Below are 137,036 nucleotides of genomic sequence, written 5' to 3'. Positions count from 1 at the left end.
TTTCAAGTCAAGTCAAGTTCAAGTCAAGTTGGCTTTATTGTCACTTCAACCATATACAGTTTGTACACAGTGAAGCGAAACAACGTTCCTCCAGGGCCAAGGTGCTACATGCAACATAAATTTACAACATAAATTAACAGAAAACACTAAACTAGCTAACTAGAGACAGGACAGACTGACCTAACATAAATTACAGCATAAATGAACAAAAACTAACTATCTAACTAAAACTAACTATCTAACTAGGTAGGTAGTGCAGGAACAGTAAACATAAAAATATTGTCCAAAAAGAGCATTTACAGGTTGATGTGTAAGCCCAGTCTCAATGCTTTGAGGTAGTTGAGTTGAGCTGAGTGATAGTGTGTGTGTGTGTGTGTGTGTGTGTGTGTGTGTGTGTGTGTGTGTGTGTGTGTGTGTGTGTGTGTGTGTGTGTGTTTATCAGTCCAGTCCCTTTTTGTTGAGGAGACGGATGGCTTGTGGAAAGAAGCTGTTGCACAGTCTGGATGTGTGTGCCCGAATGCTTCGGTACCTTTTTCCAGATGGCAGGAGTGTGAAGAGTGTGTGAGAGGGGTGTGTCCAATCAGCCACAATGCTGGTGGCTTTGCGAATGCAGCGTGTGGTGTAGATGTCCTTAATAGAGGGGAGAGAGACCCCGATGATCTTCTCCGCAGTTCCCACTATCCGCTGTAGGGTCTTGCGGTCCGATATGGCACAGTTCCCAAACCAGGCAGTGATACAGCCGCTCAGGATGCTCTCGATAGTTCCTCTATAGAAGGTGGTCAGGATCGGTGGTGGAAGCTGGGCCTTTCTCAGTCTTCTCAGAAAGAAGAGACGCTGTTGGGCTTTCTTGTGCAGGAAGCTGGTGTTGAGGGACCAGCCGAGGTCCTTCTCCAGGTGGACGCCCAGGAATTTTGCGCTGTCGACGATCTCCACAGAGGAGCCGTTGATGCTCAGCGGTGAGTGGTCGCCTCATGTCCTCCTAAAGTCAACAACCATCTCTTTTGTCTTGTCAACATTCAGAGACAGGTTGTTGTCTTTACACCAGTCCGTTAGCCTCTGCACTTCCTCTCTGTACGCTGACTCGTCGTTCTTGCTAATGAGACCCACCACGGTCGTGTCATCAGCGAACTTAATGATGTGATTTGAACTGTGTGTTGCTACACAGTCATGAGTCAGCAGTGTGAACAGCAGAGGACTGAGCACACAGCCTTGTGGGGCCCCAGTGCTCAGTGTGGTGGTGCTGGAGGTGCAGTTCCCGATCCGTACTGACTGAGGCCTTCCGGTCAGAAAGTCCAGGATCCAGTTGCAGAGGGAGGTGTTCAGGCCCAACAGGCTCAGCTTTCCGATCAGTTGTTGGGGGATGATCGTGTTGAATGCTGAGCTGAAATCTATGTACAGCATTCGAATGTGTGTGTCCTTCTTGTCCAAGTGTGTGAGGGCAAGGTGGAGTGCAGTGGAGATGGCATCGTCCGTTGAGCGGTTATGGCGGTATGCAAATTGCAGTGGGTCCAGTGAGGGGGGCAGCAGGGTCTTGATGTGTCTCATGACGAGCCGCTCGAAGCACTTTATGATGGTGGGTGTAAGTGCAACAGGACGGTAGTCGTTGAGAGAGGACACAGAAGACTTCTTGGGCACGGGGACGATGGTGGTGGCCTTGAAGCACGTGGGAACGACGGCACTGCTCAGAGAGATGTTGAAGATGTCGGTGAGAACATCTGCCAGCTGTTCAGCACATTCTCTGAGCACTCTGCCTGGGATGTTGTCTGGTCCAGCAGCTTTACATGGGTTGACTCTGCGTAGAGTTTTCCTCACCTCAGCTGTAGTGAGACACAGCACCTGGTCGTTCGGAGGAGGGGTGGACTTCCTCACCGCCACGTCGTTCTGCCTGTCGAACCGAGCGTAGAAGTTGTTCAGCGCATCTGGGAGGGAGCCGTCACCATCACAGGCAGGTGATGTCGTCCTGTAGTTAGTGATGGCTTGTAAGCCCTGCCACATGCGCCATGTGTCGCCGCTGTCCTTGAAGTGGTTGTGGATTCTCTGGGCGTGTGCACGCTTCGCCTCTCTGATGGCCCGAGAAAGTTCAGCCCTAGCTCTTCTAAGCGCCACCTTATCTCCCGCTTTGAAGGCAGAGTCTCGGGTCCTCAGAAGTGCACGCACTTCCGCAGTAATCCACGGTTTCTGGTTGGGTCGTGAGATGATGGTCTTGGAGACAGTGACGTCATCGGTGCACTTGTTGATGTAGCTGGACACTGATGACGTGTACTCCTCCAAGTCAGTGAAGTCGCCGTAAGTTGCAGCCTCCCTAAACATGTTCCAGTCAGTGCTCTCGAAGCAGTCCTGAAGAGCAGAGGTGGCTCCTGCTGGCCAGGTTTTCACCTGCTTCAGAACCGGTTTTGATCGCCCCCGTGGTCCACCGGGTACCCGTGACCTCTATATCTGAGAGTGATGACTTTCTGAATTTCTTTGTGGATAAAGTTGATCATGTCCGTATGAGCATTGGTTCTCCAATATCATCTGTTTGTGTCTCTGGGCCACCTCCCCCTCATTTACTGTCAGCGTTTAACCCAATGACCATACATGACCTTTCACTCCTGCTGGATAAAATGAAAATCACCACTTGTGCAAATGACATTCTACCTGCTGGGCTTTTCAAAAATGCTCTCTCTGCCATTGGCCCCTCTATTGTAGAGATATGCAATGCCTCTCTTTTAACAGGTGTGGTTCCTAGGTTCTGTAAGCATGCTGTTGTTGAGCCAATATTAAAAAAGAGCAGTTTGGATCCAACTCAGCTTAAGAATTATAGGCCTATCTCTAAGCTTCCATTATTATCGAAAATTCTGGAAAAAGTAGTTGCAGATCAACTTACCACTTTTTTAGAAAAACATGAAATTTATGACAAATTTCAGTCAGGTTTCCGTAAAAGGCACTCAACAGAAACCGCATTACTTAAAGTCTCTAGTGACATTATGATGTCAGCTGACTCCGGAGCATCCTCAGTCATGGTTTTGTTGGACTTGACATCTGCCTTTGACACCACTGACCATCCTGATTAACAGGCTCCGGGACATAGTCGGTGTGTCCGGTCTTGCTCTGGAGTGGTTTCGGTCGTACCTCTCCAACAGATCTTTTAGTGTTTTTGCGAATCAGTTTATGTCACACTCTAAGGATCTGACATGTGGGGTACCGCAGGGTTCAGTTCTGGGTCCTATTCTTTTTCTTTTGTACATGTTACCTCTGGGACTTATAATTAGGCAGTTCCCTGAGGTGTCTTATCACTTCTATGCTGATGATATTCAGCTCTATTGCTCTTTTAAGCCAATGGAAGTCCATAAACTGTCCTCTTTAATTAAATGTTTAGCTTCCATTGAACAGTGGCTTGGTGACAACTACTTACAGTTGAACTCTGAGAAGTCAGAAACATTAATTATTGCCCCCGACAACCAGATATCTCTAATCAAACAGCATCTTGGTTCTCTTGGCTCATCTGTTCACCTGAGCCTCAGGTACCTTGGTGTGATCTTTGATTCTGCCATGTCCCTAGAACAACACTCTCGCCAGTTGATTAGGAATTGCCTTTTTCAGCTAAGAAACATCTCCAAACTGCGAACTGTCTAAATCTGAGTTAGAAATGGTTATTCATGCTTTTATTTCATCTCGCTTAGATTATTGTAACAGTCTTTTTCTTTGTTTGAGTAAAAGGAATCTTGAGCGTCTCCAGTTAGTCCAGAATGCTGCTGCAAGGCTTTTAACCAAGACACGAAAAAGAGAGCACATTACACCAGTGTTACGCACATTACACCAGTGTTACGCACATTACACAGTGTTACGCACATTACACAGTGTTACGCACATTACACAGTGTTACGCACATTACACAGTGTTACGCACATTACACTGGCTTCCAGTACATTTCAGAATTCATTTTAAAATCTTGATACTGACTTTTAAAGCTTTGAATTGTGATGCCCCTGCCTACATTTCTGATCTTTTAGAATCCCACGCTCCCTCTCGCAGCCTGAGATCTTCTAATCAAAGGCTGTTGGTAGTCCCACGAACTCGTTTTAAGACCAGAGGTGATAGATGTTTTAGAGCGGTCGCACCCAGGTTGTGGAATGCTCTCCCTCCATCTTTACGTTGTCTTGATTGTATTTATTCTTTTAAAAAGCAGCTTAAGACTCATTTATTTAGATTGGCTTTTAATTAGATTTGTGCTGTATGTTTGATTATTAATGTATTTTATGTATTTCTGTTTTATATTACTGTGAAGCACTTTGTGGTTTTTATCCTGTGAAAAGTGCTATATAAATAAATTGATTTGATTTGATTTGAACATTTTCTACAATATTGACAAAGCACTTTAAGCACAAGTTTGTTAGTTAATAATTTAGAAATGAATATTGTCTGTATGGACTGCAACTTCCCCCCCAAAAAAGTGCACATGTAAAACTCTGGTGTTGAAAACTTTGAGTGCGCCTAACTTTTGTGCCGGTGCGCCTAACTTTAAAAAGTTAGGCGCACTCAAAGTTTTCAACACCAGAGTTTTACATGTGCACTTTTTTGGGGGGGAAGTTGCAGTCCATACAGACAATATTCATTTCTAAATTATTAACTAACAAACTGGTACGCCCATGGCAAAAAGTTAGTCTAGAGCCCTGGTTTAACGTCTCCCATTACAATGGCCTCACAGTGTTAACTTTCCACATGCATGTAAACTAGTGACAGGAGTGCTCTTACTATAGTAAAGTGAGAAAGTGATATTACTATAACTAATGTGATATGATTAAATATGTGATTAATACATGAGAAAAGAAATCTGCCACCACATTCCCACCCTTTGTGATACCACAATTAAGAATTAAAAATAATTAATTAAGAATCACATAAAAACATGGGGATTTCTACTGAACATAACATCAGGACAATTACGTACTCAAAGAAATTCCATAATGTGCATCCTCCCTATAGTTAGAAGGAAAAAAAGCAAATTTACACTTTATGGTTGTCAAGAGATTTATTCTAAAGACACTTCTTCAGCTGAGAGTCAGAGAGTAGAAACACACACACGCTGCAGTTTTTACTTGCAAGGGCGGTCACAGAGCGTTCACACGAGAGTGGGGGCCCTGTGATTTCACGCTCTGTTCTTGCACTTGTCTTTATTTATATACAAGAGTAATACAATAGTGAATACGTCTGTTCATAGACAGAGAAATGTTGGTGCGTATGTAGGTGTATGTGTCATCATGCAGTATTCTATCATATGTAAACTTAAATCATTAAAAGTTTGTACTGACTACTAAGTACAATTCTCCATTGACAATGGTCATCTTCGCTCCATCTGAGCCTCCACCCCTTCTTCAAAGGATGGCAGTTATATCATAAAAGAAAACACAATATGAGACCATATACAGAAATGACACAGCCTTCGTTGTTCATTTGCAAAAAAAAACTTCAACCTTGGTTACATCAAGCTGCTCTTTCATAAGAACCCGTTGTTTAGATAAGGAAGTCTTTCAGTGTGTGATATATTTTTTCAATTTATCATTAAATCCATCAACCCATGTTTCCCAATTTATTAACTGTTTCTGTAAAAGACCCTCATCCCCAGTGTTATTAGGGATTGAGGCACACATGCCTCACCAAACATCACACACACTCCTTTGTGCCATTTGATTTGCCCTGTCCAGATGTTTGCCATAAAGGACAGTGACTATATTTATACCTATAGGTAAGTGAATACCACAAACATAAACTAACTTCAGTGTTAGTGCTTCCCAAAGTCTGGGGTAAAACCCAGAAGTAGCCATGAATTTCCACACAGCCAACATATATCAAACACTTCTGAGCTACATTTACAACAGAGAGATCGATCTTTCCTCTCTGTCTATACAGTGTACTGTACTCTTTACTATTGTAGGCCAATCGACCCATTTAAACAGTGTAAACCCTCTCAAAGGCATTTACAATTATCTTTACTGTCCCCTACTGGACCCCTGCTCCGCTGGATGTTACACCTTTCCACTGGACCGTCCTTTATGAAAGCAGAGGAGATAATGCCGTCCCACAATTAAGGTTCGTCAGTGTTAGAGTGAATTGTTAAATGTTGCCATTATTGTACTTAAGTTTGTAAACACAAACACAAAAACACCCACATCCACACACACTCACTCACGTGCACATGCATACACACACACATATATGTGCTCACACACACACACACTCAGTGCCTTAGTTTTATGAGGCACCACGGGGGTTTACAGTGTGTGTTTGTGTAAACTGTGTGTCACAGAATAAAAGGCTGCAGGTTAGGCTGGTTCTCTGGAGTCGTCCGAGGTCGAGGGCAGAGGTGCTGCTCTGAGGAGCCGACCAGACTCCGCTTGCTAGCAAGTAAAAACCAGTTAAGCTGCTTGTCTTGCTTTCTTGCCTTTGAACCAGTGGGGCCTGCGAGGCGCAGACCCAACAGTCAGTATTGCAGCCTTGAAATGATGATTGATTCAAGTTTACTTTGTGTCAAATGTGATGGAGGAATGTTACTGCAGTCACAGAAATCTTGAACAAGGAGGAGGAAAGGAGTTCCACTGAATCATCTCTGCAGCAGGAACATAGGAGGAAATAAGATGTGTTTCATTTGAATCTCTATGGGACAGATTCAGTAAGTGGGGCCAATTATTAAGATGCTGCCATCATACAGTCATTACTGCTGCGCAGCACGGCTTTGCCTGAAGTCTGAGTCGAGCTGTAAAATCCATCAGTGACACCAGAGTGGACATGTGCAGGGCTTGCAGCTCAGTGACCTCTTCAAGATTCAAGGTGAAAATCATTGGGATTTTAGATTTGTAACCCAACCGCACACAAAGCAGTTTCACTCTCTTTAAATCTTTGACGCTGAGGGTCAAAGTGTTTCATTCGTGCTTCTTATGTTTTGTCTTTGAAAGGTTTGGAAGGGAATTTTAAGGCAATCTTGTCCCTGAAAGTGAAGTCAGGTAAAGCTGGTGACTCACTCAGGGACATGATAGAAATCAGAGCACATTGAGAACCTGTCTGTGTCGGCTCTCAGGGGTCCAGGACTTCTGTTTAGGTTCTGCAGTTCTAAGAGGTGATGTAACCAACTGCTGTAACGCCGTCCTGATGTCCCCGTCCAGGCAGTTCAACCTCCACACACACCTTGACCCGTGTGTGACCCATGAGCTGGGTGTTTGTATTTGACGTCTGCTTCTACTGCACCATTTAAACAACCATTTTACTTTGACGACCGTTTCAGTCTCAGTTTTGGAGCCAACTTTTTGGCATTAAATTGTGTATATTCATCTCATTAATACTACAGTGAAATTATGAGAAGTCATGTGATTTATTATTGATAATAGATATGAAATTAATCTGGAAATATTTGCATGTTTGCCCCTGAAGAAGGTGGAGCTGTAGTTTGTTACTGTGACCACTAGAGGGCAGCAACGAATGACACAGGAGACAACAAGAGACGTTTGCTTCTCATTTATTATCAGCATGCATCAGATAATGATTCATATCAGGTATCAGAGCTTCACAAATTTAGTGAGACTTTTCCACACTCACAGTCTGACTGCTGCTCTGAAACATTCATGTCATCTACTGATTCTGAAAGTTAAAGATTCTCTGAGATTACAAGAAAGAGAGAGATTTACTGCACAGGACGGATCTTCATGCTGATGGTCTTCAGGGAGTAGTCAAAACCCTTCCAGTGGTACCACTCCACACCAACAGCAAAGATAGTACCATCAGCCCCCCAACGATAAACCCCGTTAGGGTTTGCCTGGTGACAGTCGTTGTACCAGAACGCCCCCAGGTATAATTTGGCACAGTTCCTTGACGAGCTGTCCTGGTCTTTGTCAAATGTGGTGAACTTCTGTCCGTTGTGATAACTCAGACTGTCTCCTGCAGAAACACAGATGAACAATCCCAACATTACCACTAATGCCAGTCAGACTGGGAGTACTGGGAGTGTTCTCAGTGGACCACAACACAGACTGGACTCAAAGAAGCAGCAGGTTCAGCTACCTGCTGATCCTGTATGTCTCCGCACCACCTGATCTGTGGTGGGATACAGCTCCAACCTTTTTATCTGTTTCCATGGAAACAGTCAGCAGAGCCCTCGGTGAGCGACTCCTGTTTGAGCAGCACGAAGATCACATGATGCTGTAATGACATCATCAGTAAATGGAACAGCTGGAACATCTCTGGAACTAAACTTGTTGGAGGTTTCAAACTAAGTTTAAATGGGGAACCAGATTTAAGACCTGACACTTCTTCATCTTTCAGAGTCAGAGCAGAATATTTCCCCACCTGCCCCTCCGTTAATGAATCCAGACACGTGCAGTCTGTATCCGTCGGCCTCTGGATCGATGGAGAACGAGGAGTAACGGGCAAACGACTTGTTTCCACTGAAGTCCTCCATGTCGACCAGCAGCTCGTACCTTTTACTCAGAGTGAGGTGGAAGAGACTCTCGAGGCCTAAAAACAACCACAAACATGCACAAGTCTCTGATATGTGAAGCTTCTCTGGTTCCACGTGTCCACAAAGTCACATCAGAGTTTCAGCTTTGCACTTTGCTCACCGAGCCAGTACTCTCTGGCAGGGATACCGAAGCCCATCTTGTATTGACTCCAGGGTCTGTAGAAGTTCACCGAGCTGTCCGTCCTCCTCTGGAACACCTGGGGACGAGAAGGTGGATAACCAGCTGGACATACACGCCATTCAAGACGAGTCAGAACCACAGACAGGTACCACCAACGCCCTGCGACTTTAGTTTGGACATCGTGCAGACAGCTGGGCTGATTCCTTGAAGCCTCCAACAGTGAGTATCTGGAAGCCTGCAGCAGTGCAGCCAGACTCCTGTTTGCAGGTTTTCCCCACACCGCTGCTCCTCTCTGCTTATTACAGAGAAACTCAGCACTGGTTTTCTCTCAGATGACAGCAAACAGTACATTTACAGTCTTTTACACACTAACTGTTTCTACAGCACTGCATCCTTTCTCCACACACGACCACCTCATGTTCTCCACCATCAGGTCATCATGAGCTTGTTCTGATCAACACCAGGGTCAGTGCTGTTCCTGTTACTGAGCTGGTCGACCCCATTATCCCAGATTTGGGACACGTTGTTTTTACAGAGTTCAAAATGTTTTATTTGTATAAATAAAATTTCACAAGCAACACACTAGCCTAGTATATGCAGTGTTATCGTCATTTTACATGTCAACAGGGATTGTTGTCACGGTGCTTTCTCTTTGTGGAAACTGGGTCCAAGTGGCTCTTTGAGTGTTAAAGGTTGCCGACCCCTGCCTTAGGCAGTATCATCAGAAGACATAGCATACATTTACACTGCTATGCTGATGACACCCAGCTCTATCTGTCCATGAAGCCAGATAACACACACCAATGAGTTAAACTGCAGGAATGTCTTAAAGACATAAAGACCTGGATGGCCGCTAACTTTCTGCTTCTTAATTCAGATCAAACTGAGGTTATTGTACTCGGCCCTGAAAATTTTAGAAATATGGTATCTAACCAGATTCTTACTCTGGATGGCATTACCTTGGCCTCCAGTAACACTGTGAGGAACCTTGGAGTCATTATCATTTCATTTTAAGTCATTCCTGTTAAAAAGGAGTTTTTCCTTCCCACTGTCGCCAAAGTGCTTGCTCATAGGGGGTCAAATGATTGTTGGGTTTTTCTCTGTGTGTATTATTGTAGGTCTACCTTACAATACAAAGCACATTGAGGCGACTGTTGTTGTGATTTCCTGTATAAATAAAACTGAATTTTACACACAAAATGAAAATAAGCTGGGAGTTCAAATACTCACCGTCCAGCGTCCATTTAGTGAGTCCATGTCACAGTACACCTACACACACACACACACACACACATTAATGAAACATCTCAGTGTGTAATACTGATATCAGTTTGATTAGAAGTATCAGCAGGAACTGGTTGTAACTGGTCCCAGTCTAACCTCCTACTGAGTGCTCAGCTCAGACTTTATAAATTGGACATTATAAATAAATTAGTATCATTAAACTGTAAAACTATTTTTAATTCAACTGAATATTTCATATACATTTCACAGAATATTAAAATATTATTTTAAATATGTTCAATATCAACAACATTACAAAAATAAAAAATAAAAACTGTACCTGTGAGTGAACATGATTTTCTTTCTTTGGAACAGTTTAACATAATGTCACAAATATTTGTTGTTTGTTTAGAAGATAAAACTGTTACATTTTAATTTTGTGTTGTAAAAACAAACCCAACATTTGATGCATTCGGTTTAAAGTGACAGTAAAAGAAGTAAATGAATGTGTTCAGTAATTAAACCATATGTTGTGTAATCATGGATGTTTTCACCACAAAGGTGGAGGAATAAAAATGACACACTTTTTACGAGTGCACAATATACCTTCAAATGAACCAGATGGGGTATTTTCTGTGTATTTTCTGGTTAGAAAACAGTTAAAGTATAAATGCATAATCTATATTATTCTTAGGATATCCAAACATTTAATGATTGTGAACAAAAACTGTTAAATGCCTAAAACAACAAGCTTCAACATTAAAACAGATTAGTGTCGTTTTATATGATTTTACTTGTAACTGTTTTTATTAGGAAAGAAAGTTTGTCACACTGAAATATTTTCATATTGCTCAGTTTTTGTATATATAAAAATATGGGTAAGAAGTGAAAGGAAGCATTCTGCAGGTTTCACATTTTAGGTTTGACTGTTGAACGTCTGTGAAAGGGACACTCCAAATCCACCCACTGTGCCATGAATAAGTGTCCAAACCACAGGCTTTATTTATTTAGTGAGTTATGTGCTGACAGGTAGGAGACAATTAACAGTTATTAGTGCTCGACCTTAATGAGCGACTGTTCAGAAACTGTTATGTCATAATCATTTTAATAACAGTGTAACAGTCACATGTGTGTTGAACCTGATTGGACAGTTTGGACGTCTCGTGTTACCAGGAGAAGAAAACTGTGTGTGAGGCTGAACGTACCTGCGTCCGTGTGTCCAAACATCTTTAGCTGCTTTAGTGTGACTCTACATTTAGGCCAACCTTGACTTTAAACTTAAACTTAAGCTCTTATTTATTAAATCCAGTTTCACAGACAGAGTTAAATCTGCGTCACTCTTTGGGACTCCACACAGTAAATTAGCCTTTATTCATGTCAGCTTTAATTGTTGGATGTTTTTCATTTTATTCCTGTTTTGTAGCCATTTGAAGAGAAAACTGTTGTTTTGGTTTTCTTACATTTTCTGTTGCGTTGTTCCGGGACAGGAAGTAAGTGTGTCGTTCTTAGTTTAAGAGTTCGGGCTGTAAAACAAACCTCGTCCCGATTATGAGTGTTGGCCATATTATTAGGCACATGTGAATGCGTTTTGTTTCATATAAAAAAACAAGATTTCATGTACATTTAAAACTAAAACAAGTATATTTTACTCTATTGTCTCATTAGAATGTAGTTTAATTATGAAAATTCCCATATTTTGACAAGCTAGTGAATTTGTGGTGTGGCTGTAGCTCAGGAGGTGCAGCAGGTCAGTTCCAGTGAGCTCCAGTTTACCTGGACAGCAGACGTGGCTCCGATGGGATAGATGGTGTACACGCCGCTGGGTCGGCTGCTGTCTTTGTTGTAGATGTCGCTGCAGTCCAGCGGGAGGAGGAGAGGAGCACAGCTGCTCAGCAGAGGCACCAGGAGGAGGACTGACAGCAGCTGGAACAGATGTTCTCATTTTATTTCAGCATCATGTAGAGCTGCAGCATTTCTGACTGTCACTCAGCAGCAGTGCAAACTCAACCTCAGAGCCAACGTTCTCTGATTTCATGAAAACATCACAGTGCAGCTCTGAGTCTCAGCACAGGCCATAAGTTAGTTTGTGAATATCAACATTTAAACATTTACTGGATTTATTAAGAAAAACAGAAAAAAAGCCTGTAAAAAACTATCAGCTCAGATTCTTTCAGAGAAATGTTTTAAATCTGTTGATGAACAAAGTTAAACTTTCTAAACTTACCTTCATCGTCATTGTTCTAAAAAATGATATGAAGGAGATCTGATGTCTGAGCTGTTTTATAGCAAAGGATTAATGATTTATTGACACATGAATAACCTAAACATGGCAATCAAAGTGTTTATCTGTATGTTTCCTGCTGACTTATTGGCAACCATCAATAACAGGCACACAGTTTGCTCATAAACAGTCAGAACAAAGATCATCAGGGCTGCAAACAGCTCAGATGTGCCAACAAGGTAATAGAGTTCTTTAACGTCTGTGTGGGTGATCGCTGCAGCTGTCAGATGCTTTTATTTCTTCTTGTTTGGATTATTGTAACAGTCATTTTACTTGTTCCAATAAATCAGCATAACCATTCAGTGTGGTCCTTGTTTGGGATTTGCTCTTGAGTCTGTTCAGTCTCCGGTTAAGCCCCTTCATGAGACCCTGAGTACGAGTTCTTACCTTCTCGTCCCAAAATGCAGCTGAATTCATTTAAAAGTTTATTTGTACCCACATCAATCCACCTTTTAAATCAATATAACATTTTTAAATTGCTGTATGGAAGGTCAAAGTTTTGTGGTGTTTGTTGCTACTAAGTTCACCGGCCTGTGCTTCTGCTCTTTACTCTTTATTTATTTACTTATTTATTTATTTCCATTTACCTTTGGTGTCACTGACTCGTTGCAAAGGCAGCTTCCCTGAAAGCACGGGTCTACAAGGGGACAAAAAAGTATATTTCATATAATATTATGTGATTGTTTGACGTTTGTGGTTCCAGCTCTGAACATACAAAGTTTTCAGACTGGAGAGGAACAAACTTTCAGACACGTGGAGCTCGTAAAATCAAGACCATCCACGGTGAATGTTATCATTCCACTGAAGCACCATTATCACTGTTATCACTGCCATTAAGGTTCCTGGGAAATGCCTTCATCTACCTGCTGGAACCAACGTATCAGTTTAATGAATGATAAACAGAAGAGCCCAGATAAGGAGACTTCAGCAGAAACATTACATTTTAGGCCAACACATTTATGTCACAAAGATCCAAAGTGATGGGAAAAGGTGGAGAGAGGAGGGAATCATGAATAACACTGAGATTTGGGAAGAAAAACAGAAAATTCTGAAATTCTCTCCTGAAAAAGAGTCAGGGATGAGACTGAGGACCAACAGAAAAACTACAAAACCGTCACAAACCTGAACTGGAACCATCATGGAACAGGTGACAACACAGACAGGTAACTAAGAAACAGGACTATAAAAACACAAGGAGCAGGTTCAGCCAATGAGAGCTTTTAGGTCTCCGCTTGCAGGCCTCGCTGATTCAGAGATTTATTCCCGTGAACAAAGACAGAGCTCGATTTTAACTTGCAAGGGGAGCCGATCGGATCAGGCTCTTGGAGCTAAGAGCTCCTCACCCGATCCCATGAAGAGGAGTTAACCCTTTTAAAAGCATATGCCACCATAGTCCAGACATCAACCAAGCTATCCCATCCATCCCTTGGAATCCTCCTGGTGTGCGTTCTTTCACATACTTCTGCAACTCTGTCGGGTTCTGTAACGCTTCATAAATGTCTCCTCCAGTCGTGTATCCATCATAACTCTGATGGCCGTCTGCTCTTCTCCAAGGGCTTTTCCTAGGGTCTTGTTCACGGTTATGTGTCTCAATAGCGCATACCTGTTGATTTCTACGTGGGTTCCAACTTCCCCGACCTCGATCCAGAGGAACAACCCTTGTAAGAACTTGGTTTCTGTGTCCCCAGATGCGGATTCCCAGGGGACAAAACTCGGGTCAGTGAGTCCAGTGCTCGTGCTCAGTACGTCCCTCTTTGTCCTTGATCCCGGATGGTGTTCAATTCTCTTTAGGTGTTGGTGCAACTGCTGAGCAATTGGCCACGTTCTGTCTTCCCTCGGTCATTGCCATCTGGTATGAAGAGTCAAATGCACAGTCTACTGCCCGCTGAGTTTCATCACTTGCACACCTGCCATTCATCAGACACGTCAGGCACTTCATTCTGTTCAAGCGGGGACAAAAAGAATAGGTGACGTTGCACAAATGCCACGGCAAATCCCCAATCTGGACTGACCCATTGCCCTTCACACACATGGGTAACTGGCCTGCTTCCAGTTTGTTTAGCAGTATGATGTCTGGCAACGGGTCTGATACTTGGGGTCAGGACAGCAGGTCCGTCTTACCAGAACAATTCACCTTTCCAGCTACTGGTGAATCAACCTTTCCATTCAGGTTTAGGGGAGTCGAGAAGCTGGCAGTATTCCAAGTACGTTTCACTCCTGGGTGCGTGGCTAAGGCGAGCAAACAGACTGTCTCGCTCTCAGTGATGCTATACGGCCACAGTCTGGAAGAATGTGTAGACAGCGGCCTACGTGCACAGACATAACAATTAGTCTTGTTGTTTATGTGAGCGGTTGTGTTCATAAACTGCCACCAGTAATTTGTTGAGAACCCGTGCGGGTACTGGGTGTGGTTGGCTTTGTCCCAGTGCACTCCTGCCAACCCACTCAGGGTCAACAGGTCCAATACAGTAAACAGCACGTTCCCAGCCATTCTAAATGAGTTGTATATATCAGTTGGTTTCTTCACCAGTTTGAGACCAAGACGACACTAAAAGTCGCTCACCCTTTGTACCTGGACTTCCACCATTACTCAGAGTCGGCCTGGAAGTGTGTTACCTTCTTGTAGTGCGCTTGATGTATCCAGGTGGGCCTCTCAGCTATCTTCACAGCTGTGGGCTATTGAGATTTAAATTTATAATCTGAATAATTATTTGCTGGCTACATTATTTTATAGAAGAGAAGGTCTAACTTTAGGCCTAAAAGGTCTTGACAGGAGACACAGGCTTGTGCAGAGTATGCTTTGCAAAAGTGAAACCGAAAGCAGAGTCTGAGTGTAAGTATTTTGAGTAGGTTATGAACAATCAGGTTATTCTTTAGTATCTTTTATGTATCTATATCTTTGGATTAAGCTTTTAGTAGAGGTTCTTGATTAAAACATTTACTCAACATATTACATATAAAGTTCCAATTAGGTTCTTGGTGAGAGGTCAGAAGTGTAACGGGAGAGATGAGAGAGCATTTAAGGATGAGACACACATACACACACATAGTTTCAGTTGTGTACGTGCTGGCCTTCTGTCTGGTGGAAAGGTTACAAGGTCTAGCTGGGGAGCTGAGAGGTGAAACAAAGTGCAAGCAGAGGCTGACACATACACACACACACATCGTAGATAGACTCAGTTATATAGGTAAAAGTTAATCATGTTTTGCTTGCAACTGCAAAATTGTGCGTGCATATGTGACTGTTTGATGAAGAAGCAGGTGCAGGATGTTCCAGAGACAAGCGACAGCGAAGGCGAGCGTCCGGGGACAACAGGAAGACACCTGGATGGAGACGAGACGATGTTCTTTTAAACTATGTTAAAAGTCATTGTGGTTTTGGATTGACGTAGGAGATATTGAGTCTGCCTGGCAACAGAAGGGGGGCTGTACTATTTCACCCCTATAAATACTGTGTTCTGACTATTGTAAGAGAGTTCAACACTGAATCTGTACAGTGTTGGCTCCACGCTGCGTGTATTCATTAAAATGTCGTCTAACTTTACCCGGCCGGATCAGTGGTCGTTATTTTGGAATCCCCCTCAATTTATGAATCTTAACAGGGCGTCGTCAGCAGCACTTAATGTGGACCTTCCCAGCGTGGGCCGAGTCTCCTGGCTTGGGGCATTCTTCCTGTAGGGGAACAGAATCATCTAGCAGATTGTTTATACTCATGACGTCTTTGCTTCTTAGCATTTTTATCATCCAGTCTGCTAGTGTGTTCTCTTCTTCTGCTTTTCTGTCATCACCGCAGAATACTGGAACTTTGAATGTTCTACCATATACAATCTCAAATGTGGTTAGCCCGTTGTCAGCTGGTGTAATTCTCATGTACCTTTTGCTTGCAACATTTCATACATGCTCTACAAAATTTTTTGAAAGGGTATTGAATATGAAGATGTTGTTCTACTGCTGCTGCTATGATCCCTCCTGTTGAGACATGGCATTGCCCATGGCTCAAAATTGCAGCAGTCTTATATAAATCCTTATCGTGCAAATGACAACCACAGTGATACAAAGGAAAGGCCCTCTCCAGAATATCAAAGTATGCATGGCAAAGTGAAATAGCAGTAGGTGGTCATTCATGGGAAATTGTTGTCAGTCATTCCCGGTCACAGTCATGGCTTCTGGTGTCTGTGCTGTTAACAGAGTCATAATTCCATGATCTCCCTCTGCGCTGTCAGTTGGAGCTTGGCACACTCTCTTCATCCCTCAGTTTCTGTTCCAACGCCGCTGTAGGTGTAGGACAGAGCAAGTCGTACACCCTAGTCGTACACCTGCTTTTAAATAATCAACACACAAAATATCACCCCCAGAAGGATGATACCTGGCAGGTTTTTTCCTAAGTGCACTGTTACAAAAAAACATATTAGGCCTGGTTACGGACATGTCTAAGTGTGAAGCTTGCGCAGTGATATTTATATTTATATAAACCCATTTAGAGTGAGGTTCATGTAAATTTACCATTCTCTATTTGTTTATCTTCCGACAGCGTAAGATTACAAGTGTGCTCCAAAGCTTCCTTTGCCTGTTAGACCTGGGAATGCTGCAGACCATCAGGGAGTGTACGGTCCATCAAGCCCGCAGAACAGAGCGGGAGTGGAATTTGTCAATTGTTGAACTGATGGCATTCATTTCAATCCTGCTTGTAAGAGCAATCATGTGTCCCGTTGGTGCCATTGTGGATTGCTGGTCAGAAAGATTTCTGGTGCAAGTAATCAAAGAGACAATGCCCCGAGATAGATTCATTTCAATAATGCAACACCTTCGATTTGATGACAAGGACACGCAGGCAGAACGGGTGAATACAGACAAATTTGCAACGATCTCCAACATCTGGACACGCTTCAACAACGACTGTGCTAAGAGTTTCACTCCAGGAGAACACATGACCATAGATGAACAGCTGTTCCCTACCAAGGTTCGTTGTCCATTCACACAGTATATTGCAACCAAGCCAGACAAATTTGGGATCAAGTTCTGGATGGCCACGGACTTGGACACCATATATGTCTGCAGTGCATCTCCTTACTTGGGAAAAGACCCCAGTCGTCAGAAGGGTGAGAGGCTGGCAGAGAACGTGGTCATGAAACTGATGGAGCCATTTTTGGATGATGGGAGAAACGTCACAACGTACAATTTCTTTACTCCACTGTCACTGTCGCACAGACTGCTGCAGCGCAAAACAACGTTACTGGGCACGGTGAATAAAGTCCGGCGTGAACTTCCTCAACTTGCGCGGATGTATTCCATAAGAGCAGCAACACGCAGGTGGCCAGTAGTGGTTTTCTACAATATGTTGGACCTGGCGGCGGTGAATGCCTACATTTTGTACAAGGCATGGACAGGGTGGACAGGCAAAAGAAGATTGTTTCTCAGTCTTCTAGCTCAGGAACTTCGTTGCCGATTCATGCAGCACAAGGAACTATTAGCACAGAGGCAGGCTGCTGAAGCTGCTGCAGCTGCTGTGCCAGGGACTGTAAAGACAACGCAGTGCCAGGTGCAAGAGGGCTGCAACAGGAATCGCAGCAGGTTTACCTGTGCAACATGTCAGAAATTCACCTGCACCTGCGGTCTGCAAACGCTGTAAAGTTTGAAACACTTTGAAGTAAAACAGACTTGTGTACCCATATATTGTGAATGTGTGTCTTTTGTATCGATATGGCAGGAATTTTATGAAGGCTGTAACACAGAGGTTTGGCCTGCCTTGGATCTGAGTAAACAAATGCCAATGTTGCACAAACACACACACACACACACACACACGCAGCAAATCTGCATTTATTAGTCCCACAAGTGGAAAATCTGCATTGTCATTGCAGAAAAGTGGACAGTGCAAGACAAAGGCAGCAAAAATAAAAACTGTACAAAGAGCACAGTATAGAAGGTGCACTATACAAACAATCTGGAAACATAAATATGAACACCTGTATTGAAAAATATTTGTGTGTGTATACACATACACAAATATATATATATGTGTGTGTGTGTGTGTGTGTGTGTGTGTGTGTGTGTGTGTGTGTGTGTGTAAAACAAAAAAAAACACCCATCTCGCCCCTGCGGGCAGTTTATCCTTCAAGCTCGGGTCCTCTACCAGAGGCCTGGGAGCTTGAGGGTCCTGCGCAGTATCTTAGCTGTTCCCAGGACTGCACTCTTGTGGACAGAGATCTCCGATGTTGTTCCCGGGATCTGCTGGAGCCACTCGCCTAGCTTGGGAGTCACCACACCTAGTGCTCCGATTACCACGGGGACCACCGTTACCTTCACCCTCCACATCCTCTCGAGCTCTTCTCTGAGCTCTTGGTATTTCTCCAGCTTCTCGTGTTCCTTCTTCCTGATATTGCTGTCATTGGGAACCGCTACATCGATCACTACGGCCGTCTTCTTCTGCTTGTCTACCACCACTATGTCCGGTTGGTTAGCCACCACCATTTTGTCTGTCTGTATCTGGAAGTCCCACAGGATCTTAGCTCGGTCATTCTCCACCACCCTTGGGGGCGTCTCCCATTTTGACCTCGGGACTTCCAGGTTATACTCGGCACAGATGTTCCTGTACACTATGCCGGCCACTTGGTTATGGCGTTCCATGTATGCCCTGCCTGCTAGTATCTTGCACCCTGCTGTTATGTGCTGGATTGTCTCTGGGGCATCTTTACACAGCCTGCACCTGGGGTCTTGCCTGGTGTGATAGATCCCAGCCTCTATGGATCTTGTGCTCAGTGCTTGTTCCGGTGCTGCCATGATTAGTGCCTCTGTGCTGTCTTTCAGTCCAGCTTTGTCCAGCCACTGGTAGGATTTCTGGATATCAGCCACCTCCTCTATCTGCCGGTGGTACATACCGTGCAGGGGCCTGTCCTTCCATGATGGTTCCTCGCCTTCCTCCTCTTTCTTGGGTTTCTGCTGCCTGAGGTATTCACTGAGCACGCTGTCAGTTGGGGCCATCTTCCCAATGTATTCTTGGATGTTCGTTGTCTCATCCTGGGCTGTGGTGCTAACACTCACCAGTCCCCGGCCTCCTTCCTTCCGCTTAGCGTGCAGCCTCAGGATGCTGGACTTGGGTTGAAACCCTCTATGCATGGTAAGGAGCTTTCTTGTCTTTATGTCAGTGGCTTCTATCTCCTCCTTTGGCCAGCCTATTACCCCAGCAGGGTACCTGATCACGGGCAGGGCGTAGGTGTTGATAGCCCGGATCTTGTTCTTACCGTTCAGCTGACTCCTCAGGACTTGCCTGACCCTCTGCAGGTACTTGGTGGTTGCAGCTTTCCTAGCGGCCTCTTCATGGTTCCCATTCGCCTGTGGGATCCCCAGGTACTTGTAACTGTCCTCTATGTCTGCAATGTTGCCTTCTGGTAGTTCAATCCCCTCAGTTCTGACTACCTTCCCTCTCTTTGTTACCATCCGACTACACTTCTCCAGTCCGAACGACATTCTGATGTCATTGCTGTATAGCCTGGTAGTGTGGATCAGTGAATCGATGTCTCGTTCACTCTTGGCATACAGCTTGATGTCATCCATGTACAGGAGGTGGCTGACAACCACTCCGTTCCGTAGTCGGTATCCGTAGCCAGTCTTGTTAATGATCTCACTGAGGGGGTTCAGGCCTATGCAGAACAGCAGTGGGGACAGAGCATCTCCTTGGTAGATCCCACACTTGATGGTGACTTGTGCTATGGGCTTGGAGTTGGCCTCTAGTGTTGTACGCCACATCCCCATTGAGTTCCTGATGAAGGCTCTTAGGGTCCTGTTGATCTTGTACAATTCTAGGCATTCCAGTATCCAGCTGTGGGGCATTGAGTCATAGGCCTTCTTGTAATCAATCCAGGCTGTGCACAGGTTGGTCAGTCTGGTCTTGCAGTCTCAGCTGACTGTTCTGTCTACCAGTAGCTGGTGTTTTGCGCCTCTGGTATTCTTGCCAATCCCTTTCTGTGCCCCGCTCATGTATTGACCCATGTGCCTGTTCATCATAGCCGCTATGATGCCTGACAGGAGCTTCCATGTAGTACTGAGGCAGGTTATTGGTCGGTAGTTGGATGGGACCGGTCCCTTCTTGGGGCCATTCTGGGTGTCTCTCGTTAACTAGCAGCTGGTTCATTTGTGCTGCCAGACGCTCGTGGAGTGCAGTCAGCTTCTTCAGCCAGTAGGCGTGAACCATGTCGGGCCCTGGTGCTGTCCAACTCTTCATACTGGAGACCCTTTCTTGGATATCTGCCACTGTGATGGTTACTGGACCCTGTTCAGAGAGGTCGCTATGGTCTGCCCTCAGATCCACTAGCCACTGAGCATTGCTGTTATGGGTTGCGTCCTTCTCCCATATGCTCTTCCAGTATTGCTCCGTCTCCAGCCTTGGTGGTGCTGTTCTCTTATTGTTCCCTTGCCACTGAGCGTACACCTTTGCTGGTTCTGTGGAGAACAGCTGGTTTATTCTCCTGCCTTCTATCTCTCTGGTGTACCTCCTCAAGCGGCTGGCCAAGGCTGTGAGTCGTTGCTTGGCAGTTTCCAAGGCCTCAGACATGGACAGTTTCCTGTACTTCTTAGGCACCTTCTTCATCGTGCCTTTCTGCAACTCCGATAGTTGGCTGACCTCCCTCCGTGCTACCTTGATCTTAGCCTCTAGCCTCCTTCTCCATGGAGGGTACTGCTTGTGGCTGTTCAACTTGTAGCCAAGCATCTCACTGATCACTGCTGCCGTATTGTAGATCAGCTTGATAGTCTCGGTAATCGTGGCTGTAGGTATCGTCAGTAGTGCTGCATTAACATCATCTAGCAGACCTTCTGAGGGTACTTCACGTAATCTTGGTAACCGGCTACGGGGGATCCAGGTTTCAAGCTTGGCCATGATCCTATCTTTCAGGTCAGTTCCTCTCGCACTCAACGATCCTTCTCCTATTGCACTTGGGGCTATGTACCCAATCTCGGGTGGGGGTGATGATATCTCCCCCCTGACCTGGGGTCCTGGCTCCCCCTTGCCGTAGCATTTATGTTGTACCTCGTCTAACTCTAGCTGTGAGAGCAGTCCCTTCTTTCAAATGTTGGAACACTGAGCTACCAGTTGTTTCGCCGTCATTGTGGATGTTGGGTATCGAAGAATCCATAGGTCCCTCATCCTATTCATGTAACCCCTTCCGCCAGGGTTACTTGCGTAGTAGCATTCCAACAACGCCCTGTTTTTGTCTCTTGCCCACTGATGCCTTCTTGTTCCAGTAGCCCACTTCTCGTCAGGGTGCCCTGGTTCCTCAACACCTGACGCGGACCTTGATGATCTGCAGTAAGTCCCGCCCATAGACAGACAGACGGACACAGAAGAGAGAGACACGGGGAGAAAACAAAACCTGGAGCCAGCAGCTCCAGAGGACTGAGGGACCACGTCAGCTTATCAATGAAATCATTCAGAATAACAACAAGATTTTTTTAGATATTTTTGAATACCCAGGGAGCCATGATGGTGTGTACTTTCAAAACACGTTTATGATCAGTTTCATACAAAGGAATGACATCAATATTGTAATGTGTTTGGGGTATTTTCCAGGTGTGTGACCCAGTATTTTCTAGTTTATGGACATGATACTGTTTATGTTTACATACTCTGTGATTCTTAGGTTCATGATTATTTCTGTGTCCTGTATTTGGTATATTTCATTAGTCTTCAGTTCTTTGTGATTGTTGAGTCTCTCAGTGTCTTCTCTTTGGTGTTCCCTCTCTGTCTCTCCAGTGTCAGTCATGTCCCTGTGCCTGTCTCTCCCCAGTCCCTGTGTCAAGCCTGTGTTTGTCACTGTGGTATCTTACTTCCTGTTTTATTTTGACAGTCTCTTGTCCTGTGTTCATTGAGTTTAATTTAACTCGTTGGCTCATCTGTTCATCTCCGCTCATGTGGCCACGGTCCGAGTCAGTCCACGTGGCCACGGTGCATGTACTCAGTGTTTAGGTGGGCCCGCACCACAGACCTGACAGTTTTACAGTGAAAACAACAGAATGCTGACTCTGTTGTTTTCACTGGAAGAAACGTTTCATCACTCACTTTCCAACAACTCACTTCTGAAAAAGTCATTCCTGTAAATTTCTGTACGACTGGATGGGCATTTATGTTGATGATATGAACTCCATCAGTATCAACAAAGTTAGCTTTGTTTACACTGTATTAGTGCTGTTTTTGCTACATCTCAGTATACTTGAGTTTATTTTATAAGTCTTATATTTATTTTCACGTTCCACTGTTCTTAGCTTCAAAACTTTGTATAATCTTTATTTTGCAGTTATTTTTTAGACTTTTAGTTATCCGTGGCTGGTCTCTATATTTGGCTTTGTCTACTTTACCCAACACATTAGCAAAGTCTGTCATACAAGTGAGATATGATAGAAAGAATTTGCTCGTAGCCGTAGTCAATGTTAAGATAGATTTTGCTTAAGATAGAACCACGACTCGGGTATAAAGGGGAACTCTTGTCCTGTGTCTACTTTACCATAATCATGGAAATGTGATTTACTGGAGGGACCCCTTTGATAGTGATGGTGACTGGACCCCTGCTCCGCTGGATGTTACACCTTTCCACTGGACTGTCCTTTATGAAAGCAGAGGAGATAATGCCGTCCCACAATTAAGGTTCATCAGTGTTCGAGTGAATTGTTAAATGTTGATATTATTGTACTTAAGTTTGTAAACCCAAACACAAAAACACCCACATCCACACACACTCACTCACGTGCACATGCATACACACACACACACACACACACACTCACTCAGGTGCACATACATACACACACACATATACGTGCTCACACATGCATACACACACACACACACACACACACACACACACACACTCAGTGCCTTAGTTTTATGAGGCACCACGGGGGTTTACAGTGTGTGTTTGTGTAAACTGTGTGTCACAGAATAAAAGGCTGCAGGTTAGGCTGGTTCTCTGGAGTCGTCCGAGGTCGAGGGCAGAGGTGCTGCTCTGAGGAGCCGACCAGACTCCGCTTGCTAGCAAGTAAAAACCAGTTAAGCTGCTTGTCTTGCTTTCTTGCCTTTGAACCAGTGGGGCCTGCGAGGCGCAGACCCAACAGTCAGTATTGCAGCCTTGAAATGATGATTGATTCAAGTTTACTTTGTGTCAAATGTGATGGAGGAAATGTTACTGCAGTCACAGAAATCTTGAACAAGGAGGAGGAAAGGAGAATCATCTCTGCAGCAGGAACATAGGAGGAAATAAGATGTGTTTCATTTGAATCTCTATGGGACAGATTCAGTAAGTGGGGCCAATTATTAAGATGCTGCCATCATACGGTCATTACTGCTGCGCAGCACGGCTTTGCCTGAAGTCTGAGTCGAGCTGTAAAATCCATCAGTGACACCAGAGTGGACATGTGCAGGGCTTGCAGCTCAGTGACCTCTTCAAGATTCAAGGTGAAAATCATTGGGATTTTAGATTTGTAACCCAACCGCACACAAAGCAGTTTCACTCTCTTTAAATCTTTGACGCTGAGGGTCAAAGTGTTTCATTCGTGCTTCTTATGTTTTGTCTTTGAAAAGTTTGGAAGGGAATTTTAAGGCAATCTTGTCCCTGAAAGTGAAGTCAGGTAAAGCTGGTGACTCACTCAGGGACATGATAGAAATCAGAGCACATTGAGAACCTGTCTGTGTCGGCTCTCAGGGGTCCAGGACTTCTGTTTAGGTTCTGCAGTTCTAAGAGATGATGTAACCAACTGCTGTAACGCCGTCCTGATGTCCCCGTCCAGGCAGTTCAACCTCCACACACACCTTGACCCGTGTGTGACCCATGAGCTGGGTGTTTGTATTTGACGTCTGCTTCTACTGCACCATTTAAACAACCATTTTACTTTGACGACCGTTTCAGTCTCAGTTTTGGAGCCAACTTTTTGGCATTAAATTGTGTATATTCATCTCATTAATACTACAGTGAAATTATGAGAAGTCATGTGATTTATTATTGATAATAGATATGAAATTAATCTGGAAACTTAATATTTGCATTTTTGCCCCTGAAGAAGGTGGAGCTGTAGTTTGTTACTGTGACCACTAGAGGGCAGCAACGAATGACACAGGAGACAACAAGAGACGTTTGCTTCTCATTTATTATCAGCATGCATCAGATAATGATTCATATCAGGTATCAGAGCTTCACAAATTTAGTGAGACTTTTCCACACTCACAGTCTGACTGCTGCTCTGAAACATTCATGTCATCTACTGATTCTGAAAGTTAAAGATTCTCTGAGATTACAAGAAAGAGAGAGATTTACTGCACAGGACGGATCTTCATGCTGATGGTCTTCAGGGAGTAGTCAAAACCCTTCCAGTGGTACCACTCCACACCAACAGCAAAGATAGTACCATCAGCCCCCCAACGATAAACCCCGTTAGGGTTTGCCTTGTGACAGTCGTTGTACCAGAACGCCCCCAGGTATAATTTGGCACAGTTCCTTGACGAGCTGTCCTGGTCTTTGTCAAACGTAGTGAACTTCTGTGCGTTGTGATAACTCAGACTGTCTCCTGCAGAAACACAGATGAACAATCCCAACATTACCACTAATGCCAGTCAGACTGGTCAGCAGGTGTACTGGGATTGTTCTCAGTGGACCACGACACAGACTGGACTCAAAGAAGCAGCAGGTTCAGCTACCTGCTGATCCTGTATGTCTCCGCACCACCTGATCTGTGGTGGGATACAGCTCCAACCTTTTTATCTGTTTCCATGGAAACAGTCAGCAGAGCCCTCGGTGAGCGACTCCTGTTTGAGCAGCACGAAGATCACATGATGCTGTAATGACATCATCAGTAAATGGAACAGCTGGAACATCTCTGGAACTAAACTTGTTGGAGGTTTCAAACTAAGCTTAAACGGGGAACCAGATTTAAGACTAGTCAGAACCACAGACAGGTACCACCAACGCCCTGCGACTTTAGTTTGGACATCGTGCAGACAGCTGGGCTGATTCCTTGAAGCCTCCAACAGTGAGTATCTGGAAGCCTGCAGCAGTGCAGCCAGACTCCTGTTTGCAGGTTTTCCTCACACCGCTGCTCCTCTCTGCTTATTACAGAGAAACTCAGCACTGGTTTTCTCTCAGATGACAGCAAACAGTACATTTACAGTCTTTTACACACTAACTGTTTCTACAGCACTGCATCCTTTCTCCACACACAACCACCTCATGTTCTCCACCATCAGGTCATCATGAGCTTGTTCTGATCAACACCAGGGTCAGTGCTGTTCCTGTTACTGAGCTGGTCGACCCCATTATCCCAGATTTGGGACACGTTGTTTTTACAGAGTTCAAAATGTTTTATTTGCATAAATAAAATTTCACAAGCAACACAGTACCCACCGCAGACGGTCGTGTCTGTCTCAGATCTCTACATTTTCCTTTAAAGTTTGGACGTGTAAAATTTTAGCTTCATATATCAAATATTCTGTTCAGGATTTCTTTTTTTAAAGGTCCGTCGGTACACCAATGCCAAGAATGCCTCGGGCAGCTGACAGCAGACAGTGAAGAGGAGCAGGTGGAGGACCTGCGATGGACGAGCAGGCCCATCGACAGAAGGACTGATGGAGGCGCCGCTCAGCTGCAGGCCCATCGAGGAGACACACGGTGACATACAGCAGTTTATACGTCACAGAGCTTTCCCAAACGCTGCTCAGAGCTCGAGGCTGCGTTCATGAGACGACTGCTGCTGTCAAACTCAAAGCCAGCAGCCCTCAGCCTTTGTAGGACTGAGCACTAACTGTCCCCAGCTTAGATTATTAATATTCTGTTACATTATTTTACATTTGGGACATTACTCAAATTACTCAACTAATCAGTAACACATTAATAACCTTAATGAAAGGAAAGAAGGCAGATTTATTTCTACAGCACCAAGTAATCAATACCACCGATCAGCTGACAAACAGGTCATGGGAGCAGGTCAGAGGCAGTGACGAGGTAAGCCGGATTATTTCACATATTTAGGAGAAGAAACTTTAAGTAAAATTTAAATCTGAAGTACGAAACGGTCAGGATCCGGATCAGGGTCGGGATCTGGAAATGAGCCAATCAAACGCAGAGAAGGTTAACTTCATCTGTGAAGCAGCAGTTCATCTGGTCCAGCAGGGGGCGCCACAGCTCCTGAGAGCTCCTCAGTCTCACTTCAGCCTCTTCTGGAGGAAGCTGCTGTTCTTTACATTCAGCTCTTTCTTGGAGTTAAAAAGTTGACACTTCAGCATTTCCCAAACTTTAAAACTGGCTCTGGTTCTTTTTCAACCTCCCCCTCTGACAGTTCTCAGGACCTAACAGAACCAGAACCTGAGGCGTGGCCATGACAGAACACCTGAGAAGAGTCCAGCGTGGACCAGGCCGGAGCATGGACCAGCTATAGATTTTTTTTTTAAAAAACACACAAACACAGTCCAGGTCCTGGTCCTAGCCTTTGTTATGGTTCTGGTCCTAGTCTTTGTTCTGGTCCCAGTCTTTGTTCTGGTCCTGGTCCCAGTCTTTGTTCTGGTTCTGGTCCCAGTCTTTGTTCTGGTCCTGGTCCCAGTCTTTGTTCTGGTTCTGGTCCCAGTCTTTGTTCTGGTCCTGGTGTATAGCACACCCCTCAGGTGTGACACACACTGGTTGCTGTGGAACACACTGTACTCTCTCTGGCCTGTCTGACTGGAAATGCTTCTTTGCGTCACCCGACACCTGAGACATCCTCCCCTCAGTCGGCCCCACCCACCCCTGGCCCTGGGGGGAGGTGTGGGTGTGGAGAACTAAGCGCTCCCTTCGCAGGAGTACTCTTTGCTGACTCCGCTCTCATCAGGTCCGGGCTGGGGGCCTCAGGGTTCACACAGTGTGGTTAATGATTGAGGGGGGCGGGGTGGTCACTCATTGACCGCAGGAACTTTTAAACCCACAGACAGAATTAGGGTGGCGGGACTTTACTGTCACTCCACTGGGACTCTACTGGGTTCGACTCAGAGGAAGATGAAGGACACTTTTATTCTGCTGGAGACAATCTGAACGTCTTCCTTTCCTTCTTCTGTCCCTTTGCCACCCAGCTTCACCTGGCCGATCTCCACCCCTCATTGGAGGAGGGCTGAGTGCCCCTGGATACCTGATCACCTGCAGTCCAAGCCACACTTTTACCTTTGTTTTTGCTGTTGCGAAGCAGCTGACCAGCTTCAGGTTTGCACCAGAAGCTCCAGGATCAGCCACCGTGGTGAAGCTGCAGCGATGTCTGCTGGAAAGCAGCGGGACGGCCGGGGGGCGCCTCCGGATGGCGGGTGGGGGTGGGTGATTGTCGGCTGCTGCTTCATGGTGACAGTGTGCACGCGTGCAGTGACCAGGTAACGCACACAAGCACATCCATATACTGGTCTTTATAGCTGTGTGAGGACCCTTGCAGTCTGAGGCGCTTCACCTCAAAGGACTTGGTGCACAGAGTGAGGGATCGTGGACGTCCACACCAACACTGCACACAGCCGTGTTAGTGTAGATACAGATGATGGTTAGACTGGCTGTTAGATCGGAGTTTACTGATTTGTGCAAACAGAAAAGAGACTGGCAAGAATCGCTTCTGTTGTTTTGCATTTTGAGGTCACTTTGGGTTCGTTATGGCCCTGATACACCTTTAAAGAGGCACTTGAGTGTGTATGTGGACACGTTTAAAGAGATCAAAACATTTTCAGAAACAAAATCTTCAGTGAAAGAAGAATCAAAGACATGCAGACAACATTCCTGTGACATGACTCAGTAACGAGGACTTCAGGGCAATTAGAGCGATCGGCAAACTCAGTTAAAGCAGAGCGCAGTCAGCCTTTACCCGTTCAACAGAAAACGGTCCAGAGATGTGTCTTCTCATTGTGACACAGCAGCATGTTTCTCTTTGTTACACAAGCAACAAAAAAGGAACATTGTGTACTACTTAAAAAAACCTGCTGAAGAAACATCTGCCAATTACTGAGGTTAATTAGTGACGTGGCTGCGTGTGAAAAAGCGTCTGAGGCCTGAAGCTGGGCGGAGTTCAGCACTTAGCTGAAGGATGTGTGGGCCAGAGTTCAACCTCAGAATCACTGATTCACGATTCTGCAGAGCAGTGAGAGCGCACAGAGAGCTGCTGCATGTTTGTGGATGCTGTTTGTTGCTGGATGTTGTTGCTGGAGTTGCTGGATGTTTGTTGCTGGTGTTGCTGGTGTTGCTGGATGTTTGTTGCTGGTGTTGCTGGTGATGCTGGATGTTTGTTGCTGGTGTTGCTGGTGATGCTGGATGTTTGTTGCTGGTGTTGCTGGATGTTTGTTGCTGGTGTTGCTGGTGATGCTGGATGTTTGTTGCTGGTGTTGCTGGATGTTTGTTGCTGGTGTTGCTGGTGATGCTGGATGTTTGTTGCTGGTGTTGCTGGATATTGTTGCTGGATGTTTGGTGCTGGTGTTGCTGGTGTTGCTGGATGTATGTTGCTGGTGTTGCTGGATGTTTGTTGCTGGTGTTGCTGGATATTGTTGCTGGTGTTGCTGGATGTTTGTTGCTGGTGTTGCTGGATATTGTTGCTGGTGTTGCTGGATGTTTGTTGCTGGTGTTGCTGGATGTTTGTTGCTGGTGATGCTGGATGTTTGGTGCTGGTGTTGCTGGATGTTTGTTGCTGGATGTTTGTTGCTGGTGTTGCTGGTGTTGCTGGATATTGTTGCTAGTGTTCCTGGATGTTTGTTGCTGGTGTTGCTGGATGTTTATTGCTGGTGTTGCTGGATGTTTGTTGCTGGTGTTCCTGGATGTTTGTTGCTGGTGTTGCTGGATGTTTGGTGCTGGTGTTCCTGGATGTTTGTTGCTGGTGTTGCTGGATGTTTGTTGCTGGTGTTGCTGGTGTTGCTGGATGTTTGGTGCTGGTGTTCCTGGATGTTTGTTGCTGGTGTTGCTGGATATTGTTGCTAGTGTTCCTGGATGTTTGTTGCTGGTGTTGCTGGATGTTTGTTGCTGGTGTTGCTGGATGTTTGTTGCTGGTACTTAGCATCCAAAGTTTTAAAGAGTATGAGCCTCAAACATGCCTGACGAGGTCTACAGAATTCATCCTTCTGCACAAAAAGATGCGACTTCTGCTCCGTCTCATCCACCATCACACGCATCCACACCATCAGTCTGAACGCCCTGCATTAGGAGCATGCTCAGTAGAAGTATAATTATATTGGGCAGCTGTGGCTTGTTTGTTAGAGTGGGTCATCGGTGGGACATGTCTCGTTTGAATGAAACGTGTAAAAACTGAGACAGAGTAAAAAAGCACTACAAGTACCATCACACCAGCTAGTGCTACATGTTTATGATGAAGTATTTCACTCTGCAGGTCGGGGAATAATAACAATAAAAACACCTCACAGGTATTTTCAGCAACATACAGGGGTGTGTCTACAGGGGGGCGTGCGCTATTTTACACTGTAGTTCCTCGTTATTCTGCAGATTAAGATTATTAATAAAATATTTAAGAATATGCTATGTTATGTGGTTAGAGAGTAACCAAACCAGCAGCATGTAAGCATGTTTACCACAGGCCTGCAGAGCACCAGTCAGACCAGGCAGAAATAATCAAACCAGAACACACAGATTCAAAAACACACCATGTTTCTCATTTTAACACGTGACGCTGATCTGAGAGCAGTCAACATCTAATTATGTGTGTATGTAGCTGGTTTCACTGGGAGATGGGGGCTGTGTGTCGGGGGTGAACTGGTTTTAATGGGTAGGGGAGGCTGAGCTGGCATTGGCTCCACACGGTCCTAGTGCCTGCAGGCTGCTTGTTTCAGGTTCAGTTAATCTTAGTACTCAGATTACTTTTTCCTTGTAAGGAGTAAGCTGCGTGACCGGTTTGCCCTCTGAGATCGCAAACGTCTCCAAACAGCCTCGGCCGGTGTTTGCTCACCTTCTACCCTCAGAACGTCGTTCCAAGCTGAAAGCGGAGCTCTCCAGCAGGAGAGCGTCTTTGTATATGAAGGACACGTGCAGCTCAAAGACTCTGGAGCTCTGCTGCTCGCGCTGCGCTCGGGGGATTTACAGCCCCACACCTTCTACACCAAACACCTGCACCACTGCACCACCAGCAGCATCTGTGATGTTGTCGTTAAAGACTCCCCCCCTGAGGACAGCAGAGCAGTTGACATTTCAGAAACGCCCTGACACTGATGTCAACCAGCAAAGGAAACCTGCTTCCATCCAGTGATTAGTGACACTCAGCTGTGATTCCCGGGTGGACGCGTCTGACGGAGGAATCCTCGGTGCTCGCAGTGACCGGCTCGTCTGATATTATTCCTTTCCTCCAAACAGGAAGTTTACCGCTGCAGCCTGGCCCCCGGGGCTGAAGGGGTTAAACACAGAGACACACGACCTCCTCCTGTGACCTTTGACCCACATTTCCTGCTCCGACCGGAGACCGGCGCTACTGCTGCTGCAGCTGGAAAACTTCTCAGAAACATGTGTTCAAAGCTCCGCCTCCCCTCCATCAGCTCGCTGCGAGAGAGTGTGTTTGTGCGTCTGTGTGTGTGTTATGTCCTCACAGTGAGGCCAGAGAGCCGGCCCGTCCTCCATGTTTCTCACTGCAGTTATACAACAACACATTAATCCTGAAGTTATGTGTGACTGACACACATTACATAACACACACACACACACACGCCTGCCCTGCTGGTTAACGGGGACTCTCTCTCTGCTGATAGGAAACAGGAACAGGCTTTCTGTTCTGTTCACTGACAACGCTTTATTTACAGGAAGTGCCGCCTTAAACCCTCCCCTACTTCCTGTTCTGACTCTAATCAGCATTAGGGAGAATGCACGTTGAAGACTTAACTTTACGTCCATCTTTATGTACAGTCTGTTTTGGGGGGAGAACTACAATTCCCAAGATGCATTTAAGCAACAAACATCCAATCAGTGAGCTACAAATCTTTGTGTACAGCGCTTTGTGACTGCCTGTCTGTGAAAAGCGCTTAATAAATAAACTTTACTTACTTACTTACTTACAAAGTCAGCTGACTGCAAAAGATGAAGAAATTCTATTTGAATCTGAGCAGCAGCAAAGAATGATGGGTACTGTAGTGTACTGAAACTTTTTTCAGAGACAGTCATGGTGTGTCTTTGTAGCGTGTCTTTGCAGCCGAGCGTCAAACGTGGGGGCAGTGTTAACCCTCTCTTGTGTCTGCAGGTGTGTCTCCATCTTCTTCGTGGAGTTCCAGGCTCACTTCGGGGCCGACTACGCCACCACCGCCTGGATCCACAGCCTGCTGGACTGCAGCACCATGCTCTGCGGTGAGTAACGTCAATCAGACATCACAAAGTGGTTCTTGTGGTCACGTGAGGCTGAGCGTGTCTGTGTGTGCAGCTCCCGTCGGCAGCCTGGTGGGGAGCCGCTGGTCCTGCCGGGCGGCGGTGGTGGTGGGGGGCCTCCTGGCCTCCTGCGGCCTCCTGCTCAGCTCCTTCGCCACCAGCCTGGAGATGCTTTACTTCAGCGCTGGGATTCTGACAGGTCAGACTCAGACATGTCCTCCCCATCTTAAAGTGGCGTGCTCTTTATCATGCTGACACGTAAAATCTGTCCGCAGGTCTGGGCTTCGCCCTCTGCTACACCCCCGCCATCGCCCTGGTGGGCTGTTACTTCCAGCGGAGGAAGGCGCTGGCGTACGGTGTCGCCATGTCGGGCAGCGGGATCGGGACCTTCGTGCTGGCTCCGGTGGTGCAGATGCTCATAGAGTTGTACTCGTGGAGGGGGGCACTGCTCGTCCTCAGCGCCTTCGTTGCAAACCTGTGCGTCTGTGGGGCGCTGCTCCGACCAATAGCACTGCAGGAGGAGCAGTGTGGTAGGTGTTCTCATCAATCACGTTCCCTCAGCGGGCCAATCAGAATCAGGCTCACCTGTGTGTTCTGGTGCAGGTGACATCTCACAGCAGGACGTGGAGAAACCTCCCAAAGACTCTGTGGACCTCCTAGCTCTGCCTCCTCCACCTGAAAGCTCCGCCCCCAGGCTGAGGAGAATGTGGCGCCTCCTGTCCTGCGGGGAGTACCGCTTCCTGCTGCTGCCTGACTTTCTGGGTCTGGCCGTGTCCTTCCTGTTTCTGGCTAGCGGCTGCAGCCTCCCCTTCGTTTACCTGGTGCCCTACGCCCTGAGTGCCGGCATCAGCCACCAGCACGCCGCCTTCCTCATGTCCATCCTGGGGGTCATCGACATCGTGGGGAACATCACCTTCGGCTGGCTGACGGACAGAAGGTAAGGCGAGTGTGAGCGAGGACGCTGACGCTGGCCTGTTCCACACGTGGTCACGTTACAGCCTCGTTCCAGAAGGGAACATTCGACACCCACAGCGAGCGCGTTTATTAACACGTACATAAAGACTCACAGTCTTCCTGTGACTCTCAGGGCTCAGCTCAGGTGCTTCCTGCTTCCACTGCTCTGGACCTCAGAGTAGGGTGAAGGTTCATCCTCCACCAGGTCATTGTCCTGGTGGAGGATGAACTCTGTCCACACGTGACGCTTAAAGACCTGAGGCTGTACCTGCTGCCAAAGGTGCTTCAACTAGGTGCTTTGGGGTTCCTGTAGCTCAGGAGGTAGAGCAGGTCACCTACTGATCAGAAGGTCGGTGGTTCGATCCCTGGCTCCTCCCTGGATCCCTGGCATGCCAAGTATCCTTGGGCAAGATACTAACCCCAAGTTGCTCTCGGAGTGTGAATGTAGTTAGAAAGCACTAAGTACACAGAAAGTGGTTGTGAGAGTGAATGTGGCATGTTGTATACTCCGGGTGAGTAGAAAAGCGTTAAATAAGAATCAGTCCATTTAGCATTCAACTAAGTACTGAACCAAGCTGCGAGTCGTCTCCTCCATGTTAGATTTTACTTCATCTTTAATACGTTTGCGAGAATTCAAAGCACACGTCCGGCGTGTCGCTCTGTGTTTAGGATTTTGACGTTTTCTTGGTGCTGCTCGGCGCCTTCGAGCTCATGCAGGCGTGACTTCAGCATCACAGCGAGCGTCACAATGTTTGCAGGTGACAGCGATGGAGACGCCCACTCGACTCTGCAGCAGAACGTTTTCTGTCTGCTCAGCGAAAAACATTTTTAAAGGGACAGTTCACACAAACATGGCTGACATTTGAGTGCTGATGCCGTCGGACTTCCTGTTTGTCTCTCAGGTGTTTGAAGCCGTACCGCCTGGCCTGTTATGTCCTCTCGGTCGGGATGGAGGGTCTCTGCTGCCTCTTCACGCCGTTACTTCGTTCCTTCCCGCTCCTCGTGCCCTTTGCCGTGCTCTACGGCTACTTCGACGGCGCCTACGTGGCTCTGATCCCAGTGGTGACGTCTGATGTGGTCGGAACTACGTATCTGTCCTCAGCTCTGGGCGTTGTCTACTTCCTCCACGCCATACCCTATCTGGTCAGCCCGCCCATTGGAGGTGAGGGAAACAGCTCCACCCTCCTGCTTCATCCATCTTTAAAAGAGAAAAAACTTTAAATAAACGTAAATTTTAAATATATGTGTTCAAAGACCGTCCGTCATTTCAGTACAAGCAGCAACTTATGGAGCGTCTAATTGTCCTCACAAACGTCATTGGATATTTGAATCTGATGACATCACTCTGACATCGCCTGCTGATGATGTCACACCTGAAACTCTTCTTCTCTTTCTGCAGGCTGGCTGGTTGATGTTACAGGAAGTTACACAGCCACTTTCTTCCTCAGCGGCGCCGCTCTGCTGGCCAGCGCGGTCATTCTCTCCGCCGTCACCGGTTTTCGCCATTGCCGCCATCGATCAGATTCGGTGCTTCTGCCATCTTCTGAAAACCGTCATCAGGGAACCCGAGCCCCTCCACCTCAGTCTGTCTGACCAATCAGGTGGTTTCATCACCTTCAACAGGAAGGTGTTACCTCACAACCCTTAGAGAAAAGTATCAGATTCCTCGACACCAAAGCCAAGCAGACGGCTAAACAGGCTGACTGACAGGTGTCAATCAAACGATGACTTCACAGGAAGTGAAATCTTTTTAGAGTCTGCTGAAAATGAAAACGATAGAATGATTTAAATGTTTTAATGTTGAGGAAACTCACAGCTTCCTGTCTGAGCTGCCTCATTATGTTTCTCGCCACAGTCATGTGACCGTGACGAACACCCATTCAGTCCGTTAGCCGTGTGCTACGTCTTTTAGCGTCAGGAGTGTACCTAATAAAGTGGACAGCAAATAACACATCAGTCCAAGCTGAACTGATCACAGTTATTGTAGCTGAACCTGAACGCACCACGATGGTTCCAGCTGTTTGTAGGGAAGGAGGTCACATGACGACGCTCTCAGGTATCGATTTGATTAACGAGGAAATAAGAAAGTCAACGTGCTGCAGGGTGTGTGTGTGTGTGTGAGTGAGAGAGAGAGAGTGTGTGTGTGTGTGTGTGTGTGTGTGTGTGAGAGAGAGACACACACACACACACACTCTCTCTCTCTCTCACACTCACACACACAAACACTCTCTGTGTGTGAGAGAGAGAGAGAGTGTTTGTGTGTGTGTGTGTGTGTGTGTGTGTGTGTGTGTGTGTGTGTGTGTGTGTGTGTGAGAGAGAGAGTGTGAGTGAGAGAGAGAGAGGACCAGAATCATCTTCAGGTGTGACTCAGGTACTGGTTGACAGTAGATGTCAGCGTGTGAGCAGCGGGGCTGAAAACGCTGCTGATTGGTGGAGAGCGTGATGTCACTGTTGATGTCACAGTCAGAGTGATGCTGATGTTTGTAACGTGTTACAGGAAAATAAAAGCTGTGCCTCAGTTTGTGGCTCCTGCGTTTTCTTCATGGATCAGCTGGAGCTCTGCGGTCGTCCAGCTCACGTCAGCTTAACCCTGAAATAAACAGCGAGGACAACTTTGCTCCGCCCTCCTCCACCCAGCAGGTCAGCCAACGCAAGGAGAAGCTGCTGCCGTCAGACCTTGAGCAGAGGAATCAGCAGCTTCATCCCGATTCTGCGGCTCACCTCGAGTCCTCGCTGCCAGCAGAGGTCATAATGTCAGCGAAGGTGGCTCAGGTAACACCTCTGTAACCAGCCCGGTAACGCCACTTTATCTGACACGCCCACCCCGACACGCTGAACTGATGAACACGTCAGCAGTGACTCAGGGGTCAGCGTGTTGCCCAGGGACAGACTGGAGCAGGGATCCAACTCCCAACTATCGGCTCTGTCTCCTGAGCTACAGCCGCCTCAGGTACTCCCTCAAACACTGGAGTCTGAACGTTCATGTAACATCTCCGCATTTCAGCATCAGACAGGAAGTGAAGTCACACACTGAGGAAGCTACAGTAAAACTTTATTTACACAGGAATGCCTCTGAGTCACTGCAGACTCAGAGCTCGAGCAGAGACTCCTTACCGAGGAGGTGCCCCGGCCTCCGCCCACTGCAGGGACGGACCGAACACCTGCTGACCTCGGCGAAGCCCCGCCCCATCAGCCTGTCACCGAGACATTTACTTTCTCTTTATTGCCGACGACCTCGCGTGAACGAGTGCGGCTGAAAGAAGCTTCACCTGGACATGATTCAGCTCACCTTTATTTACATCACAGCAGTCACAGAGATCCACCTTAAACAATTCCACCTTAAATTTAAAGCCTCACAAAGGTGAACTGGTGGGTTTCTGTTTTTTTTAAAGGTCCAAACATTAAAAAGAAACAAACAAACAAACTGATGACAGACGAAGAACGCCGTACATTAAAGATCAATCATGATGTCACTTCCTGCAGGTTTGAGAGCGCAGCTTCCTCTTCATGATGCTGTGGTCGCTCTCCCGATCCTCCTCCGCTGCTCCGGGCGTCTGACGGGACAAACAAAGACGCATTTATATTTACAAACAAACAGCCGACTCCGCTTCACGCCTCAGAGTCAGACTCCATCTCACCGCGTGTGGCGAGTCCACCATCGGCGCCCACGGGTCCATATTGTAAAGCTTCCTGCGGCCTCGCCGGGGTTTGGTTGCCACGGTTACCGCCTCCTTCTCCACCGAGCTTATGTTTTTATCTGCAGAGAGGACGGGACGGCGAGTTCGCTCTGGAGCCGCAGGGCCTGATGAGCCTGTTAGAAACACTTCAGCTAAACTTTTTTTCTGTTTAAACAAATCTGATTTTATGTTAAAGACACGGCGGCAGCTCAGCGCTGCCCCCTGCTGGTGCTGGGTGATCGAGGTGTGGCTGACCTTTGCTGCCCAGGACGCACGGTGAGGTGTGGATCGCCTCTTCAATCTTCTGCAGAGCGCATCCTCTCTCCTGCACCACAGAAGAAGAAGAAGGAGGTTTCAGGTGAGGGCTCTGAGGACGTGGGAGCTCATCTACTTGTCGGCTGGGACGGCTCACCTGAACACAACGGGCGTTTCCCCTCGGTTTGTTCCTCTTGTTTTCACTGTACACCAAATCCTGAAACACAACAGCACACACATGTCAGAGCGCCTGAGACACACAAACAAACACACTGTGGGAGGCAGCTCCACCCTGTGGTGATTTTCAGCACTGCAGACAGATTTATATGAAAGGAAAGAAGAAGAACGGAGCGTCAGCTTGTCGAGGTGATGCTGCGTTTGAGTGGCGCCACCTGTCGTTCAGGAGAATACTGCGGCGGCTTCCTGCTGTATAACAGATAGACCGAGTATACTGGCGCCCTTAGACTCCACCGCGCTGAGAAGGCTGCTGGCGGCGAGAATCTGCCAGTCTGGCACAGTGAGGCGAGATGAGGCGGCGCTTCAGAAGATGATAAAAGTCCAACACGTGGTGATTTTAACCCGGGATGCAGTGACGGCGCTCTTGCCTATCTCATGACCACATTTGTTCTAAATGACTCTGAAACAACCAATCACGGCTTGGGAGGCTGCTACACATCTGAAGTCTGCAGTGAACCTTAATTATTCACCCAACCACAGCGATAGGCTTAAATAGGCTCCGCCCTACCTCCAGCTCGCAGCTCTTCCTCTTCCTCCCCGTGGTTCTGGGAGTTTTCTTCCTGGCTGCCATGTTGGACCTAAGAGGAGAGTCTCGAAGGTCCTGAAAGAAAAGTAAAAACATAAAGCAGAACGCTCCTTCGTGAAACCCGTCAGCATTTCTTCTTCTCTTGTACTTTTTGAGGCTGACTTACCTGAGTGTCTCTCTGCTTCATCACTGCCTCACACTCCCCACTCTTCATCCTCTTGCCCCCCCCATCCTCCTCCTGTCTCCTCTCCTGCAGTTTCTGGATCTCCTTCTTCAGCTCTTCCACCAGAGGCAGCTTCCTCTCCTCCTCCATGGCCCTGTTCTCCTTCTCCTCCTCCTCCCTCCTCCGCAGCTCTGACAGGAAAAACAGGTCGGGATCAAACCAAAGACTCACACACGCACACACACAGACACGCACACAGACACACACGCGCGCACACATGTGCACACAGAGAGACACGCACACACACAGACACGCACACAGAGACACACACACACACGCACACACAGACAGACGCGCACACAGACAGACACAGAGACACACACACACAAACACACACGCACACAGAGACGCACACACAGACGCACACACAGAGACGCACACAGAGACACACACACACACAGACGCACACACAGAGACACACACAGACACACAGAGACACACACACACAAACACGCACACACACACGCACACACACACACACACACACAGACGCACACACAGACACACACAGACGCACACACAGAGACACACGCACACACAGAGACACACACACACACAGACGCACACACAGAGACACACACACACACACACACAGAGACACACACAGACACACACACACACACACACAGACGCACACACACACACACACACACACACAGACACACACAGACGCACACACACAGAGTGTGCCCTGACGTGAGCGTTAACAGGAAACAGTTTTCAGGTAACCAATCAGAGAGCGCGTTACCTCGACTGAGCGTCTCCACCTGTCGGCGGCTTTCTTCCAGACGTTTCTCCTTCTCATCCAAGACTCGCTGCAGCTCTGACACACAAACAACATCATCAGTCAATCAGCTGAGAGCAGCCAGCTGACCGTCCCCTTCGGCTCATCTGATTGGTTACTTACCTCCCACCTCCCTCTCCCGCTGCCTCCTCCTCTCCTCGCTGTCCTGAAATGCTGCTTGTAGGTCGCCTTCTGAATCGAGCTCCGCCCTCAGGCTCTCCAGCTGGTGGGAGAATTCTGCTCTCTGATTAGCCAGCTCCTCTCTGAGCTCAGCACACCTGTTCTCACTGCAGGAGGAGAAGACGAGTTTTAACCTCCGTTTATAGATCAATAAAACCTGATTGGTGGCAATATCGATCACCTGAGCGTAAGCTCCGCCTCCAGCCGCCGCTTGTCTGTCTGCAGTTCTTCCATCTGTTGGGATTTCTGAGCCGAGCGCTGGAGCGCCGCCTCGCTCTCCTTCTTCAGCTCCTCCATGGTGGCGTGGAAAACGCTGCTGCTGCTCTGCCCCTCCTCCTCCTCCTGAAAACATCAGCCAGTGAGTCATCACGAACACGATCCAGGATCAACCAACCGGCTTTCACAAAAAAAAGAGAACCTTCACTCCCTGTCGAAGGCGCTCCAGTTCCTGTGTCAGACTGCTGATGGAGATGTTCTTCTCCTCTGACTGGTGCTCCAGGTCGTGGAGGCGGGTCTTTGTGGCGTTGAACTGCTCTGATAGGCTGTCGGATCTGTCAGTCTGCTGTTTGAGCTGCACCTGCAGGCTGGTCACCTGGAGGGACGCAAAGACCGTCAGCAGAAGAAGAAGCAGCAGAAGAAGAAGAAGGAGGAGGAGGAGGAGGAGGAGGAGGAGGAGGAGAAGGAAAAGGAGAAGCAGAAGACCTCCGTCTGCAGCTGGAAGATCCCGTTCACCAGAGCTTTGTTCTCCTTCTGCAGTCTGGACGCCTCCCTCTGCTCCGCCTCCAGAGACACCAACACAGTGTCACAGTTTGGACACTCGTCCAGGTCTACAGCAAGACAGAAAGGGGAGGAGTCAGGAGAGGAGACAAAGTGAGGTAAGTTCAGTGTTTCTCTGTGATGAACAAAAGTATGTGGACGTGTGTGCAGCATCTGCTGATGTTCCTGTCTACATACTTTTGAGCGCCAGCAGCTGCTCCTCCAGAAGCACCTGCTCCTTTTTCAGCCCCTCCACCTCCGCCACCCGGCTCCTCAGCTCCTCCTCCAGCCTCGCCTTCTCTTGCTGCAGCTCCTCCTCCCTCCCTCTGAGCTCCACGATGGCCTCGTTCTTTCTGTCATTTTCCTCCTGCAGCCTCCAGATCTCCTCCTCCAGGACCACTGAGGAGGAACATGATGACAGGAGCATGAAGGTTCAGCACAAGCTCTCCATGTTTCCCCCCCTCCTCCTCCTCTCCCCTCACCTCTCCTGTTTGCTCCTCGCTGCTTCTCATCCTCCACAGAGTCACGCTGATGTTTCCTGCTCCCCTCCTCCTCCTCCTGTCCTCTCCTCGTGCAGCGGCAGGTCTGCTGAAGCTCCAGCAGCTGCGACCGTATTGACTCCACCAGCTGCCTCTGCATGAAAGAACACCGCGTTAGGCCTCAGTGGGAATCGAACCTGGAAACCATGAACAGAGCCCACTCACGTCTCGGGTGGCGTCCTCCACGGCGTCGTCCATAGCTGCCTGGAGCCTGGAGAGGGCGCCGTCCTTCTGCCGACACAACTCCATCAGTTTCGACACCTCCTGCTGCTGCTGCTCCAGACGCTGGAGGAGAACACGAGGAGAAGAGTTAGTGGAGCAGAGCCGAGTGAGAGCAGGAGCCAGGACACCACAGGAGGAGGAGGACGCTCGGAAGTACCTTCTCGGCTTCTTGCAGTTGGTCACGTGACTGCTGGTTATCCAGTCGCAGCGCCTCCAGCTCTGCAGGGACAAATCAGAGTGACCTCAGTGAGAAGTGTGCACGTTACAGTCAAAGGGCCGCGACACCTCGGCGACTCTTCAGACACTTAGACAGTCAAGTGTCTTTAACAAACAGCGAGGGCTGTTTTACACCGCACGGCGAACACGCTACAATAATCACATGACCACCTAAGAGCACGCGCTTTGGCGACAGTGGAAAGGAAAAAGTCCCGTTAAACAGGAAGAAACCTGAAGCAGAACCAGGGAGGAAGACGGGACAAAGACGGGCTGAGAGCTAGAGACTAAAAACAACTAATGATCAAAGATGGAGGCCTGACGGCTCCACCCAACTTTAATCACTAAGTACTATTTTCACCTGCTCGCGTCCTCTTTAAACCCCGCCCCCTGGTCCTGTGCTGTGTGTGTGTGGTACCTGTGGTGTGTGTGTGCTCGGTCAGACAGCGGTGGACACTCTGAGCGTCCTCTCTGATCTTCTCCAGGTCTTGACTCATGGAGCTGATGATTCCCTCCAGCAGCTCCACCTGCTCCTCCTAACAGTCGATCACAATCAATACTGAGTAATGGATCCTGCCTGTGTGTGTGTGTGTGTGTGTGTGTATTCCTGTGTGTGTCTGTGTCACCTTGTTGCTGTCCGTGCTAAGAGCAGACAGGTCGACCGTCTTACTGACGAGGTTCTTCAGGATCTCCACCCTCTTCTCCGCCCGCTCCTCCAGGATCTCCCGCTCCTTCTCCAGGCGGTCGCTGACAGACACGTGGACAAACCCGCCGTTAAAACGTCACATGATGGCAGCACCGGTCACATGACGGCAGGCCTGCACTCACCTGTAGTCCTCCTCCATCTTTTTAAAGAGCTCCATGAACTCAGCGCTGACTTCTTCTCTGACCCGAGCCTCGAGAACGAGACGCAGCGCCGCCTCCCTGCCCTCCTGCTGAAACACGCACATCAGCAAACAACACACAAGTTTTAAGCCCCTCCTCCCTCGTAGGGGAGACGTTACTGACTGAAGCGCGAGGACTCCTGGTGGCATTATAAACATCAGGATGTGCACGCCGTCGCTGACGTTTTAATGAAAGCGGCTGAAAACTAACATCAGTGATGACATCAGCAGGTTCAGCATCGTTACCTTCTCTTCCTCCTCCATCGTCACATCCCACTCCTCCTCATCCTCGCCTCCTGCCTCCAGGACCGTTCCCTCCATCATGCTCTCCTCCTCCCCATCTTCCTCACCCTCTTCGCCATCTTCATCCTCCAGCACGTCCTCCAGGTTCGTCTCCCAGGCGACCAGCGAGCTCTTTCTGCCCCTCCCTGCCACGTTTCTGCGGCAGTCTGCCTCGTCGATGATCAGCGACAGCTCCATGGCCGACCTCTGGGAGGAACCGGAACCATCGGGGACCGTCGGCCTCGAGTTCAGCACCACCACCTGCGCCCAGGTGAGAATGTGTCAGCAGTCCTTAACCACACGTTTCCAGCAGGTCTCACAATGAAAACAGGAAGTCTGACACACTCACTGACCTTCTGAGCCAGCGCCGAGAACTTGAGCACGTTGAGCGTCTCGTCGAAGCACGACGAGTTCTGGTTGATGTTGACCACCATGGAGACCCGCCCGGCACCACAGAAGAAGAACTGCAGGAAGTGTGTGAGCTTGGACTCCCTGAAGGGAATGTGGTGCTGAAACCTGCAGCGAGGACACAGGTACACACTCAGGTACCTGAGGCCTGAAGGCACAGGTGTCATAGTTCTGACATTATGATGTCACAAACAACGACATGACAGTAAGTAAAGTTGCTTTGATGGGAGCGTGGCGAGGAGATAACTGTGTCGGGCTGATGACGACCCTCTGACACGTCCATCAGAGCTGTTCTTACAAATTCAAACGTACTCTTTGCCGTTACGTTCCTTGTCTACAATAATGAAATTATTTAGATCAGAGTAAAACGAAGAGTTTAGTCAGGATGAGAAACATGACGTCATCACAGTAAATCATTTCTTCCAATGAGGACGCGCGGGCTCGTCCCGACCCCCCGTGCACAAACTAAACCTCAGTGTGACTCTTACTTGGCGTTCTGGTTGAGCCTCATGGCGTGGATGCACTTTCCAAGCGTGAGCAGCGAGCTGTTGATGTTCCCTGCCTCCTTCAGCCTCTCGCCGGTGTTGTGCGTCCGCGAGCACCTCTCCGACCCGGCCAGATCGCACAGCGCGAGCCTGAACACACATACAGAAGTATCACCTGCATGCCCCGCCTCCGCCGCACACTCATTGCAGAACTGTGAGCCCGACTTACTCGCTGATGCCGAGGACTCTGGGAACGCCGACGTCGTCCACGCGCAGGATCCTGATGGAGAAGATGCTGTGGCTGCAGAACACAGAGTGGGCGTTACTGAAGATAAACAACCGCAGGTGGAAACAGGACGACGGTGTCTGCTGCTGACCTCCTGCTGGACAGCTGGTTCAGGCGGGTGGAGGAGAAGCTCTGGTTCCTCTTCCCGATCTTCATCACTCTGTACGCCTCCTCCGAACTGCTCACCTGGACCCAACGCAGGTCTGAGGGACATCGCAAACACAGTCATTAAACGGCGCGGCGAGCCTCAGCGCCTCGCAGCCGGCTGCTTTGATTTAGAAACACCATGACAACAAACGCACTCAGCCACGCGAGTATTCGTGATGGTGAATATCTCGTCCCGACCACGGCAGGTTATCATCGTCACGGTAACCTACAGTGTCACAATCAACTTATCTATTTTATTTTCAGCTCCTAGCAGGAACTTTCAAAATAAAAGCGCGGAGATCGTTTGGGAGGAATGGAGCAGCCGGTGTGAGAAACAATGGATTCATCAAACACGTCCACGCACATTTAATCATTAATATTAATGATCAGCGACTCAGCTCTGTCTTATCCGTGTAACAGGTTTGATTTGAATATAATAATAATCTGTCGTGTCCACCGACAGTCATGGATTTAAAGTACTTCCTGTGTGTGGCTCACATATTGCAGTGGTTTCAGTGGGCGGGACCATAGCTGACTGCGGACTAAACGAACTCCGACCCTCGGATCGTCTGTGTGAGCGAGTGTTACCTTTGATGAACGAGTTTCCTTTCACGTCCTGAGACAGACGCAGGACCGTCCTCTTCTGCTGGCCGCCGGGAACCTGAACATCACACAGTCAGTCAGTCACATGATCACAGGAGGCACGGCGCCCCCTGCAGCTGCACCGACACCACAGAGATCTGACACAGATGCAGTAAAAGCAGCTGTAAACTGAGGGAATAAAGAGTAAGGCAGCCGTGCTCAGAGAAAACTGAAATCAGCGTCGAACGTGTGTGTGAGTGTGTGTGTGAGCGCCTGCAGCACGTGCTCGGTCCTGTTATTGGTTGGTAACAGGTCAGCTGATCCTTATAAAGCCAGAGAACAAAAAGGAGCGCAGGCAGAAGAAACCAGCCCTCAGGGACGAGAACCTACAGGTCAGAGGTCGTGACTGCTGGACACCATTGATGCCCGGTGTCCATGGCAACACCTTTACTGAAGGGGACATCCCAACAAGAAAGAAGAAGGCTCCACCTGGTGGTGATGCTCAGTAATTACAAGTTAAAGTCTCAGTGAGGCAGAGCTTCAGCTGTACAAAATAAAACTGATGAAAAACAGCCAGTGACGGGCTCGGCCAATCACAGCCAAGATCATCAAGGTCAGAGCAGCATGTCTGCAAGGATCCATGTTTTTCCTCCTTAATGTACCCTGGGTCATTTGTTGGTTTATTGTGTAATGTTTCATTTATAGTGTGTAAATTTCAGACGTGTCCAGTCTGCAGTGTGTGTTTGGTTTTCATGGATTTACTGTTATTGTTGTTATTTCCTGTTTTAATGGTAAAATCAAAATTTTAAAATAATGTTGTAATGGTTTACTTAAAGAGGCTCAGGATGAAAATGTGCAAACAAAACATGAATGTGTTCGTGTACTGGGATCACACACACACAGAGTGGGTGTGTGTGTGTCACCTGTGTGTGTGTGTGTGTGTGTGTGTGTGTGTGTGTGTGTGTGTGTGTGTGTGTGTCACCTGTTCGAGCAGGTCGTGGATGTTCTCGTTGTAAATCTCACAGAAGGAAACCCAGATGGAGAAACGAACGTTTGAGTCGACGTCCAAACAGAAACTGTCGGCCTCTGAGACGCTGTTCACACTGCTGTCACTGCTCAGAGACGAGCCTGAACACACACGCGCGCGCGCACACACACAGCTCATTTTAAAGCTCACAGTTAATCAGACGTCCGTTTGTTTTCCTTTCTTTAATAATAAACTGTTTGAGGGAAGCTTCAAACATCAACCTCTCAGCCAGGATCTGCAAATGAGTCCATCTGTTGTTGGACTGAGACACTGTTTGTTTCATCAGAGTAAATCAGTGTGAGGTGAGATTAATAACCCACACACGTGGGTCAGTTCAACTCCTGCAGTTTATCTTCACAGATCAGTGATCACGCCTAACACCACCTTCAAAGATCATAAGCTCGGCATTTCTCCAGCTTCTATTCCCATCCTGATTAAATCAGAGTCACTGACCTTCGAGGAACGCCGACCTTCCAGTCGTCGCGCTTCTGTCGCTCTGTGGAGAGGAAGCAGAGACAGCTCAGCTCACCGCACACACTCACACTGTGCCGCGACGCTCCCGTCGCCCGCCTCACCTCCTTTAGCATCCTCAGCAGGTTCCTCTTGCTGCTGCTCTCGGCCGCCTGCTGGTCTGGAGTCAGTCTGCTGAAGTCTCGGCAGCGCTGAGGCTTCAGGTCGCAGCGGCCGTACAGGCGGCCGTCGATGCTGTTGAAGATGACCGACAGAGACCTGGGCAGCAGACCCGAGTCGTGGTCCGGACCTGAGCGACAGACGGACAGTTAGTCAGAGTCGGGCAGAGAAGCGGGTGATGGCAGACAGGAGGGGGCGGCGCTCTGACCGAGGAAGGTGAAGGTCTTCCCGGCGTTGGTGACTCCGTACGTGAAAACCAGACAGTTTCCTCCCTGCAGAACGTCTCGGACCAAACCCCGAACCGAGCCCTCGAACACCTTCCTCTGACTCGCCTCCGGGCCGAACACCTGAAACACAATCACGACACAAACGGCACACCTGAAGGCACCACGGCAACAACAGCGTGAAGCAGGTGGGACGGGTGTGCACAGCTCCGGTCAGGTGACACGTACCTGCGTGAAGGTGAACCTCTGGGCCGTTTGTGGGAGGGACTTGTCGCTCTGTCGGTTTGACTGGCAGCTCCTGGGAGGCTTGAGGACCACAGTGTCCGGCCCCTCGATGGTCACACAGTCCTACGGAGGAAAACACACCTGCGCTGCTCACTCAGGCCTACAGACCGTGAACAGTCCAGATCTGTGAGCAGGTCACAAAAACGTGGCGGTGTGCGTGTGACAGATCTGATCCATAACCGATGATGGAATCAGGAATAAGAACATTTCCCTTTGCATGTAAACGTTATGTGAGGAAGAAGTTCCTGTCTTATCCTCCTTAATATTTGTGTTTAGTGAAGCTTTTTCCTGAGCGTGGACTGAATGGAAGTTTGGTTCCTGTCAGCTTCACCTGTGTCTCACATCAGTCCTCTGTTTTTAACTGAATGACATCCAGCATGCTCCTCTGTGAGGAATACAGAACTGGTATCGATCCATTGATCTCTGCTGTAGACACCCAGATTAGGAGAAAGCTGGAATGGTGAATCACTGCCAGCAGCTGTAAAACACTGCAGTCAGTGTGTGTGTGTGTCTCACCTGTGCTTCTCCGCTGCCGCTCTCGGCTGCAGTAAAGGGTCGAACTCTCAGGTAAACTTGCAGGTTCTCTGACTGCTCCTGAGCGTCGTCCTGCAGAGAGAGCAGCATCAGTCACATGACCTGCATCCAACTCTAGAACAGGTAACCATCAGACAGCGACAGCATATTACAGGAAACAGCTGGTACAGATGTGCACGTGTGTGCATGGAGGATGAATACACTAAATGCTTTTAATGGGAAATTTCCTGGAAACCAATAAACAAAAAACATGGTTCTGATTTCACAGCAAACTGGAAGAAAACCATTGCTGTTAATGGTGACTGTACTGATGCTTTGAATAATCCCTACACACATCAGTGGGTTTCAAACAAAGGACCACAGAGATCCTCGTCGTGTGGAAGACAGTTTGTGGTGTTTGTGGATCTCTCCGTGTATGTGGTTCAAAGGAAGAAACTCTGATTTAAACATGTGCAGGAACAACAGCACAGTCTGATGCTGCTCTGCAAGTCCCATGGATGGGTCAGTGATGTACTACAGCCTGTCCTAGGTCAGGACAGACCGTGGTGGACCTACCTGTGTTGGCATGGCAGAAAACTCAGCCAGCAGGTCCTTCTTTATGTCCCCCACTTCCACTGGTCCCACTCTCTCCGGCCTTCCAGCTAAACTGGAATCCATTCTCTCTGCAAACACATCAGTCCAATCAACCACCGTTTTATCAAAGTCTCCCCGCGGGGAGTTTTACCTACAGCTCACAGGCAGCCTAGAACCCCGCTGACTGTCTAATAGAGCTTTAATCCGCGCCGATTTTACCAGCTGGATGAGGTGCTGCCTTTAAACATGTCTCCCATGATCATCCGGCTTCTGTGCGACTGAGATTCAAACGAGAGTTTTAATTTCCCAGAAATGATAACGGAGTTCGGCCTGACTCCAGCACTGCCCCAATACAAGCTACTGGAGTGTAAACAGCCTGACTAAAACTGGCCACCACAGTCACACAAACACAGCTCAGAGTAATTCACAGCTTTGACCAATCACAGCAAGCAAACACAAACAAACAACAGCAAACAGAAAGTAAACAAAGACCATTTTTACACTCCGCTAGCTTTGTTGTTAGCATTAGCCACCTCATCTACGCGTTTTTACGACTTCAGCAAAGCGGAACCTCGATTTAAATGACAGGATTACGAATTAAAGCGCCATTGTATGAAACTTGAACTCACGTGTCGTATATTTTATTCCACACACACACTCTATTTACAGCTGCAAACATGAGAAACAATCACTGCCCGTCGGCCTTGCTGCGCTGTCCTCTCCGCGGTTTACTTTTTAAACTAGAACACTTACGACCAATCAGAGAACGTATACGAAGTAACGTCACAGAACGTCGTTGTTACTTTCAGATAGAATCTCGCGAGATCAATATAGTATTTCTTTTTAACAAAGTCACACGACGCTGCTTTTTGTTGTTGCTGGTTTTGTTTAATGGTTGTCGAGTTTGGAGTTTTCTATATTACAGAAATATAGAAATAAGTTATCGAAGCCGGTACAAATGAACAAGTGTGGTTAAAAAAATCACAACCGTCGTATTTGAAATGAAGAATAGCTGTCAGCTCTTTTAGAAAAAATGTAACATAAACTTTATTTAGTTTTCTCTTCTCTTCGACTGAATTTTCTTCTATCCATATATGTATACATATATATATATATGCGAATTCTTGTTTGGTAAAAAACACCGCCGCATGAAACTGACGTCATCATGTTGCGTCGGTAACGGGCAGGAGGATTGAAGGGGATTTGGGGATTAGATGCTGACTGCAGCGGATCCAGCTGGACTTGCTCCTCTTTATCGGGACCAAAGTGACTCCGTGAAGCGAAGCTGCAGCGGCTCCACCGAAGAAACGCCGCGAAAAGAAGCAAACGGGCGGAGGACGAAGACGAAGCGACACGGTTGCCTTGACAACGGTGAGACAACCCGGGAGGAGGGGGAGGGGAATTATTTTTAGTGCCGCTATTGATTAACTCTTTAACTCTTTGGGTCCATAGTGTGGCGATTCACCTGTAACAGGTGAGAGAGTTCTGGAAATCAGATCCATCAAACACGGTACGCGAGCTGAGAGGGGTCAATTAATAATACACAGGACAGGAGGCAGAGGATACTGATAGAGACTAACATACAACGATTAAATATCGTTGCGTCTCGAGAGAGCAGCACATGTGTGCAGGTAACAGCGCCCTCTCACATCACAAACTGTTATTAAACCAGGAGTGAAGTAAAAAGCAGATCTGTGGGAAGAGAAAGGAGCGAGTGGAGGAGACCCTGGAGGGTGGAGGTATGCTCTGGAGACAAGAGGAATGAAATGTGTGTGAATGAGAGGGAGACAGGTGGAAGGAGCAGAGGTTCAGGTATTGATAGAGAGTGGCTATATGGGCCAAAGGTGGATGAAGATGGAGCTGCAGGCAGGAGGAGACAAGGAAGACCTCAGAGGAGGTTCATGGATGTAGTGAAGGAAGACGTGCTAACACATTTCATTTTTATTCAGCGTGACCAAAACGAGCCACTCAGCTACAACTATCGCCACCTGGTGGCTTTCAGATGGAATACAGCAGTTTCCGACCAGAAAGCTGTTTCCATATTTTTACTGTCTGTGTTCAGGACTAATGCTGTGACGACCCTGTGTGAATAAAGCTTCACTTGCCCCTTCTGCTGTGATGTCCTCCGCTGAGTCGAGTGGTGATGGAGGGAAGTGGCTGGACGCTCACTACGACCCGGTGGCCGGCATCTACACCTTCTCGTCCTGCGTGGACCTGGCAGACCTGAGCGGGGACGGGGAGAACCGGCTGGTGGTCGGGGATCTGGGCTCTGGGTCGTCGGGGATGAAGCTGAAGGTGTACCGCGGCACGGCGCTGATGAGTGAGAGCACCCTGCTGGACCTGCCCGCTGGCCTCGTCGCCTTTTTCATGGACCTGCACGAGCCCCGCATCCCCGCTGTCGCCGTGGCCTCCGGACCCTGCATCTACGTCTACAAGAACCTGCGGCCATATTTCAAGTTCACCCTGCCTGGCCTGGAGATCAACACACTGGAGCAGGTCTGTCTGTGTGCGTGTGTGTGTGCTTTACCTACATCATGGGGACCCTGGTTCATTTAAGGACTGTTTGTCCTTAAATGAACCAGGGGTCCAGCTATGTTCATCTCCAGGCACTTCATCTTCTGTTTGGCTGTAGCAGATGTGAAGATCACCACAGACCATTCTATCCGAATTAAAATCCTGGTTTAGCTCTAATTTTCTAAAGCTCAATGAGGATAAAACTGAAATCCTCCTTACTGGTACCAAATCCAACCTTTTGAAGGCGAACCATTTCTCACTCACCATCGATAACTCCACAGTTTTCCCTTCTCCTCAGGTTAAGAGCCTTGGTGTCATCCTGGACAGTTCACTTTCCTATAAATCTCACATCAGTAATCTCACCCGTTGCCTATTTCCATCTACGCAACATTAACAGATTACGTCCTTCTCTTTCCACCCAGTCTACGTCCATTCTTGTCCACAGTCTCGTTACCTCCCGTATTGACTACTGCAATTCTCTTTTGCATGGTCTCCCCCAAAAATCCCTCCATAAGCTGCAACTGGTTCAGAACTCTGCTGCTCGCATTATCACCAGAACCCCTCCTACCAGCACATCACCCTGTTCTTCAGGATATTCACTGGCTCACAGTGAAAATCCAGTTAATATACAAACTTCTGCTCACCTTCAAGGCCATTCATAACCTTGTTCCTCCTTACCTTTCTGACCTGTTAAGCACTTCGATCTTCTTCTTCTATCCAGCTTGCTGTGCGTTCTTTCCGCCTCAGCACCATGGGAAGCAGAGCTTATAGCTGCTCTGCTCCCAGGCTGTGGAACTCTCTACCCCCATATACAGTGGCTTGCAAAAGTATTCGGCCCCCTTGAACTTTCCCACATTTTGTCACATTACAGCCACAAACATGAATCAATGTTATTGGAATTCCAGGTGAAAGACCAATACAAAGTGGTGTACACGTGAGAAGTGGCACGAAAATCATACATGATTCCAAACATTTTTGACAAATAAATAACTGCAAAGTGGGGTGTGCGTAATTATTCAGCCCCCTGAGTCAATACTTTGTAGAACCACCTTTTGCTGCAATTCCAGCTGCCAGTCTTTTAGGGTATGTCTCTACCAGCTTTGCACATCTACAGACTGAAATCCTTGCCCATTCTTCTTTGCAAAACAGCTCCAGCTCAGTCAGATTAGATGGACAGTGTTTGTGAACAGCAGTTTTCAGATCTTGCCACAGATTCTGGATTGGATTTAGATCTGGACTTTGACTGGGCCATTCTAACACATGGATATGTTTTGTTTTAAACCATTCCATTGTTGCCCTGGCTTTATGTTTAGGGTCGTTGTCCTGCTGGAAGGTGAACCTCCGCCCCAGTCTCAAGTCTTTTGCAGACTCCAAGAGGTTTTCTTCCAAGATTGCCCTGTATTTGGCTCCATCCATCTTCCCATCAACTCTGACCAGCTTCCCTGTCCCTGCTGAAGAGAAGCACCCCCAGAGCACGATGCTGCCACCACCATATTTGACAGTGGGGATGGTGTGTTCAGAGTGATGTGCAGTGTTAGTTTTCTGCCACACATAGCGTTTTGCATTTTGGTCTCATCTGACCAGAGCACCTTCTTCCACATGTTTGCTGTGTCCCCCACATGGCTTGTGGCAAGCTGCAAACGGGACTTCTTATGGTTTCCTGTTAACAATGGCTTTCTTCTTACCACTCTTCCATAAAGGCCAGCTTTGTGCAGTGCACGACTAATAGTTGTCCTATGGACAGATTCCCCCACCTGAGCTGTAGATCTCTGCAGCTCGTCCATAGGGCTGCCACGATTAGTCGACTAGTCACGATTACGTCGACTATCAAAATCGTCGACGACTGATTTAATAGTCGACGCGTCGTTTGAAGCTTTGTAAGATCACAAAGACGCAGGAATAAGTAGTAGGATTTAAGAGTGTAATAACGGACTGAAACAGAAGATGGCAGCACTGCATGTACAAGGATGCCAGCTGCCGTTAAACCCCGAAGAAGAAGAAGTAGCTCTGTCCCAGAATTTATAGCGCAGCCCAGCTCAGTTTCCAACAATGGCGGCAGCTAGTTAGTTTTAATGTTACTCTTATTATTCTTTCTGGGTCACAAAATAAACATTTAACATATTTTCAGGCGAGAATGTAGCTGTGTAAACCTCAAATATCTGCTCGGTTTATCAAGACACCACACATTTTCAAAAGCGCTCCGACATTTTCGGAGACGTCTGTTAACCACTAGCTCGATAGCTAGCCGGGGGAAAGGCTCACTAGAGCCCGTGAAAACACCGGACTCCCGGCAAATCGTTTTCAAACCCACCGCTGTCTTTCGCTACTCAGGTTAAACATACATAAGTCACTTAGATAACATAAAAAAGATAACTTAAAAATGTTATTGTTTCGCTTTTTTTTCGTATTTTATTTGTTCCTGAGTAAATCGGTTTGCCTGAGATTAAAGTTATAGTTTTTACACAGCTGAATAAACGTCAAGCAGACAGCTGATTATCAGAAGTGTGAGATGCTCGAGAATATACTCCGGTGTCCTGTTATATTTTAGATAGCAAGGAGTTTGTTAAACTTCACCGAAACAATCTGCAAATTTCATTAAAATTTAATAAAATATCATCTTGTCTTTATTTTTAGTTAGCACATACTTTAAACACTTAAAGCTGATAGTTATATAAGAGCAGATGCATGCTGGTGCAATAAGCTGTACGTTTTACGTCCAATGGATGCATGATCTGATTAGTCGGCTAATCGCAAAAATAATCGGTGACTAGTCGACTATCAAAATAATCGTTTGTGGCAGCCCTACTCGTCCAGAGTCACCATGGGCCTCTTGGCTGCATTTCTGATCAGCGCTCTCCTTGTTCGGCCTGTGGGTTTAGGTGGACGGCCTTGTCTTGGTAGGTTTACAGTTGTCCCATACTCCTTCCATTTCTGAATGATGGCTTGAACAGTGCTCCGTGGGATGTTCAAGGCTTGGGAAATCTTTTTGTAGCCTAAGCCTGCTTTAAATTTCTCAATAACTTTATCCCTGACCTGTCTGGTGTGTTCTTTGGACTTCATGGTGTTGTTGCTCCCAATATTCTCTTAGACAACCTCTGAGGCCGTCACAGAGCAGCTGTATTTGTACTGACATTAGATTACACACAGGTGCACTCTATTTAGTCATTAGCACTCATCAGGCAATGTCTATGGGCAACTGACTGCACTCAGACCAAAGGGGGCTGAATACTTACGCACACCCCACTTTGCAGTTATTTATTTGTAAAAAATGTTTGGAATCATGTATGATTTTCGTTCCACTTCTCACGTGTTCACCACTTTGTGTTGGTCTTTCACCTGGAATTCCAATAAAATTGATTCATGTTTGTGGCTGTAATGTGACAAAATGTGGGAAAGTTCAAGGGGGCCGAATACTTTTGCAAGCCACTGTATAAGAAACACTGGTTCTCTCCCCCAGTTTAAATCTCAACTCAAAACCCATCTGTTGAAATCTGCATATTCACTGTGAATCCACTGTTTGTTAATTTTATCTTGTGCTTTTGTTTTTATTGTTCTTCATTGTGTCATTGTTCTATTATGTGTTTTATCCTATTGTAAAGTGTCCTTGGGTGTCTTGAAAGGCGCTTTATAAATAAAATGTATTATTATTATTATTACAGTTGGAGGATCCTCCTCTTTTCTGATGTCATACAGGCTCCGGAGTAGTAGAGCGTTTAGATCAGTCTGAAGCCTGAGCAGGATGTCACTGTGCCCTGATGATGTGCTGTCTTATGTTGAGCCATAGCAGCTACTGTTCAGTGAATGTTAGTCGGAAATCACCACACTGACCCTAATGTCATTTAAAAGCAGTGAGCGTGTCCTTTTTACTGTAAACACACCTGAATGTACCTGTGACGTGCTGCTGCGCTTTGATTGGTCAGGATTTGTGGCAGCAGGTGAAGGAGGGGCAGATCGACCCTCTGACCCTGAAGGAGATGTTGGAGAGCATCAGGAAGAAGGCCGATGTGCCGCTGTCGGTCCGCTCGCTCAACTTCCTGTCTCTGGAGCCCCACGAGATGGACGAGTTTGTTGAACTGCACAAACACCAGCCGATCAAGCGCCAGGTAACTCCCAGGTCGCATCATCCACGATGACATCATCACGATCCTTTTAAATCTGTTTTTATGATTCATTTGGTTTTCTTCTTTCTACCTATTTCACATGTCAGCTCCTGTTTGTGTTGATGGTTCACTGTATAAATCTGTAACTCATCACCAACAGTCCAAAACCCTGAAATATTCACTCTGTCATCTTGTAAATCAAAGAATGATTTACAAGATGGCGCGGCCACATCCAGACGGCTTCCTGACCGCTCCACACAGACTATGCACCTTTTTAGCTGTTTGCTTGTTTATTACCTTGTTATACATTCCAGGAACTTCTAGTTTTATAGTTTATGACAGTAGTTCCCTTCTTAACATCGGTAACAAGTTTGCACATGTGATCTTGGACACTTTTAAACCAGACCCATCCTGGCCGACCGAGATACTACGCAGCGCGGCCAACAACAATGGACAGGATGCTCGCCCCAGGCGCTGAACGCCAGGGGAAACACGCTGGCGTTCGGAACAGACTGAGAGGGCAGGCGCACCGCGCACCACTGCCCAGTATCCTGCTGGCTAATGTACAGTCGTTGGAGAACAAACTAGATGACCTAAGAGCAAGACTCACCTTCCATGAGGGACTGCAACATGCTGTGCTTCACGGAGACATGGCTGACCCCCACCGTGCCAGACCGGGCCATAACAACGTCGGATTCATTCTTCGTGCTCCGCTCGGACAGAACGGCAGAGTCGAACAAAACAAAAGGTGGAGGAGTGTGTTTCATGGTAAACAGAAAGTGGTGTGACCCACTACATGATGAACTACATGATGTGCTGAGTGCCTTTCAAAACAGGGATCCGGGCTCAGCCCTCATTGTAGTAGGAGACTTAAATAAAGCGAACCTCGGACAAGTCATGCCGACCTTTCATCAACATGTCTCGTGTCCGACGAGGGGAGATACTGGACCACTGCTACACGCCATACAAGCAGGGCTACAAGGCTGTTTCACACCCGGCCTTTGGGAAGTCTGACCACAACGCCATTTTCCTCATCCCGGAGTATAAACAACACATTCGGAGGGATGAAGTAACTACGAGGAAGGTGAAACGCTGGTCGGCCCAATCAGAAGCTACGCTACAGGATGCGCTCAACGACGTAGACTGGGACATGTTCAGAGCATGCGCAGTCGACATCAATGAGTTTACAGATGTAGCAGTAAGCTTCGTAAACATGCTGGCGGATGAGATCATCCCCACTGCGACAGTCGTGACGTTCCCGAAACAGAAACCGTGGGTGGACAGATCGATCTGCGCTGCAGTGAACGCCAGGACCGCCACCTACAACGCGGGTCTCGCCACTGACAATAGTGCCCGGTAGACTGTTCACAAAGCTGAGGGATCTGGGACTCGACAGCCGTCTGTGTGCATGGGTGTGGGACTTCCTCACTGGCAGAACTCACAGCATCACGATCAGCACGGGAGCGCCACAGGGATGTGTCCTCTCGCCACTGCTCTACTCCCTCTACACTTCAGACTGTGTGGCCGCCCACGGCTCCAACACCATTGTGAAGTTTGCTGACGACACAGTGGTGTTGGACGCCATCTCCAACAATGATGAGGCGGCCTACATGGATGAAGCGAAGAATCTGGCATCATGGTGCCAGGACAACCACCTCCAGCTGAACGTCGGCAAGACCAAGGAGCTGGTGGTGGACTTCAGAAGGAGTCAGCACAGAGACTACAAGCTCATTATCATCAATGGAGCTCCAGTGGAGAGGGTGCAGTCCTTCAAGTATCTCGGTGTCCACATCTCCTCAGACCTGACATGGGCTGCCCACATTGAGGTCCAGACCAAAAAGGCGAGGCAGCGCCTGTACCACCTACGACAACTGAGGAAGTTCAGGGTCTCTCCAAAGATCCTCAAGACTTTCTATACAGGCGCTGTGGAGAGCATCCTCACACAGAACATCACATCCTGGTATGGAAACAGCTGTGTCAAGGATAAAAAAGCTCTTCAGAGAGTGATCCGTACGGCAGAACACTGCTGCAGGACTGCTCTCCCTTCCCTACAGGACATTTACGTCAGGAGATGCTGGACTAGAGCAACTCAGATTTTGAAGGACCCGTCCCATCCCAGCAACGAACTGTTCCAGCTTCTGGAATCAGGCAGAAGGTTCCACACCATCCGAACAAGAACAGAGAGGCTCAAGAGGAGTTTTTATCCTCAGGCCATTCGTGTGTTAAATCAGCCCCCCCCCCCCCCCCCCCCCCCCAAACCACCACCACCATCATCCTTAAGTGACTGAGACAGGACTCATTACCACATTCTCATATCATCCTGAATCCTTCTGGCCTCGCTACAGCACAAGACACTTCAACACGTTCCTCACGCAGTGTACACAAGCTGTAAATTTACAGATTGCTTTATTTTATTTTATTTCTTATATAATGTACATAACTCACACACTTGCTGCACATAATGTCCTCCTTGTATATACTCATTCACTGTATATAAAGTTCTGTCTGTCTCTTTTTTCTTTGCACAGTCGAGGAGCGTATCAGGTCACATTTCACTGCGTGTTACACCTGTATAAACATGCACGGGACAAATAAAGAATCTTGAATCTTGAATGGCGAGACGTTCTCTCACTGACAACGCAAAACTTTATTGGCCAAAAGTTGCTGATATATCGGCCGGGCCTGTGGACCGATGGCTGGGGCTTTGTAGTTATCTAATGTATCACATAAGTTTTTCAAAATGCTCAGGTTTACAGCAGGAGATGTTTTACATTTTGTAAAATGTGAGTTTGTTTCAATGGAAGGTCAAGTTTCAAAGTTCGTGACAATATCAGATTTCACCGTTTAGTTAGACTAGTTTAGGTTAGTTTGGTTAGTTTTCAACCGTCTGACAGGTTAATTCACCTTTTCATAGAAAAGTCAAACCAAAGAGGACCTACAAGCTATCCCTGTGGGACTCCATATGCAGCCTCTGTTGCAGACATAAAGCAGTTCTGACAGATGGCTCATCATGTGGTCTGTAAGTTCTCAGGAGCATAAAGAAAAATGAACATAAGGAGGGAGCAGCGCCTCATTAAAGGTCTAAATATACAGATAGCAGTTTCTCAGTTTCTGTCCCCAGCTCATGTTCCCATTGGCTCATTCTTTCAGACGGTCATCACCTGCATCGGGACTCTGAAGAAGAACATGGCAGATGAGGACGGCGTGAGCTGCCTGGTGATCGGGACGGAGAGCGGCGAGGTCTTCATCCTCGACCCCGAAGCTTTCATCATCCTCTCCAAGGTAAAGTCGCTCCACGGCCCACTGTGGGACCGACCTCATCTGTTTATTTACTTCTAAGCAGCTGAGGCCAGCCTGTGGAGCGCCACAGGGATCAGCACTGGGCCCCTATCAGATTTAGACACATTTCTGAGACGTCCTGGAAAATAACCTGTCCTGAACATTGGTCGTCTCCATGTTTACCTGAGAGCAAACATAAAGAAAACAAAGGTCACTTTTTAACTGAACCCTTGTGTTGAAGATGTCGCTGCCGGCCGTCCCCACCATCATGGATGTGACGGGTCAGTTCGATGTGGAGTTTCGCATCACGGCGGTGTGTCGCAACGGCAACATCTACATCCTGCGCAGGTGAGACACACCTGGAGATTCCTTTCACAATAAAGGCTGTAAAATGGGAGGAATGGGCTCATGCTACCATCTCCAGATAGAAGTGGAGCCTTAAAGCACATCGTTAACCTTTTAGCAAAAGATCATTTCATGAACCTGAACAAACAGAACGTAAATATGAAATGCAGCTACCCCACGGGACAGGAACCCAGTGTGCTGGGTGAAAGTCCCGACCGACCTGTCCGAACATCTGACCCATGCTGGTCAATAGAACAGAATGAAACACAGTTGTCTGTGAAACGTTTGTGGATGTGGAGCAGAGGCCGGTGTGACAGGGCCGACTTCATGTCCCTGTGCAGGGCAGGAAGCTCTATCCCTCGCTCTCAATAAATGACTGCAGAAGGAACGCAGGGACACTTATGTTCCATTTTCATTTTCCAAAGTGAAATTTAAACTTGATTCCACTGTGACATCATCAGTGAGCAGAGACACATTTACAGAGCTCTGAGTTTCATCCAGGGCCAGACGAACGTAGCTCAGTGTTTCCTTTTTCCTTCAGCGGTGATGAAGCTGTTGTGATCGCTGCTGCAGATACTCAAGAATACTCTTTAATATCTCTCTTCAATGTTACGGTCCAGTAATAAAGACTTTGTGGTCGCGCTGCTGTGTTGATGTTGGACTGCTCGCCGCTCTGTCGGCGTGCGGACGATAAGCTCCCTGACCCTGACACACGTTTCCTCGTTTGTGCGTCCTTCAGGGAGTCGGACAAACCCAAGTACTGCATCGAGCTGTCGTCTCACGCCGTCGGGCTGGTGAGAGTCGGGAAGAACGTGGTGGTCGGCTGCACTGACGAGACCCTGCAGGGCTTCACACAGAAGGTAAGCCCCGCCCCTGCAGCCACATGTTTGTGAATCTCAGAACTTGGGGGGGCGGTCGGGATAAACCGTGTTTGTGTTCGATGTTCAGGGGAAGAAGCTTTGGAAGACCGTGCTCGCCGCGCCCATCACCACCATGGCCTCCATGGACCTCCCTACCAGGGGCTTCCAGGCGGTTCTGGTGGGTCTGGCCAACTGTGAGGTGCAGCTGTACCGGGACAAGAACCTGCTGAGCACCATCAAGACCCCCGACGTGGTCACCAGCATCTGCTTCGGCCGCTACGGCCGCGAGGACGGGACCCTCATCATGACCACCAAGGGCGGCGGTCTGATGGTGAAGATCCTGAAGAGGACAGCGACGTTCGACGACAGGGACAGCGCCCCCGGCCCGCCACTGGCCCAAAGCGTTCGCCTCAACGTGCCCAAGAAGACTAAGCTGTATGTGGACCAGACGCTGAGAGAGCGGGAGAGCGGCCTGGCCATGCACCGCGCTTTCCAGATGGACCTGAGCCGCCTGCGGCTGGCCGCCGCCAAAGCCTACGTTAAAGCGCTGGAGTCCAGCCTGACGCCGATGTCTGCCAGCCTCGCCGAGCCGCTGAAGATGAACGCCGTGGTGCAGGGTCTGGGCCCGTCCTTCAAACTGACCCTGAACGTCCAGAACACGGCGGCGTGCCGGCCCGTCACGAACCTCGCCATCAGCTTCCTGTACGACGAGAACCTGTACCGGATGAGGAACCCCTACATGAGGATCCCGCTGCTCGTGCCCGGGCTCATCTACCCCGTGGAGACCTTCGTCGAGTGCACCAGCGACAAGGGCATCTCTGACATCATCAAGGTGTTCGTCCTGCACGAGGGGAGGAGCTCGCCGCTGCTCACCGCCCACATCAACATGCCCGTGAGCGAGGGGCTGACGCTCAACTGACCGCACGACAGCACTCGTCATCCAGGCTGGCGGATGCGCAGATGTGAGGTCATCGCTACGTTTCCCAGTTATTCATTCTTCGTTTGTTTTCATTGCTTTATCCAGAAAGACTTTCACTGGTCTCGCTGACACGTTTACGCTGATAACGCCAACCTTTGTCATGTGACCAAGAAACTCAGACACCCAATATTTCAGCCCGTCGCTGCTCCCGTGTGACCAGGACATCATGTGTGTGAGTGCGTGTGTGTGCGTGCGTGCGTGTGTGTGAGGTGTGTGCGCGTGTGTGAGTGCGTGTGTTTCCATGTGTCGTGATTGTCACGTTTGTAAAGTTTGTATAGAAACAGTTTTTAATGGAGAATAAACTAAAGTGTGTGTCAGAGTGTGAGGTGTGTTTTCCTTCAGAGAGCATTTTAACTCACACGTTTGTGTTGGTTTAGACTCGAGATGAGTTTTCTTCACTGTAACAGAAACAGCTGAAGCTCAGAGACCATCAGAGCGCTTCGTTCTTCAGCACAGACTCAGTTGTAGTCCTGACCTCTGAGTTTGGTGCGTCCACTCAATCTGTGGAGACGAGGTCACATCTATCAGGGAACGAGCAGACGCCAGCTCAAACCACTCAGGGTCACATGTCGTAGATTAAACTTTGACCTCGAGGACGCCGTGTGCGCGATGGTCATCGCGGCCGAGCCTTCGGACCCATCGGAACTGATGCTCTGATGATTTTCACTGGTTTTCACTCTGTGTTTGGACAGCTGCTCTCTGAGGGGTCAAAGGTCACACGTTTCCAGGGTTTCACGTTTCGTGGTCCTGCTCAGTTTGTCACATTCAGCTGATGAACTTGGAAAACACATCAGTGTAAGCAATCAAAATGTTTTCTAGGAACACAGGCTGAAGACAAAAGTGAGAAAACAAGTGAAAACAGTCACAGACTCACTGACAACAACTTTATAATACGTCACATCATTGTATTATTCATGTATTGATCTCATATTACTGTCATGATGAAATCCTGAATCTGTACGATACATGAGACACAACCAGTCGGTCAAGCAGACTGAATATTACAATATTATTATAGTATAACAGTGACTGCAGAGAGCTGGATCATCAGGTCTGCACAGCGACTGATGCAACACAAACGCAAACAGTTTCATCATCGGCGTTTTCTGCCCTGTGGCGAAATAACGAAAACTCCTGAAAGTGTTTGTTTGTTTTCAGCCTTTAAATGCTGCGAGACGCCGAGCAGATGCTCAGTCTGAGGGTCGCAGCTGCAGCTGAAGATGAGACGCCTCCTCGTTTTACTGGGTGAGGAAACTTTCAAAGATTAAACCGATCGTCACAGCTTAAAGCTGCCATTCTTTGAACTCGTATTATTTCTGAAAACAGCATGTAGCATGTGAAACTGTGGATGACACAGAAGGACGAAGTTTACATGTGAACTGACCTTTGTGACATTACGGGGACCTCCGTACATGGCTCACCAACCACACAGGGACAGATTCAGTCCCTGCAGTGTAACAATGTAAATTTTAGGGTAAAAGTTTGATTTGCATGTTTTTAAATGCACTTATTGAAAAAACAGAACAAAATGTTCACCTTTTAAAGAAAGAATATATGAACAGATGAACCGATGTTGTAACCAGGTGATGTTGTTTACCTTTGATCAGGCAGGTGTTATCACAGTGTTTACACCTAATCAGCTGATCACCTGAGTCACGCTGTTATTCTCTCAGGACGTTTAACAATTCAAAGATCATTTTTAAATATGAAGTTGTTTCTAGAAGACCAAATCCACTTTCTAACTTAATTTATTGACAAGGTTTGTAATAAAACCTTAAGGCTGTGTCCCATAAAAGTCTAAATCTGTGTGTCTCCAGCTTTTTTGTGGGTGTGTGACGCCGTTAAGTTCGGTCAGCTGTGCAGCGGTAACCCGAGCAACAGCCAGAGGACGTCGGACAGATGGGGACAGGGACAGTACGGAGCCGGACGGTACTCAGAGATCACGTTTTTGTTGTAAGGCTGGTGTGGACGATGTGACACAGCTGCTCACAGCTGGATGTGTGCTGGTTTCAGGGGGACCAGACTCCACCAAGGGCTGGACATCAAGTGCAGCGACGGCGCCGCTGTCTACGCTCCGTTTGACGTGACTCTTAACGGGAAACTGACCGTCTACACCGACCCCAAAAAGGCAGCCATCAACGAGGGCATCAACCTGTCAGGACAGGGTGGGTCATCACGCGCAGCCAGCACTAACAGAGTTACTGATCCTGGGTCCGATTCACTGATCGAGGCGTTGCGTTTGTGTCCTGCAGGTCTTTGTTTCAAGCTGTTCTACGTGAGGCCGGACCGAACCTCAGGAACGGTGAGGAAGGGGCAGAGGATCGGCACCATGCTGCCCATGCAGAGCGTTTATCCGGGAATCACCTCACACGTCCACGTCCAGATGTGTGACAGGAGCGACCCCACACCATACTTCTGATCCACCTTCAAACGCCGTCGACAACCTTCATTACTAAAGAGGCTTTTCTCTGAATGTTGGTGGAAAACTTTAGCTCCTCATCCATATAAAAGGATTCTGATGTGCTACATTGGCTACAATAAAACACTTTGAAAACTGTTTATTTCTTTAGTGTCTGTTGTATACGTGCTGTTTCATAACATCTATAGTTATAAGTCAGTCATTATTAGGGGCGTGGCCACTTTGACTGGCAGGTGGATGTTGACGCAGGCGGCTCTAACTGCTAGCTTCAGCTTAGATCTCAGCACCTTTGTTTAAATGTAAAAAACAACATAAACCAGTGAAAGCCATCACAGTGGCTGCAGTCAGTGCTAAAACTCACTCACCTGAACTGACAGCTTCAGTTTAGTTTTATTTAATTTTCAGTTAAATTCAGTTCAATTTTATTTATAAAGCACCAAATCACAACTACAGTTCCCTCAAGGAGCTTTATATTGTAAGGCAGACCCTACAATAATACACACGGAGAAAAACCCAACAATCATATGACCCCCTATGAGCAAGCACTTTGGCGACAGTGGGAAGGAAAAACTCCCTTTTAACAGGAAGAAACCTCCGGCAGAACCAGGCTCAGGGAGGGGCGGGGCCATCAGAGATAGACATCCCATCATACTGTTCAAACAGCAGGAACATTAAACTTCCTGCTTCCTGTTCATCCAGGTGGAGTTTGTGCTGCTTTGTGTCCGTCAGATCAGGTGGTGTGCAGAGCTGCAGGATTCAGCAGGAAGCTGAACCTGCTGCTTCTTTCTCCACAGCATGAGTCCAATCTGTGCCGCCGTGCACTCAGAACACTCCCAGTACACCTGCTGACCAGTCTGACTGGGATTACTGGTAACGCTGGTATGGTTCAACTGTGACGGCCTGAATACTCACAACAAGCACAAGTTCTGATGTTGACGATCTTTAGGGGTACCTGAGCAGTCCAATAAAGGGTCTAAACAAGCGGTGTCAAACTTACGGCCCGCGGGCCATGTACGGCCCACCACACAGTTATTAGCGATGTCCTTCTGTGCCGAGGCTTCGAAGCGTTTCGAGTAATCCGGGAATCGAGGCTTTGTTGACAACGCGTGTGGTGATGTTTGAAGGCTCGGTTACCGACCGTGTCATGTGATGATTCTGGAAATGGTTCGCCGTGTGATTGGAAATATAAAGGGCAGCAGAACGCTGCTGATCCCCCGTCACCATTTTCCCTGCCTGGCAGCGTTTCAATGTTATGACTCAAATAAGGTTCAACAATAACAGCTCCTCTGTGCTGAGCGTTACAGAGCCCTGCATGGAAACACTGAGCTCAGGTAAGTCGATGCGATGATCAGAGCACACAAGCGTACAGCCACATGGTACATTTCATTTACACAACATGAAATTCTATTGTGTTTCTACTTAGTGATGTCTGTAACTGAAAACCACATTTGTTATCATCAGGGGAGAAGAGCGATGCGGATGAGGCCTTGGTCAGCGTGGTCACTGAGGATTCCCGTCACTGTTGTGGAGGAAAACAGGTGTAGGAGCCTGTTACAGCTTTAAACCCCACCTGTGTTCTCCCCACAGGGCAGGTGTGTATCTGAGCAGCATTCACACGAGTGAAAACGTAAAACAAGCAACATCTGTCTTTATTTCAGTGACACAGGACACTAAGCTAAGCTGAGAGCAGAGTTTGTGAACTTAGCAGCTGGATAAAGTTTTTTATTTTCATTGATTTTCCATCGTGGAGGACAAAAGGCTTCAAACTTGTCCTTAAACTTCATGTGTGTTCTCACTACTAGAGTAATAAATCCATCAAAATAAGGCTTTTATCAAAACTCTGACTCAAAATTGTTTAAATAAAGTTTATACAAAGTGTGTTTGAATGGCAGAGATGAGCCAGGGCTCAGAGTCGGTGTGAGTCTCACAGGCCTGTTGGTCTGATTTTTAACTACAGCAAACAAAAACTTTGCGGGGGGGGGGGGGGCTGCAGGTTTTAGATGGGCCCTTGTGACCTCCTCAACATGTCTTGAAGTTCTCCAACGGTGATTCAGGTGTGTTGACCCAGAGTGAGATCTAAAAGCTAAAGGACACCGGCCCTCGAGGCCTGCAGTTCAACACTGCTGGTTTAAAGAATCGTGCTGTCAGATTTCCTTCTCTGTCACAGCAGCTTTTTCTTCATCATGTAGAAAAACAGTTAAATATTTAACTAATTTACAGTGACAGGAAGTTTTACTGGTCTGGCCCACTCAAGGTCAAAGCGGGCTGTCTGTGGCCCGCCATATAAAAATGACCCCTGATTTAAACTTCGGATGGAACAAGGAGACATGACATCAGTGCGTCCATACAGAAAACTACTTTCATAACTTCATCAGCTATAAATTCTGATTCTTTAAATCGTTTTATTATTGTTTTATTAGTTAAAAAAAAAACATTTTCATGTTGATTTTGAGTAAAACGCACTTCCTGTTGTCATTGAAGCTTTTACTTTGAAAGAAATAAACCGGTTAGGGCTTTTATTTTGGCTTCCGTTAAGCGGAAGCTGTATTGTGCCTCTTTATATTTGATGTATTGAATTTGAAGCTTCAGAAGGTAAAACCAGACTTTTTCTTTTTTCTTTTTTTTACCATTAAATTAGTTCCGGCAGTTTTTTTTTAAATGACTCGACTTTTCATTGAAGTTAAAGTTTAACGAAAAATGTTGAATTTTAAACCTCGCGGATGCTTTTTGGTCGGCCCGCACACCGGAAGAACAGGAGGTTAAAGGTCACACAAACCCGGAACATCAACAAAGCAAGAAAGGCGGAAGCAGGTGGACCCCGGCTGTCTCCCCGGCTCAGTTCTCCGGTCCCCGCCGACATGTTCTCCGTGTTTCACCCCGCTGGAGGTGTGCTGCTGGCCACTCTGGGTCTGCTCGTGCCCCGCCTGTCCTTCGCCTCCCTGTCGGTCCCGGACATCCCGCACATCGCCGGGTACTTCGGCACCAAGACCCGGTACGAGGAGGTGAACCCGCACCTGCTGCGGGACCCTCTGTCCGCGGACCCTTCGGTCCTGAGACCGCCCCCGGCCGAGCACTGCTCCCCGTTCCACCTCACCGCCGTCATCCGGCACGGCAGCCGCTACCCGACCCTCAAGAACATCCGCAGGATCCGGAAACTGAGCGAGCTGGTCCGGACCGAAGCTTCCAAGGCCTCCGGTGGATCCGAGAGCTGGCTGCAGGAGATCCGGAACCGCTGGGAGGCGTGGTACACCGAGGACATGGACGGTGAGCCCGCGACCATCAGTACAGAACATGTATACATAAATATATGAACATGAATGTAATGTTAATAATATAATGCGTGAGGGGGACCACGTGACCTCAGAGCGTAGGACCGACGGTGATGATGATGATGCTTCTCAGGTCAGCTGGTGATGAAGGGCCGGGATGACCTGCGTCAGCTGGCGAACCGCCTGGCGTCTGTGTTTCCATCTCTGCTGTCCGAGGAGAATGTGAGGAAGAGGAGGGTGCGCTTCCTGACCAGCTCGAAGCATCGCTGCGTGAGCAGTGTGGAGGCATTTCAGGAGGGGCTGCAGTACCGCTGGGGACGCCACGGTGAGTCTTGCCACCCCAGAGGATTCTCGATAACGTGAGTCCTTGAGCCTGACCTCTGACCTTTGTGTTTGGGCAGATGCCGAGCCGGAGTACAGCCACGAGGTGGACGACGAGTTGATGCGTTTCTTCGACCGTTGCCGTGGTTATGTGGAGGGTGTGGAGAACAACCGCACGGCGCTGTTGGAGGTGGAGAAGTTCAAACACGGCGAGGAGATGGAGGGAGTGAGGAGGAGGATGGCCGACAGGCTGGGCCTTCCTCACCACCGACTCACACCAGGTCTCTTACACACACACACACACTACATCTCCCATGATGCAGTTAAGCTTTTTAAAATTTCCGCTCTGTGGACTTCCTGTCCCACAGGGGGCGGTGTTCTCTGTGTGATGAAGATTGTCCCTCTGTGTCTCCTGTAGATCTGTTGGAGGCGGCGTTCTTCTTGTGCTCGTACGAGCTCTCCATCAAAAACGTGCACTCGCCGTGGTGCTTCCTGTTTGACGAGAGCGACGCAAAGGTAACGTTCCGCGTTATTCCGGGGCTGATCCGGGATCAGTAAAACAGCTGAGAGGACCTGATCTGCACTGATCTGCATGCATTGATTAGTGACGCTGCAGATGGCTCTCAGGTCATGTTGTCGATGGTAAAGCGATCAAATGGCTCATGGCAACATGTCTGTGTAAGTGTTTACGGCGCTCTGATGGGTCCGTGGGTTTCCTCTCCCCACTCATCGTCTGCAGGTGTTGGAGTACAAGTCGGACCTGAAGCAGTACTGGAAGCGCTCGCACGGCCACGAGATCAACGGCCTGTCCAGCTGCCCGCTCTTCCATCACGTCTTCAGGACGCTGGACAGAGCCGGTCGTCCTCGCAGGTGGGTGGGGCCCCTGCGACCGTTGTTTGTTTACAAAGAGATGGTTGGCATGGTTTTCAGGTCTGAAGGTGGTTTTCAACTAGCAAAGCGCATTTATGTGATGCTTCGTAAAAACCACCCATAGCCGCTTCAACATGGCAGCCGAGCGGCTGTGCTAGTTTCTGAGCTCCAATCGCCGTCATCAATCGTTTGGTTTGATCGATCACTGATTGAACCGATCGTGTCTCCGTCAGGTCCACTGAGGCGTCCCCAGAGCCCGCCTCCATCCTGGTGGGTCACGCTGAGACGCTCCTCCCCCTCCTCTCTCTGCTGGGACTCTACAAGGACCAGACTCCACCCACTGCCACCAACTACGACTCACAGCATGGTAAGAAGTGCCACCTCTAACATAGCATCCAATCAGAGAGCAGAACAAGTTTTTCTTGTTTTTATTGACACAACACACAAACGTCGTCGTTGTCATCCTCAGTCCTCCAAATCATCCAAACACAAAGTGCAGGAACTGCACTCGTATTTCCTCTGAGCACTCAGCGGCGTTTCTCGGCACTCGGTAAATATTGTGCAGTGACGGGAAGGTGTTTCCAGACAAATGTTAGCACGGTGATGAAAATCTGAGTAAATGAGAATCCTGACATAATTCTTCAGAAATATGAATGTATTCATGTCACATTAGAAGTCCTAAGCGTTCCCAAATGTTCCCAAACAACGTTCCCAAGCATTCGCTTGTAAATTCCTTAAATTTAAAACAAGATGATGTTCACACTACAGAACATTCTGGAGAAATCTTCTAACCGTCCCAGACTTGTTTCAGTTGTGGTGTGACATCATCGTGACATCATTGTCACAGCCACAATCTGCTGTTTCATGAGTCTCGCTCTAACAGGAAGTCTCCCTATGGCGTCTCGCAGGTCGCCGTTTCCGGACCAGTCGCATCGTGCCATACGCCGCCAACCTGCTGTTCGTGCTGTACGACTGCCAGCGAGGCCCGCGGCTGCAGCTGCTCGTCAATGAGTCGCCAGTTCGATTCCCCGGGCTGGAGACGGAGGACGCGCCGCTGTACCGTGACGTCCGGGCAACGTACCGCCACCTGCTGGACGGCTGCGACTTCCACAGAGAGTGCGAGGGGAGGGCGGTGGGCCGAGCGCCCAACACGGAGCTCTGAGAGGGACAGAGGACGGTAAGCCCAACACACCTGCTAACCTGGGGGCATGGAGCCCCACCCCCTGACAACAAGCGTCCAATCACGCACTAGAATTTTTCCCGGTTCAGACGTTTGAAGCAGGAGAAAGGCGTCATGTGACTCATGATGATGTCTTGACCTGAGCTCTGATTGGCCAGCTTCTTCCTTTCGTTCGCTCAAAGTCGGACTTAGGGAGTCTGACACAGACTGTAGATAAACGATGGACATGGTTCCTGCAGTCCTTCCAATGACCAGCAGGGGGCGGCTCCTCTGTTTGTACAGAAGTGTAAACGAGCCTGAGGTTTTCAGGGTTGACTGAATCTAGTTGCCATGGCAACGTCCATCTTTTATACCCAGTCTGTGGTTGTTGCTGTCAGTTATTGATCACAGATCAGGACGAGCGTTCCATTTATGACGTCTGATCAACTAAAACAAAACAGGAAGTGAAGACTTACCACCCGTCCTCCTCTTCATGTCTGAGTGTTTCTGGGTAAAAGTGAAATGTGCTTTGATGTTCTCGGGTCAGCAGGAAGTGTGAAGGTTAAACTGCAGGTAAACGTGACGGAGGGGGGCGGGTGCCCTCCTTCCCCTGCCTCCACCTTTACTCTCAGAGTTATGCCGGAGGAGCTTTAGCTTTAATTTATTTTTTCCGTGGTTGATTTTCTTTCTACCAGGATTTTCACAATAAAAGTCTTTTTAAAATTGTGAGTCCAGGTCAGGGTGTCGGGCTGAGATCTGAATCATTTTGATTTTTATTTATTTTGATCTTTGATGTGTTCAGGGTGAAAAATCTTTCAACTTTGTGCCAAAGTCAGAACTTTTTGGGTAGTTTTTTAATTTATTTTCTGAATCTTCATCCAGAAGTTTTTCATTTAAAGCTTTAATAAAACAAATTTTCACTATCGAAACAGAACAAAGTGTCTTATTTAAAGTCAAACTGCGTTCACTGTTACACTTTTAAACAGCAGCTCGAACTAAAGAAACTGTAGAAAACTGCATTCCTGTTTTAAGTTTTACTTCTTTATTACTCAAAACAAATTCTTTATTTTCAAATATGTTCCTCTAAAAATTCACTTTGTGTAATTTTATGTGAAATATTAATGAAAACAAACTGTTCAGATTACAAAGGAGAGCTTTGAACTGTTGACGTGAGAATCGTGTCCTGATGTCTGAGCTGTTCAAACCTTTTGGTAACAGCGCCACGGCCTTTAACGGTTTTATTGCAAACGTACAAAATTCAGCTGATCTGTTCTCGTAAACTCCATAAAGTTTTTCTAAGCGTGGCTTCTGCAGTTATAACGTGGGTCATTTTTAAAAAAAAATAAAAAGCTTTATTTGACGTTTAAAGAAACTGTTAAATTCCAACACTCCTCCATCGTAACTACATTTTAACGTTTGACAAATTTATTTTTCATAAAATAAAGAAACAGACTTCATAACATTTTTACTCAGAGAACCGCGTGAATGAAAAAGAGTCACATGTTGTTGTTTTGGCCACTTTATTACATCATAACTTAAACAGGCAACAACACACGGAGTAAAAAATCCTGCGTCTGATGAAACGATGATTCGGTGTTACCAGGAAGTTCATCAGTTTTTTAATGTGAAAATCTGACGCCTTCCTGTTTCTGTTACGACTGCGAGCTCTGAGGATTAACAGAAACCAGCTCAGCTTAAAAACTACAAATAAAGTACACTTGATGGAAAGAGAAGCGTTCCCCTGAAACGGCGTCAGCGCCACGTTTGTGTTTATTTACACTGTAAACGGATCAAAGCGTCCGCGTCGTGTTTCAGAGTCAATAAAGTTTCAATAACGTCATTTCATTAAAGCAGCTTGAATCGTGTTTAAGCGGCTGAAGCTCGCCGTTTGTGCTTCACGCCTGTAAACTTATTGATCATCCGATTGATTATTGGTGGGTTTCTTATACTCGGTGTTTGGGAGGATTTTCACAATAAAAGCTCCTTTAGAGGCCCTCTGTGTGACAGGCGTCGAGTTTAAACGCCTCGCTGAGACAGCTTGTTTGAATCCAACCCGCCATCTTTCCTCACGATTTCACCAGCCAAACAAATGGCGAGGAGACGCAGAACGCTGTTGTCTGCCTGAAAAACTTAACGTGCCTCGCCGCCGTCTCGTCCCTCCATAGTCAGACGCTATTCCTGCCGTTTGGCGTCAGACGTTTTGTCACGACTGCTGCGTCGAGGCCTGACGGCCGCCGCGTGTGTCCGTGATGTCAGCAACTTCAGGCACCAGGACGAGAGCGTTTTGTAAAGGGGGACGCGTGGGAGTTGGCGGCGTGGACGTGTGACAGCGAGCTCTGACAAACAACTTTTATTTTGGATTTTGTGATTCTAGAAAGAAAAAGGGAAAAAAAAGCCCGCCACCGTCAGCCAATCAGCTGACTGAAGGACAAGCAGGAAGCAGTGGCACTTCAGCGTGAGGGGGCGGCGGCTGCAGGCTGAGCTGAGGTCATTGTGTGATCCAGACGCGTTCAGTCCAGAGCGGCGTGCAGCAGGGCGCTGGCTCCGCCCGCGGTCTTGGACTTCCTCATCTTGACGATGGCGCGCCGCAGGTCGTCCTGATGGATCGGGCGGATGATGTCATCTGGAAGGCTGCGAGAGAGAAACCCGACACTGAAACCTCACCTGAGCAAACCGTCACTGGCTCCAGATCAGTTATTGATCACCTCAACAGAAACACCTGGACGCCCACCTGTCGTTCTCAGCGTGGACGAAGTCGCGGACACACAGCAGCGCCGCATCACGACACATCTCTCTGAGGTCACTTCCTGAGAAACCCTCTGTTTCCTTGGCGATGTCGCTGAGGCTAATCGATGAGTCTACCTGTGAAGAGAAAACAGATCGATCGCTGCGAGCTCGAGTCCGTCGACCCGCCCTCGTTCCCTTCCCATCGGCTTCTTTTCCTTCCTTGTTTCCTTCCCTTTTACCCCTCCTTGCCAACCTTCCTTCAATCTTTATCTGTTTTTTCCCTTTCCTTTGTTCCTACCTTCCTTATTCCATCCTTTTGTGTCCTTCCCCATTTCCAGTCCATTTTCCTAAAACCCCATCCTCCTTCCTTCCATCATTTCCTTGCTTCCTTTCCCCTACATGTCTTCCCTTTGCCAAACTTGTTTTGTGTGTTTGTTCTTTTCCTTTTCTCTCATTTCCTGTGCTGACGTCCATTAAATGAGTAAAAGAAGAAGGACTGTCATCATTCTGCAGCGCTTTACGAAAAGGTCACGTGACTCGTGCGCTCACCCTCTCGTTCTCCAGGATCAGCCTGAGGATCTGCTCGCGCTGCCTCACGCTCTGCGGGGACAAAGACACACCGTCAGCACGCCCCCTGCTTTTAAGACTTCTGAGGCTTTTATTTTGAAAGTCACATACAGGCTGGTTGATGTGGAACCTGGTGGGCATCCTCCGCAGGATGGCAGAGTCCAGGTCCTGGGGGCGATTGGTGGCGCCCATAATGATCACCTGACACAGACATGCACAGTGGCCCCGCCCTCCTCAGGTCATTGTGACACAAACATGTGGAAACATCTTTACTAAAAGGAAACACCCCGTCACCGCTGAGGTCATGTGACAGACAGGTGTGCATACCTGGCAGTGGTGATCCGTGTCCAGTCCGTCCCACAGACTCATGAACTGGGCCTTCATCATGGCGGTGGCTTCATGATCCGAGCTGGAGCGGCTCCGCAGGAACGAGTCTGCAAACACGCGGGCGGCGAGGTTTTTACTCTCGTTTCTACTTTTTCTGTTCTCCGGCTCAGCTTTCACTCTTTTCGCGCACGCGCGTGCGTGTGTGTGTGTGTGCGCGCGCGTGTTCGTCACCTATCTCGTCGATGAAGATGATCGCTGGCTGCAGTTTGACAGCCAATGAGAACACAGCGGCAGCGAGTTTCTGGGACTCTCCGTACCATTTGTCCGTCAGCGTGCTCGGCTGCAGGTTGATGAAACGAAACCCCGCCTCTTTTGCCGTCGCCTTGGCGATCAGTGTTTTCCCACATCCGGGAGGTCCGTACAGCAGCACGCCTGTTACCAAGACAACGTTCAGATTTTACCTTCATGTTTTCTTCTTTCCTTTTCTTCCTTGCTCCCTCTGTAAAAAGCTTTACTGACGACTCTAAAACAGGACGCAGGTGAATGACCTCTGACCTTTGGGGGGCTGCAGCAGCCTGGATCCCAGAAACAGGTGTCTCTTCTGAACAGGTAGGATGACCGTCTCCTTTAACTCGGTGATGACCTCGTCCAGACCTGCGATGTCCCTCCAGGTGATCTGCATGCAGGAAGAAGGTGTATATGACGTGCAGGTAAACCACACACGCTTCCTGTTTCCTCGTGGCGCCGCCGTCGGCGGGCAAGCTTTTAGGAGTTTCTAACAGCTTCAGTTTAGCGACACGAGGCGTTACCTGCATGCTCAGTGGGTCCACCAGGTGAGCGGCGATGCTCATCTCGTACTCCGACAGCTTCACGTTTTTAACGCCAATCTGACGCATCAGCTTCTCGGCCTGAAAAACACCAAACCAGGAACCAGTCAGAGACCGAGCCACCTGTGAAGATCAAACACGCAGCTGCTCGCTCGCTCTTACCTGTTTCTGAGCCTCCACCTTCTGCTTCCTAGTGGGGTCAATGGCGTCCACCATCCACTTGATGGTGAAGTAGGTGACGGCGCCGAATATGGTGAGGCGGAAAAGGAGGCCGATAACCTCGTTCCTGCCTAGAGGACGGGCGATGTTCTCGGCCGGGACCTCCCTCAGCACCATCGTCACGCTCAGCAGCTCCTGCCACACAAATGGAGAAGTCATCAGCAGGTACGACACCTGAGTTCCAGGTTCTCCTTCAGGTGTGAACACAAAGACCTCCTGAACTAACGGTGTTTCTCTGAGAAGGAGCAGGAGGAGCTTAAAGTGGCAGGTTTTTAAAGGGAGTTTGGTCCAAACAGCTGCTGACCTTCAGTCATGATGTGATGTTTGAAGAAAGAATGTTACAGAAATGCTAAACAGCCCAAATTTGAAATGGAGTCTGGTGGATGTGGCCTCCCATCACTCAGGTGGAATAAATGCTCAGGGCTGAGGTTTCGGTGCAGGGACCGTCACTGCCGGCTGGGTTAATCTTCTCCCGCTGACTCTGTGAGCAGTTAAACTGAAAACTGCTGGATTTTCAGCCTGGTGATCGACCCTGATTAAAGGTCCTGTAAATCAGCCATTTTTCAAACAGAGTCTGGCGGGCTCAGAAATACAATTCTCTTAATCAGTGATGAAATGTGAACATTGTTACATCAGGTCATGTCTTGGTTTCTGACAGCAACAATGGTTTATGAGGAGGTCTGTCTGGTTTTTCCGGAGAGGTTACATAGCAATCAGCTGCAAAACAGTTTAAAGATGGCGGTGCACATGAATGTTTGCCAGAGTTGTATGACAGGACTGTATTTTCACTCATGTTGCTGGACTGTTTGTCCAGGATAAACGTCCCTGTGGGACAACAAAGCTCTTTTATCCTTCGTATGGTTTCAATCACGTGGCTGCAAACGGAGGCATAACTGCGCATGACAACAGCTATTCTGTAGTGGACTTTATGGGAGAATAAACTGTAACTAACAGCATCGCTGACGTACAGGTGATGCTGTTTAGCTGAAAGGTTGCACACAGGAGTTCATCCTTCTCTCAGCGCGAGGCTGAAAGCTGACCTCACGTCATACATATTCATACACGAGTTATAATCGTCTACACCTGAGCTCAGAGTCAGACCTGCTGCTCTGGAAAACAAACACCTGACGGTCCGGAACTTCTAACGCATCTTTTAAAACCGGACACAGTCTGGATCCCGCGGTGATCACACGGTAAAACCGAAAGGACTAGCTTTAGCTTTAGCATTAGCTTGACCTTCGCAGCTGCCGGGCCTCACGGAGCGGTTCCGGGCGGATAAAGACACGCGAATCTCCGTCGAAGAGCACCGGCAGCTCCGGCACCTGTGGCAGAGGAGCCGGGCGGAACTGGCTCATCTGTCAGGTAGAATCACGCTCACCTGTCCAGATATTCCTTTGGTTCTTCCTTTGCGGCTCGGCAGTGACAGCCGGATGTGGATTGTCGTCTTCTTCTACGTTTTATTTAACTCACGACTCTACTGCGCCCCCTGCAGGCACAATCGGAACATGCCGTCACCTAGAATTGAATAAAATAGAATAGAATAATCCTTTAATTATCCCACAGGGGGAAATTTGGTTGTAAAAGGAGCAAGAAAACAGAACAAAACACAGGATATACAACAGAACAACTAAGGGCTCATACACAGGGACAAGGTGCACCAGGTTGTGATCAGATCTGCCCAGGGGAGGGAGAGGTGATGAACTGTATGCCTCTTCAGCATTGGCATACAGTAAGTCCAGTGTTTTATTGTCTCTGGTTGGGCAGGTCACATACTGGGTGAAGGTGGGCAGTGTGGAGTCCAGTGAGGCATGATTGAAGTCCCCTGATATTATGAGGAGGGCTCTCGGAGATTGTGTTTGCAGTCTGCTGACCACTGAGTGGAGAGTGTCACAGGCTGCATCCGCGTTGGCCGAGGGGGGGGGGACATACGCTGTTATCGCGATAACATGCGAGAATTCCCGGGGCAGGTAGTACGGACGCATGCTAACGGCTAACAGCTCAATGTCTCTGCTGCAGAGTTGTTCTTTCACAGTGATGTGCCCAGGGTTACACCATCTGTCATTCACAAACACTGCCAGTCCCCCTCCTTTCCTCTTACCGCTCTCTCTCGTCCTGTCCGCTCGCAGCAGCTGGAATCCCGGTAGTGTCACGCTCGTGTCCGGAGTTAGCGGTGTTAGCCACGACTCCGTTAGCATCATGATGCTACATTGCCGGTACTCCCTCTGTGACCAGGTTAGCGACGTGAGCTCATCCAATTTATTGTGCAAAGATCGTACATTTCCAATAATTACAGAAGGAAGAGATGGTCGATAACGTCTCCTTCTCGGGCGACGGCGCTCCTTCCCAGCACGACACCCCCGTCTTTTCCTCCTCAGCTCGCTGGGAATGTCAGGTCTGTCCACCGGCAGTACTGCTGTGGGACGCAGCGCTAACAGCTGATCCTTACTGTAAACAAAGGATCCCTGCTCTGGGTCCCCACACACGGGTGAAAAAAGTAGAAAAAAACTAAGAAAAACGACCAGAACTAGCACAAAACGGTAGAACATGGCTGCAGAGTCTAATTACTAATACGTTAGTTATAGAAAAATTACGAGAAGAAAAGATAAGAAAGAAATAAACTCAGAATGAGCAGAGCTGCTGTAACAGGCTGCCGCACACGGGGGGCGCCGGAAGTAGCCACCCGCACAGCCACCAGCCACCCGCACAGTACAGAGATGGTCGCAGGAGAGCGAGGAGGCTCTTAAGGACTGTTTTGAGTCCACTGTGTGGGAGGTGATCTGTGACGACCACAGAGAGGACATCGACAGCCTTACTACATGCATTACGGACTATATTAATTTCTGTGTGGATAACACCGTACCTACCAGGACTGTACGGTGTTTCTCCAACAACAAACCTTGGATTACCCCAGAAATTAAAGCCGTCCTCAAGCAGAAGAGGAGGGCCTTCAAATCCAAAGACAAAGAGGAGTTGAAAAGGGTGCAGAGAGAGTTGAGGGGACTGATAAGGAATGGGAAGGACAGCTACAGGCAGAAGATGGAGAACCAGCTTCAGCAAAATAATGTTGGTGAAGTCTGGAGAGGCCTCAGAACCATCTCGGGCCACAAACATCAGAACTCTCTGCCTGGGAGGGATGTGAGGTGGGCAAATGAACTGAATCATTTCTTCAACAGATTTGATTCAGCCATGAGGCAGTCTCCAACATCAGCTGCAGACTCAACCACCCCCACTGCTGCTGTTCCACCTCTGACACCTCAGACACTTCACACCTCCTCTATTCACCCTGCTCACTCCTCCCCACCCCCAACAACAGCATCCAATACACACTCAACACAAGGCTCCAGCCTGTCTCTCTCAACCACCCAGGTTAGGAGGGAACTGAGGAGGATTAAAGCCAAGAAGGCAGCGGGTCCAGATGGCATCAGCTCGAGGGTCATCAGGTCCTGCACCTCTTCAACCTGAGCCTGAGGCTGGGAAGAGTCCCACAGCTCTGGAAAACCTCCTGTGTTGTACCAGTGCCAAAGACTTCACGCCCCAAGGACCTCAACAGCTACAGGCCGGTGGCTCTGACATCCCACCTGATGAAGACCCTGGAGCGGCTGGTCCTGGCTCAGCTTCGGCGCCTTGTGAGCTCATCACTGGACCCACTTCAGTTTGCCTACCAGCCTGGCATTGGAGCGGATGATGCCGTCATTCACCTCCTACATCGCTCCCTCACTCACCTGGAGACCGCTGGGAGCACTGTGAGAATCATGTTCTTTGATTTCTCCAGTGCCTTCAACACTATTCTTCCCTCGGTTCTGAAGGACAAGCTGGAGAACTCTGGAGTGGACCATCACCTCACTACCTGGATTTTGGACTACCTCACCGACCGACCACAGTATGTGAGGACTCAGGGCTGTGTGTCGGACAGGGTCGTCTGCAGTACGGGGGCCCCACAGGGAACGGTTCTGGCTCCGTTCCTCTTCACCATCTACACTGCAGACTTCTCCCACAACTCCACCCAGTGCTTCCTGCAGAAGTTCTCTGATGACTCTGCTATAGTCGGCCTCATCACTGATGGGGACGACAAGGAGTACAGAGGACTGACTCAGGACTTTGTGGACTGGTGCCAGCTGAACTACCTCCAGATCAATGCCAGTAAAACCAAGGAGCTGGTGGTAGACTTCCGCAGGCACAAACATCCTCCACTGCAACCACTGAACATCCAAGGTATGGACACTGAGACTGTGGACAGCTACAGGTACCTTGGTGTTCATCTGAACAACAAACTGGACTGGACTCATAACTCAGACGCCCTCTACAGGAAAGGGCAGAGCAGGCTGTACCTGCTGCGGAGACTCAGGTCGTTTGGAGTGGAGGGCCCACTCCTGAAGACCTTCTATGACTCTGTGGTGGCCTCAGCCATCTTTTATGGTGTGGTCTGCTGGGGCGGCAGCATCTCTGCTGGGGACAGGAAGAGACTGAACAGGCTGATCCGAAGGGCCAGCTCTGTTCTAGGATGCCCTCTGGACCCAGTGGAGGTGGTGAGTGACAGGAGAATGGTGGCTAAGCTGTCATCCCTGCTGGACAACATCTCCCACCCCATGCATGAGACTGTGACAGCACTGAGCAGCTCCTTCAGTGGGAGACTGCGGCACCCACGGTGTGGGACGGAGAGATTTCGCAGGTCTTTCCTCCCCACTGCTGTCAGACTCCACAACAAAGACTTCAACTGATCAAACACACACATCCACACATGTGCAATAACACTAAGTGCAATAATCTTTCTGGCATCGTTGTATTTTTACTGAGTTGTATATAGCATTTGTATTCTATTTTTATCTTATTGCATATTTTATTCTATTTTATTCTACTGTATATAGTATTTTATTTTATTCTATTCTGTACAGTTGTGTACTGTATTTATTCTTATTTTATTTTATTCTAATTGTCCTTCATAACTTTTGCACTGTCCACTTCCTGCTGTGACAAAACAAATTTCCCACGTGTGGGACTAATAAAGGTTATCTTATCTTATCTTATCTTAGAAACACAAACTTTTTACATATTTCCATCATGGATAATAGTTACCAAAACAGAGTACTGTACAGTTATTAAAGAGTACAGATAAGTGGCAAACCAAGGTTGTAGTGTGCAAAATGAGCAGGATACTGAAAGATGCTTAAACAGTTAAGAATATTTAGAATAATTAGAAAAGTACAGATTGTGTATTGTACCTATTCATTAACAAGTAGACATGTAACATGTAAGTTAGTATATATAAAATGCGTGGAAGATGTCGTCCCATCCAGAACAGTTAAATCCTTCCCAAATCAAAAACCCTGGATTAACGGAGATGTTCGCACGGCGCTGGCGGCACAGAGCACCGCTTTTGCCTCCGCGAACACATCGGACTACAAACACGCACATTACCAACTCCGGAAGACGATCAAAGCAGCCAAACGTGAGTACAGGGACAGGGTGGAGCAACAGTTTGACAACCCTTGGAGTATGTGGCAGGGACTAAACACGATCACAGACTTTAGAGGGAAAACCAGCACACCGCAGACCACGGCCTCTCTGTGTGAGGATCTAAACGTATTCTACGCTAGATTCGACACAGCGAACACCACGAGACCGGACAGTGTGCGCACCGCGGATGACGTCAGTGCGCACACTGTGTCTGAGGAGGATGTGCGGAAGTGCTTCAGGAGGGTGAACGCACGCAAAGCTACTGGTCCGGACGGGATTCCCGGCCGCGTCCTCAAGTCATGCGCGGCTCAGCTGGCTGGAGTGTTTACACACATCTTCAACCTTTCCCTCTCCCTGTCTGTAGTCCCAGCCTGCTTCAAAATGGCCACCATCGTCCCTGTACCCAAATCCTCCACCATCTCCTCATTGAACGACTGGCGACCCGTAGCCCTGACCCCCATCGTGAGCAAATGCTTCGAGAAGCTGGTCAGGGACTTCATCTGCTCTGCACTACCCGACTCACTGGACCCTCTACAGTTCGCATACCGCCACAACAGGTCCACTGATGATGCCATAGCCCTGACACTCCATGCTGCCCTGTCACACCTGGAGAAGAGAGACACGTATGTGAGAATGCTGTTTGTAGATTACAGCTCAGCATTCAACACCATCGTTCCCTCGAAGCTGGACAGGAAACTGCAGGATCTAGGACTGAGCAGCTCCCTCGGCAGCTGGATCCTTAACTTCCTGTCTGACAGACGCCAAGTGGTCAGACTGGGCAGCACCACCTCATCCCCCATCACACTGAACACTGGTGCTCCACAGGGGTGTGTACTGAGCCCTCTCCTGTACTCACTCTACACCTACGACTGCACGGCCACTAGAAACTCCAACATCATTGTGAAGTTTGCGGACGACACTACAGTGGTGGGTCTTATCACCAACGGTGATGAGACGGCCTACAGGGAGGAGGTCAGCGCCCTGACCCACTGGTGTCAAGACAACCATCTCACCCTCAACGTCGCAAAGACAAAGGAGTTGATAGTGGACTTCCGGAGGTGCAGAGGAGTACACACCCCCATCACCATCAACGGCGCCGCTGTGGAGAGAGTGAGCAGCTTCCGCTTCCTTGGTGTACATCTGGCTGAGGATTTTACGTGGTCAGGACACATAAACAAAACAGTGAAGAAGGCGCAGCAGCGCCTCTTCTTTCTCAGGAGACTGAAAAGATTCGGCATGAGCCCCCGCACCCTCAGGACCTTCTATCGCTGTGCCATTGAGAGCATCCTCACTGGATGCATCACCACCTGGTACGGCAACAGCACCGCTCACAACCGCAAAGCTCTCCAGAGAGTAGTGCGGTGTGCTGAACGGATAATTGGAGGTGAGCTTCCCTCCCTCCAAGACATCTACAGGAAGCGGTGCCTGAGGAAAGCGGAGAGGATCATCAAGGACTCCAGTCACCCCAGCCATAAACTGTTCAGACTACTACCATCAGGAAGGAGGTTCTGCAGCATCCGGTCCCGTACCAGCAGACTGAGAGACAGCTTTTTCCATCAGGCCATCAGACTGCTGAACACTTCATAGACACCTCACCCTCACTACTGGAACTTCAACATTATGCACTCCATACTGTACATTAATGCCACTGTTTTGCACATACCAACCTCTGTATATTTTATATATCTTATTTTATTGTTTACTTTATTTCATTTGTAAAACATGTATATACATACTATATACACACTCAAACACACACACGTAGAAAAACATATTTAGTATACACATTCAGTAATGTATATACCTTTACATATTGTACATATATTTATTACTTTTTAGATTAGCCATTTTTATATTTTGCTTGTTTTACATTATTGTATTTTGCACAACTCTGTTGCTTGTGAAGCTCGCACACAAGAATTTCACTCACATGTACTGTACCAGTGTACCTGCACATGTGATGTGACAATAAAAGTGATTTGATTTGATAAACTGAGAAAAGTAATGTGCAAATTGTAACAGTAGTAGTTGTTCGGTTGATTAGTGCAAATTACAGCGCTGATGTAAACATCTATGTTTGTTGTGAGCAGTTTTGATTGTAATAATTGTATTGTAAATTGTAAATAATCACGTTTGAGTAACTTTTATTAATTAAAATGTGAAAAATTCACATTCATTAAACAACAAACATAGGCAAGAGTTTACAGAAAATATGTGAATGTGAGTATAAAAACGTCTGTCCACCAGGGGCCGCTGTGGCTCCGCTGAAGCTCTGGCGCCTCCACGAGGCGCTTCTGTGGGAAAACGTAACTTTTCAGTTTCAGCAGCATGTTCACGTCGTTTCAGCTCCTTAAAAACTGCTGAAACGGACCGAAACTCTGCTGGAACCGGACTCCATCCTCTGCTGTGACGGCATGCTGCATTATGTAACTTCCGGTGGTTGCCAGGTGTTGACCCTTTCCCGGTCATTATGTATTCCTAGAGTTTTTCTGAATGGGAGGATGACGGCGTCACAACATGGCAACCACCCATTGCAGCGCAGCTAGCCGCTAACAAGTTAGCATCGTCAAGTCAGGAAAAGTCACCCAACGAAATAAAGTGAGCAGCTTTACAAAATAAAAGCACAGTTCGCGATGTACAGTGAATGATGTAACCCGCATACGTCATTTAATGACGTCTTTTATCAATTTTATTTTTTTTAATACATAAAGTAAACATGGCTAAAATAAATGATATACGTATAAATGAAATAATTCAAACTACATAAAATGAAAATTAAAGAAAAAACAGTTATCTAATTAAGGATAGAATTTTAAAAAATGTATGTATTAATAACAAAACAAACTGAAATAGCTGTTGATAAATTCTGTACAATAGCAATAATATTAACAACGTTAAATATGCATGAGTATGTTTCAGGAATTTATATTATTCAAAGTCAAAGTCAGTTTTATTTGTCAATTTCTTCAAATGTACTTGCCATACAAAGGAATTGAAATTACGTTTCACACTGTCCCATGCGTAGACATTGACAACAATAAAGTGCAGATGCACAACATTTAGGTAACATACAGGAAATAACAAGACAAGACCTAACATATAATAAAGTGTTCCACAGTGCGCCCTGGAAAGTAGTATACTAATTTAATTTGATTTAACTGATCATACACACACATCCACAAATGTGCAATAACACAAATGTGCAATAATCTTTCTGGCACCGTTGTATTTTTCACTCTGTTGTATATAGCATTTGTATTCTATTTTTATCCTATTGTATATTTTATTCTATTTTATTCTACTGTATATAGTATTCTATTTTTATTCTATTCTGTACAGTTGTGTACTGTATTTATTCTTATTTTATTTTATTCTAAGTGTCCTTCATAACTTTTGCACTGTCCACTTCCTGCTGTGACAAAACAAATTTCCCACGTGTGGGACTAATAAAGGTTATCTTATCTTATCTTATCTTATCTTATCTTATCTTATCTTATCTTATCTTATCTTATCTTAATCTACTTGAGGTAGTCCCAGGTTGTGGTTGGTAAGGGTTTTTGTTTTAATGCAGCATAAGACTGTAGCAGCAGTAATAGTAATATAAATAATATAAATAGTGCTAAAAAAAAATACTAAAAATATATAGCAGCAGGTGTGTGCAATTTCAATGCAGAGTGGGTGGGGGTGGGGGGTGGGGGGGGGGTAGAGTCCAGTCTGTCTTCCTATACTTCTGCCAGTCTGGTGTTTCTGCTGGCTGGGAGCCGGGAGGGGAGAGAGTTCAGCAGTCTCACAGCCTGGTGGATGAAGCTGTTGGTGAGCCTGGTAGTGCGGGAGCGGAGACTTCTGTATCTCTTTCCAGAGGGCAGGAGGCTGAACAGACAGTGCGCGGGGTGGGTTGCATCGTTGACAATTGTGATGGCTTTGCGGGTGAGGCGGGTGGTGTAGATGTCTTGCAGGGAGGGGAGTGGTACACCAACTATCCTCTCAGCTGTTCTCACAATGCGTTGTAGAGCTTTCCTGTTATAGTCAGTGCAGCTACCGCCCCACACAGTGATGCAGCTGGAAAGGATGCTTTCAATGGTTCCTCTGTAGAATGTGGTCAGGATGGGTGGTGGAGCACTTGCCCGCTTGAGTTTGCGCAGGAAGTAGAGGCGCTGTTGTGCTTTCTTGGCCAGTGATGCTGTGTTGGTGGTCCAGGAGAGGTCCTCACTGATGTGCACCCCCAGGAACTTGGTGCTGCTCACCCTCTCCACCACAGCGCCGTCGATGGTCAATGGGGGGTGACAGGTGTGGCCTCTCTGGAAGTCGACAATAACCTCCTTGGTCTTGCTAACATTTAGCAGGAGGTTGTTGTCTCTGCACCACGTGGTCAGGAGCTCAACCTCTTTCCTGTAGTGGGTCTCATCGCCCTTGGTGATGAGCCCCACCAGCGTTGTGTCGTCCGCAAACTTCACAAGGTGGTTGGAGCTGTAGGTTGGTGTGCAGTCATGTGTCAGCAGGGTGAAGAGCAGAGGACTGAGCACACAGCCTTGTGGAGCCCCCGTGCTCAGGGTGATGCTGTTTGAGACCTTGTTGCCCACCCGCACCGCTTGAGGCCTCTGGCTGAGGAAATCCAGCAGCCAGTTGCAGAGGGAGGTGCTGAGGCCCAGTCTGTCCAGTTTACAGATGAGTTGTTGTGGTATTATGGTGTTGAATGCTGAGCTGAAGTCTATGAACAGCATTCTCACATATGAGTCTTTCTTGTCCAGATGATTATTATCATGATTATTATCACCATAGGTAAATTTGGCAGCATCTGTATCCCTCTGATGATGAGTGGATGTAAATCTGCTGTTCTGCTGCTGTTTTGGTGAAAAGTGAAATATTTTTCTTGAAAGATTCAAAAGTGTTTGAACTATTAACCCACCACTGGGATCGATTCATTTAAAACAAAAATACTTAAATAACTTGAATGAATGGAACACATAAGTCCTTAAAGTCTTTAGGTTGTACTGCGGACGTAAAATATGTTTTTTGTATGATAGTGTTTAAATTCATTTGAGGAAACGCTTAAAAAAAGTCCTTTGAGGTAGGTCATTTATTTTGAAGGCGGGCGGATGTGGACCTCTCTCCTGCTGTCCTGCTGCAGACTTGACGCATGCGTAACTGTCGTCTAGTCGCTCTGCTCAAAGGCACCGAGGCGGAGAGGTTTTCTCTCCACTCACCTGCATCCAGGCACGGCGTCTCTCCTGCGCTCATAGGCCGGGAACAGCTCCGCTGGATACGTCCGGAGGACCGGCTCCGCACCGGCCGTCCTCCCGCAGATGGTCTTTGTCTGCAGGCAGGGGACCTGGAAACCCGGGCCCGCTGCGGGAGCGGGGAGGAGGCCTCGGAGCTCCCCTGTTCTGATCCAGAAAAGAGCAGCGACAGCCCGGATGCGTCTCTACTAGCAGGTCGGCTAGCATCCATCCAGAGCGGGGCTCGGGGAGGCAGCGAGCAGGCCGGATAAAGGGACCGATTCGTGCTGCTTCGGGTCGAGGTTTCTACTGGATTTTATTTTGGCTTTATTTTTCTGCGGGTTATTCTTTAAATCTGGAAATCGCGGGACTGGAGGCCGGCTAGCTGCGAGCTAGCTGCCCAGGATTACCAGGGTAACCAGACAGCAGAGGCTCCGCAGTAAAACAGACCGTCTCCCGGTGATCTCTGACCCGCTGACAGACCTCTCCGGAGGCCGGGGCGCAGCGATGGCTGCCTTAATCAGAATCCGGGGGATTGTGAGCAGGAACAAAAGGCGGTACCAGGAGGACGGCTTCGACCTGGACCTGACCTGTATCCTTTTTACGTGTGTGTGAGTGTGTGTGTGTGTGTGTGTGTGTGTGTGTGTGTGTGTGTGTGTGTGTGTGAGAGAGAGAGAGAGAGAGAGAGAGCGCCGTGCAGAAGCCTGTTCAGAAAAACTGTGATTTAAGGAGGCGGCTCGGTGTGGGGCATGTTGCTGATGAGCAGCCGGACTCTGTTAGAAAAATCGCACATTTAGAGGCGGGCTCGTGTCTGCTGGCTCGTGCCTGAGGGCTATTCTCGGTTGTTCTTCATGGTCCAGATGTTCCGCTGGTTTTCTTCTGCAGCGGCCGTCTTCATGCTGTCCCTTCACACTGACACGTCTGCTAATTAGTCTTAATTTAGCAGATTTTTCAATGCAGTTCGGCGTGAGGTCTGTTGGAGCATCTCCAGGCTGCACTGGTGCATCTGCTGTAGGTCAGAATATTGATTATCGATCAGCCTGTGTGTTATTGGTAGAATAACAAACCCAGCACTGAATTAATCAAATCTATCGATCAGTACTGATGATTCATTATTCTGTTTGGTCATATTTAGTGGTGTTCGCTTCTCTCGTGTGTTAATAAAGTTTGATTCAGAGGACCTCCTGCAGGGCTGAAGGCATCAATCCACATGCAGCTGACTGAACAGGACTGACTGATCAGAAAGTAAACAGCCACTTATGGTGGAGGGACTGAGTATGATCAGCACAGTGAAAGTCCCGATCAGTTTGATTATTGATCAGAGTAGGGGTGCTGCCTGAATGTGCCTTTACAGACGCCTGACGTTACATTTTATTCACTCAGCTGTTTTTACGTCATTGACCTCTTCAGGTTTCTGACAGTTGATTCATTGCTTTGGCAAACTTCCTGTCAGCTGACTCTGATACCTGACCTGTTACCACCTTCTGAGGTAAACTGATCGATTAGGGAAACTCGACTGTTTCCAATGATGTGATGGTTTATTCATTTTTAAAGAGGAACTGTTGTGTTTTCGGTCGTATGCGCTGCCCACCTGCTGTTAGACCTTCTGTTTATGAGGGGCAGCCAAACCCAGTAAGGTTGTCTTAAAGGGGGAGGAGTCCAGGAGAGAGAGCTGACTAATCATGTGATGGTATGAAGCTCTGTGATTGGATGTTTGAGTGCTAGTTTTTGGGTCCAGCTGTGTTCAGACCTTTGGTCCTGAGCGGCGCTCCATCAGACATTTATCCAAACATCATCGCGATGGGTTTCCCCGCCGAGCGGCTGGAGGGCGTTTACAGGAACAACATCGACGACGTGGTTCGGTAAGATGACCTTTGACCTTCTCCGACCCATGTTTTTAGTGCTCAGCAGCGCCTCCTGTAAACAACGCTGTGAAATCTGATCCCGTACTGAAAAAATGCACAACCCAGTTTTTAAGGTTATTGGGTCACTTCCTGTTAACGGATTAATGATCGCTGCTGCTAGCGAAGGTGGAAATCTTAAAAATTGGATGGACACACAAACGAAAACCATCAAAACTTTGAAACTGGAGATTTTCTTTGATCCACGCTCAGAAAGAACACATAGATTCATTGATCGCTCCACTGAAAACTGATCTCCAGTGAGTCCAGAGCAGTAGCTCCTCAGTAGGCTTCCTGAACCTGGCAAATCAAAAGGAAGTTTGCTTTAAGGTGGGCCACAAAAATGTGAAATGTGCAAGTGAGCGAGCTTCAATCAGATCAGCTGAGCAATAATAGAAGATTATTTTATTGATTACAGACGCGCTCGAAATGTGACGTCAGCCTCGTTAAAGCCGCGTTCGTGTGTCGTGTTCAGACACCAGCAGGGGGCGCTGCAGAGACCACTTGTTGGTTTTTAAAGCTGGTTTGCTCGGCGTAGGATTTATGGATGAAAGACTTTCACCTCAGCCTCACAGCAAACACTGTAATAACACTGTAGTGTGATAGCGCTGTAATAACACTGTAATAACACTCCACATGTCATCGTGGAGCTGCCGTGTGAGTAAACTTGGTCTGTTTTAAAGCTTCTCTAACAGTTTTCCCCGCCTCTCCTCTCCTCTCAGGTTTTTAGACTCGAAGCACAAGCATCACTATAAGATCTACAACCTGTGAGTACTCAGTCTGTTTTCCTCTGTGATCGCCTGATGATGTCTTTAAATGAAAACTTCCTGTTCAGGTCATAAAGCTGAGTTTAGACCAGACTGTTAGGACCGGGGCCCTCAGGAGTCGAGCCTGGTTTTACTGGACTGTCTTTGGTGTGAGGTGTGTTCAGGTGCTTCACGGCACAGACGGTGATGTGTTTGTGACTGGTGGGAGATAAAATTGTGGCTGAAGTGAAAGTGTGTGACGCTCTGACGGGCCTTCAGTTCTAAAGTTTTGACTCGCTCACTGATGTGGGAAATGTTCATGTGAGGAGCCCCGCCCACAGGCGTGCCGACTCAGCTCAGCAGGTCCAGGTGTGCTGACAGCAGCGCGGGTTTAACAAACAGGATAATACTGTGACGTCAAGCACAGAGAAGTGGGTGAGGGGTTCATTTTAACGTACTCAGGTGAGCGTCTGTCAGGTGGACTCCGCCTCTCACCGCAGCTCCTTACGTCAGCGAGCTAAACATTCCTTCAGAGGTGCCGACAGCTGCCGGCGAGGCGGTCAGTCCTAACATCTGTGTGTCTGTCCACAGATGTGCGGAGCGACATTACGACGCGTCAAAGTTCAACTGCCAAGGTGAGCCTGTCCTCTTGTGACCTCTGACCTTTGAGAGGCAGTGTGTTTGTCCGGTGTTGGGTAACGAGCCGTCGCTCTGCTCCTCCTCTCCCAGTCGCTCAGTACCCGTTCGAGGACCACAACCCTCCCCAGCTGGAGCTGATAAAGCCGTTCTGCGAGGACCTGGACCAGTGGCTGAGCGAGGACGAGCAGCACGTCGCCGCCATCCACTGCAAGGCGGGAAAGGGCCGCACCGGCGTGATGATCTGCGCCTACCTGCTGCACCGGGGCAAGTTCCAGGAAGCTCAGGAGGCCCTCGACTTCTACGGGGAGGTCCGCACCCACGACAAGAAGGTAACCTTTTTTGTTAATGTGGAGCCTTTACCTCGTGATACGAGGCGCCTTGAGCAGCTGTTGTGATAAATAAGGTTGTAACTGGGCGGTAAACCCTGAGCATGTTCTCCCCGTGTCTGCGGGGGTTCTCCCCGGGTACTCCCACAGTCCAAACACATGCAGTTAGTGGGGTTAGGTTACCTGGCGATTCTAAACTGTCCACAGGTGTGAGTGTGAGCGATTATCTGTCTCTGTTAGCCCTGCCACAGCCTGGCGGCCCGTCCGGGCGTTCCCAGGGTGCCCCTGCAACCCTGACAAGGATGAGCGTGACAGAATGGATGAATTCTAACTCTGCTGACGAGGATGCTGAAAGACTCTGATATAACCTGACCTCACGATTGATCTGTTGATGTTCAGGGTGTGACCATCCCGAGCCAGCGGCGCTACGTTATCTACTACAACTTCCTGCTGAAGAACCAGCTGCAGTACAAACCGGTGGCTCTGCTCTTCCACAAGATGCTGTTTGAAACCATCCCCATGTTCACCGGAGGCACCTGCAGTGAGTCTCGAGCAGTAAGTCTGCCGTCGCTTCGAGCGAGTTCAGTTGAATTAACGGGTGTCCCTGTGCTCCCCCGCAGACCCCCAGTTTGTCGTGTACCAGCTAAAGGTGAAGATCCACACCTCTAACCCCGCCCACACCCGCAGGGAAGACAAACTGATGCTGTTTGAGTTCCCGCAGCCACTTCCTGTCTGTGGAGACATCAAGGTGGAGTTCTTCCACAAGCAGAACAAGGTGCTGAAGAAGGTGAGGAGGTGATGGAGTCCTCTTTGTTGTCCTGAGCGGGGTTCACATGTGGCCTGGTGTAATTTGTCTGGGCTCACCTCGAAGGTCCGTCTGTGGTCAGTGCTGAGTCTTGTGCAGACCCCGTGTCTGAGCAGGACTGAATATTTCCTCACAGTCAAAGGTCAGCTTTGTTTATTCAGTGCCAAACTCAAACTAGTCTTTACTGTAGATGTTCAGCATCAGTTTTAGGAGCACAGGTTTTTCTCCGGGGACCAGAGGAGGTGTAAGACGGACACGTGTCCACGATGGCAGAGCGGACGGCCGGGCTGGTTTCCTCACTGCTTTTTCTCATTGTAGGAGAAGATGTTCCATTTCTGGATCAACACCTTCTTCATCCCGGGTCCGGAGGAAGTCCCAGAGAGGATGGAGAACGGCAGCGCGGGGACACCCAGAGAGCTGTTCGACAGGACGCCGCAGACCCCGATGACACCGGGAAGCGAAACCAACGACAGAGACTACCTGGTCCTCACGCTGACCAAGAACGACCTGGACAAGGCCAACAAGGACAAGGCCAACAGGAACTTCTCCCCGAACTTCAAGGTAAGCTGCTGAGCAGCGACGCCGCTGACGCCGATGGCGCCGAGTAAATATCCTGATTGTTTTGTTCTTTAAGAAAAAGACTCGTTAAGTTGACGAGCCGCACAAACCCAGCCTGTAATGACCAGGAAGATGATTTCTGCTGTGCTAGCGTGTATACTCGTTAGAAGCACAGAGAGCGATGAGCGCCGCTGCCCGCCATCTGTAGTTTAAAAGCGTGAGCAGTGAGGTTGGTTAGCAGCAGGCAGGTGACCTCCAGACTGACGGTCTGCTTCTTCTTCTGCTTCAGGTGAAACTGTTCTTCACCAAGACGGTAGAAGAAGGAGCCAACTGTGACGCGAGCAGCACGTCCTCGATGACGCCAGACGCCAGCGACAACGAACCGGATCACTACCGCTACTCGGACACAACGGACTCGGACCCTGAGAACGAGGGGTTTGAAGACGAAGACCACAATCAGATCACAAAAGTCTGACACACACGCACTCTCTCTCTCTAATACGCAAACATACAGCTATATACGTGTATATATATCTCCAGTATGTATGTATGTATGTATACACTCGTGAACGCAGACGAAGACTAGCGGGCGGTTAGCTAACGGGGAGAATCACCGGCGGACCGCAGCTGATCAGTGGGACTCTGGATGCAAAGAGCTCTGATCAGAAAACTTTCGCCATCCCCACCCCCCAAACTTCTACACAGCTGGACAATCACATGACATGGATTTGTAAGCATGTGGGCGGGGCCAGGCGAGCGGACAGTGTGACGCAGGAATGGACAATTTAAAGGAGTAAAACTTGAATCTAGACAAACGGAAAGACGAGTAGACTTCTGTAGTGACCACGCCGCGGTGTCTGTGGGACGAACCCCTCCCGACCAGCTTTCAGTTTCGTGCTGAGCGGTCTGGACTCTTCATCTCTGCTCTCTTCAGGCTTTCTCAGTGTTGACGCTTCTCTCTGTGCGCTGAAAACTCAAATTCAGGTCGAGCGTGGACCCACGTGGAGCTTTGAAGGCCAGTTCCTGTGCTTCACCTGAATCTGAGACGTGGATCACTGCGGGACAACCAAACTCATTTACCTGACTCAAAATGTGAAACCACGATGCTGATGATGGCAGACGGTCATGTCATGTGATGAACCTGGCAAAATATCAGCTTTAGGTGAGACGAATCTGTTCTTGTAAAAAGAGATGCTGATTTAAAAAGGTCGAGCCCCCGGGTCACCGTGACCGCATTTATTTATTCTCCCGATTACTTCAAACACCTTCAACTGGAAACTCCTGATCCAGTTTGCAGCAGCCTGTTTAATCCAGTCTAAATTGGGTTGGGCTGTGGGTCTGAACCCCAGCCGGACGGGTCCCATCGCTGATCTGGACCCAGTTTGGGACAAAGCAGCGCACAAAGAGAAGCGACAACCTGCTGTTGAATGTCACAGTGAAGATGAGAAACTTTATTATTCCCAATCCTCTGCAGCTCCGTCAATCATCTGCTGAAGGACGCTTTGAGTGCGACCCGAGCGTGAACACGTGCTTCACTGCTTCTCTGTCTGTCCTCAGTTTTGCACAGAAGGACTCTGTTCAGTCTTTCAATCAGCTCCTACACTTCCAAGAACCTTGTTTTTGTTGTACTCTGAAATATATCAATCATTAAGCTAAACGACAAATGAGCTACTGCACAGTATAACCATTCCTGCAGCGATCTGCTTTTAAGCTACACACCTATATAGGCTAGCCCCCCAGCACAGACTGAAGCAGAAATCTTTGACTCCAGAGCGCTGGCTTTCGGTGTCTGGCATGCACTTTATGAAGGACACTCGAGTGAATCTTGACGGCCTTGTAAATATTCCAGGCGAGCTCCGTCTGTGCGGGAGACCTGATTCAGCTCGTGTTGCGCTGTAGTCCTCATAAAGCTGCCGTTTGTGAGGTTTGAGCTTTGGCTGTCTGCAGCCGGAGGTCAGTCCGCAGCGTGGGAGTGCCGTGATTACAATGTCATGGATTTCTTTTTAGTAAAACTACTTTAAGCTAAAGATCTGCCAGGTCCATTTGGAGCATCTTTTAAATGGACACTGGGACTTCGTCGGGGTCATGAGGATTTTGGGATCACTGCCCAAAAAAAAAGGTGAAACGCTGACCGAGCGGCTCCATCACGATGGTCAGCCTCTGTGTGTCTCTGGTTTCTGATCTTTCAGAATGGTAACGCTCTAGAATTATTACTCTGTCCATAGACTATTAATCGTTTTTACTCACTACTACTTCTTGGAGACGTTTAAGCACTTATATTCTTGCAAATTGTACCTTTAACACCAGGGACGATGGCTGGAGAGTCACGTTGGCATCACAGCAGGTTTGAGACTTGTTTCAAATTGACAGAATGAGTATTAGAGAGATTTAAGCTACTGGAGGTTTGGCTTTGCCATGCAACATTTGTAAAGTTAAAGCGGGCTCTTGGACGACTGTTTTGACCATTAAGCTTCTTGCACATCCACCGTTCTGCATAGTTAAGATATTACATGTACAGTATAATAAGGCCTAATGCAGTGACCATAAACACCGTCTGATTCAGCCAGTCACACCGTATAAAAGTCTGTCCGATGGACCGGAGCAGCTACAGGGTCATCTGCGTCCTGGTCGGGCACAGGTCGAAGTTTTAGTCCTGACGCCTGATTTCCGTCCTCACATTTGGTGCTAAAAGCTATCGTGGACCCTGCTATGACTGATAGTTCATCGTAGGTGTGGTATCTTGGGTCTCTGTTGTTGAACCTGTTGGTCTTGGCAGGTCTGGTCACACAGGATGCACCGTGAGGATCTAAAACACAAACTCCAAAGTTGTAGTGCCGATGCCTTCAGTAAAAAAACATCAAACTCCCATCTTGATCTCCAGATGTGTTTAAAGTCAAAGAGCTGGTGACCTGTAATGAAGGCAGAGGCATCAGTAATGATGATATCACTCGTGTTCAGTTGCAATCAGGATAAATAAGATGCTGAACCTTGAGCTTGACCCTAAAAGGAGAAGATCTGAAGGTGTGTTTGACCCTCAGATCTTTGGGAGCTCGTCCGTTCTTGCCGTCCAAGGTTGAACATGTTTGCAGAGTTCATGATGATGATGATGATGCTGGAGCAACTGCCAACTGTTCCTTTGTGCTCTCTCTTATGACCGATCTAATGGCTCCTCAGCAGTGCCGAGGGCTTTTAGGTTAGATTGACATTTAGCCAAACAAACGGCATCCTGTGTGAGCACGTCTAACGCCGTGGCCTGGTGCTACTGACAGCCAGTGCATGCAGCAGGTCCTGGGCCTGCAGTGCACCTTGTTGAGCGAGCCCAGGACTGGTCGTCCATCTGTGGTGCTCTCTACCAGCAGCGTGCGTGTTCGTCCACTCCTGATCTCTAATGCCCAGCAGCTGTGTCGTCAGCGTGGCCGTACAGCCACTGGGATTTTTACAGCAGCATTTCCTGTCTCGAGTCCTGTTAGGTGCTATCAGACCTGGCCTCACGTCCTGTCACTGACCCGTTCAGCAGTGACCAGGGTGTAGTGTAGACCTGTACCACAGTCCAATGTTTGACTCCATTCAGGTGGATTTGTTCTTAAAGCCCACAGTTTTACTGAAGCGCAGTCACTCGATGAGGTTTGGGGCAGGTCCTGGTCGAGTCCAGAACGATGGGTAGAAGCTGCGTTTTGACTCTTTGTGGTTCTCCAAATGATTTTCCAGCAGACCTCAGCGCTTTACCCAAAGGGAAGCTTGCAGAGATTCAGAGATGGGTCCGAATGTGGAAGACTGAGTGCTGTAGTATTTCATGTTGGTAATATTCTCCACTGCTGAGCAGGTTCAGGTGTTTGAGGCCAGGCAGGTGCTGTCCACGTCTCTGACTGTTCAAGGTGCTCAGTGTCTTTTCATTGTTGGTTGTATACAAACCTCCGTTCAGCTCTTCACCTCACCTGGAGTTTCATAGAAAGTGGTCACCTGTTAACAGAGCTGGGGTCAAACTCCTCCCCCATTCTGACATCATCAGGGATTCTGCGGCGACTCGGTGTGAAGGAACCTTGAATTTTGCCTTTTAATGCACCACGCCTGCCTCTTTCCCACTGATGTGGTGCTGAAACAGCGGCCCCACCAGAGAGCCTGCTGCTCCTGAAGTTAGGACCCGTGACGTCAAACGCTACGGGAGGGCCTACCGCAAGAAATTCATCCAGTGATTGGCAGACTCTGGGTGGGGTGCTTTTCCCGCAGACATTAGTCCAACATCTGCTAACGATTCTCAGATCTGTGTGCTGGTTCTGGCACCAGTGGAAAAGCGGTCATTGTGACAAGCTCCGGTACTTCCTGCCTCCTCAGACGTCCTGTTTCTGTCCCCGACCACACAGCGCTTCAGCTCTGCTGTTTGCATCTCTTCACCAAACCTGCCAAGATGAGGCTCGGACGCCTTTGTGTTTCTAATTGTTGAGTTTGGGTCCGTTTGTAATTACAGTCTGTGTTCACACTCTGTTTGTTTTTCGCCGTAAGGTTAAGGTGTCACCGTTTCTCTGTGCAACAGTCTGTAGATAGATGCTCTATTGATCCCACAAGGGAACTGGGACCCATCAAAACATGTGACATAGTCTGCTCGTGCTATCCTCGCGGAGAACCTCGTTAGAATAACGGATTCTGCATTTCACAAACCAGTGTCAGTGTTTCAGCCTCCTTTCATTCAAGTAAATCAGATGGATTTGTCATATGACCACACCTTCAGTAGTTTCAGACGTTTCCTCGGAGTTGTGTACCCAAACCATGTCTGTTGATCCAGTCAGAGAAACAACAACAGAAACTCGTCCAGATCCGGCTGTTTAGCCATCTGTTCTGCTTTTGTCTTATTTCTCTGCTTTCCTGATGAGCTGATGTCAGCTGTTCCCCAGATCTGAGTCCTGAACATAAAACAACACATCATTGGCGTAGAGTGTATCTCCTCTCGCTCCTGTTCAATCTAAACGTGGCCAAAGCTTCAAATAGAGCCACGGGTGCTGCCCCTCAGCATGCTTCCAGAAGACAGCGAGTGTGATTTCAGTGAGACGGTTTGTTCCAAACAGAAGATGCTGGCCAGGCTTTAGTGGACCAAGCTTTGATTGGTTAGTCTACAGGGTGTGGTGAAATACGTTTTAACTGAGGTTTAATAAAGAAATAAATGTGGGCCCGTGTCTTCCTGGCCTCCTGTTAACACTTAATGGCTGTTTCAACACATCCAGAATTATTTGGTGTCATTAACAGGCAGCTCGCTCTTTGCCTTTAAATCTATATTTCACAGACGTGGTCTCATCACTAAGCCCCACCTCCTGCTGTTGGGTATCTTAGTAACAAAATAAACACGAGCACCTTAAATCCGTTAAAGCTGACGACGCGTCTTGACGCATTTGACCAGTGAAAACTAAAACGAACGCGGGACGCTACACAGCTGCTCAGCTTCTGTTTTCACGGCGACAAAAACAGTCATTAACATTAGCTTAAACGCGGTCGCTAGCACAATGCTAACATTAACTTTCCTTCTGCTTTGCTGTTTAAGGACGGCCCCTTTCTGGGGCGGTGTTTCTGGTCTCGATCAGATGTGGTTTTGTACCCGACTCCGAGCCTCGTGTCACATGTCAGCTGCACACAGGTGTTCATTTTATTTTCCAATCAATAAACAAAAAAGTCACCTGACTACAAACTATATCACCATGGCAACATGTTAATCTGACCCCACCGCCGCTTCTTTTATTCCTCCTCTCCTTGTTTTATAAAGAAATAAAAACACTGTAAAGGTGAATAAACTATTTATAAACAGCTGCTCATTGTTTGATTTTTGTTTGCTTGGTTTTAGAACTACGACTCCCATGATGCTTCAGGTGTCTGCCGGTATGAAAAAGAATTTCTCTTAACGTCCATTTGCTCTGTTATCAAGTGCTCAGTGCGCTGCTTTAAGGGAAGAAAATGGCTTTGGGGCATTTTGTTGAATAAACTGTTGGTGAACTCATGTTTTAAATGGCCTGTATTTATATAGCGCTTTACTCAGTCCCTAAGGACCCCAAAGCGCTTTACACAACCAGTCATCCACCCATTCACAAACTGGTGATGGCAAGCTACATTGTAGCCACAGCCACCCTGGGGCGCACTGACAGAGGCGAGGCTGCCGAACACTGGCGCCACCGGGCCCTCTGACCACCACCAGTAGGCAACGGGTGAAGTGTCTTGCCCAAGGACACAACGACCGAGACTGGAAACCTTCCGATTACAAGACGAACTGCCAACTCTTGAGCCACGATCGATCGGTTTTAAAGCTGGGTTCGGTGTTTCAGGAGGCAGACGTGACTGACCGCACTGTTTAACTCGTCACCAGCCGCAGCCGCCCTACACCCACAGCTGTGGTAGTGCTCTTTATTGTTCCTGAGTTTGACAATGTAATGTGATTACTTACAGACATTCAGCTGGATGTTCTGATTAACTCTGACTCGGCTCAGAGTTAAAAATAAGAATTCACTTTTTGTCCAGTAAATAATTAATGGGCTGATTCTGATACAGTGTTTCAACACGCGTCATTCATAGACACGCCCACGTTTCACACTGTGATGGATGGAGGACACTGTGCAGACAGGAATCGAACCACCAACTCCCACCTTAGTGGACGACCCGCCGTGCCAGCCGTGAACAACCATCATCGTCTTCTTCTCTGACAAACTCGTTTATGCTCCGCTGCTGCAGACTCGTGCACACAGGAGCGCCTCAGCTCAACCCTGCGTGCGCGCGCACGTGCACGATCGACCGGTGACTTGGCAGAAATGATAATGGCTCGCTTCCCCCACCGTGCAGTGCAGCAGGGAGCGGGGAGGAGAAATGAGGTCACACGCGCTCAGTGTGCCTCGTGGGCAGCGAACCATCACTGATTCTGTCTCATCTGCTGCTATAAAAAGATCAAAGGAGGCGCAGAGCAGCGGAGACGCTCAGGCAGCAGCTCCACCAGCTGGACTGCACCCACCACGCCTCCACCTCAGACAACCGGCCGGTCACCTGACGCCTTAAGGTGTGGCAGATTTCACATCAAACGCTTCAACCCTAATTCCACGGGGGGGCGTAACCGTGCGGAAGGCAGCGAAACACGATCCGCGAAATCAGATCTGAAACATTTTTCTGTTTTTGTGAAGTTGGATCAAACGCAGCGTGGACAACTCGCCGTCCTCTTTCCTCCCCGTGTCCTTAATGACAGGTCCTCACACCTCAGCGTGGTCAGCTCCACCCACACTCAGCTCCACCCACACTCACTCGCTTTGTTTTGACCCAAACAGCTCGGCTCATAAAACAGCTTCGAGGTCACTGACACTCAGCTGTCAGTCACCTCCACGCCACACGGCCAAAACCCACAGAAGGTCTGAGGCGTTCAAAGACCTGCACAAACCGGAGGTAGGACCAAACACACCCGCCCTCCTCGACTCGTTCTGACCCAACAGGAGACTAAATATCGACAGTGTTTCCATGAGTGTGTCTCAGTGTTGCTTTTAAATACCTGCCACTGATAAACTGGTCCCAGTCCCAGTTACAGAACAGGGGTAACTGGGAGTTCTCCACGGCTCCATCCGGGGGCACCTGTTATTTCCCAGTGGAGGTCAGTGATTAACGAGTTTAATGTAAGAAAAAATCATTTGAAGCTGAAAATGGTTTTAACAAACTTTTTAATAACGTTAGTGAACGCAGCACAAGCTCACAAATCTGCAGTTGATTGATCGACAGAAGAAACATTGTGATTGATCAGTTTAATGATCGATCAGGCAAATTTGGCCTTAAGCACTCTGAGCATGCTCAGTGCGGACTCCACGCAGCCATCAAAGTTGGAGTGGGTGAAGGCGTCGCCGCCGCAGACAAGCAGCGGCTCGTCCAGGATGGTCATGTGACCCGGACAGTCAGGCACTGAGGTCTGCACCTGCAAGAGAGAGGGGGAGGGACTGTGAGTCAAACGCTGCATTGGGGGAGGAGTTCAGGTTACAACAAACAGATGACTCACCTGTGAGTACCGCCACTTCTGACACTTGATGCTGATTGGTTGAGGCAGGCCAGGCAGCAGCCTGTGCAGCTCCCGCAAGATGATTGGCTGGACATCCTCCTTGTCTCGCTCCAGGTGTTCCAGGCCAAAAGGGACGCCGGTATGTACGACGAGGGAGGGGCCGCGGCCCGGAGCGTCTGAGCAGGTGGACAAAAACAGTGAGCGAGATACAGGTGAGAGGAACATACAGGGGAGGAGACAGAAGACGGACACACCTGCACCGCGCTTCTTGGAGTCCACGGCGACGTAGCAGATGCAGCTGCTGTCCGTGACGTACTTTGCCCCCCAGGGAACTTTCAGGACGGCGTCGGGGGGGAAGAAGAGCGCGAGGGCGAAGCGGGACGAGTAGACAACGCCCTCCAGCTGCTGCCTCTGCTGGACAGACAGCACTGACAGACAAGGAGACATGGGCCAATCAGCAGCAAGCCCCACCCCCGAATCACCATAGAAGAACTCACCTGTGTGTGTGTGTGTGTGTGTGTGTGTGTGTGTGTGTGTCACGCCTGAAACGAGCAGACAAACATGAAAAGTCTGCTGCTGTTTCATTCTCGGCTTAGAGCTCAGAGACAGAAACAGGCTGCTGCCTCACACACACACACACACATCTAATAATAACCTGTGTGTGTATGTGTGTGTGTCAGCTCAGAGGAAATGGGCGCTGTCTGCTCTCAGCCAATCAGAGAAGCTGAAGGTGACATCATCATCTAGAAAGACACACGTGGAGCTGCTGCTGTTCTGCAGCAAGTGCCCGCACACACATGCTTGTATTTCTGTCTTTGTGAGGACAGTAGTCACTACCGAGGACCACACACACACACACACACACACACACAGTGGTGTAGTGTTGTGAAGAATCTATCAGCCAATCAGAGCTCTGGAAAGTTACTTAACATCAGAGTGTGCTGATCGTGTGTGTGTGTGTGTGTGTTTGTGTAAACTGTGGGAGCAGGAAGCAGTCAGCACCTCTTCAAAGTAAGAGTCCAGTGTTTGCGCTGCTCTAAGGTCAGCGGCTGGACTGGAAGGATCGTCCCGTCTGCCCAGGTCGACCTTTGTGATCAGAACCTCGGAGTTATTGATCACAGCGATGAACATGGGCCGTGTCTAACAGCTGGATCTTCTCCCTGCAGCCGTTGCTGCCCCCGTGTGGTGGAACGGTGTTACTGACTGAGACGCCACACCTCAGATCTCACATTCATGTCTGAGTCCCATGTTTAACAAGACGTCATTTTTTTTTACCTCATAATACATACGTGTGTGTGTTTCCTTGTGTGTTCTGGCCGTCTTACATTGTCCCAGGTCTCCCTGCAGCTGCAGGATCTGAGGGACCGGCATTGTCAGGACGACGGCGTCAAACGTCTCGCTGGCTCCTGCCTTCCTCTCGACCTCCCACGATGCACCACGGCGATACAGGCCGGTCACGTGATGCTCAAGGAACAAATTGGCTCCTGACACACAGACGAAGACTCAATAAAGTTTAATTCCAACTGAATCAGAGTCAGCTTGTGCATTTCAGGTGAATCTGATTGGACAGTTGACCAACAGGTGGACGTTTACCTGACTGTGACAGGAAGTGCTTGACGATGCTGCTCGTGCCCAGTGGCGTCACGTAGTTCTCGGTGCCCTCGTGGTCCTTCAGACCTTCGATGGGACAGTCGAGGGGCTGCAGGAGGCCCGCAGACAGGAGCTCAGAGTAAAACCTGCACACGCACACGCACGGTCAGCCTGCCTGAAGCCCCAGCTACAGAGGCGTACTGGCCCTTTAAGGCGACAGGTGTGTGTTACCTGTGGTGGGAGCAAGCATAGGTGGGCGTGGCTGAGATGTACTGCGCTCCCAGATCAGCCGATTGAGACGAGGCGTCGGGAGCGCGGCTGGTGGACATCCTGCCGCCTGCACACAGACTCACACTGTTCCACACATTTTACTCTCTCAAACCACCAGCCACTTTATTAACTGCTCGTTAACACAAATGACTAATCAGCCAATCACGTGGTAGCAGCTCAGTGCACGCAGACAAAGCTTTTATTGAACATAAAAAAACAAACAGACGGCTGTCGCAGGTGTAACTATCTGCAATATCAAAGATGAATATATGAATAACAAAAATACACAAAACGAAAGGAGAAAAAAAAGTGTTATATAATGAAATGAATTTATAGCTGATCCATTCTGAACATTATCCCGTCACACCTTTGTGTTCTATAGTGGCTGCAGACAGCTTTACTCACCTGTGACTCTGGAGCTCTGAGAAAGTGTTTACGGTTTGTAATGCAGTCGGAATTTAGTGTTTTTTAAAGTAAAGTGGGGTCATCAGCCAGTGTGTTTATTATTCAGGGATATCCCGTGACATGAATCCCGTCTGTAGGTGAATGTGATGGCAGACAGTTCATGACAGGCGGTTTTATGATGTTCAACACAATCAAATTACACAAACTCCCAAATAAACCAGATCTGCCTTCATCATGTTGTTATTCATCAAAACCTGATTATGGGTGACAGCCCTCTTTTTAATCTGGCAGCTGGAATTTCATCATCTGTTCAAACTGAGCCTCAGGATGATGAAGATGATGTACACGAAGAATTACAGGGGGTCTGACCTGGCACCAGTGTACCTAATGAAATGTCAGGTGAGTGTAAACAGATGCTGGTGGAAGTTCCTGTTTCTGTTACAGGTGAGGGTGTCTGTGGGGATGACAGCTACCTGCTATATACTGACGTCATTCGCCCTCAGCAGGTGACAAACTCGTGCTATAACGTTATTTGCACAAAGTGACGTATGAACACTGATCACAGCCGAGCCGAGTTACAGAGGAGGCTTCTCTGGTACAAAAACGCGTCACTGATGTTCTGCGGCGTGTCCGTCTTCCCGTCACGGCACCGGAAACGGAAACTGTGCAGTTTCATGAACGGACTTCTGTCTGTCTCACCTGCGCCCCTCGCTTTGTCCCACACCACAATCCGAACCGTGTTCTGCAGCTCTCTCCTCAGCAGACATGCGCACAAGCTGCCCGTCAGGCCCGCTCCCACGATCAGAACCCGGGACATGTTAGCGCGCGAACCGAGCCAGGCTAAACCTGCAGAGACCGGGTCCGAACGAGTTACGAAACCGACACACAGAAGGACGAACAAAAACTTTCCCGGGGTCAAACGGAAACAACTGCTGCACATCCGGATAGAATTTCAAAATAATCACAGAAAACGTTTAAAGCGTTTCTGCATCTACACGACATAAAATACGACAAAAAGTGTATTAAAGGTTCATGTGAAATAAAATCATTACAGTCCATAACACTGTTCACGGTTTAATTAAAATAATACATGTAATACATATTTACCACATATTAAAACTCTTTAACGCTGAAGAAAAATGTATTTTAATATGACTGAAAACAACATTATCATTATTGTGATTTAAAATGTAGAAATAAAATGAGTTAAATATAAATGAATTAATATATGGAATTTTAACAGCTTCAAACAACACAGGTTACTATTTCCGGTCTGATCGTCTGAGCACAAACGGTTAACACCTGAGTCCTGTTTCTGGCCAGCAAATCACAGAGAGACTCTCTCATGACGTCACGGAGGCAGATAAAAGGGTTAAGCAGAAGAAGGCGCAGTCAGCTGATGATCGGAGACCTCAGAGAGAGATCGGCGCGAGGACAGGTGAGTGTGACCGCTTCTTAGCGTCATTACCTGATTATTAGAACAGCCGTCAGGACCGAGAGGTTTATGGGGACCAGAAAGTGAGTTCCGGTGTTTAAACTGCTGTAAATGCCAAACTGATCGCTAACATTACGTCATGAATTTGGCTGCAGCTGCTCCATTCTGCACCTGTATAACGATCTAGTAGAAAAGCGCAGTATAAGAAGCAGTCCATATGACGTCATTCTGAGCCAGCGGTCCAGTCAGAAGGTGCCGTTTATGCACGCAGCAGCTCAGACTCTCTGATCACATGCTTCTGTGATTATTGATTATCACAGATCAGCACACACAGTCATCAGACTGAATCTGACCACGTGATCCTCACAGCAGAGTCTTCTTCTTCTTCCTTTTCAAATCAAACAGGAATCAGTTTTATTTGAACCAAAGAAGAAGGAAAAATTCTTTCTTTTCAGTGAACCACGAACGCACCATCCTGAAACTGTGTGTGTGTGTGTGTGTGTGTGTGTGTGTGTGTGTGTGTGTCAGACCATGCTGTGTGTGTTGGTGTGTGTGTTGTTTCTCTCGGCTCTCGTCCACAGCGGGCCAGCCGTCAGCAGAGCGTGGCGCTCCGATGACCTGCAGCAGGAGCTGGACCCTGAAGTGGACATGAACATTGTAAGTTTTCATCACCTTTGGAACATTTGGTCGTGTCCAAATTCATGGGCTGCATCCTCCTGAGGCCGCATCTGTAGGCTGATTACGTCACAGCGACGCGCTGTGTAAATCGGTTTGGCTGAGATCAAAGTTATAGTTTTCACACAGCTGAATAAACATCAAACAGAAAACTGATTAAACAGAAGTGTGAGATGGTCGAGAGTTTACGCCAGTGTCCTGTTATATTTTAGATAGCAAGGAGCAGACGGCCGAGTTTATTAAACTCCACCGAGACAGCGGTGACGCAGATCTGAAGGCTAGATTGTCCAGTTTCACAGCTGCTCACTTCCGGCCTACCCGACCTTCTGAGGACCCGGCCCACGTAGACCGCGAAGGCCGGGTCCTCAGGAGGATGCAGCCTATAAATTTGAACACGACCTTTAAGTGAACCTCTGACACAGGAAGCTCTAAACCTGCAGTTCCTCCAGCGTCCACCGGAGGCTCCAGTAGTCAGTCTCATAGACTCCCATGTTAAAACTTTACTTCCTGTCTGTGGCGTCCGTGCTGGCCGGAAGCATTTCAGTCGCCATGCTGCGATGCGTTCAGGTTCTCTGCTCTGCTCGCTGCTGTTTGTCTCAGAAACTTCATTGAAACAGTGTAATTGTTAGAGCAGCGTGCACTCTGACCTCACTCTGACCTCATCATTACAAACCATGTTTAATATGAACGCCAACAGCAGGAACGGGAGCTTCATGGCATGAAGTGAGGAAAGGGTCTGCGGGTGTCTCCAGGATGTCACTGTCATCTCTCTGTCCTTTCACAATAAGAGCCCTGACTCTTCGCACAGTGGCCTCGGTTGATGGACTCTGAGCGATGAGCTCAGACTGTTTGTTCAGTGCAGTCGCTGAACTCTGACCGTCTGACTCATCAGGCTATATGAAGGCATCAGCTGTAACTGTTGACCCATGACCCTAGGTTACCATAGCGATATGGATATGAAAATCTCCTCGTGATGTCCTGACAGAAATGACTCGGTGTGAGCGCCGTCTCAGATTCGTGTCAGAGTCAGTTTGTAATGCTGACTTTGACAAACGCTCGCAGCATTTCTGTGTAACTTGGACACTCGGGACCTGGCGTCATCACGTTGTCATACAGGTGAGCTGTTTGTACTGAAGCCTGCCTTCACCTGAGCTGTCACACACACCTGTAACTCTGAGGAAAGAATCAGAGAGATGCAGCTGATGGAGCTGAGAGCAGCGTGGAAGACCTGACGAAGACTCCCTGACCTTTGATTGGTTAAAGGTGAATGAGCTGGTCTCTGTGCTGCAACAGAAACACGCCTTCATCAGGTAACCTGTAACTTTGCACCTGCAAACCGCCACGCTGGTCTGCAGGGCTTTCAGCTTGAAGGAAGTTTAACTAAAGTTTCACAGTAAGTGGAACGTAACCAACCAATAACTGATAATCTCTGCGACTGTGCATTGATTGGTCAGTCACATGACTGCAGCTCTTGCATTTTAGACAAAGTAAACTTTGCAGGTCACGGGCATTGAGATTGCACAGGGTCTTTTATTTTGAAATTTCACAGGGTTCTCTCAGCTGTTTCTGACTCTAATTTCACATTCAGCGGATACACTGCAGCGTCGTAACATCGTTTAAAACAAGCAGCGTCCTGCAGTGCACTTGTGTTAACGGTCAAATAACCTGAGAAACGAGACGAGCGCCAATGATCTGAGAGACAGGCTGACGGCTGGTATCCAAGGAGACAGCTGATATCCAGTGAACATCTCGGCCCACATGTTACTAAGCCCCGCCTCCCCACACAGGGAGGGGAAGTTTTTCAGAGAATGAACTCCAGCACTTGGACCCGGGTCCCAGGTGACGGGTCTTTGATTCCCACATCACGGTCTCGCAGGCACAGCGTCAGGTCATGTGATGTGTCGTGTTGATTCCGATTTTTTTCTCTGCTCTGTAGTTTTATTTTTAGACTCGATCAGAGTTTGAAATGATCCGGTTTCAGCTCCTCCCCTTTTAAGTCATCCTTCTTCTGATTGGCTCTCAGGGATTACCTGCACTCACACTGACCTCACTGTTTGAAACGTCCACATTAACGCGCGTGCGCGTGTGTGTGTGTGTGTGTGTGTGTGTGTGTGTGTGTGTGTGCGTGCGCGCGCATTCAGACGGAGATCATCCGGAGGTGGGGTTACCCAGCAGAGGAGCACCAGGTACTGACGGAGGACGGGTACATACTGGGCGTGAACAGGATCCCGCGGGGACTGAAACCCTCCAAAGGTCAGGCGGAGGCTCTTCCTCCTCTGTGAGCACATTTGGCTACGGTGCAAACAGGAAGTTTTGCCATGTCATCGAGCTTCACTTCCTTTTTACAGCAGTCCTGATGAACTTTGTCCTGAAGTGATTCACGTGATCTTTCACCTACATTCACTTGACCTTCCTCTTCTCCCTTTAACGTCACGCTGGCTCTGAATCCAGATGTGGCTCTGTAGAAACTTGCCGCCTGTTCCCGGCAGGTTTGATTTGACGGTTTGTGGTGTCCTGCAGGTGTGAGGCCGGCGGTCTTCCTCCAGCACGGTCTCCTGGCTGCAGGCAGTAACTGGATCACCAACCCGCCGACCTCCAGCCTGGGCTACGTGCTGGCGGACGCGGGCTACGACGTGTGGATAGGAAACAGCCGCGGAAACACGTGGTCCAGGAAACACCGCACGCTGAGCCCGTACGAGGACGAGTTCTGGAGGTTCAGGTACCCGCCCCGCGATCCTTTCACCTGCGCAGGTGTCAGAGAGCATTAACATGACAGAGCTCTGGTGTTTGTCTGTGCAGCCACGATGAGCTGGCTCTGAAGGATCTTCCAGCTGTGGTCGACCACATCCTGAAGGTGACGGGCCAGGAGCAGATCTTCTACATTGGACACTCTCAGGGAACCACCATAGGTGCTTTTACTTTGAACTGCGGAGGTCCTGGTTTCTGTCCCCAACAGGCTTCCGTACATGGAATTAATCTTCTCTTCGTTTCCAGCATTCATGGCGTTCTCCACGCTGCCAAAGCTCGCCAGCAAGATCAGGCTGTTCTTCGGATTGGCTCCTGTGGCCACTGTCGCCTTCACGGGCAGCCCCATGACCAAACTGTCCTTCCTGCCCGACGCCGTCATCTGGGTACGAACCAGTCACGTGACCAAACGGCTGGTCGTGTTCTCGGTCGTTCGCCTGATCGCCGTCACATTTACAGAGTCAATACGCTTTGTTTTGTTTCTTGTTGGCCCTGCAGGACCTGTTTGGGAGGCGGGACTTCCTGCCCCAGAGCGCGATGATTAAATGGTTGGCCGAACACGTGTGTGCGAAGCATCTTCTCAGCGAACTGTGCGGGAACATCTTCTTCGTCCTCTGCGGCTTCGACGAGAAAAACCTCAACATGGTTCGTGTGTCGCTGGGAAGCAGGTGGTGACCAAACGGGCACGCCTGGACTTTAATCAGAAATCAGAAATTTTCTGAAGATAATTAGAGTCACAGAGAGCTGTTTGTGATGAAGACCACATGACTGTGTTTCAGACTCGGACTCCGGTCTACACCACTCACTGCCCCGCTGGGACCTCAGTCCAGAACATGATCCACTGGGCCCAGGTAACACACACACTCATACCTGCCTGTGAGCACATGTGGGGACCTTGATGTTGCTCTGCAAATACAGCCCACAGTGTGTCCACAGTGTGACCTCATGTCACCTGTTGGTTTGTGTTTAATGTTTTTAGTTCAGTAAACATGAGCTCATTTGAATATTTAGTTTTGTTCTTTGAGAAATGCTCACACGGATTATTATTCATTGCTTTTATTATTGATTGGCTGAACCTGGGTCACATGACCCTGTTTTATTCAATTCAATTCAATTTTATTTATATAGCGCCAAATCACAACAAAAGTCGCCTCAAGGCGCTTTATATTGTACACTAGATCGCACAATAATAAATACAGAGAAAAACCCAGCAGTCATATGACCCCCTATGAACAAGCACTTTGGCGACAGTGGGAAGGAAAAACTCCCTTTTAACAGGAAGAAACCTCCAGCAGAACCAGGCTCAGGGAGGGGCGGGGCCATCTGCTGTGATTGGTTGGGGTGAGAGAAGGAAGACAGGATAAAGACATGCTGTGGAAGAGAGACAGAGATTAATAACAGGTATGATTCAGTGCAGAGAGGTCTGTTAACACATAGTGAGTGAGAAAGGTGACTGGAAAGGAAAAACTCAATGCATCATGGGAATCCCCGGCAGCCTACGTCTATTGCAGCATAACTAAGGGAGGATTCAGGGTCACCTGGTCCAGCCCTAACTATATGCTTTAGCAAAAAGGAAAGTTTGAAGCCTAATCTTAAAAGTAGAGATAGTGTCTGTCTCCTGAATCCAAACTGGAAGCTGGTTCCACAGAAGAGGGGCCTGAAAACTGAAGGCTCTGCCTCCCATTCTACTTTTAAATACTCTAGGAACAACAAGTAAGCCTGCAGTGTGAGAGCGAAGTGCTCTAATAGGGTGATATGGTACTACAAGGTCATTAAGATAAGATGGGGCCTGATTATTTAAGACCTTGTATGTGAGGAGCAGGATTTTGAATTCTGGATTTAACAGGAAGCCAATGAAGGGAAGCCAATACAGGAGAAATCTGCTCTCTCTTTCTAGTCCCTGTCAGGACTCTTGCTGCAGCATTTTGGATTAACTGAAGGCTTTTCAGGGAGTTTTTAGGACATCCTGATAATAATGAATTACAGTCGTCCAGCCTGGAAGTAATAAATGCATGAACTAGTTTTTCAGCATCACTCTGAGACAGGATATTTCTAACTTTAGAGATGTTGCACAAATGGAAGAAAGCAGTCTTACATATTTGTTTAATATGTGCATTGAAGGACATGTCCTGGTCAAAATGACTCCAAGGTTCCTCACAGTGTTACTGGAGGCCAAGGTAATGCCATCCAGAGTAAGAATCTGGTTAGATACCATATTTCTAAGATTTTCAGGGCCGAGTACAATAACCTCAGTTTGATCTGAATTAAGAAGCAGAAAGTTAGCAGCCATCCAGGTCTTTATGTCTTTAAGACATTCCTGCAGTTTAACTCATTGGTGTGTGTTACCTGGCTTCATGGACAGATAGAGCTGCGTATCATCTGCATAGCAGTGTAAATGTATGCTATGTCTTCTAATGATGCTGCCTAAGGGAAGCATGTATAATGTAAACAGAATTGGTCCTGGCACTGAACCCTGTGGAACTCCATAATTAACCTCAGTGTGTGAAGAGGACTCTCCATTTACATGCACAAATTGGAGTCTATTAGATAGATATGATACAAACCACTGCAGTGCAGTACCTGTAATACCTACAGCGTGCTCTAATCGCTCTAATAGGATATTATGGTCGACAGTATCGAACGCTGCACTGAGGTCTAGCAGGACAAGCACAGAGATGAGTCCACTGTCAGAGGCCATAAGAAGATCATTTGTAACCTTCACTAAAGCTGTTTCTGTGCTGTGATGAGCTCTGAAACCTGACTGAAACTCTTCAAATAAGCCATTCCTCTGCAGATGATCTGTTAGCTGTTTGACAACTACTCTTTCAAGGATGTTTGATATGAAAGGAAGGTTGGAGATTGGCCTATAATTAGCTAAGACAGCTGGGTCTAGAGATGCTTTTTAAGTAAAGGTTTAACTACAGCCAGCTTGAAGGCCTGTGGTACATAGCTGATTATTAGAGATAGGTTGATCATATTTAAGATTGAAGCATAAATTAATGGCAGGACTTCTTTGAGCAGTTTTGTAGGAATGGGGTCTAAAAGACACGTTGATGGTTTGGAGGAAGTAATTATTGAAGTTAACTCAGAAAGATCAATTGGAGAAAAAGAGTCTAAATGAACACCAATGGTACTGAAAGTAGCTGTAGATAATATTACATCTGTGTGATGATTATTGGTAATTTTTTCTCTAATGATTAAAATTTTATTTGTGAAGAAGTTCATGAAGTCATTACTAGTTAACGTTAAAGGGATGGTTGGCTCGATGGAGCTCTGACTGTTTGTCAGCCTGGCTACAGTGCTGAAGAGAAACCTGGGGTTGTTCTTATTTTCTTCAATCAGTGACGAATAGTAAGATGTTCTGGCTTTGTGGAGGGCTTTCTTATAAAGCAGCAAACTATTTCTCCAGGCTAAATGATGATCCTCTAAATTTGTGACACGCCATTTCCTCTCCAGCTTACGAGTTATCTGCTTTAGGCTACGTGTTTGAGAATTATACCACGGAGTCAGGTACTTCGGATTTGAGGCCTTAGTTTTCACCGGAGCTACAGTTTATATTTAGTACACTATTATTGGTACTTCTGCAGCACGGTGGTTAGCACTGTTGCCACACAGCAAGAAGGTCCTGAGTTCAATTCCACCATCAGGCCGGGGTCTTTCTGTGTGGAGTTTGCATGTTCTCCCCGTGTTTGCATGTTCTCCCCGTGTTTGCATGGGTTCCCCCCGGGTACTCCGGCTTCCTCCCACAGTCCAAAGACATGCAGTTAGTGGGGATAGGTTAATTGATTAATCCAAATTGCCCATAGGTGTGAACGTGAGTGCGATTGGTTGTCTGTCTCTGTGTGTTGGCCCTGCGACAGACTGGCGACCTGTCCAGGGTGTACCCCGCCTCTCGCCCTATGACAGCTGGGATAGGCTCCAGCACCCCCCGCAACCCTGAAAAGGATAAGCGGAAGCAAATGGATGGATGGATTATTGGTACTTATTTTTGTAGCTTTCATTCTGCTCTGGTGTGCCTGTACATGGGGCAGGTGTTAATAAAGTTTCCTGTATTCAGGCCGTCCACACAGGAAGACTGATGGCGTTTGACTTCGGAGCAGCAGGAAACATGAAGCACTACAACCAGGTGAGTCCACAGCACAGCAGGGACTCCTTCAGACTCTGAAACGTCAACCGGTCCCTCGTTTACGGTCTCCGTGTCCTCCCTGTGTCCCCTCTGCAGTCCACTCCCCCCGAGTACCGTGTCCAGGACATGAAGGTTCCCACCGCTCTGTTTTCAGGGGGACAGGATACGCTGGCGGACCCAAAAGATGTGGCAGTCCTCCTCACTCAGGTGAGCATTACCTACGAGCTTTATTCACATTAGGCGATGATGGAGTACGGCGGGGGCGTGTCCTCGAATCTGATCATTAATGAAACAGGAGGAGAGGCCAGCCCGGATAACAGCTGTGTGTCTGCAGGTCCCTAACCTGGTGTACCATCAGCACATTGAGCACTGGGAACATCTGGATTTCATCTGGGGGCTGGATGCTCCAGAGCAGATGTTTCCTGCTGTGCTGAAGCTGCTGCAGGAATACCGATAGAGGGCGAGAGCAGCGGACGCTGCCCGCCGCAGCGCGGACGCCGCCCGCCGCAGCGCGGACGCCGCCCGCCGCAGCGCGGACGCCGCCCGCCGCAGCGTGGTTTATGGTTTTATGGAGACTGAGTTTTGACACTTCTTCCTGCAGCAGGCTGTTTCTGTCCCGCCCTCCCTGCCTGGACCTGTCATATCACCTGCAGCTTTAAAGGCAATCGAAGCACGCTGCTGCATGTTTAAATGAACAGTCACTCTGAAGCGTTTTCATGGACCGCGTTCTCCTGCAGTTTGACTCACTTCACACCTGGCGGGTGTTCTGCCGGGAACCAACGAGAGAGCAGCGTTGTCACGCCTCAGGTAACTATTTGGTATCACAATCTAACGATCAGCGTGTGAACAGGTCGCACGGCGAGCCCCGGGGCGCTCTGCTCAGAAGCAGCACGTCGGGTTGAATCTGTAGGAGCAGAGCTGCGTGTTTGTCAGTGTGGCTGCTTTTTACTACTTCCTGTTTTTAGCACCGAGACACTCGTCCTGAGGACAAACTGTGAAAATGTGGATGTGAGAATAAGAAGTGAATCTGCAGTTTCAGTCACCTGTGAGCGTTTTTTAACTTGCTGTGAAACCATTTTTACTCATTATGATGATGTTTCCTAAATAAAACCATTTTACAACCACAGCTTGTTTTCATTCCTCCTTTTTTGTCTGACAGCTCTTAATTTGAAAGTTTGAGTAGTCGTGACCTTTACCATGAAAGTAAAACAAACAGCTGGAGAGAGTTTCAATGTAGTTAACCAGTTTATTCAGAAATAAAAATGTTACTTTGAAATGTTTCATCACCCGCTTCATTTCATGTTGACACTTTTATTATTATACCTGTTCATGTAACAGTCCCAAAGCACACCTCTGCTGACAGTATAAGAACTACAGATAAACAGCTAGCTCTCAAATACTGTTGCCTAGCTTAGCACAAAGATTAAAAAATGAGGCAAAGCTATTAGCAAAATGTAACGTAAAGATGGGGCGAGAGTTTCTAAAGGTTTTTTTTTCTTTTTAGTTAATATTTACAACATTCAGTAAATTTTATGTCTTACACAACAAGAAAAATGACTGTTAGCCTAGCTCAGTACAAAAACTGGAAGTGGAAACTAGCTTGTAGCCCGACAGGTGAGTGGTTAGCAGAGAAAACGCTGCATGCTAGGAGGTCTCTGAGATGCTAGCATTGTCAGCATAGAAGGCGAAGGAATCGAGTGTGGCGCCCCCTGCTGTCCGCGTGAATGAAAACTTCATTCGGTCTTCCTCAGCATGTTGATGATCTTTTGGAGCTTCAGTCTGGTGGCGATGTCCAGCGGGGTTTCTCCGTTCTGTAAAAGCAGACACACGTGTTATCAGGTCATGGAAAGCGTCTCGCCACGGCGTGCTGCGTGTCTGTACGCACGTTATTCTTGATGTTGGGTTTGGCGTTTCGTTGCAGCAGCAGAGGAACCAGGCGATGACTTTTTCTCTCACAGACGTAATGAAGAGCCGTGTTCCCCTTCTGCACACAAAACACCTTTTTACTGTCAGGAAGCGGCCTGAGATTTTCAAATTAAACCGCGTTAAGCTCCTGTTCACGCACGTAGTCGACAGCGTCGACACTGACGTCAGTGCTCAGCACGGCCTCCATCAGAGCCACGTCCTTCCTCTGTTTCTGCAGCTGCAACACAGAAACACCTGTGAGCAGATCAGACTGTGCTTTACCTGTATGATGTCACGCTGAGAGAGACTGCTGATTGGCTGTACCATGATGAAGTATCCGAGCAGCAGGATGGGCATCAGGATGGCGATCATCAGATAATCCAGCAGTGAGAACGTCCTCTTGGAGGCATAGTGGAGACACGTCCTCTGTTTCTGATGTGTGACACACACACACACACACACACAGATCAGTAACACAGCTTGCTAACCAACATGATGACATCATCAGGGAAAGGCACCTTATTGGTCAGCTGGCTGTTGGCCTTGTTGTCCAGCAGGTATGTGACCGCATTCAGGTGACCGTGGCGGCAGGCAGCAATGAGGGGTGTGTCCCCGGTGTGCACCTCCTGAACATTCAGGTGGGCGGGGTCATTTTTCAGGAGGAAGTACAACTTACGGACGTCACCCTCGTACGCCGCCTGGCAGGCCGGCTGAGGAGGAAGAGGAGGAGTTACATGAGTTAAGCTCCGTGTTATTAGCTGATCAGGAACAGCCCGGTCCGTCCAGTTTTCCGCTCCTATCTCACTCACTCAAGCTCCTCCCCTTTTAAGACCGCTTTCTTCTGATTGGCTGATTCTCAACATGTAAAAAATTAGATCTTATTAGATATTATTATTATTATTATAATTTCAATAAAACTATTGTGTAACATTTGCTATCATATTCTTGATCTTGATTTCTTCTCATTTTCCTGTTTTTGGTAGTTTTCTGTAATATTTGCAGTCATTTTCCCGCAGTGTGTTGCTGTGATATCCTTGCAGTACTGCAGTCATTTTCGTGTCTGTCTTCATATTTGTTGTCGGAGTGACGCCAGGTCATTAAACTTCTACCTGTCTGTTTGTTTCAAGTGAAGCTTTACCTGAAACTCAGGTGTGTGCGCGTGCACGAGAAATCAGCCCGAACCGGAAGAGCGCGCATGAGCCTTTCGGAGTAAAAGAGTTAAAACGAGGATTAAACATGTTTGTTTAGCAGAGAAAAGAGGGAAACAAAGCGCGCTCTTACCTCCGAGTAAACGATCCCCATGACGGCACGAACACACCTGAGCACGTCACGGTCCGATACGTCAGCAGTAACACATCAGAATCCATTTTCAGAATAAGAGTCTCTTTGCTGTTTCACTTCATTCAGTTTATTACTAAACACACAGAACACGTAGCTGAGTCCGAACGGCTTCCTGTTTCCACGTGACACTCGGAGGGCGCGCGCGTGATCTCATGTGGTCTTTTCTTCCCAACAGAGGAACTTTTGCTTCATTGTCAGACCCGGTGCTTTTATTTTGTAGGCCGCAAAAAGAACTTTGTGTACTTTACCTGCTGATGTTGAGACATCAGAAAGAGCCCGAGGCTCAAAGGAGGAGGAGCAGGAGGAGGAGCAGGGAGAACAGACAGGCAGGTAAACTCAGAGCATCACGAGGCGGGATGAATGTTTTTATATGACATCAAACTTGAAAACATCTGCAGTGATGATCAGAGTCTTGATGCATTCTCAATCATCCAGGAAAGTAAATCTCAACAGTTGATTCTGTTCATCTGGACGTAGCGTTTTGTGGGAGAAATGTTTCGTCACTCATCCAAGTGACTTCTTCAGTCTCAGCTGACTGCAGGTTTCCCCAAATCTTTGATGTGTCGGTGGACCAACACATGAAATTCACCAGGGAGGATATGAAAAGTGGCAGGTTAGCCTTCTTAGACTGTGAGATTTCCATCAGTAATGGGGGACATCTAAAAGCTGACGTGTACCGTAAACCTACACATACGGATCAGTATCTAAGGTTTGACTCTCATCATCCACTGGAGCACAAACTGGGTGTCATCAGGACGCTACAACACAGAGCGAACACCATCCCCACTGACAGCGGCCAGGGAGGCAGAAGAACAGCACATCAAGTAGGCCCTGAGTAAATGTGGTTATCTCAGCTGGACTTTTGTCAAAGCTGGAAAGGCACCTAAAGAAAGCTCCAGCCGATCCAGGAGAGAAGGACAACCACTGACTAAGCGAAAACCTGTAGTGATCCCGTATGTGTCAGGAGTATCGGAGCAGTTGAGACGCATTTTTTCTAAACACCGGGTCTCTGTGGCTTTTAAACCCCAAAACACGCTGCGCCAAAAACTGGTCCACCCCAAGGATCGGGTCCCCCGACACAAACAGAGTAACATAGTGTACGCTGTTAAGTGCAGGAGGATTGCCAGGATTTATACATCGGGGAAACCAAACAACCTCTGGCGAAGCGGATGGCACAACACAGAAGAGCTACCTCGTCAGGCCAGGACTCTGCAGTCTATTTACACCTACAGGCCAGTGGACACTCTTTCAATGATGAGGATGTACACATCCTGGACAGGGAGGAACGCTGGTTTGAGGGCGGAGTCAAGGAGGCCATTTACGTGAAAAGGGAAAGACCATCTCTGAATCGAGGAGGGGGCCTAAGGGTTCATCTGTCACCATCTTACAATGCTGTGATTGCAGCCATTCCCCAACTCTCTGTGAATGCTACTCATGGCCATTGATCAGTGGTTATTGATCAGTGGTTGTTGATCAGTGGGTTTTGGTCAGTGGTTGTTGATCAATGGTCATGGGAATTTGCATAATTAAGATTAAGGAACTGACCTCCCAGCCCATTGTTCCTTCAGTGGGCTGGTTTCAGTCATTATGCAAATGTCCTGTTTATAAGATTGAAACCTGCAGTCAGCTGAGACTGAAGAAGTCACCTGGATGAGTGACGAAACGTTTCTCCCACAAAACGCTACGTCCAGATGAACAGAATCAACTTTTGAGATGATCAGAGTCCAGAAGAGAGAGATAAACATCCGCACACACCTGATCACAGGTGCTCTCAGACCCTCGCTCTTCACCACTCCACTTCCGGTGAGACCCGCTGTGATAAAGGCAACATGTCGAGCTTTAAAGCAGCTCTGCTCAGAAACATTTGAAACGGTGTCCTTTATTCTGAAAGGGTCTCACCTGCTGTGCTGAAGGTGTTTCGGATGGTTTCTGTTGCTGAGGCCCCGGATGTTCTGTGACGGAGGTCTGTCACAAACAATCTGTTCGCATCATTGATTACTGATGACATCATTTGATTATATTTGCCGGTGTTCTGGGAATCCATCCTACCTGGCAAACCATCCTACCCGTTGTTTCTGCGCATGCGCACAACACGAAATTCAGTGGCAAACCATCCTACCTTTGTGAATGTTACCTACAAGCATACTTTAACGGGTAAAATGAAGTGGCAAACCATCCTGGCTGTATGAATATGAGCTACAAGCATACTCTGATGGGCAAAGTTAGGTGGCAAACCGTCATACCTACTTAAATTGGTGCTGGAATTACTCTGTGACAGCAGAAATGTGCATAAATTACTTACGGTAGGACGTTTTGCCAAAGTAGGATGGTTTGTCAGAACACCTGGTCTCTGTCTGAGTGAGACCTCCCGCTGTTCTCCTGCTCTCTGTGAGGGCTTTCTGCGCATGTGCACAGAGGTCACACCCGCCGCGGTGACACCGTAAAGTGCGAGTGAGTCATCTCGATCTCAGAGACGATCTCTGCGGCCACCATCTCCGCGGGTAGTCGGTGTAGAGCGGCGGCATCCTCCGCTTTCAGCCGTTTTTCACATCTGTCCCGCAGCTGGACCGGACCGGTCCGCACCGCCCTGGATCCGGTTCATCCTCCGCCGCCGGGCTCCATGTGTGACCGCGAGATGCAGCCGGACTGCGGGCTGAACGCCGACACCGAGCCGGTAAATCATCCTCCGGGTCCAGTAGTACCGGGTCTGAGCCGGTAAATCAATCATTTTCTTTATCGAGCTGATCAGGACCTGTAGACGTCATCATCAGGTGAGTGTGGGGGCTGAAAGCAGCTGTTTCCAGATGTTTTCATGCTAAAGTTAAAACAGGGCTGTTTATTGGTTCCCCAGCAGCTCATTTTTAAACCAATCACTAATCAGTGAATCTGCTGATCAGCCTTTGGTTTATCGATAAATCCTGTAATGACATGTTGAAGCCTTCAAACTTTAGTTTGAAAGTCTGTGACGTAGCAGATAAAGATTGCCAACTTTTATTTTGAAAATAGAGACTCAATGAACCCAAAACAAAGAAATAAAAGTTTAATTTTTAATTTCAGTCACTGAGCTTTTTTTAAAAACGAGCTTTTATTTTGAAAAATAGATCAATTAATTGACCTGCTAATTGAGGTGTGTCCAGTTGTGACATCACAGCAGCCTGAAAGCAAACCTGTGTTTAGGTTTACATCTAGATTTAAGGCGCTCACAGACATGTCCACCTTAAATCACGTTTCAGGGGACTTCATACAGGTGTTCACCTTTAAACACCTGCATGGCATCATCATCATCGTCGTCGTCGCTGTCAGGTTACCTCAGGTCGTCTGCAGGTGTCGATGTGTCGCGCTGACTCGTCAGCATCTGAACGATCTGAACGTGGCCGAGCCGGTTCGACTCGTCACACCTGCGTTACAAGCACTGAGCTCTGATTGGCTCACGGAAACGACGCCGACAGGTCTGATGTGTATCAGCTGATGTGAGCGGAGTCAGGAGCAGTTCAGTTTGATCCTCAGACACAGGGACGAGTTTACCTGGCCCAGGTTGAGGTGAGTCCCTCGTAACCTGCCCACGAGGATCCCCTGGATCAGGGCCTCCTCTCCTCCAGGTGTTCACCTGCTGCAGGTGAGCCTCCAGAACTGATCCAGGACCGCGTCAGACCAATGTGGAGGACTTTGAGCTTCTGCATGAGCGTAATGGTAGGATGGACAGTTGGTGGGGGTGGAGTCTCACCTGTGGATGGTTATAAATGAAAATCGGGGCGAGTTTGTTCTTTCGAAGCACTTCCAGCCAGGTGCAGCTGTTGCCACGGTGACGGTGGCATGATCAGAGCTGTTTGTTTGGACACAGAAGCTCGTGAGGAGTGGGAGCTCGCCTTGTCTTCATCGGTTTAAGAGCGGCTGACTCATGGTTAGTCGCTGGTTGCCATGGTAACTGTGGACCAAGCTGAAGGACAGGCAGGCATGATGATGATGATGATGATGATGATGATGATGATGATGAGGGGCTGATGGGAAATAAAACAGCTTTAAAGGAACATTCCACCCATATGTGCCGTTTCAAAGCTGCTCATCTTGTTTTTCTGTCTCCCCCGCAGTGAAGCATCATGGGAGGTGGCAGATGGACGAGCCGGCCGTGGGCCGACCAGTGACACGCACACGCTGAGACACACGCACACACACACACACACACACACACAATGGAACAAGGCTTCAGCTTAAACACGTTGGTAAGTACTGAGTGTGTGTGTGTGCGTGTGTGTGTGTGCTTTACTGATGCTGTGGGGACCCACACGTGTTCTTGTTACTCACAATGTGGGGACAGAAAAACACGCATCATAACAGCTTTACAACACAACAGTGACACGACTGCCAGCACGCGCTGAGGTCTACAACGACTGCATCATTTTACCTGGATGCTGAAAATCACGTCTCTTAGTTTATTTTTGTCATTTAATTATTTAACTAAAAATGAAATAAAATGAAACGAGTGTGATTAAAAAAGCGAAATAAAATAAAATAAGTTGTAATAAAATTAAATTACAAATAAAATCAGACATTACAGAAAGTTCTAATAAAGGCAGGCTAGGGTTAAACAATGATTACATCATTAAATTCAAATGGTATCAAATAAATATCCTGATGAATCAGATTAGAATAAAATTAGAAGTAAAAGACAAAATGCTTCCTGATCAGTAAGAACAAAGTTTTATATAAAACATCAGATCAAAGGTGAGACAGAGTGGGGTTGTTTCTGTGTCTGCTCGGTGCACAGAGGTCTTCTTATCCTCGGCGCTCCGACCGGCGCCGTCATGTTAATGAGCTGAGCAACAAACGTTGCATTCAGGCTCCCAGCGGGGACGGGAAATCTCAGTTTCCTGCCTGAAAAACGCTTCAGCTCAGCTGTGACGCCATTCACAGGCGAGTTTTTAATGTTGGCTCCTTTAATGAGTTTTGTGTCCTTAAACTCGTCACCTGCCATTAAACAGAACACACTTTTAAAATCTTTCACTGAGATATTTTACTTAGTGTTCGAGCTGTAGAGAAAGCCTCCTCAAACCCGGGTCTCTGAGGGACACGGGTCTCTGAGGGACACGGGTCTCTGAGGGACACGGGTCTCTGAAGGGTCGTTTTGAGCATCGATGACAGTTCCAAACTGAAATCATTGGTGCTCATGTTGATGTTTTTAGAGGCTGCTGCCATCTTTGCTCTTCTCTGACAAACACTTTCTTCCACAGAAGAAGCTGGCAGCAGAGCCCGACTACACAGACGTGTCGCTGACGGCAGCGGAGCGCGTCCGAGCGCTGGGGAAGATGGGATGCTGCGTGGAGATCAACGAGGACATCGCGCCCAGACGCTACTTCCGCTCGGGTGTGGAGATGGAGCGCATGGCGGCGGTTTACCTGGAGGAGGGCAGCCTGGAGAACGCCTACGTCCTCTACACCAAGTTTATCACGTGAGGCTCAGTGGCGTCGGGGGCGGGGCTGCTCGGTGTTTCGCACAGCATGCGATGTGACGGCCGCTGTCTTTCAGTCTATTTGTAGAGAAGCTGCCCGCCCACAGAGACTACCAGCAGTGCACCGCCATCCCTGAGAAACACTTCATCATGAAGGTAACAATCGTTATGAACTTCCTGTTTTATTTTGAAGATGCTCACCTGCCTGCTCTTGAGCCACTTCTACTTCCTGTCTTTGTTTTTTTTCCCACCAGCTGCAGACAATCACCCAATCAGCCTGTGTGTTATCACTCCCAGCTTCCTGTTGCTCAGGTTGTTGCTCGCTGTGCTGCAGCTTTCCCCTCACCTCCTCCTGTAAGTGGTTTAGGTCGCTCCAGCTAGCAGGAGCTAACAGGAACTAGCTCCAGCTAGCTCCTGTTAGCTCCTGTGAGCTTCCTTTGGCCCCTGATGGCTCCAGGTAGCTCCAGCTAAATCCAGCTAGCTCCTGCTGCCATGCTGGTTTAAAATCTGGCTTGATGGTTGTAACTCATCATTTGAGATGTGGTGGTTTGTCCTCAGACGTCGATAGAGTTTCTCCAGGCTGCTTGTCGTTAGCAGTTTGTGGACAACACAGTGGCAGTTAGCTTCTGTTAGCGCTATGATGCTCGTGTTTCTCAGAGAAGCCTTCAGTCTGTCGCTCTTGTCTGAGTTGTTTTCCACGCTAGCAAATCTCCAGATCTATGGGCCTGTTTCTTGTTGGTACTTAACAACCTTTGGTGCATCGATTCTGCCCATGAAGAGGCTTCAGCTGAGGCTTCAGGCCGGACTAACCATGGACTGTTTTTATTTTTTTAATCTTGGGATGTGGTGGAGTTTAAAAAAGTCAGGCTCAGAGTTGAACCAGGATTAAACGCTGTGCGCTGCTGACACAGATCTGGCTCATACATCGAGTCTGTGGTTTGTTAGCAGGATGGTGGAGATGTCACTCCACATGTTTAATACATGAACAAGTTTCCGTCAGACGGATCCGGATCTCCTGCTCGATTTGTACTCGGGGATGTTTTGACTGAGATCCTGTTGGCTGAAGCTGGTGGGCGGGGCGTTAGTGTTCAGGTGAGAGTGTCTGGCAGGTTGGAGGTTTGAAAGCTGAAACAGATAATTGTTCGTTAATCAGCTGGCTTAAAAGTGCCGTGTTGGTCGCTGCGAGCAGGCTCGCCGCCGTCGTGTAGAAACATCTGTCCTGATGCTGAGCTCACGCTTTCACGGCTGCGTCAGAAAAGTCACGACCATTTTTATCGTAGTAGAAACACGAAAGTTTTCATCCCTGGAAGATTCTAGAAAACTGATCGAGCAGCAGAAACATCTGGAACTCGTGCAGTTGCCACAGCTGGAGCTTAAAGAGCAGAAACATAACAGCTGGATTTCACCGAACTTTAAAAGTTGCATTTTTGAGCGCGTGTGTCAGCGTTTCCTCGGTTTATTCTTAAATGTGATGTTTCTAAGTAGGCGACACGATGGGACTGAGTGCAGGTGGAGCACAGGCTGACGTAGTTAAACCCGTTCATCGGTGTAAAGTTGGCTCAGCTGGTGGAAGACGTTTTTATAAGTGGGGGACATCGCTGGAAACGTGTCCAGTCCTTAAACCAGACTTCAGATCGTTGTCTTGTTGTTGTGGCTGTGCAGGACTGCCTCCATCTGGCCCCTCCCCCTCCATCACACCAGCCCTACATCATGAATCCTCCTTCAGGTGGACCCAGAGTGACCTCTGTAAAGTCACACTCGTACATTTATGCTGTTTTTGGTGCTCCGGCTGCTGTTCCTCAGGTGTTCCTGCTGCAGAACCACACCTGGTTCTGGTCCTGGTGTCTTTGCTGTGACCTGTTCTGTCTGTGCAGAAACTTCAGGAGGTGGCGTTTCCCCGTAAAGACGAGCTGAAGAAGCGCCTGGAGGAGAAATACAGCAGGGAACACAGCGAATACCTCAGAGCCCAGGTGAGTGAGTTTTCACAGTCTTGATTATTGATCAGAGGAGCGCTCGGTATGGGAACGATCCAGGGGAATGGCCTCTGCGCGGTGAGTCCGTCCCACCTGTCTTTCAGGTGAAGGTTAGCCTGTGACACGCCTGTCAGGTGACCTCCTACAGTGATGTTCAGACTAGTAGTCGTTTATTTTAGGTCAACTTGCCGCAGCCACCTGTACGAGCTCATCGTTCTGTTTCCTCAGAGCCAGGCGGCGGTCGTGGTGCACGGGTGTGGCCAGCAGCTGTCCCTATTGGACGAGGACAGGAGAAGGTTCCTGCTGCTGGAGGAGGAGAGGCAGCGCGTCGCCGCTCTGCGACGCATGCAGATTGAATCGGAACAGTTTCGCTACTTCGAGGACCAGCTGAGACGCCAGGAGCTGGCCAATAAGAGAGGAGTGGAGGCGGAGCAAAAGGTAGCTTGTTCTTCATAGTACAGGTTTACGGAATTTCTCGCTGGCTTAGTCTTCCCGACCCGGAAGCTGCGTCGATGTTTTGTTTCATACTGCAGTGCCTTTGGCAGCAGGACAACGTTCATGTACGGACCTGCCTCGTCCACAGGGAGCAACACTAGCTAACATTAGCCAACATTAGTTTACAAAGAGAGTCCAGTAAATGACCGGCTCAACACAAACTAACACTCGTGTTTCATTTTGACGTTAGAGAACTAGCTAAAGCTAACCAGCTAGCTGGTGTTAGCAGGGAAGCTAAGGTCGACCAGCTTTTCAAGATTAAACTCTAACCTGACCCTGAGCTAACGTTAGCCTGTCTACTAACAGATTAGCTTGTGAAGTAGGGCTGCCACGATTAGTCGACTAGTCACGATTACTATCAAAATCGTCGACGACTGATTTAATAGTCGACGCGTCGTTTGAAGCTTTGTAAGATCACAAAAGACGCAGGAATAAGTAGTAGGATTTAAGAGTGTAATAACGGACTGAAACAGAAGATGGCAGCACTGCATGTACAAGGATGCCAGCTGCCGTTAAACCCCGAAGAAGAAGAAGCTGCGTCCCAGAATTCATAGCGCAGCCCAGCTCAGTTTCCAACAATGGCGGCAGCTAGTTAGTTTTAATATTACTCTTATTATTCTTTCTGGGTCACAAAATAAACGTTTAACATATTTTCAGGCGAGAATGTAGCTGTGTAAACCTCAAATATCTGCTCAGTTTATCAAGACACCACATATTTTCAAAAGCACTCCGACGTTTTCGGAGACGTCTGTTACCCACTAGCTCGATAGCTAGCCGGGGGAAAGGCTCACTAGAGCCCGTGAGAACACCGGACTCCCAGCAAATCGTTTTCAAACCCACCGCTGTCTTTCGCTACTCAGGTTAAACATACATAAGTCACTTAGATAACTTAAAAATGTTATTGTTTGGCTTTTTTTTAGTATTTTATTTGTTCCTGAGTAAGTCGGTTTGCCTGAGATTAAAGTTATAGTTTTTACACAGCTGAATAAACATCAAGCAGACAGCTGATTATCAGAAGTGTGAGATGCTCGAGAATATACTCCTTTAAACACTTAAAGCTGTAAGCTAATGATAGTTATATAAGAGCAGATGCATGCTGGTGCAATAAGCTGTACGTTTTACGTCCAGTGGATGATGATCTGATTAGTCGAGTAATCTCAAAAATAATCGGTGACTAGTCGACTATCAAAATAATCGTTTGTGGCAGCCCTATTGTGAAGTACTGGCGTACTGTAATACTGGCCCAGCCTACTGAGTACTGCGTAGTTTGACTGTGTCTTTCGTGTTTGTGTTGCAGGTTCAGACCAAAGTGCCTGAGGTGACAGACGGCTCCCGTCTGTCCCAGCAGCCAATCAAAAACAGCATACGATCCCAGGGGGCAGACCCTAACAGAAACAGACCGCCTGCCCCTGTGAGCCAACCCGCCGCCACGCTGGCTGGAGTACAGAGTCAGTACACACTCACTCCATATACCTGCGTGTACTGCGTACATGTTGTATGTGGTGCAAAAGGTTCAATCTGACCTCCACACAGACGTTACGCCCTCTTAAACCAGGTGTGTTTGTGTACAGGTGAGAGGGTGGAGGGCCTGAGGCGAGTCCTGATTCCCAAAGGGCTGACTCAGAGTTTCCTCTCGCTGGCCCGGTCGAACACTGCCAGAGGAATCGAGACCTGCGGCGTCCTCTGCGGACAGCTGGTGAGCGAAACACACGTCCTGTCACGCCCTCACCCATTTTCAGTCATATACCACCAGCTAAGCCCCGCCTCTCTCTCATTCTCAGACGCACAACGAGTTCACGCTGACTCACGTCGTAGTCCCCAAACAGACCGCCGGCCCGGATTTCTGCGACATGGAGAACGTGGAGGAGCTGTTCAGCTTCCAGGATGAGCATCACCTGCTGACGCTGGGCTGGATCCACGTAAGCATGGACGCTGGGGGGAGGGGCTTGGAGGAGGTCCTGGAGCTCCATGATTGGCTCTTGTAGAGATGCAGTTAACCTTCTTCGTAGCAACAGCAGTTTGTGAGACCAGAAACAGTGCGACACTAAAATAAACTCTAAGGTTACCTGTCAGATTAATGTCCTCACAAACGCTTCACTCTGGGCCTCTTTTGGTGAGTGGTTTGGTATCAAGTCCCCACAAGTGCTGTAAACGAGCACATGCTCCTGAGAAAACCAGTGTTTCTCCTTCATTTACATGATCAAATATCACCATGGAAACGGTGGCTGCGGTCGAGCAACAGATGAGCAGAGCGAGGGAGAGGTCTCACTCTGCACTCTCTCACTCTCCTCGCGTCACTTCAGTCAGGGTTGTAGTTCAGTGTGTGTGACCTCTGACCTCTGTGTTCAGACTCATCCCACTCAGACGGCCTTCCTGTCCAGCGTCGACCTCCACACTCACTGCTCATATCAGCTGATGCTGCCGGAAGCCGTCGCTATCGTCTGCGCGCCAAAACACAACGAGTAAGTCTGTCACTGGAGCACGCATGTATGCCGATTTTCCCACGAGGCCTTTCAGCCTGCTAACGTCGCTCCGCCTGTCTCCCCCCCAGCACAGGTGTGTTCAGGCTGACCGACCTGGGGATGTCCGAAGTTTCTGCCTGCAAGCTGAAAGGTTTCCATCCTCACTCCAAGGAGCCGCCGCTCTTCACGGTGAGACCCTCGCCGAGGTCAACCTCATCGTCAGGATACCGCGTCCTGTGTTCAGCCCCGACTCTGAATCACCTGTAACCCGTCCTCTTTTGTCCCCTCAGGTGTGCAGACACGTCGTGTTCAGGGACTTGCGGCTTAACCTGCTGGACTTCAGGGTTTAGACAGGAAGCACTGGCAGGCTTTTATTCTGAAGAGGAAACTGTGAACGCACCGCCGGTGTATGCTGACACGTTGTGATGTCGGATTTACAGGAAACTTTTAACACTTTTAATTTTTGGTGTTTTTTTGTTGTTGTTTGTTTTGTTTTTTTGCTGCTGAGCCACTGCAGATGGCGAGGGCGAGGGGGGGAGATCTCAGGCCAGTGAGCTGCTCTGATTGGGCAGTTAATAAAAAGCTTACTGAGACCTAACCTCAGCTGAAGCTGATGTCACAGCAGCGCTGTGAAAATGGCGTCTGCAGAGACCCAGATTGTGCCAAGTTACGGCGTGGGCCAAGCTCCCGTCGAGGCGACTGCCAGCGAGCCGTTTGAGACGCAGTTTGATGTTTTAAATGAAAGATGGACTGGGAGCAGACGCGAGCGAGTGCCTCGCCTGGAAAACATGTGAACGTTGAAGCGTTGGCGCTCTCAAGGACGAAGCCTCTCCACGCTTCACTCAGACTAAAAATGATCTTTAACCGCCACAGCTTAGTTTCAGTGCTGAAATCCTGCTGCCATCTCTGACCCTGAACGCCTCGCGCGTCCACCTCTGAGCTTAAAGGCAGGAAATCATGATGTGGATTTCAGAATAAAACCTGAAGCTGCGCTGTCACCTGTGCAGTATTTGCCCCGAGTCCTGCCTGTCAGGCCGCACCCGTCCTGCGGGGCCGCTGATTGCAGCGCTAAGGCGCCCCCGGTAGTCAGCTGATATCCACCAAGCTTGGCTGTGACCTTACTTCCTGTTAGGCAGCTTCCCTGACACTCTGATTGGCTGTGGCGGTTCAGTGTTGTGAGGTTTGGTCTCAGATCGGAGGTGAAAGTCGTTCTTTGAGCTCTTCGCTGCTGCAGATGTGAAACTGTGAGGAGACTCTTACCACTCTGTCATTTTAGGCGAGACCGTTCACGCCATAAGCTACTCTGACCTTTGACCTCGAGTGGGGTGCCATGTAAGGGGTGGCAGACAGCAGGGGGCGCTGCAGGCTCAGGTGAAGGCCGTGTGCATCGTGTAAAGCTGGCTGGCGTGGCGCTCACAGCGGGCCCTTTTAAACTTCTTGCAGATGAAATTATTTTCTGATGTTTCTCTCGTGGTGCGTTCAAAGCGCCCCACAGCTGGAGGACTTCTCAGTGTGTGCACCAGCAGATGTTTTCTTGTTGAGCTGTTGTGTGACTGTTTTTTGCTGATGACGTTTTGACAAACTGTGACCTGACTGCTGTTTTTAACTTTTTGGTAATAAAACACCCTCTGCTGCTCCAGCACCCGTATGCGTCTGGTTTTTCATTAAAAGTGTCTGAAACCGATCGCTCCACCCACCCACTCTGATCGCTCCACCCACCCACTCAAACCCACAGACTGCTCAGATCTTTAACTTCTCACACAAACTTGCTTTCAGAGGAAAAAGAAAGACGCAGTACCATCTGCAGGCTGACGCTTCACTTTATGTTTGGAGGATTTCTGCACTCAAACTGCAGCTCTGTGGGACGGAAACTAAACGGTGGTAATAGTTGGAGCCCTCCTGCTACGAAGTATTTGAGCATTTGGTGTGTGACTGAGCGGTGTGATGGCAGCAACCTGACACTAATACTCAAAGACACAAGAGCCCACAATGAATTTCAGGCGTGACAAGGAGATCCTCCAATCTGAAGACACGGGGAAAGGAAGTGGAGAGGATGTCTGTGAACAGCGTTGGTTACCTCGGCTGCACTTGTTTAAAAACGCTGTTCTTATCGCTGCAGCAGCGAGTACAAACTCATCTCCCGCTGCAGGAGATCAAAAGTGGGACTGGTGGAAGTCCTGCAGACAGAGATGAGTTTGTATGAGAGCGCCGTGTTAGGATCATCATCAATTGGTGATTCTGTTCTCAGACTGATTCTTATATAGCGCTTTTCTACTCTCCCAGAGTACTCAAAGCGCTCTATACAACATGCCTCATTCACACCCACTCATATACACAAGTGCAAACTGATGAACGCATCGGAGGGCAATTTGGGGTTAGTATCTTGCCCAAGGATACTTGGCATGCAGACTAGGGAAGCCAAGGATCGAACCACCAACCTTCCAATCAGTAGCTGATCTGCTCTACCACCTGAGCCACAGCCACCCCGACATGTGAAGCTAGAGACACCAGCAACCATAGTCTTCCAGGGGCCAGAGCAGGCGACATTGAGGGAAATTTAAAACTGCTGGCTAAGGGTAAACGTAAATACAGTAAGATCATAATTCACGTCGGCAGTAATGACACCCGGTTACGCCAATCGGAGGTCACTAAAATCAATATTGAATCGGTGTGTAACTTTGCCAAAACAATGTGGGACTCTGTAGTTTTCTCTGGTCCCCTCCCCAATCAGACCAGGAGTGACATGTTTAGCCACATGTTCTCCTTAAATTGCTGGCTGTCTGAGTGGTGTCCCAGAAACGATGTGGGCTTCATAGATAATTGGCAAACCTTCTGGAGGAAACCTGGTCTTGTTAGGAGAGACGGCATCCATCCCACTTTGGATGGAGCAGCTCTCATTTCTAGAAATATGGACCAATTTATTAAACCCCCCAAAATATGACTATCCAGAGTTGGGACCAGGAAGCAGAGTTGCAGTCTTACACGCCTCTCTGCAGCTTCTCTCCTCCTGCTACCCCCCCAAAAACCCATCTCCATAGAGACTGTGTCAGCTCCCAAAAAGACAAAAAACAAACTAAAAACCAGCAACAAACAACTTAAACATAAAAAATCACAAAGAAAGAACAATACAGAATCCACATCTGAACCAAAGAGTAAAACAGTGAAATGTGGATTATTAAATATTAGGTCTCTCTCTTTCAAGTCTCTGGCAGCAATTTACCGCACCTGCCTATCAATCAACCAAAGACCCAGACAGACTTTTAATTAATGAGATGTCTGTGGAGCTGAATGAGGTCTCGTCTCTTCAGTGGGTCTCAGGCTCCGCCCACCCTGGTTGCACTCTAGGATGAACACCTGTCTCGGGTGAGTCTGCAGGAAGGGGTTATGTAGTCTGCTGGTTGTTAATGTTTACACTAATAAAGCTTTTTTGTTCATGCCTGTCGCGTCCGGAACTGTAGCGATCACAATTTTTGTCTGAAGGCCGATAAAAATGCCCAACAGATTTTATTTTCCCAAACGGATCATTATGGCTTTGCCACACTGGTCCACTTGATTTATCTTTATTATTTAATAAAGCTATATTGAAATGTTTAAGTCTTTACTGTCAGCAGCTGCAGTTCCAGCACGGACCACCAGGTGGCAGTACATCCCCAGGACTTGTTCCCACTGCTGAGTTCAGTAATGTTCACTTATTTTCAGTTTTACTGTTTATCTGCTTCACTCTTAATCAGCTTTGGTTGCTATGACAACAAAGTTCAGCTCAGGTGAAATAAAAGAGCGACGGCGTTCAGGTATGAGAGCGCTTTATTGTCTTCCTGGGTTCATTCAACCGTCACTTCCACGTTCACATCACCACCTTGTCAAATGTTACTAATACAGATAGCACCACGAGGTCACACCTACCCACAGGTCAACAGCAGTGACATCATCATACACCGTGTGACATCATCAGAGCGCCGCGTGAATGTGATCGATAGAAGACGACACCAGCGGGCAACATTCAAGCTTTATTCATCAAAAATAAAAACGCACTTTCTGACAGGAAACAGCACCAACATGGAGCTCAGAGGGGGCGGGGCCACAGGTGGAATGTGGGGTGGTGGGGTTGCAGAGGGCAAGCGGCACATTCACAGTTTGAAGGTGAGCAGAGAGGGAGGATGTTTGACTTTCTGGAAGTCCTTCAAAAACAAACATGACATCACTTTCTGTCCTCTGAACTTAACGCTGTTGAGCGCTCTCTGACTTCCTGTCGTCCCTGCGGGCCTGATTTTGGTGGCTGATCTGGGGTCTGTTAGCGGGTGCTCAGTGCAGGCTAAAATAACGTTGTGCTAAAGGCGAGGGGGCGGGGCTTGAAGGCCCGGGCGCAGCCTTTAGAAGCACTTGCGGTGGACAATGGAGGGTCCGGCCTCGTCGTACTCCTGCTTGCTGATCCACATCTGCTGGAAGGTGGAGAGCGAGGCCAGGATGGAACCGCCGATCCACACCGAGTACTTCCTCTCCGGGGGAGCGATGATCTGAGAGAGAGGGGTCAAAAGTTAACTCATTTTCTGCTGAATGTGAGTGAGCCTCAGTGAGGTCGTCAAGCCTCACCTTGATCTTCATGGTGCTGGGGGCCAGAGCGGTGATCTCCTTCTGCATGCGGTCTGCGATTCCCGGGTACATGGTGGTTCCCCCAGAGAGCACGTTGTTGGCGTACAGGTCTTTACGGATGTCGATGTCACACTTCATGATGCTGTTGTAGGTGGTCTCGTGGATACCGGCCGACTCCATACCTGCAGGAGGACCGAGGACCAGATGCTGGGTTAGAGAGGTTCAATCAGCCATCAGTGTTACAAAAGACCCGTTGACGGAGCGATCAGTCGAATCTGAGCTTTTCTTAATCGTCAGCATTGGAGAATCTGCTGATTGTCTTTGTTTTTTGGGTCTGAAGATGTTTGGACACATCAGATCAAGTATTCAGGAGAGCAAACTCAACAGATTAATAAAACAAAAAAAGCGTTTTATTAAGTAGCAGAGTTCTACTCTAACCAGGTACAGGGACAGACAGGCAGGAGGGACCGACCGATGAAGGAGGGCTGGAATAGCGTCTCAGGGCAGCGGAACCTCTCATTGCCAATGGTGATGACCTGCCCGTCGGGAAGCTCGTAGCTCTTCTCCAGCGAGGACGAGGTGGCGGCTGTCCCCATCTCGTTCTCAAAGTCCAGAGCCACATAGCACAGCTTTTCCTTGATGTCCCGCACGATCTCTCTCTCCGCTGCAGGCACACAGACAGACAGACTGGGTCAGAAACATCATCACAGGTGGCTCTGACATTACCTGGAAGTGGGCGTGACCTACCGGTGGTGACAAAGCTGTAGCCTCGCTCGGTCAGGATCTTCATGAGGTAGTCGGTGAGGTCGCGGCCCGCCAGGTCCAACCTCATGATGGCATGAGGTAGGGCGTAGCCCTCGTAGATCGGCACATTGTGGGTGACGCCATCACCTGAGTCCAGGACGATACCTTGAGGGTAGAGAAACAGGACAACTTTGATTAATAACCTTTAACCTTAACCTTAAACCCACAGTTTTCAATCCATCACCGTGACAACAAATATAATTAGAAATAGTGCAGCCATTCTCGCTGCTATGTAGATTCAGATCAGACTGAGGTTATTGTACTTGTCCCAGAAAATCTTAGAAATATGGTATCTAACCAGATTCTTACTCTGGATGGCATTACCTTGGCCTCCAGTAACACTGTGAGGAACCGTGGAGGTGTTTTTGACCAGGAGTAAAGCACCAAATATAAGATGAGATTGTGATTAAGGAGAAAGTAGGAGGTGTGGTCCAACCTGTGGTACGTCCTGAGGCGTACAGTGATAGGACGGCCTGGATGGCCACATACATGGCAGGAACGTTGAAGGTCTCGAACATGATCTGGAAACAAAAAAATCGTGGAAATATTTAGTCTTAACCATCAATCTGTGTTCCTCCAGGAACAGACAGAAGAATCCAAAACCTGCAGTTCCTTTAGCATCCAGCAGAGGCAGCAGTGCGTCAGCCCCCACAGACTACCATGTTGAAACTTTACCACAAAAATAAACATTTTTAAAGCCTGATGCACAAACTGTTTGGTCTCTGTAGATAATTTGCCCTTCTTAACATCTGTTTTTAGAACTCACCTGTTTAAATCATATTAAGTTTGCATTATTAGGGGCGTGGTTACTTTGGCTGACAGGTGGATAGTGACGCAGGTGGCTGTAGCTGCTAGCTGCCTGCTAGGCTTTGCCTCAGCTAATTGGAGTCCATGAACTGGGCCTCTGGACCCAGTGTTGTGCTGGTGGAGCTTTTTGGAGCATTGTAAATGATGTCATGTGACCAGTAACATGGCTGCTGTAAGGTCACTGTACTAACAGATAATCCAAGGAGGCTTAGATCCAGGTTTGCTGAGTGTCTGTTACTGATTAGCAGGTATCTGTGTCTGTGTGATAAATCTGCACAGTGTGTTGATATAGACTGATAGCCAAGAACACTAGCATTAGCTTATAACTTTCAGCATTCCACCCGTTGACCAAATATGCTCACTTCCTGAAGCAAAAGCCCACTACGGCAGTACCCATAACCATAAACTTAAGATTTAAAATCTGACTTTAAAAAAATTAATGGGTGATGTCATGATGTCCATTTTTTATCTACAGTCTGTGGGATACCTGCTTCATCTTGTTGTTTGGTGTACTGTAGTGTACTTTCATACTGCAATACATCATATATATATATATATATATATATATATATATATATATATATATATATATATATATATATATATATATATATATATATTATCAGTACATGTAGAGCACTATAGTATAGTACTGCATTACTGTGGTACATGCAGTAGAGTGTAGTACCTGTGTCATCTTCTCCCTGTTGGCTTTGGGGTTGAGTGGCGCCTCAGTCAGCAGGGTGGGATGTTCCTCTGGAGCCACTCGCAGCTCGTTGTAGAACGAGTGGTGCCAGATCTGACCAATCAGAGAGCAGAGCAGCAGTCACACAGGTGTGTGTGTGTGTGTGTGTGTTTGTGCGCGTGCATGTATGTGTGTGTGTGTGAGACACACCTTCTCCATGTCGTCCCAGTTAGTGATGATGCCGTGTTCGATGGGGTACTTCAGGGTCAGGATTCCTCTCTTGCTCTGAGCCTCGTCACCCACGTAGCTGTCCTTCTGCCCCATGCCCACCATCACTCCCTGCACCACACAGAGCGCGCTCAGTTTACTGTCTGCACACCTGTCTGATACTCACCTGTGCTCACTAACCTCACTGTCCCCTGATTCTTCATATATATATATATATATATATATATATATATATATATATATATATATATATATATATATATATATATGTATATATATATAATATATTACTGTCATAATCCCGACATTTGTATCTGGATGTGTGTGTGTGTGTGTGTCTGTTTCTGTGTGTGTGTGTCTGTTTCTGTGTGTGTGTGTGTGTTTCTGTGCGTGTGTATGTGTGTGTCCCTGTGTGTGCGTGTGTGTGTGCTTGTTTCTGTGCGTGTGTATGCATGTGTCCCTGTGTGTGTGTGTGTGTTTCTGTGCGTGTGTATGCGTGTGTCCCTGTGTGTGTGTGCTTGTTTCTGTGCGTGTGTATGCATGTGTCCCTGTGTGTGTGTGTGTGTTTCTGTGCGTGTGTATGTGTGTGTCCCTGTGTGTGTATGCGTGTGTGTGTGTTTGTTTCTGTGCGTGTGTATGCGTGTGTCCCTGTGTGTGTGTGCTTGTTTCTGTGCGTGTGTATGCGTGTGTCCCTGTGTGTGTGTGCTTGTTTCTGTGTGTGTGTATGCGTGTGTCCCTGTGTGTGTGTGCTTGTTTCTGTGCGTGTGTATGTGTGTGTCCCTGTGTGTGTATGCGTGTGTGTGTGCTTGTTTCTGTGCGTGTGTATGCGTGTGTCCCTGTGTGTGTATGCGTGTGTGTGTGCTTGTTTCTGTGCGTGTGTATGCGTGTGTCCCTGTGTGTGCGTGTGTGTATGCGTGTGTCCCTGTGTGTGTATGCGTGTGTCCCTGTGTGTGTATGTGTGTGTCCCTGTGTGTGTATGCGTGTGTCCCTGTGTGTGTGTGTTTGTACCTGGTGCCGGGGCCGGCCCACGATGGAGGGAAAGACGGCTCTGGGAGCGTCGTCTCCGGCAAATCCGGCTTTGCAGAGACCGGATCCGTTATCGCAGACCAGAGCGGTGCTCTCCTCGTCATCACACATGACTGCAGGGGGCGCTGTAGACGAGCAATGACACTATGACACCGAGTCACACTGCAGGCAGAAGAAGACGCAGGTTCAATTACTTATCATCGGCAGGCGTGTGTGAGCGCTCGCCACTCAAACCATCCACATGTGTCACATCTCAGCATTATTCTGTTTGAGCTCCCGGCGCCGTGGCGGCCTGTGAGGGCCGTGGCGGCCTGTGAGGGCCGTGGCGGCCTGTGAGGGCTCACGGCTCTGACGGAGATCCAACCGCTCGTCGTTTTTGTTCATTTGTGCTTTTGGAGACGGTTTAAAGCTTCAGCAGGAAGTGAGCAAGCAAAGGCAACTTCGACACATCGTGTTGAAGGTCACATCGAGCCGGGCTGAAGGTCCCTGCAGTGCCGCGCTCCACCACAAGATGGCGCAGTGAGCCGACATGACCTTCAGCAGGTAAGAAGACGCTCCTGTTGAAGCAGTGAGGTTAAAATGGATTGTCCACACAGAGGGAAACCTGCCCGAGGACCTCACATCATCCAGCTGCAGCACCCCCCCAAACATGAGGCACTCTGGGAAAACTTCCTAATTAGGACATGAAGCAGAGTCCTGCCTGTGTTTGGTATGCTCGCTCGCCCTCTCTCCCTCCCTGTGCTCTCTCTGCCTCCCCTCCCCTCCCCATGTGTCCCTCATCGTCTCCTCGCCTCCTCACCTCACATCTGTCCATATTTAGTCATGAATCTGGGAATCGAATATTTCTGATTTTCCCTCCAGCAGAGCTCGTGGGCTCAGTTTGCCTTCAGTCCTGCCTGCCAGCTTCGCTCGTCGTCTGTGGTATAAACTCCGAACTAAACCTGCAGCATCAGCTGATTTCATCTAACTGTCATCCAGATGTTTAATGTAGAGGCGAGCACAGCTGCACACTGCATGAAACACAAACCTTTCAAATTTACCTTTTAAACCATGAAACATTTTTTCTGCAGATTTCAAACTGGCTGTGAGCAGCAGGGGGCGCTGCTGCACCGCCCTGACACAGCGGACATGTTTTACAGCTACAACTACACGTGTGTGTTTCACGTCTTTCCCTTTCTTCAATTTGTAGAAAAAGTTTTAAGGAAAAAAAATCTGCTTTGATTCTTCGATTTCTAGTTTTAGTTCCATCTTTAGCTAAAATCATAAAAACTGTGTTTTCACGTCTCTGTGCTGCCGCAGGTGTGCTGCAAACACACGAGGCCGTGTGTGTTTTAATTCAAACTTTAAACACACGCGGCTGAGAGGCAAAAGTAAAGACGCCACTCGTCCTCACACGAGTTTAATCTCAGGGCTACGGAGGCCTGTTTGTGCCAAAAAACTAAATTCAGAAATGAGATTGAAAACACAGACACACTCCCCATACCTGTGTCCAGGTACAAGTTAATATTTGATTTTCTTTTTGTATTTAGTCAATATTTCAGTTTTTAAATATATATTTTTCAGCCTACATTTGATTTTTTTTTCTTTATGTTCTTCAAATTTCTCTGGGAAGCATGAGAAATGTTTCATGTATTTTTAGTTTCCACAGATTTCACTCTGTGGGGGGAGTCACTGCCCCTTGCTGGCTGGAATGGTCCACAGGTTTCTCTTATTCATTTAAAGCTGATCGGAGATCAGTGGATTGAAGCTTTGCAGAGCTCAATGAAGATTTAATCTGATCAACGTTCAATTAAAAAGTTTCAGTTTGAACCAAACTTCAGTCAGAAAAAGTCCAATTTTACACACACGAGAAACACCGAAGTTTCAACGACCTGAAACATGGAAAAACACGCGAGGAGCAACAGGAGGAGGAGAGAGGAGGTGAAAGGTGCCACTTTCTCACTGTTCACTACAACCACGAGGAGCACAGCAGAGAAGGAGGTGGAGGAGAGGCTTAATGAACGGAGAGGAGGTGAAAAAGGTTCCATAGCTTTTACACAGTATTACATGAGAAAGAGCAGAAAGGAGGGGAGCGAGGAGGTGATGGAGGAGGTGAGCTGCGAGAGGAAACTAGGAGGTGATGGAGGAGGTGAGATCATGGAACTGTAGAGAAAATAAAAGAGGCAAACGAGGCGAAGTAAAGACAGAGAAGGAGCTGCAACATTTTTAAAGTGTCAGAGCAGAGGAGCAAAGAGGAGGAACGGCAGCTTCATCACACTTACACACAGGCAGCCAGGTGAGGAAGAAGAGGTGGTGGAGGTCTTACCGTGGTGGTGCAGGGCCTGCTGGGATGTGGGGGCGGGGGCAGGACAGAAGTGAGAGTATGCAGAGCTGCGACTGAGTTTATCAAGCCTCTACCTCCTCCATCCATCCCTCCATCCCAAACAAGGCTCTGAGCCCCCTCCCGTCTCCTCCCTCCCCCCGCGCCTCCCCCACTCTCCCCTGCTTCAGTCCTTATAGGGCAGGCCTCGAGGGAAGCAGCCAATCACACGGCTGGTGGCGCCTCCGGACTTTCTCCCATCATTCACTGCATTCCTCAGAGAGAGAGGAGCACCGAGGGCTCCTGGAGATCACACAGCCAGTGTAATCAGATTAGACAGCCAGAGTAATTAGATTACACAGCCAGAGTAATCAGATTACACAGCCAGAGTAATCAGATTACTCAGTGAAAGTCCTACTTTCACTGTGATTGGGGTTGAAGTATGAGCAACTCCTCTGGCAGTTACAATGATGAATGAATGAAACGTCTGCATCGCCCTCTGCAGGCTGCTGGCGGTATGCCTCATAAGCCCCGCCCCCTCCACGTTAACAGCTGGGATATAAACCAAAATTAAAATAATAAATAATTTCTGCCTGAAAAGGCTGAAGCATTTTCTTTTTCATGACTTCAGTTTGCATTATTAGGGGCGTGGCCTGTTCGACTGAAGGGTGGATGCTAGGCTACGCAGGTCCACGCACACCTGCAGAGAAGAGGCAGGACCTGTGTTTGAGCGATGGCCGAGCGCAGCGGTCACCTGGATTGTGATGCGCCGGAGCTGATTGGCAGCATGCTGTACTCACAGTGAGCTCTGTTACTGCGAGTCCTGCGTTCAGGTGGGCCTCGGCACCTGCAAGCCGCTGTGCAACCCGCCTTGTCCTCAGTGTTTCTTCTCTCCTTTTAATATTGAGCTGAGCGACGCAGACATATTGATGGTACTTGATGTTTGATGTGGCGGACTGGTGACTGCGTGTAATGGTGACTGGTGACTGGTGACTGCGTGTTTGTTCCAGCTGTTCCAGCTGTTCAGCCACATGTCTCTAGGGTGTTTCTGGGCCTCTGAGTGGATGGACCGGGGTCGTGCTGTAAAGGTCAGACGCTGTTTGCTGACAGTGTCTTACACCTCAGCCCTCCCCGACACCCTGCCTGTCCTCACCCTCCGTCTCCAAGGAAACCCGACACGGTGGGCACGCGTGCTGCACACACTGGTTTCTGATGTTAGCGCTGCGACAGACTTCAGCTCAAACTCTTTTTGCTGTTTTCACCACGTTAACAAACTACATGTGACCCCGCTGAGACCCGGTCCTGGTCCTGGTCCTGGTTCAGCAGGTGCTGAAGTGCAGCTGTGTTTACTGTCAGCAGCTGGTCTTTAAAGAGACCGAGAGAATGACCTCCTTTCAGCTGCTGACACACACACACACACACACACACACACACACACACACACACACACACACACACACACACACACACACACACAGCAGTCTGAAGTGTATTTCTATTAGTTTCTACTTTTATAGAGTGATGTGTGTTTCTGTGTACTGTGGTCGTGGTCCTCGGGGTTCCTGTCTGAAGGATTCAGGATCTCTCGGCGTGCTCGGACTCCAGCTGACTCTCAGATGAACTTTGACCCCTCCCCTGGCCTGTTTCCATTCTCAGCTGTGCTGCTGCCAACAGATTTACATTCTCGGTGAGCTGAGCGCAAACACAAACGACTCTGAGGGTGTGACTGATGCACGACAGCTCAGGGAGGGCCTCAGACGCGTCACCTGGAAAGGTACATCAGACTTCAAAACAGAGCCGAGTGCTGGGGGTCAAATTCAATTTTTCAATTCAATTTTATTTATACAGCGCCAAATCACAACAAAAGTCGCCTCAAGGTGCTTTATATTGTACAGTAGATCGCACAATATTAAATACAGAGAAAAACCCAACAATCGTATGACCCCCTATGAGCAAGCACTTTGGCGACAGTGGGAAGGAAAAACTCCCTTTTAACAGGAAGAAACCTCCGGCAGAACCAGGCTCAGGGAGGGGCGGGGCCATCTGCTGTGATTGGTTGGGGTGAGAGAAGGAAGACAGCATAAAGACATGCTGTGGAAGAGAGACAGAGATTAATAACAGATATGATTCAATGCAGAGAGGTCTATTAACACATAGTGAGTGAAGAAGAAACACCCAGTGCATCATGGGAATCTCCCAGCAGCCTACATCTATTGCAGCATAACTAAGGGAGGATTCAGGGTCACCTGGTCCAGCCCTAACTATATGCTTTAGCAAAAAGGAAAGTTTGAAGCCTAATCTTGAAAGTAGAGATAGTGTCTGTCTCCTGAATCCAAACTGGAAGCTGGTTCCACAGAAGAGGGGCCTGAAAACTGAAGGCTCTGCCTCCCATTCTACTTTTAAATACTCTAGGAACAACAAGTAAGCCTGCAGTGTGAGAGCCAAGTGCTCTAATAGGGTGATATGGTACTACAAGGTCATTAAGATAAGATGGGGCCTGATTATTTAAAGGTCACTCTAAAACTGTAAACAGTGACATGGTTGGCCCTGGATACTGAACGCCTCCTTTTTGAAGAGCTGAACCTTTCTCTGATCTTTCTACTTTCTCCTCACCGCCATACTGTCCATGTAACCCCCCCCCCCCCCCCCCCTCTTCCACTGGCGCTCGCAGCTCCTCATATGGCTGTGTATCGTGTTCATTCATACACAGACTGTACACGCCTCAGCAGCACGCCAAGGAGGTGACATCATCTGTTTACGCTACAGCGCGTCCTGAATGCAGCACACACTCCCACTTGTCTTCAACGTGGGACCCTGAGTCCAGCATTCCCAGCATTAAAGCTCCTTTGGCTGGATGCTGAACCATAAATTTCCCCCACTGCAGTGTGAGAGTGTGAAACTGTGCATGCAGATGATAATCAACGTGTGGAAATATAAGAAGTAAACGTCCCTCTGATTTCTGTTTAATATCAGCTCTGACTCAGACGTCATCAGCTCCTCACTTCACTGTCCGCCTTTAAAACAGAAATAGTGATTTCATGTCTCTGCAGTCATGCTGAGTAGCTGTCAGCTGCTCCTCCAGCTCAGCAGCAGCTGACAGACCCACACACTGAACTCCTGCTGTGAGGCTCTCGTACCACCACGTCCCAGAAGGCTGCGCTACAAAATAAAAGCCAGCCTTTGTTTATATACAGTCTGTGTATTTGATCCTCTGTTTGCCGTTCTCTCGCTCTCTCTCTCTCTCTCTCTCTCTCTCTCTCTCTCTCACTGTGCATGCTTTAAGTCTCTTTCTGGGGTATTTAGCAGGTGACCTCTGACCTCTGCTCGGTGTGGTTTCCGAGTGGAGCTAAAAAGGAGGAAATGCTGTGGTGATGCATGAAGCAGTGAAGGATGTGTTGGATGAACGCTGCACAGCTAAACAAGGACAGCAGCGGGATGCCACCGCCACACCCACTGTGCTTCCTCCCTTTACAGGAGGAGGAGGAGGAGGGCTGGGGCCAAGTCTCCTTTATTTACTGACCTCCTTCCTTATTTGGAGCCACAGACAGACACTTCCCCTGGTGTCTGTGGTTTTAGGTTGAATTTCTCCTCATTTTTTCCCCTGGCCTTTCTCCTCCTGAGGAGTTGTAAGGAGGGCGGAGCCTCTGTTGTAGGAAGTTTTGATTTGGTCGTAGTAAAGTTTCCTTTTAAGGAGAAGCAGAGACCCGGACACATTCCTCCCTCTGCCCGGCGCCTCGTCTCCAAACACTACGATACCCATCAGCCTCAGCAACCGTCTCCATGGAGAAGAGGCTCGTTACCAAGACTGATGAACTGCTCAGGATTCACACAGAAGGTCACCTGTTCAGTGCTCGGTGTCAGTGATGCATTTCCTGATGAACCCTCGACTAGCTCGAATCTCTCTGCTTCTTTGCTCCAAACTACAACCGATCAATGACCTAACTCCACCCTCACCGCTTCCTCAGGAATCCGCAGCAGCCAGGTGCGGATAATCAGCTGATAATAAATCCTCTGAATATTGATCATCAGCTGTGAGAGTACGGCGACTTTCTGCAGCATTCAGGTGTATCGACACAATCTCCTCCCCACCAACTCCACCCCAAAGACAGACCCTGAGCTCAGACTCTACAGGCCTCAGTGAGCAGGTTAAAGGTCACAGGTCATGGCTGGTTTGAGAGGCACGGTCAGCAAAGATGTGTTAGAACGAAGCACCGAGCGCACCAAAGTGTATCAGCGTGAGGCCGTCCATCCCAAACCGGGTCATGAGCAGGACAAAGATCTGAGCACGGCAGCAAATCTCCAGAACGTCTGAAAAAGGAAAGAATCGAGCTGCTGCAGCGGTCCAATCAGAGTGCAGAGCTCAGAGAGCTGTGCACGAATGAATGCTGCAAGCCTCGAGTGCACCAGAAGTCCTGATGAAGCCACACAGGAACCATCGTCACTGTGTCCAGTGCTGCTGACCACAGGAAGCTGAAACTGGCTCTAATGAGTCTCGCTTCGTGTTTCAGGACTCAGTGAGATCTTCATGTTTCACTCCTTCCTGTTTCTCACCTCCTACATTTCCCAGAATTCCTCTGTCCATAACACCATAAAAGGGTTGGTCTTTGCTGCCTGATGTCCGGACACAACACAGCAGCCGGTCCCCCCGCCCTGCTGTGTTTGCCTTTTTAAGGAGATGGAGCGCTGTCTCCTCCTCCTCACACCGCTCTGCTCAGACCTTCATCAGTCTGAATGCCTTTCCCATAAACAACCGCTGCCATAGAATGAGCAGACACGCCTGTGTGAGTTCAGACGTTAGCACAGGTTCGTACTGAGAGACCAAAAAACGCTATTTCCTGTGTGGAGTGCGGGCGTTAAACTTGAAATCTGTGTCTGCAGGACAGGAAGTGAAGTTGAACACAAACACCTGTTCGTGTTGATGCTCATGCAGGAAGTGGCTTCTGCCAGCACAGCTTCACTGTCAGTGCAGGAGCAGAGCTCATGGCACATTTAGAGCATTAGGCTTTTATTGTGAAAAGGTCTGCTGATGGTGGAGGTGAACCCTGCAGAGGTCCACAGGAAGCTGTCGAATGAGATCATCGTCACAGTAAACGAAAAGTGCACGGGGACCAAGCGACTGCTGGAACCTCTGCTGGACGCCGGAGGGACTGCAGGTGAACGTGACCTTAAACCTTCATCCCATCTCAGCACAACGGCGACCTTTGACCTCAGTGTGGAAGCTTTAGTGCTCCTTTATCATCATCATCATCAATATCATTATTTCTGATTGTGTCAGACTCAAGTGATCAACACACACACACACATGCACAGATGCACGCACACACACAAAAACATAAACACATACACACACTAACACACACACACACACAACCACACTAACACGCACAGACAAACACACACACACAAACACACACGCAAAGACACACACACACACACACACACTAACAGACACACACAAACACACACACACAAACACACACACCCTGCCTGGACTTTGACCGAAAATGGGAAAACCGCTGGACTCCTCACAGGGACTGAAGCTGCTTCTTATTGGTCGGCTAACATCAACACACAACCAGCTCAGGAATGTGTGTGTGAGTGTGTGTGTGTGTGTGTGTGTGAGTGTGTCTGTGTGTGTGTGTGAGTGTGTGTGTGTGTATTCGTGTGTGTGTTTTCTGCCTCCTATGTGTTTATGGCAGCCTGACTGAGAGCTGCTGTTTTCTACACATCTGTATCCGTGTCTGTTCTTTGAACATCTGTATCAGCGTCTGTACTGTACACATCTGTATCAGCATCTGTTCTGTACACCTCTGTATCAGCGTCTGTTTTGTACACATCTGTATCAGCATCTGTTTTGTACACATCTGTATCAGCATCTGTACTGTATACATCTGTATCAGCGTCTGTTCCTTGAACATCTGTATCAGCGTCTGTTCCTTGAACATCTGTATCAGTGTCTGTTCTGTACACATCTGTATCAGCGTCTGTTTTGTACACATCTGTATCAGCGTCTGTTCCTTGAACATCTGTATCAGTGTCTGTTCTGTACACATCTGTATCAGCGTCTGTTCCTTGAACATCTGTATCAGCGTCTGTTCCTTGAACATCTGTATCAGTGTTTTTCTGTACACATGCAACTGCAACATGTGGTTTACCAGCTTGGAATTATTTTCCTTTTTTTCCTTTAGCAAATGTTTGACTTAACAAAAGACTAATATACATTTCTACAACACAATGTTGTCAAAGTCTTTCTTTAAAAGTTCTAGTTGAAACCAAGTGTGTGATCATATAGTGGCAGTATTATTTATTTATTATTTTTCCTCCTTTTCGTAACTGAGAGATGAGCGCTATTATTTCTACCTTTTTCTTAACCACCAACAACAATAAAATGTAAAAACATTAGCTTTTATCTTAGAAAACAAACATCATTTTTTATCATTCTTTTTATGCAAGAACATCAAGTAAAACTTGTACTTAACAGCTTCCAACTGATACAAAGGTAACAGCACACAGTCGTCATCAACAGTGTGTTATGCAACTGCAACATTCAGTTCTGTTAAGAAGGATTAGAACAGTTACAATCTCATAGAGAAATAGAGCTGGGTGTGTGCCAGAAAGCACCCGACTAGCTAACTAGTATTAGCGTAGCATCCTAACCAAAAAGGCTACTCGTGAATAAAGTTACTATTGATGCACCAAAATGCCTGTAACTTTCAGGGTACATGCTAGTACTGCTTACAATAATACTACATATTGACAATTACCACTATGAGAATGTTTTCACTAAGAGACATTTAGAATTGACAACAGCATCGCTCACGTGCACCTACATCCATCTAGGGATTATTTTCCTTTGCTGAGGCATGCACTGTGTAGCGATTTGGAACCCTAACAATGCAGGTGCGGTATTTGACCAGTAGGTGTCTCCAACTATTCACAAAGCACACCAATTTTTAGGAA

The 137,036-nt window shown here is 48.2% G+C and overlaps 13 protein-coding genes across 23 annotated transcripts; 7 read left to right on the top strand and 6 right to left on the bottom strand.

The window, feature by feature from the left end:
* Positions 1-7,654: 7,654 nt before the first annotated feature.
* On the bottom strand, positions 7,655-12,069 carry LOC134633408 (microfibril-associated glycoprotein 4-like). Its single transcript, XM_063482257.1, has 6 exons — positions 12,058-12,069; positions 11,607-11,756; positions 9,840-9,878; positions 8,589-8,685; positions 8,317-8,484; positions 7,655-7,908 (listed from the first exon to the last, which is right to left on the bottom strand). The coding sequence occupies exons 1-6, from the start codon at positions 12,067-12,069 to the stop codon at positions 7,655-7,657; spliced, it is 720 nt and encodes a 239-aa protein (XP_063338327.1).
* A 19,089-nt stretch (positions 12,070-31,158) lies between these two features.
* Positions 31,159-34,883, top strand: slc16a12b (solute carrier family 16 member 12b). Its single transcript, XM_063482116.1, has 6 exons — positions 31,159-31,412; positions 31,486-31,629; positions 31,706-31,960; positions 32,034-32,367; positions 33,287-33,546; positions 33,784-34,883. Exons 1-6 carry the CDS (start codon positions 31,403-31,405, stop codon positions 33,975-33,977), a joined length of 1,197 nt encoding a protein of 398 aa, XP_063338186.1. The 5' UTR covers positions 31,159-31,402; the 3' UTR covers positions 33,978-34,883.
* A 775-nt stretch (positions 34,884-35,658) lies between these two features.
* On the bottom strand, positions 35,659-47,067 carry LOC134633036 (kinesin-like protein KIF20B). 3 transcript variants are annotated; one of them, XM_063481895.1, is made up of 32 exons: positions 46,973-47,067; positions 46,326-46,432; positions 45,753-45,842; positions 45,180-45,299; positions 44,936-45,074; positions 44,673-44,857; positions 44,551-44,593; positions 44,053-44,198; positions 43,077-43,149; positions 42,433-42,544; positions 42,285-42,356; positions 42,059-42,205; positions 41,516-41,678; positions 41,127-41,423; positions 40,825-40,931; positions 40,623-40,743; positions 40,415-40,532; positions 39,941-40,002; positions 39,727-39,846; positions 39,505-39,655; positions 39,221-39,421; positions 38,969-39,093; positions 38,685-38,858; positions 38,448-38,608; positions 38,210-38,373; positions 38,051-38,125; positions 37,246-37,433; positions 37,062-37,154; positions 36,474-36,533; positions 36,317-36,386; positions 36,023-36,195; positions 35,659-35,938 (listed from the first exon to the last, which is right to left on the bottom strand). In XM_063481895.1, exons 2-32 carry the CDS (start codon positions 46,425-46,427, stop codon positions 35,855-35,857), a joined length of 3,936 nt encoding a protein of 1,311 aa, XP_063337965.1. In that variant the 5' UTR covers positions 46,428-46,432; positions 46,973-47,067; the 3' UTR covers positions 35,659-35,854. The 3 variants fall into 3 exon arrangements, with proteins under 3 accessions (XP_063337965.1, XP_063337963.1, XP_063337964.1); XM_063481893.1 differs by having other exon boundaries at positions 36,317-36,533; XM_063481894.1 differs by lacking the exon at positions 46,973-47,067 and having other exon boundaries at positions 36,317-36,533; positions 46,326-46,531.
* Positions 47,068-47,523: 456 nt separating this feature from the next.
* On the top strand, positions 47,524-58,745 carry bbs1 (Bardet-Biedl syndrome 1). The gene is made up of 7 exons (XM_063482394.1): positions 47,524-47,714; positions 48,406-48,839; positions 52,778-52,960; positions 56,108-56,239; positions 56,478-56,584; positions 57,321-57,441; positions 57,530-58,745. The coding sequence occupies exons 2-7, from the start codon at positions 48,462-48,464 to the stop codon at positions 58,358-58,360; spliced, it is 1,752 nt and encodes a 583-aa protein (XP_063338464.1). The 5' UTR covers positions 47,524-47,714; positions 48,406-48,461; the 3' UTR covers positions 58,361-58,745.
* Positions 58,746-58,901: 156 nt separating this feature from the next.
* LOC134633551 (leukocyte cell-derived chemotaxin-2-like) lies at positions 58,902-60,964 on the top strand. The gene is made up of 4 exons (XM_063482395.1): positions 58,902-59,665; positions 60,238-60,349; positions 60,434-60,585; positions 60,673-60,964. Exons 1-4 carry the CDS (start codon positions 59,641-59,643, stop codon positions 60,837-60,839), a joined length of 456 nt encoding a protein of 151 aa, XP_063338465.1. The 5' UTR covers positions 58,902-59,640; the 3' UTR covers positions 60,840-60,964.
* Positions 60,965-63,544: 2,580 nt separating this feature from the next.
* minpp1b (multiple inositol-polyphosphate phosphatase 1b) lies at positions 63,545-67,361 on the top strand. The gene is made up of 7 exons (XM_063481889.1): positions 63,545-64,103; positions 64,242-64,433; positions 64,510-64,710; positions 64,848-64,945; positions 65,169-65,299; positions 65,533-65,666; positions 66,208-67,361. The coding sequence occupies exons 1-7, from the start codon at positions 63,560-63,562 to the stop codon at positions 66,459-66,461; spliced, it is 1,554 nt and encodes a 517-aa protein (XP_063337959.1). The 5' UTR covers positions 63,545-63,559; the 3' UTR covers positions 66,462-67,361.
* A 600-nt stretch (positions 67,362-67,961) lies between these two features.
* atad1b (ATPase family AAA domain containing 1b) lies at positions 67,962-72,628 on the bottom strand. Its single transcript, XM_063482393.2, has 10 exons — positions 72,504-72,628; positions 71,069-71,260; positions 70,889-70,987; positions 70,635-70,755; positions 70,311-70,511; positions 70,080-70,186; positions 69,864-69,953; positions 69,735-69,785; positions 69,190-69,320; positions 67,962-69,089 (listed from the first exon to the last, which is right to left on the bottom strand). Exons 2-10 carry the CDS (start codon positions 71,240-71,242, stop codon positions 68,969-68,971), a joined length of 1,095 nt encoding a protein of 364 aa, XP_063338463.1. The 5' UTR covers positions 71,243-71,260; positions 72,504-72,628; the 3' UTR covers positions 67,962-68,968.
* A 9,001-nt stretch (positions 72,629-81,629) lies between these two features.
* ptenb (phosphatase and tensin homolog B) lies at positions 81,630-92,563 on the top strand. Its single transcript, XM_063482392.2, has 9 exons — positions 81,630-82,387; positions 83,573-83,657; positions 84,419-84,463; positions 85,034-85,077; positions 85,172-85,410; positions 85,807-85,948; positions 86,028-86,194; positions 86,531-86,773; positions 87,060-92,563. Exons 1-9 carry the CDS (start codon positions 82,303-82,305, stop codon positions 87,243-87,245), a joined length of 1,236 nt encoding a protein of 411 aa, XP_063338462.1. The 5' UTR covers positions 81,630-82,302; the 3' UTR covers positions 87,246-92,563.
* A 1,858-nt stretch (positions 92,564-94,421) lies between these two features.
* Positions 94,422-97,958, bottom strand: rnls (renalase, FAD-dependent amine oxidase). 5 transcript variants are annotated; one of them, XM_063482387.1, is made up of 7 exons: positions 97,734-97,958; positions 96,591-96,696; positions 96,363-96,505; positions 96,095-96,253; positions 95,024-95,197; positions 94,770-94,945; positions 94,422-94,688 (listed from the first exon to the last, which is right to left on the bottom strand). In XM_063482387.1, exons 1-7 carry the CDS (start codon positions 97,849-97,851, stop codon positions 94,533-94,535), a joined length of 1,032 nt encoding a protein of 343 aa, XP_063338457.1. In that variant the 5' UTR covers positions 97,852-97,958; the 3' UTR covers positions 94,422-94,532. The 5 variants fall into 5 exon arrangements, with proteins under 5 accessions (XP_063338457.1, XP_063338459.1, XP_063338458.1 ...); XM_063482389.1 differs by having other exon boundaries at positions 96,591-96,713; positions 97,508-97,957; XM_063482388.1 differs by having other exon boundaries at positions 96,591-96,713; positions 97,734-97,957.
* Positions 97,959-98,382: 424 nt separating this feature from the next.
* Positions 98,383-107,135, top strand: lipf (lipase, gastric). Its single transcript, XM_063482386.1, has 11 exons — positions 98,383-98,472; positions 98,998-99,126; positions 101,286-101,397; positions 101,665-101,863; positions 101,944-102,053; positions 102,139-102,275; positions 102,388-102,534; positions 102,669-102,740; positions 105,947-106,015; positions 106,112-106,222; positions 106,350-107,135. Exons 1-11 carry the CDS (start codon positions 98,434-98,436, stop codon positions 106,470-106,472), a joined length of 1,248 nt encoding a protein of 415 aa, XP_063338456.1. The 5' UTR covers positions 98,383-98,433; the 3' UTR covers positions 106,473-107,135.
* Positions 107,136-107,307: 172 nt separating this feature from the next.
* Positions 107,308-109,222, bottom strand: ankrd22 (ankyrin repeat domain 22). Its single transcript, XM_063482256.1, has 6 exons — positions 109,202-109,222; positions 108,439-108,720; positions 108,245-108,352; positions 108,081-108,158; positions 107,901-107,999; positions 107,308-107,826 (listed from the first exon to the last, which is right to left on the bottom strand). Exons 1-6 carry the CDS (start codon positions 109,220-109,222, stop codon positions 107,749-107,751), a joined length of 666 nt encoding a protein of 221 aa, XP_063338326.1. The 3' UTR covers positions 107,308-107,748.
* A 2,516-nt stretch (positions 109,223-111,738) lies between these two features.
* stambpl1 (STAM binding protein-like 1) lies at positions 111,739-121,279 on the top strand. 4 transcript variants are annotated; one of them, XM_063482383.1, is made up of 12 exons: positions 111,739-111,935; positions 113,350-113,481; positions 114,490-114,707; positions 114,785-114,863; positions 116,582-116,677; positions 116,909-117,118; positions 118,473-118,623; positions 118,747-118,871; positions 118,957-119,094; positions 119,525-119,637; positions 119,727-119,826; positions 119,928-121,279. In XM_063482383.1, the coding sequence occupies exons 2-12, from the start codon at positions 113,452-113,454 to the stop codon at positions 119,985-119,987; spliced, it is 1,320 nt and encodes a 439-aa protein (XP_063338453.1). In that variant the 5' UTR covers positions 111,739-111,935; positions 113,350-113,451; the 3' UTR covers positions 119,988-121,279. The 4 variants fall into 4 exon arrangements, with proteins under 4 accessions (XP_063338453.1, XP_063338454.1, XP_063338451.1 ...); XM_063482384.1 differs by having other exon boundaries at positions 111,739-112,032; positions 119,732-119,826; XM_063482381.1 differs by having other exon boundaries at positions 111,739-112,032.
* A 2,144-nt stretch (positions 121,280-123,423) lies between these two features.
* acta2 (actin alpha 2, smooth muscle) lies at positions 123,424-130,188 on the bottom strand. 2 transcript variants are annotated; one of them, XM_063482379.1, is made up of 9 exons: positions 130,083-130,188; positions 127,760-127,939; positions 126,734-126,862; positions 126,527-126,637; positions 125,468-125,552; positions 124,975-125,136; positions 124,700-124,891; positions 124,228-124,409; positions 123,424-124,151 (listed from the first exon to the last, which is right to left on the bottom strand). In XM_063482379.1, the coding sequence occupies exons 2-9, from the start codon at positions 127,886-127,888 to the stop codon at positions 124,008-124,010; spliced, it is 1,134 nt and encodes a 377-aa protein (XP_063338449.1). In that variant the 5' UTR covers positions 127,889-127,939; positions 130,083-130,188; the 3' UTR covers positions 123,424-124,007. The 2 variants fall into 2 exon arrangements, with proteins under 2 accessions (XP_063338449.1, XP_063338450.1); XM_063482380.1 differs by having other exon boundaries at positions 127,760-127,902; positions 130,083-130,180.
* Positions 130,189-137,036: the final 6,848 nt, after the last annotated feature.

This window comes from Pelmatolapia mariae, linkage group LG8, assembly GCF_036321145.2.
Source record: "Pelmatolapia mariae isolate MD_Pm_ZW linkage group LG8, Pm_UMD_F_2, whole genome shotgun sequence".
Taxonomy (NCBI): Eukaryota; Metazoa; Chordata; class Actinopteri; order Cichliformes; family Cichlidae; genus Pelmatolapia; species Pelmatolapia mariae.
Note: the sequence above shows the minus strand (reverse complement) of the source record. Positions and strands in the feature narration are given on the sequence as shown.

Coding starts and splice junctions, on each gene's coding strand:
- ptenb (XM_063482392.2), top strand. CDS start 82,303: ATGGCTGCCTTAATCAGAATCCGGGGGATTGTGAGCAGGAACAAAAGG. Junction 85,411..85,806: donor TCCGCACCCACGACAAGAAG/GTAACCTTTTTT, acceptor GTTGATGTTCAG/GGTGTGACCATCCCGAGCCA. Junction 86,774..87,059: donor ACTTCTCCCCGAACTTCAAG/GTAAGCTGCTGA, acceptor CTTCTGCTTCAG/GTGAAACTGTTCTTCACCAA.
- atad1b (XM_063482393.2), bottom strand. CDS start 71,242: ATGGTGCTGAGGGAGGTCCCGGCCGAGAACATCGCCCGTCCTCTAGGC. Junction 70,756..70,888: donor TGGACCCACTGAGCATGCAG/GTAACGCCTCGT, acceptor TCCTGCATGCAG/ATCACCTGGAGGGACATCGC. Junction 69,786..69,863: donor GGTTCCACATCAACCAGCCT/GTATGTGACTTT, acceptor TTGTCCCCGCAG/AGCGTGAGGCAGCGCGAGCA.
- LOC134633408 (XM_063482257.1), bottom strand. Junction 9,879..11,606: donor GAGCCACGTCTGCTGTCCAG/GTAAACTGGAGC, acceptor GTGTGTGTGTAG/GTGTACTGTGACATGGACTC. Junction 8,485..8,588: donor TGCCAGAGAGTACTGGCTCG/GTGAGCAAAGTG, acceptor GGTTGTTTTTAG/GCCTCGAGAGTCTCTTCCAC.
- stambpl1 (XM_063482383.1), top strand. CDS start 113,452: ATGGAACAAGGCTTCAGCTTAAACACGTTG. Junction 113,482..114,489: donor GCTTCAGCTTAAACACGTTG/GTAAGTACTGAG, acceptor TTTCTTCCACAG/AAGAAGCTGGCAGCAGAGCC. Junction 118,624..118,746: donor CACGCTGGCTGGAGTACAGA/GTCAGTACACAC, acceptor GTTTGTGTACAG/GTGAGAGGGTGGAGGGCCTG.
- bbs1 (XM_063482394.1), top strand. CDS start 48,462: ATGTCCTCCGCTGAGTCGAGTGGTGATGGAGGGAAGTGGCTGGACGCT. Junction 56,240..56,477: donor CTTTCATCATCCTCTCCAAG/GTAAAGTCGCTC, acceptor CTTGTGTTGAAG/ATGTCGCTGCCGGCCGTCCC. Junction 57,442..57,529: donor TGCAGGGCTTCACACAGAAG/GTAAGCCCCGCC, acceptor TTCGATGTTCAG/GGGAAGAAGCTTTGGAAGAC.
- LOC134633551 (XM_063482395.1), top strand. CDS start 59,641: ATGAGACGCCTCCTCGTTTTACTGG. Junction 60,350..60,433: donor GGACAGTACGGAGCCGGACG/GTACTCAGAGAT, acceptor TGCTGGTTTCAG/GGGGACCAGACTCCACCAAG. Junction 60,586..60,672: donor CATCAACCTGTCAGGACAGG/GTGGGTCATCAC, acceptor TGTGTCCTGCAG/GTCTTTGTTTCAAGCTGTTC.
- lipf (XM_063482386.1), top strand. CDS start 98,434: ATGATCGGAGACCTCAGAGAGAGATCGGCGCGAGGACAG. Junction 98,473..98,997: donor AGAGATCGGCGCGAGGACAG/GTGAGTGTGACC, acceptor TGTGTGTGTCAG/ACCATGCTGTGTGTGTTGGT. Junction 102,535..102,668: donor ACGAGAAAAACCTCAACATG/GTTCGTGTGTCG, acceptor ACTGTGTTTCAG/ACTCGGACTCCGGTCTACAC.
- rnls (XM_063482387.1), bottom strand. CDS start 97,851: ATGTCCCGGGTTCTGATCGTGGGAGCGGGCCTGACGGGCAGCTTGTGC. Junction 96,697..97,733: donor GGACAAAGCGAGGGGCGCAG/GTGAGACAGACA, acceptor GTCTGTGTGCAG/GCGGCAGGATGTCCACCAGC. Junction 96,254..96,362: donor GCACTTCCTGTCACAGTCAG/GTAAACGTCCAC, acceptor TCTGTGTGTCAG/GAGCCAATTTGTTCCTTGAG.
- LOC134633036 (XM_063481893.1), bottom strand. CDS start 46,427: ATGGATTCCAGTTTAGCTGGAAGGCCGGAGAGAGTGGGACCAGTGGAA. Junction 45,300..45,752: donor GCGGCAGCGGAGAAGCACAG/GTGAGACACACA, acceptor TTTCCTCCGTAG/GACTGTGTGACCATCGAGGG. Junction 40,533..40,622: donor TTAGCACGGACAGCAACAAG/GTGACACAGACA, acceptor ATCGACTGTTAG/GAGGAGCAGGTGGAGCTGCT.
- acta2 (XM_063482379.1), bottom strand. CDS start 127,888: ATGTGTGATGACGAGGAGAGCACCGCTCTGGTCTGCGATAACGGATCC. Junction 125,137..125,467: donor CGCCTCAGGACGTACCACAG/GTTGGACCACAC, acceptor TCTACCCTCAAG/GTATCGTCCTGGACTCAGGT. Junction 124,410..124,699: donor ATTCCAGCCCTCCTTCATCG/GTCGGTCCCTCC, acceptor GTCCTCCTGCAG/GTATGGAGTCGGCCGGTATC.
- slc16a12b (XM_063482116.1), top strand. Junction 31,630..31,705: donor CAGCGCTGGGATTCTGACAG/GTCAGACTCAGA, acceptor ATCTGTCCGCAG/GTCTGGGCTTCGCCCTCTGC. Junction 33,547..33,783: donor GGTCAGCCCGCCCATTGGAG/GTGAGGGAAACA, acceptor CTCTTTCTGCAG/GCTGGCTGGTTGATGTTACA.
- minpp1b (XM_063481889.1), top strand. CDS start 63,560: ATGCTTTTTGGTCGGCCCGCACACCGGAAGAACAGGAGGTTAAAGGTC. Junction 64,711..64,847: donor TCACCACCGACTCACACCAG/GTCTCTTACACA, acceptor TGTCTCCTGTAG/ATCTGTTGGAGGCGGCGTTC. Junction 65,300..65,532: donor AGAGCCGGTCGTCCTCGCAG/GTGGGTGGGGCC, acceptor TGTCTCCGTCAG/GTCCACTGAGGCGTCCCCAG.
- ankrd22 (XM_063482256.1), bottom strand. CDS start 109,222: ATGGGGATCGTTTACTCGGAG. Junction 108,721..109,201: donor TGGGGATCGTTTACTCGGAG/GTAAGAGCGCGC, acceptor TGAGTGAGTGAG/ATAGGAGCGGAAAACTGGAC. Junction 108,159..108,244: donor TGCTCGGATACTTCATCATG/GTACAGCCAATC, acceptor TCTGTGTTGCAG/CTGCAGAAACAGAGGAAGGA.